This window comes from Pezoporus flaviventris, unplaced genomic scaffold, assembly GCF_033815535.1.
Source record: "Pezoporus flaviventris isolate CSIRO_AGI_PZ_B2104156 unplaced genomic scaffold, CSIRO_AGI_Pfla_v1 ptg000013l, whole genome shotgun sequence".
Classification (NCBI taxonomy): domain Eukaryota; kingdom Metazoa; phylum Chordata; class Aves; order Psittaciformes; family Psittacidae; genus Pezoporus; species Pezoporus flaviventris.
The window spans coordinates 3,198,532-3,322,585 of NW_026892561.1; the positions used below are offsets into that span (position 1 = coordinate 3,198,532).

Below are 124,054 nucleotides of genomic sequence, written 5' to 3' on the forward strand. Positions count from 1 at the left end.
ATATGCTTAAACTTAATGATATAATGAAAAGGAACTTTAGTTTGAAGGGAGGAGGCTGTTTCCTACTAGGAAAATAAAAACACCAGAAGAAAAACTGTCATTCAAGTAACCACCGTGGGCTTTTGGGGTTCATTTCGGTTTAAAAGAGGCACTGCTCGCACCATTTACCTCTAGTAACGCCGCCATGCTACAAACCCGCTCCCCCCGTGAGGCCCCCGAGGGTCCCGCCTCCGCTGGCCCCGCCCCTTCGCGCAGGCGCGCTGCCGCCTTGGAGCCGCGGCCGAGGCGTCCCCGTGCCGGGCGGGAGGCGCTTCACCGGGCGCCGTTGGGCGGGCTGCAGGAGGCCGAGGTGAGCCGGGGCTTGCCCGCTGCGGGCTGACCCATCGCGGCGGCCCTGGGCGGCAGGCGGCGGTTATTTACCCCGCTCTCAGCCTATCGCCTCCGCCGGCTCCTCCCTGCTCCGGGGCGGGGAGGGCTCCGCAGGGGTACGGGGCGGGCCGGGCCTGCCCCGCCCTCACGGGGCGCTGGGGACGGAGGGGTCCCGCTGACCTGCGAGCGGTGCCCGCCACCGGGGCCGGGCCGCGCCGGGTGTGAGCCGCCTCAGGCCGAGGGAGGGGTGCGGCTGTGGGGAGGGCGGCACTGGCGGGCCTGGGCCTTGGGGAGTGTGCTCCTTGGTGTGTGGCCCCCTTTCGCCCCTCTCCTGGTGTTGCCCGGTGTCTGGGGGTGCTGGAGGGGTGTGCTCAGCCTGCTCTGTGCCGCCTGCCTTCGTCCGGTTGGCGGTGCGTTGAGACAGGTGGGGATACTGACGTTCAGTTTCGTGTGCTTTCAGTCCCTTAGAGACACAGCCCTCTGAAATTAATGAACCAACATGCTTGGCAGAAGACCTAAGAAAAGCCCTCAGGCAAAGGGCCAGGGAGCTGCAGTTGCAAAGCAGGTAAGGAAGGTAAAGGGCTAGGGAGATGTGGTTGCAAAGCAGGTAGGGAAACCTCCTACTCCCACAGCTCAGGCCTCTTCCTGCTGTTTTCCTGCTAGAATCTTCCTGTGTGTTAATAAGATACTGCAGGACCATGGCAAAATTAAATTGCATGGTGCCTGTTTTCCTGCTTTCTCCTTCAGCACATTCTTCTCAAAAGTAAATACCTGATATGCAACAGTGGAGGTCTTGCAGGGAAACCACAATGTTGTAATGCTGTAATCTTTGTAGGAGACCTCATGACTCATGCTTACAGTAGTTTACTACCTCGGGTATACTCTGGTTTATCAATAACTATACCAAGGCTTGTCTTGCATCTCCAAGAAGACAGAAATAAAAAGACTGTAGTATCAGATAACAAATTCAGGGGCACATATGGGAGAACATTAAGGTGCTACACCAGAAACAGTTAATTTCCTAGTATATAATCATTTTTTCTTGGAGCAGGTAGACCGATAAGTCTGTATCACACTAAAAGTGAGCTTAGATGTGTGTGTGTGGCTGTTGGGGTTTTTTCACAGTCTTTACCTTTCGCTGTAGTTTCAGAAGCCTTCAGGAGAGAAACACGATGTAGTCATGCCTGGCCAGTGTGGGGAGTCAGGCAACAGTGTCAAAATCAGAAATACAGCCAAGGCAAATTGTGGGTGGAACAGGTAAAGAATGCGTTAGAACCAGAGTGGAACTTTAGAAACTTTTGGAGATAGAATAAAGGCAGGTAACAAGAGGGAGGAGTCACTGATAAAAAATAGAAGGAAATGCAAAAAGACATTGGAATAGGATGCTAGAATAGAAAAATAGCTAAGATATTCTCTTTTGGTGATTTCTTAGGAACCAGCGTTCTCATACTGGAAACAGAATGGTTTAGTTAGAGATCTGTAACATTGCTCCTGCTCTAGTATGAAAGTTTGTGTTTCTGAATTGGAGAGGTAATAGATAGTCTGTTTGAGCAAGGGAGAAGATAAAGGTGAAAATATATTTTCCCCTTTCCAAAAAAAAAGAACAGCACTTTAAACAGATAAAGAATAAACAAAGGATCTGATTAAGATATCTTACTAATTACTAATTCAATACAGTTGGTTATTCAGCCTGACAGCATAGAGGGTTGTTTCTTGACGCAGATTCACTAATAGCTTTCTCACTTGCAAATTAACTCGATTTAAACTGGTTTTGTGCTATGTGGTGTATCAAATGCAAGTTTTTTAGAACCTCTTTTTCTGCTTCATTAAGTATTTATTTAATACCATTAATTTCATTGGAAATGCTGCTTACTGAACAGATTGAGAGACTCAGTGCTTGAACTGCTGGATTCTGTTCTTGACTGAATTCATTACTACACTTGTTTAACTTTCTGCACTTGTAGTGAAGAATGGCTCAGATGTGCTCCTGATCCATTTTGCACATTGATATGTGTGTGCATGTTCCAGAGCACTTTAATATTTAGATCTCCATTATAAATATTTCCTAACTAAATCGTATCCTGATCTTCTTTCCATTCTATCCAAGACTGCAAATGTATTAGTTTTGTTTTACAGAAGGGAGGTGGATAAGGCAGAAGGTGGCTAAATGATCTGCCCAGTGTCTTGCAGGATCAGGGCTAGCAAATAGCTGCTACTTTTGAATACTGTTCCTGGTCCTTGGAATCCATGTTTCTCAGCCATATTTCACATTCTTCTTTGGAAGAGTTCAAAGAGAGTCATAAAACATTTCAAGGCGGTAGCCGCCAACATCTCAATTCCTATAGGGTTAAAAAAGGTTGTTACACAAGGCAGCTTCAGCTTCTGGCAGCACTGCACGTCCTCAGAGGCAGGAAGAGATTGTTAACTGTTGTAATAATGACAACTGAGTTTTATTCCTTGGCTTGAGAGAGGCTGCACTGCTGCCTGCTTGGCCATGTGAAGATGGATAAGTCACACTGAGGCCTGTGCTTAGAAAAAGTCTGAGGGAAGTTATTCTGACTACCTCAGAGGATGAACCTAATTCAGTTAATTCATGTTTATCAAAAAAGCTTAGCATACTGTGAATAAAAATGTTATTTCTGGGGCAGTTAGTGTCTTAACCAGCAATGTAACAATTGTGATAAAAAGGTATCTTAGAAGAATACCTTTTAGTCTGAGACCTCAGGTTTCTCTGATACCTATGTCCTTTGGCATATTTTACAACAATTGAGTGATAACCCTACTACTTTGACAAATTCTGATTACTGTTATTAATAAGATTGCTGAAGATGCTGTTGCTTAGCTGATGATATGACGATAAGCAGCATATGGTGATATGTTGCTTAGCTGATAATATGTCCAGACAGTTGGTTGTTTTCTCCAGTGTACCATAGGCAATCCTGTATTTGTAATCCATGATACATTGTAAGGCTGTGTGTGCGCATGCATCTTCCATGTGTTTGTGATTTACAAACTGAGGTAAGGAGAAGCACAGAGCAGTTCTGTATATGTGAATATAGCTTCTTCCAAGACATAAGGGGTAAATCTCTGCAGTGTACACATGTCAGACTGGTATTGTGTGAATGATGATTACATACCTTTTAGCTTAGCTGTTAGCAGGAACTGCCCTGAACTTCCCTGATGATATCTGCTTCATGAGGTTCAGTATAACAGACATCATTTTGTTTTGCTTTATTATGTCAGACTGTTAAAAAGGCTTGATTTTAAGGAATCATTGATTGTGTGGAGTTTTAGAGGGAGTATTTGTGGCTTATTAAGATTTATGTGCCTCATGTCAGTTAGTGATTAATGCCCGGTGTGCATTATTTTGGTAATAGAAGTGGTATGAGAGTGGGCCTTAAAAAAACCAAAGAGCAGAATCCAGAATGCATGACAGTGTTTCAGTAATTGACGCAATGTGATGGGTTTGAGTGTCATCTCTATTCTAACTGCGGTATTTTATTTTCCCTTGGCTCCAGCTGGGGCTCTTTGTAGATTTCAATCCAGAAGAGATGCTGCTGGCTGCAGAGGATGGTGGGGATGATGGGGACCTTGAAGCAGAGCTTGCAGCTATCACAGGAGTGAAAGTGAAAGAAGAGAAATCAAAACCAAAAGTGAAAAGTAAGTTTTATAGTGTTTGGATTTTATTTATTGACAACCAGAATAAAATTATTAAGCCACTTACTTACAAATCACTGGCTTATCTAAACTATTATTTCACCACTGATAGAAGCTGAAATTGCAACGACTCTTCTTAAACCTGAAAGGTTTAAGTTGTAACTCCACAAGATGGGCATGAGCTTTATTTGTCTGTGCTCCTATAGCCACAGGATAAGGATGCGTGATGGCTAGCCAGTTTAAAGACTAAAGACATGCTTGTTTAGCCTATGAAGCCATAAAAAGGTATAGTAGGTGCTAGATGAATTAAATCATCAAAAGGGAATTGTTTCTTGTGGAGGGTTGGTTGTTGTTTGGTTGTTATGTTTGGGTTGTTTGAAAACTGAATTTACTGAATGTACTCAAATATTGTTACTTGTTACAACAATGAATATCCTTCTAAGAGGGAGATCGTGAAACTGATGAAATGACAGGAGGTTAGAGTGTCTCTTGGACTGGATCCTTACTATTCTTAACATTTTAAGCGTGTGTTAATGTCTGATGGTGTTTGCAAGCAGCTATTCAGTGGTTTACAGGGTTGCTATAAACTGCTGCTAATGAAGGCTGCCATTGAGAGGGGCAGTCCCTTGTGCACATGCTCTGCCTGTAAGCTGCTGCTGTACATATTTACAGAGCTGCAGGCTGAGCTGCTTGAGGAAACTGATCTGTAAAAATACATTTCCCTTGTGCTGGGTTTTCACCTGAATCAGTTCCTTGATCTGGTTTGCTACCTGCTTATTTGAAAGCTGCTGTGGCTGCAAGGGAGGGGCAGCAGGAAGTGGTTGAGATGGGACAAGGAGAGTGGGACCTACCCTTGCTACAGTTCTGCAGTATTTTGCCTGTAATATTTGAAGGGACTTCACACAGAGCTGCAGGGAAATGAAGAATTTTCAAGTATTTAGAAAAAGAGACTGTCTACACACTGTAACTGGTGAGAGGCAGAGGAGGTGTTTATATTTAAAACTAGATTTTAAATCATTTCCACTCTCCAGATGTCAAAATTGTAGTAAACCCATAAATCTAATAAGCATAACTGTACTAAGAAGTGCAATAGCAGAACTTCTGCCATTGGGCAAAGGTTGCTCATTGTTAAAACATGCAGGAAAGTGTTTTGAGGGTGAATCTGTGTCCGTTGAACTGTCAGCTTTTCAAATGCTGACTTCCTTCCTGCCTTGCTTATGTCACCTAATGTGTTTTTTCAGTCTCTCTATTCATATGAGGAAAATGAAACTTCAGACAGTACAAAACTAAGATTTACTCTGCCTTTTAAAATTATGTGTTCTATGATTCTGTTCTATGGCTCCTAAATCTGTTTATATCAAAATCATTTCCAGCTCTTCTGTTTTCCTGGTAGAATTGAGAGTATGTAGATTAGAAGCTCATGGAAGATGAACAACTGGATAGCTGCCACTGGGGACTCATGAGACCTGGTACTGTGTAGTGATGAGGGCATGGTGCATGGTAGGGGCACCTGGAAAGGAGAGGTTACAGTAAGGACGGGAGGAAACTTCCTGTCTGGAGAAAGACCAAAAAAAAGGGACCCAGTACAGTACATTCAAGTGCTCAGTTCTTGGCTATGACAAGGTGCAATAATTCACTCCTGGATTTACATTCCAGAGCTCTGAAGGGGAAGGGGGAAGGTGGTCTCTCCCTCTACCTTGAAGATACAGGCAGCAAAAGCTGTACTGTTGCAACATCTTAAGTACGGAGATATCTGCTATCTGTGACTGATAAATGCCAGCTGATCAGCCACTTGGATGTCTGAAATCATAGCCTCAGCTTGCTGTACTGGATTAGAGCTTCTGAGAAGGCTTGACTGGCTTTTTTGCCTTTAGTGGGGCTTCATGTAAGGAGCACTCTGAGCCTTGCACTACAGCCAGTTGCCTTTGGATATGGCCTACTGTCCTAGTTGCAGAGTTTTGCTAAAGGTTAAATCCATGAGCAGCATGTTTGATATAGATACTGAAGCACTGATATGGTAGATTAAGTTATGTGAACAAAACCAGCTTTGTACCTGAGTTCATTTTCAGCTGATTCAGCAAATGCAGTAGACAGATGGGATCCATTTTAAGATGCATTTAAATTGACTGTAAAGCTCTGTCCTGAAGATGTATATTTTATGCAACATTTAATGACACTTGTGAGTCACAGTCATGTGTCTGCATCAGGAAGTATCGGAGGCGTTTGTGTGGATGGTTGGGGTTTGTATGCAAATAAATTCACCTTGGAGAGTTGGTGAAAGAACCTGATAGATAAGGAACTTCGGTTGCCACAGCATGAAGCAGAGAAATCTCCAAGGAGGAGTTAAGTAGAGTTTTCAGTGTTAAGACCAGAGTTAGACAGCAATGCAGAAAACGAAGAAGTGTAGCTAGAGAGGTAGAAGAAACAACACTTTCTCTGATTTCCTTAGCAGTTCTCTCTGCAGTGTTCTGCTGCTACTTTTAGGCTCAGGACAAGTATGATGCCTTGATGTGGAGTGTTCTATTTTTGTATGCCAAGTGTGACTTTGCAGTGGTGTTTGATGTATAAAACAAATAGTTTTTCAAGGTAGAAAGATATCCTTGTCTGTCTTTCTGGCTGTCTTCAAGCATATGGATAATTTGCTGTGCCTCCTTGCTTGTCATGTTAACAGCTGTAACAACCAGGAGTTTGGCTTAAGGCTTGTGTTGTTCAGTATGTCTCCAAAATTGATGTTAATGTGCCTCATCATATTCAAAGGATACATACCTAGTTTAACATGAGATGGAGAGAGAGAGACATTCTTGTAGACTGTATACTGGGAAAATGGATCAGCAGCTGGAGTCTCAAGCATAATGCAGACCCTATACAAACTCCAGTGATTTAATTAGTTGGTGTTTCATTGGAAGTCTTTGAGCTCAGCACCATTTATGGTAAATGCCTTGAACTTTGTTCTGATTTATAGATGTATGTGCTGTTGTAATACATAGAATAACATATTTGGGGCTTTAAAAGAAAATGTGAACAGAAGTTTCACTGGCAGGTGTGCTGGGATGGTTAATGCAAGTGTTTGCATCTCATGCATTTAACTGTTGGGCTAACTCAGTTATATCCATAACAGCAGATCTTTGGGAACTAGAATACTTTTAACTCCAATCAGTTCAACATGAGGGAGAGAAGAAAAGGGACAGAACTGGGGAAAAAAAATAGTTTGTTGGCACTTAGGGATGGATGGCTGTGGACCACTTCTCTTCCATATTGAGTCAGAAGTTACTTCTGTCAGTCAGGGGCTACACCAAGAGTGAATTACATTTGTTTGGGTAAACTGACAGGAGGCAAAGGACACATAACAGACCTAGTGGGGATGCTGAATCCAGGCCTTGTTAATACGGACAGTCATGTCATAAATCCCTTTCATAAGTACCTAGCATCAGCTTAAAACTAGATCAGATGTTTATTCCTGCTGAGGACAGAGGCTGCCCCAGTAATTCCCTTTCAGGCATTGAAAGTTCTAATCAGGTCTATTTATCAACAGTTTATATTAATTTTCTCTTGTGCCACCACTGATTTTTATCTTAACATTGATTTTTATCTTGAAGAATACAGTTTTGATATAACAGCCAAGCATAGTAGTATTCCCCAGTTTTTCTGTGAAAAACTGAAGACTTTGTAAAGACAGAGCTTCTGTAAATAATATCATAGAAGTATTTATCTGTATTTTAAATCAGCCAAGGAGCTTGAGGTGAATTCTGTTAAGTTTTTCCTGAAGCAGTTGTTTCATCCTGTCCCGCTTGTCTGTCTTGCCCAGTCTTAACTGTCAGTACTGTGCAAGTCTGCCACAATACCTTTCTCTTTTATGTCTGTCCTTTCTGAGCACTGTTGTGTCCCACCATACCAGCTAGTCTATTACAGTGCTTATGGTTATGCCATTCAGGCTCCTAGTATTAGTAAGCAGACATTATTTCTCTCTGACATCTAATTTCTGAGCTAGGTTATTGGATGCAGTCATTTTCTTTGTTTTACTGCCTGCCTTGACTGTCACTCTCAGAAATACTGGTATTGTTTTTTCCTGGTTGTTCACTTCCCAGTCTTTGCCCTTTATCCATGACTATACTCTCATTTAATTATGGCAGTATCTGATAAGGGGAAACAAAAGAAGCCACTGCTCTTCTTCAGCTGGTAGCAACTCCTTTAAAATTTACATCCAGTGACTGCATAATTGTTACTTGGGCTTTATGGCTCCTTGTGGTTTCTTTTTACAGCTCCTCTGCCCATGGATCATATTGAAAAGATGGCTGCAGAGTGTATGAAGGACCTGAATGAAGACGAGGAAGATGAAGCAGATGATGAAGACTTAGAGAAAGATACAGACCTGTTGGTATGCATAACTTTGTTAGCAAGAAGTTTCAGTGCGTCTTTATTGTGTTTGGGGTTTTGCTTTTGATTTTTGATGGAACTACATTTAGCAAAAAAAGTCTTAACTATGTAGTGAGAAGCTAAAATACTGCAAAAGTGTTTCCCTAGATCTAGAGCTTCGCAGGATCCAGCCCCCTGTGCACAAGCATAAGAGTTTCCTAACTAACATTCATATGCAAGAGGGTCCTCAAGAATTGGGGGAACAGCAGGAATCCCATTCCAAGTCAGCTGGGGGAATACCACCAGGGACATTCTCCTTAAAGTGACGTCTGTCACTGTTTAGCTACTGCTTCGCATAGTGCTTGGCCTGAGAGAGCATCTCCCAAAAAATTCTTTATCATTTCAGTGAGTGATCTAAGGGAAGGAGTGGTAAGTAGTGGTTTTTACTGCCAGTGTTAATAGATGCTTTTTGGAAATCTCAAATTTGGGTGTGAATGAACTTTGTAGAAGTAATTCTCTGAACATCTCCAGTTTCAGATCTCTAACTGCAAATTTGTGTGGTGATCCTGGAGCTTTTAAGTGGTGTCTGGCTTCCTATTGTGAATACAAGTGTGACCAGTTTCATTTAAAAATAAAAATAGAATAAAATAAAATAAAAGATTGGAATAGAAGACTTTCAGACTCTCTGGTTGGGTTCAAAGTCCATCCAAAGATTTTGGGGCTTGAGACTTGATGTTATTTTGTCTTTTTAGAAAATAGAAAAGTATGAGGAAAAGCCTTTTGTTGGCTTTTACTTTTACTTTAGGCAGAATTGCAGGAAGTTCTGGAAGGTGAGACGGAAAACTGTGAGGATGAAACAATAGCAATGGAGCCATCCACTGCTGAACCAGAAAATGAGGAACCGGAATTGCAGCCACAGGTAGGAAAGAGCTTCATGTTCCTGACAGTTTTGCTGAATCACTGCTGTCATACTGCTTATACAAGAGTCATAAACAAGGATCTAGAGAGGTCTTCTTGCCCTCCAAGGAAGGAGAAGCTATGCTATTGGTGTCTTCTCTGTGGAAACCAGTGCTGTGTTGGTACAGGTGATTTTTTTTGCTTTGTTCAGCAGATATATTTTAATATTAGCATAGAATTGAGGAGGTAAACAGTTGGAATCAAGCATGTCTTGTCCCTCATGTATATAAGCATACAGACTGCAGCTTAGGCTTCCAGAGTTCCTGTATTCCCCGTTATTGAGCAGCATGCCAAAATTGTGAGACTTGTTAGCACTCAGCATCCTTGGCATCTTTGTGGAATTTTTCTCAGTAGGATTTGCTTTCTCAGCTTCATTGTCAATCCTCATGCAATCAAATAGTTTATTCAGTTACTGCCATGTTTCTGTTTACGCTACAGATTCCGGTGCCCTTGTGCATTAGGCCTGTTAATAAATGGGTCTGAGAGAGTTTCTGTAGAGATAATGGCAGTAATTGCATTAGTAGCCATCTGAAAAAGCCCTGTAGCTGGGGAGTCTTTGTAAGTAGCTACTCATAACTTTGCTTAGGCTGCTTGTGTCACTGAACTAATTCCAGGCTGTAGGAGGAGGAGAAAGAGCTCTTTTTGTAGTAAAACCAGGTTGAAGAAACCCAGAAGGGAGTAAACTAGCGTGTTTTAAAAATAAGAAAAGAAAAAGTCAAGATTTGTGCCAGAATACTTCTTCACACCCTCTGTTGTGTGGTGTTTGAGAGACTTCACTGTTCTGCTCACCTACTCCCTAACCACATGGCTCCAATTACCCTGTAACTGTGAGTTTTCTAGATGTCTCCACCCATTCTTCTCTATTAGGCCTTTGAGAGAAAGCCCAGAGGTGGATCCAGGGACTGTTAGGGTAGTACAAGTGCTCCTCTGTTTGAGAGACTGTTCCGTCCTTGTGCTCTTGGTTAACAGGAGTGTGTGTGGAAGAGGAGTATTTGTTTTTGCAGTGCTGTGGGAAAACGCATATAGTTGGATGAAATAAGTTTTCTTGATTTGTTTTATTATCTTTTCTGAGACCACCTCACTTCCTGCTGTTACCAGTGAGCTGCAACAGACAATAGAGAAGAGGCTTGCTAACTATAGGACAGCAATTGCTAACGCAAAGGCGTTGGGTGAGTCGGCTAAAATACGCCGATACGAAAGAGGCCTTAAGGTGAGTTGGGTTCATCGGGTATGTGAATGAGGCGGGGACAAAGTCTGTTCTCTAAACTGTGGTTAGAGTCTTTCCAGATGTGTGGATTTGTTGAAGTGGGAGAGAAATTCTAATATGCTGCCTTGAGTTACTTTAAAGGCATTTCTTGTTACTACCAATTTGATGTAACAGATATACAGATAAAGTGTAACTTCAAATGCCTTTTATACGTTAGCTTTGTTTCTGTTGAATGGGTAATAAGGGTAGCTGGAGGCAAGGTTTGTGGCAAATGCTGATGTTAAACTCGCCAATCTAGATCTGAATTTGACTTGTGATAGCTGTTCCATGTTACTTTAAAGCAAAGTTTAGGAGCATTCCTAACACAAACACCTTAATACTAACCCTCCACTCACTTCTGTGAGACAAAGGAAGGTGAAACCTTTTCTGTGAGTGCATTGGCTGTGCTTGAAAATGAATAGAACAGGATTTTTCATTAAGGCAATTAAAAATTGCAGCAAGGAGTGTTCTCTTCAGTATTGCATCTTCTCAGCCAGGTGGCGTGCTTGTAGTTCGTTGATAGTGCTTGGTGATTGCTGCTGTGCAGAGTGCCTGTATTTCCCTGTTCGCTTTTATCTGGTCCCTTGCATCACCTCACACAGCAGCCGGCTTGGTCTTGTTGAGCAAAGCTTTATAGCTCAGCAGTGTCCACTGGGGGAAGAATGTCTCACTAGCTACAAGGGTACAAAGGGAACAGCTGAAGTCAAACCCAGGGGAGGAAATGCACAAGAAAGAAGATGTCTGTATGCGTCCTCTGCCTGCTACCTCTGAAAGGAACATACATTAAACTACCTGACCTTTCAGAGAGCGAGATGGGCAAAGCAGCTTATTTCATCCAACACCGAAGCTTAGTGCACTGTTTGCCACTTCCTTTATTTTTCAAGGCAGGGAGTTGCTCTGTCTCTAAGCAGTGTAACTAAGGATAATAGAGCAGATCGCATTTCACAGCTCACAGTTCCTTAATTAGCAAAATGACATGCCAACAAAAGGTGTCCTTAGTTCTTGGAACTGTGAAGTTTAATCTCAATGTTTAATTCCATTTCCCGTCAGTCTGTCATCCCACATGTGGAGGAGAGGGGCCTGTGTGTGGGTTGCTGTACTGGTCTGAACCCCCATCTTGCGTGCTGTCGGTCCCTGTATCTCTGTTGCTTAATAGGTCAAACAATGTCATGGCTAGCCAAAAATAGCAGCAATTCTGGCACTGATGAGATTATTTTGTTGTCTTTCTGTGCTTCTATTTTGGTTTCTGTGGAAGATGAAAGAAGTAGAATTTTTGTTTTGGCTTAAAGTGCATGGTGGTCTTTGAACCTTAAATTTCAAACAAAACTACAACAACTTACTGAGGAAGGTAGTGTTTGTGCTGGAGGAAGGGGTTTAAAAATACGAGCAGCAGTTAACCCATGTTACGTATGGTGAGAGCTGCTTGCCGTAGGTCACTAGCTGAAGCTCCATTTCCTTTGTTAATAATTAATGGCTTTTCTCATTGCATTGGGCAGGTATGCATGCTCCTTTCTTCCCTAAATCCACATAGGCAGTGGCATTTCACAGTAGTGTATTTTATTTTGAAGACACAAAATCCATCTGCAGTTAGTATAAATGGCTTCCTTGGTGACTTTCTGTGGCAGAGCTGAGTGGGCCACATCAGTTATCCAACAGTTCTGGGTATTGAGGTACTTGCAGTTATGTAGTTTGGGTAGCAAGTCCTTTGCATTGTGTTGCTCTGATAATTGGACACCTTTCACTAGCACTGAAGTTGGCCTTGCAGGGAAATAGAGAGCTAAAGGGCAGCAGCCTGTAGTGATGTGTGTAATAGATCTCATCAGGTGTAAGGGAATGAATTTGTGTTTTAATGATTTTATGCTAGTAGCATGTTTGATGAAAATTCCTATTGACTTTGCTGTTCCATCTCTGCCAGACACTAGAAACCATGCTGGCTGCAGTGAAGAAAGGCAAAAAAATCAATGAGGAAGAAATGCCACCTCCTGTTGCAACAGGAAAGAGTTCTTCTCACTTATCCCAAGCTACAGGAGTGGAGCTAGAGAATACAGGAGATTCAGTTGGTGACCTACTGGAGAATAAAGATGAGTCTGCTGCAGATGATGAGCAGAAGACCCCTCATGAAGCAGTGCAACATGTGGAATCAGAGTCTCTACAGGGTCACGATGCTTCTAGTCCCACTGCAGAAACAGGTACCCTGATCTGAGGGGATAAGCAATCGCAACACTATTTAAAGCTATATCTTTCTTGATATTTATAGCAAAGCACTATGTTGGAACTTCCCTGCTGAATGTTTCAGATAGAGTAGTCAGTGAGATGCTGAATTTCTGGCAGTGGCATCAATTATTATTGGAGAGCTCTTACCTGCACTGTATCAGTATCTTTCACTTAACTTTTCCTTTGCCTCAGTTTCTCCTTCAGTATTGTCAAGTGGAATTCCAAGCTTTAAGGGGTTTTGAGATACTGACCAAAAGACCACTTTTCAATTGGGAAAAGTGGGATTATGATGTCTGGTAGAACTTCTGGAGACTGGTGAAAAAAGGACTTACTTAAGATGGCTGTGTGGTTCAGAGCAAAAGAGGGCAAATGCAGGTATTGAATAGATGGACATAGCAATGGAAGCACATCTTGCAAGCTCTGTATAAGTCTTGAATGTTCTGTTTCATTCTCACAGATCTCCAGAAGAGCAGCACACGAGCAATACTACTTATGAGGCAGAAGGAGTATAAATTAGCAGCTCTGAAAGCCAAGCAGCAAGGGGACCTGGAGAAAGCAAAGGAATACATGAAGGCAGGCAAGGTGTGCACACAAGAAGTCATGAATTATAAACATACTCTGTGCTTTACCAACATGCATTGAGTGTCAAATATTTATTGTGGCAGCTAGAAAGACTTGGACATACTAGAATAAATCCTCTGGTTTTTTTGCATTAGAAATTTAATGTGGTCTTGGAAGCTTTGGACAGTGGGCAGCCAATAGACCTGGAGAATATGCCTCCATCTCCTCAGGGTAAGATTTGCCTTACAGAAGCCCTTTTAGAAGTCTCTCTGTGCTGTAATGAAATGATTCTGCATTTGATTGCAAAACTGTAAGAATTGAAGATCACATAGGTCTGAGGCTTATTGCATGTTCAAATTCTAATCAAAACCTAAGAAGAAAACCGAGTTCTTATATTGAAGTTACTCTCTGTGAATTACAAGTTCAAGTAGGCAGTGATGTCTAATATTCCTGGGTTTATAGCTTTATACAATAGATCATATTTAAAAATGGAAGGGAAAGAATCCTTAAAGTTTACTGTGATATTTGATGGTGTTATGGGTTGTCAACTGAAGTTCGTAATGTTCAGGTTAAGAGATTACCAAATAGGTTGCAGTGCAGTGAAGTTTAATTTTAAAGGAAGTTACTGGTTTTAAAGATACTTCTATCTTTTTAAGAGAGGGCTTTTTAAACTAGGTCTGGTATTGCCACCAACATTTAATTGAACTTAATGTTTTAAACCATTTACTTTAGTAAATTAATTTATTCTAAGAAATTAAATGATAGATTATTTCAGTAAGTTACTTGATTTATGATTCCTTAGGTTAGAAACTGATCACCAAGTGGCATTAGAGAGAAAGTTCACTCATGACACAATCTTACATTGAAAAGTGCAAGATTTTTGCAGTTCTATAGTTTTCTGAAGTAACCACTGCTACACAATGCCAGAAACTTGGGTGTCTGAATGGATGGTGTTACTTGCTTTCCTTTTTCAGCACATCTTTTGTTACTAGAATATTTTAGTCAGTTAGCAATCTTGTTCACTCCTTCCATCTGCCACCACACCAAATTGTATTTTGAGGAGAGAATTCTTAGAATACTTGAACTGGTTGTGCTTTTTTTTTTTTCCCTTTTCTCGCAAGCAGCACTAACCTACATTAAATCGGTATTTGAGATTTCCTGTTATGAAGCATTTTCTCTGAATGATGGGAACATTACACTTATCTAGCCATGCAGATACTGTTCTGAAGCCAGAAAGCTTTCAGGAAGGTGATGTGACTGAATTGATGGTTTTCAGAGTAACATGGGTTGACTTGGTGTTTATGGAACAAGTGAAATTTCCTGCTTTCCTTGCATTGCAGATCTTGAGAGCCTAGTAAATGTACAAGGTGCATCCAAGCAAAAGGTACCTGCTCCAGTGGGAAGTTCCCAGGATCTTAAACCACCTGAACCTCACACCCGAGAAGCTTCAGGTAGGACTTGTGGGTTTCTCTTGCAAGCCATAGAAATAGCACAGGTGAAAGGCACTTTAAAGCCTGCCCTATCCCACTGAACTGCATCAGGATTGAGTAAACCTAGGTCCTGAGTATTGTTTGCTCCTGATCCCATCTATACTTTTGTATTCATAGTAAGACTTTGCAATGGTGTTTTTGTCTCTGCAGAAGGTAAGGAAGGGGAGGAAGAAAGCAGCTCTTATGTTTTGAAATCCAAATCACATACCATTTCTTTGTCTGTCTTATTTCAAGCTTCCCTGCAGCAGCCAAAAACAGTGCTGGAAGCATTGCAGCAAAGGCTTGAGAAGTACAAGTCAGCAGCAGCACAGGCTAAAGCGAGTGGGGATGATCGGAAAGGCAGGATGCACGAGAGAATAGCCAAGGTAAATGAAAGTGTGGCAGGCTGCTTGCATCCAGCAAAGCCATTTGAGTTAGTTCTCTTGCTGAAAACTTTTTCAGGGCTGAAATAATTTGTGTATTGTTCTTCTGTTTGTAAAGAGCTCCAGTAGGAAAGCTGTAAAGCATACAGAGGGAAGAATATAGAGAGACAATGCACATATTATAGTAAAATACTGTGTCTTCTGCAGTATTTGTGGTGGCTAAGTGCAGATGATTGCTGGTTTATAGTCAACTCTGTTTTATGTCTTACTGAGTGCCTTTGTTTGCAGCAATACCAGGACGCCATAAGAGCCCATAAAGCAGGGAGAAAAGTGAATTTTTCTGAGCTACCTGTTCCTCCTGGTAAGTGTGAATATGAAATGTCCTAATGCCATCTTCTGTATACTTACTGGGCTCTGAAGGAGCTGTGCAGATACTGCCTCCTCATCCTGTGGAACAGCTCCTCGTATTTCTCAGTGGCCTTGCTGTTTGATGGTATTGTGAAAGTGATTATAAATATGCACCCAAATGTTAACACTGGTGAATAGTCCTGATTGTCGACTGTAAGTTCCAAACTGCCTGTTTGACAGTATTGGAACTTAAAACTGGTGCTGTTTGAAAAGTTTTACAGTTTAACCATGGGCAGGTGCTGAAAATGTTGCCTGTTTGTCCTGTGTATTTGCCCTGGTTTGTCTTTCCTCCTAGAGGAAAGATTGAATTTGGGATGTATTGGCTTTTTAATTTACAGGAAGGAGATTTTTGACCCCATTCTATTGATTTCCACCAGGAGCCTCAGAACTTTCTATCTAATTAATCATCATCTTGCACCTGACAAGTCAGACCTGTAATTCAGCTCTGATGACCAGTAAAATCAGTGTACAGAGATGAAGCAAGTCATGCCTGTGGTCACACTGAGACACTGGCATGGGCAGAAACTGAAGCTGCTTCTTGAGACTGTGTGTTCTTTTCAACTTCTTCAGAACACACGTAGTGCTGTATCTGTAAAAGGTCGTCTATGAATGTTCCACCTCTTTTTTGCATGATACTGTTTCTCCCCTAGGAAGCATCATTCCTTTTATCTTGTGCCTGGTGTGTTCTCCTGAAAAGATACTTAGCACTGCAAAGAGGTGCCTAGGCTTTTTACTTTAGGAAAAGGACATGGACCTTGTGGCTTTTTTGTCTTTGTCAAATGTGGCAGTAGCAAGCACTGTAGTAGTAGTATAGTAGGCAGTGCCAGCTCTGTCAGGTCATGTACTGCTGTGAAGGTTCCCTGCTTTGAAGGTGTTCCTGGAAGGCTGAAAAGTTGGACCAGATGATCCTTGAGCTCCCTTCCAACCTGGTAGTCTGTGATTCTATGAAAAGCAGTTTGGCACCCCTCGTTCTAGAGAGTGATCAGTTTCTTGGTAAATCCCAGTTTCTGTAAGGGTGAGGTACTCCATATTTACACTTCTGAAAATACGTGTAACTCCTCCATTTCCTTACATATTAGCTACATATTTTTCAGCCATCATTTAGAGGCCATATGATTTTGGTTGAAGACAACCATCAAGCAGTCACTGGGACCAGCAATGAGATTATAATAGACTGGCAGTGCATTTCATTGCATCTGAATGATGATAAGAGCCAGCCTTGATCTCCTTGGAGACAGAAACGCTGCTGAATAATGGATCAAACTGGGGGCAGCAGCACAGGGTTCTGCCTGTCTCTGTACCTCTAAACATGTTCTGTCCCTGTAGGAGCTATCTCTAGGTTTAGAAGCAGTTTAGTTGCTATTTCTTGGCACCTCTGATGAGACCAGCAACAAGAATACTTGGTACATATTAATAATATAAATCTTATTAACAGACATTTCATAGTAGTTGCTCTGTGTCTCGTTCAAAGCTGACACTGAAGTGGGAGTGTGGAAGTGAGTTTATTTTCCATCATCCAGCCTTCCTCCCGTCCTTAAAAGGATAATAAAAGCAAAAAGGATTGTTCTTCATATACTTCACATTTAATTACTGTGATTCTGCCTTACTTTGCAACCTCTGTATTGCTGTGGATTTTCAGCAGAGGCTGTTAGTGTGTTATCTAGATGTTAGCGATGTGTTGTTTTATTACTGTATGGAATAGCACTGGTTTTCTGCTGGACTATGTACCTTTAAGGTGAGGCAGCAGTGAGAGGGGAAAAAGAGCCAGCAACAACTTGTACTTTGTGCAAAGGAGACTGAATTCTTTGCTGGTCCTGGAAGCATCTCTGTTACCAAAGTCTTGAGTTTGCATGGTTCCGTGGCTGGCTACCGGTTGCTCAGCTTAGAATACTGTGCTCTGTTACTGCATTATCTTAAAGTCTGTATATCTGTGAGAGATCTGATCTTAAGTCCACCACTCAGACTTTATCTAGCAAGGCTTTGTGGCCTTGGTCTCAGTGTGGTTATGCTCAGTTATGAAATAAATGAGGTAATAGATGCTTGGATAGAAATAGCTTTATGAAAAGAAGAAATATGGAAGACAGATCTTAGGTCTTATGCACCTCTTCTGTGTTCCTTTCCTCCACAGGATTTCCCCCTCTTCCTGGTGTTGCAGCAACGGATGGTGACAGCTCAATAGCTGCTGTTCTGGAAAGTGCTGGCAAGCTGGCAAACATGGAGGAGAATGAAGATGATGAGGAGGTTTGTATTTCTTAGTAGGATGTGTAAAAGTTAAAACTCTGTCTCTTTGATATGCAGAGATGAGGCCACTGGATTTCCAGTCAAGGAAGATGAAATACATTTCCCATAACTCTGAAGAGTATATGATCTCAGTAGTAATTTCAGTTTGTATTATAGTGCAGGAGAGAGATGAGATGTTATTAGAGTCATTACCTACAGAGTCTTTGAGTCCAGAGTTTGGCTTTTTCATAACTGTCTTACGTGTGGCTTTTATTTTCAAAGCAAACACTTCAGATCCTAGTCACCCCCTCACATTGTTCTAAAGTACTTCAATCTGTATTTTCATCCTGCATCCCAGTAGCTCCTCTGTGCTTTCCCAGAATTTTCAACACTTCTTGTCAGGCAGCACCAGCCTTTAGACTTCGGTTTGATTTCTTTCTGTCTCTGGATTTGGTTTCTGATTGTTTATGCTTTCAACTGGAGTAGCTTTTAACGGAGAGAATTGCTAGATGATGTTTTTTCTGCATGCATCTGCTTGTTTTTGAAGTCAGTGCCTTGTTGAACATTCCTTTTGTCCCTTCTATAGTGGAGGTTTGACCACTTGCACAGGTTAACTACCTAATGGCATGACTCATAAACCTCCAGAAGTTAAAATTTGCTGTCTGGAATGTTATGTTCCCCTCAAAAGTGATACCAGAAGGCTGATAAATGATAACCATGGTTGTTGATGCTGTCCTCAGCCCTGGAATAGATTTTTATTTATATAATATGAAATTCCTTTTGTTATGTTAGACTGAACCTCTGGCACAGGCCCCTGTTGCCAAGAAGCCTGCTCAGCTGCCTGCAAAGCCGACTCAAGTTGTTAAGCCAATTACAGTGCCATCTGCTGTAGCTGGGGAGGAGAGCTCTCCTGAGCATGTGAAACGAGCTTCATCACCTTCCACCGTGCATAAGGCAGAGTCAATGGATCATCTCCCTCCAGCTGGTAAGATGAAAGGATTGTCATTCCTAGTGATCCATTAGCAAGTTGCTTGTACTAGTTTAGTTTAATACCTTGGTAAAGACTTCATTATCTTTTAGATATGAGCTTGTGAATATGTGCCATAAGTGTCCTCTGGCAGGGGCCTCAGTATATGTGTCTGCTGGAGGGCAGATCCAGACCAGCCATGCAGCTTTATTTCATAGAGGCAGCAATGTGTAATTCTAAGGGTGATTGGGTTTTTAATTAATTTTGATGTAACAAATGTATCCGTTCATAATGTTTAACTCAGTTTACAGTTGAACTCTGTGTGTACTCTCATTGAAGTGGACAGCTTGCCAGTGTGAATTATTCATTGATCTAATGCAGCTTTTACATCAAACAATGGTTTTTGCCTAGTGCTTTATCTGAGGATCTCAAACTGATACATAGGCAGTAGTTCATCAGTTTCTTGGTCTCCTGTTGCTAAGGTCACTGAACAGTCTGTACAAGATTAATTGTACAGATAGTCAAGGGCAGCCGCCTCCTCATGGTGTGATTTGGGCACACACCAGCAGTGTTCAGGCTCTCACTGATTCTGTTGTTTGCCTTGACTGTAATTGAATCATAGAATCACAGAATACTTTGGGTTGGAAAGGACCTTAAGATCATCCAATTCCAACCCTCTGCCATGGGCAGGGACACCTCACACTAAACCATGTCACCCAAGGCTCTGTCCAACCTCGCCTTGAACACCGCCAGGGATGGAGCATTCATAATCCCATCCTCCTTCCATTCTGCCCTGGGTGGTTCCCTCAGGACTGCTGATGCAGGGTCTTTTACAGGCTGACAAACATTTCACAGTGCCAAGCTTAAGCCTTCTGTCTAGAAAAATTCCATGACTTGTTTTATAAATACTGCTAAAACTTAGTAGTTGTCCATTTTGACTTTGAAAATCTGTGAATCCTCAGGATTTTGGGGTGTTGCAGTTTTAGCTGACATATTAATCTTTTGAGTGAATTGCTCTCGACTTACAGTGTGAAGGAACTGATATCTGGTCTCTGATATTACAGTAATTTCTCCTGGGTGTTTCACGTATTGTAAAAGAAGACCAGTAGGTGCAACAGGAGCCTAGACAGATCATACTGACATGATTTTCACTGCAGTGAAACAGTCAGTACTTCACTAATGTAAAGCTGTATTTCATTAGCCAAAGTGCATTCTGTGATCCAGATGTTACCTCCTGTCCCCCAGAATTCCCAAATGCAACTTACAGCTGATAAATCGACTGTAACAGAACTGTGTTGTTGGAGGGCACAAGGCATAGGGAGGTGTGAGAGTGGAGCAGTTGCACTTAATGCCTCCACCAGGAAAGGCAAGGAGCCAAGATCAGTTGGATTAATGGCTTTGTTCAGTGCATTCTCCACAGATATTCTTTGGAATACCTGTGCTCTGTGTCTCAGGCTCACAGAGCACACTGTGGGTTTTGTCTCAATGGAATCTGGGCTAGTTACCTTGGCTAATTAATTTGGGTTTGGCTGATTGGGCAAATTGCTCACAGCAGCAGGACAGTGGCTCTTTTGTGAAGATGGGAATAAGGTGATTGTCATCTGCCAGCAGTGAACATAGTGTGAGAGTTATTGGTGTATTTGTTTGCCAAGACAGGCACCTCTTGCAAGTGCTGCTTAGCTTGTGTAATCACGAGTAGAGTGCGGTGGTGAATACGAGTGTCTTTGAAAATGGCTCATGCTGTGCATTTTCTAAGTGAGGTATAGAAAGAGGCAGGATGCACTCACCTGGTGCAATTTAAAGCATTCTTTCCTGACTTGCACAGTTGTCCTTATATTATGGGAAGGAAAGAGGAGACCCAATAAGAAATGAAGATGGCAAGGAATCACAAATAAGCAGAGGTGATAAATCTGAGTGTGCCTGCATATTGGTTCATCTGTGTCTCTTTTCTGACAGTTCAGGGTTGAGGGAATAAATGAGTGCAGAAGATGCTCATATTTGCTGTCTTCTAGAAGTTAACATGTCAAGCTGAAAGCTTGTATTCACCTTCTGCTTTGGATCTGCAAATAAAGGGCTGTAATCACTGTTGTGACACTTGTGATGTGCTAGGAGGTTTTGATGAAGATGCCGTGATAGAAGGAAGTTTGTTTCTTTTTCTGATACTTGACATTGAATCTGGCCAAGAAACAATTAAGTTCAGTAAGGAAATGTCCTTATTGGATAGCTGTACTTCTGCTGACCTTTTTCTGGCTATAAATGGAACATGATAAACCTGTTTCAGGAGCATGGCAGTGTCAGATGAATGAAGGTTTTTATTCAACTGTTTTTCAGTGAGGGAACAGCTGGAATTTCTGGAGAACAGAAAGAAGCAATACATAAGGGCAGCTGTCAAAGCAAAGAAGGAGAATAACCTTGAACAGGCCAAGATGTATCTCAGGACAGCCAAGAGCTTTGACATAAAGATTCAGCAAGCAAAATGTGGCAAACCTGTTGATATTTCCAAGGTTAGTAGGACTGTCAGTATCTTGCTTTGTTTCATGTTCTTGGACATCTAAGTGCTTACTTCAAACACTGAATGATTTAATAAACGTTTCTTGACACAATTAAGTTAGTTTAAGTCTGGGTGCTGAGCTCTGAAATCCTCCTATATTTTTGATTTAGTTTTCATTTCATTTTGTTTCCTCTGCTGCTCAAGTGTTCCAGATTTTGAGAACATTTAGTCTCCATGAACCGTTTGCTCCTTGATTTACACCTAAACCATGCAGCTTAGAAGTATCCCCTGTGGTTAGGGTGTGAGTACATCTCTTAGCTACGTCCTGGCTCCATTTTGGGATGAGGATCAGGTGCATGTGATGGAGTGATGCCCTGGTTTCTCTTGGTATTTGGCTAGATGGGAAACTAAACTGCACTGTTCATTATTGCTGACCTGAATAATCAGGGAACTAGGCCTGTAAGACATGTTGCAGGGTTTATGATTTAAGCAGTTGTCAGTGGTGTGAGTATGGTTTGGGTTGGAATTGCCTTGAGAAGGAGCACAACCCCCCTCCTTTCACTGACCTTTCCATACATTCTGGCTGCTTTTTGTTTCCTTAATTTTTTCCCCTATAAGGGCTCTGAAATGTGGTGTCCTTACATTGCAGCTGCCATCACCCCCTACAGATGATGAGGGCGATTTTATCTTCATACACCATGAAGATGTCAGACTGTCTCAGAAAGCAGATGAAGTGTATGCACAGCTCATAAAGCTGCTGAAGGACCAGTATGAGGTGACCAGTTTATCTTTTTTAGTGAGGCTTTGGGTGTTGTTATTTTAATATTTCTCTGGGTTTTATTAATATTATCATCCATCCCATCATTGTTTCTGTGGGGTCTTTTGCTTTTCTTTTAAATTACTTCTGATTTTGTGTGTCCTAAAGGGGAGCATTTTCAAAGTTAGATTTTCTACTTGTTGAAGTCAGAGGCTGTGCTTGGAGCCTCGGGACTATCAAACTGCCACTGTTAATATGAGCACTCCGGTTTGTAAATAGTACCTGAATGATTAAGACCAGCCCTTGACTGAACCTCATATTTGGAAATGAAGTGATTAAAAAGCAATTAAAAAGGGCAGAACAGCTTAAATGCTGTGCTGTTTTACTGGGAATGGTGGGTGGATGGTTTTGGGTGTCTTGGGAAAACTCTTGCCATTTCTTAGGTTGTCATCAGCCTCAAAACTCTGCCAGTCACAAGTCTGTGTATAAGGATCACTGAGTGCAACTGTATTTGTTTGGGTTTGTTTCTGTTGACAGAGATGTCTGCAGTATTCCAAGCAATTCATGCATCTGGGAAATGTAGCAGAAACGACTCGGTAAGACCCGCTGTTAAATCATCCCACAATGTGGTCAGTTCAGGCTTGAGTCTGCCTGACCCCCTTGAAGATGATGGGGTTTCAGGTTGTTTCTCATTAAGTGAAAGGGTCAGGACCTGTGAAGCCTCCTGCATGTCCAGGTTACAGACTTCTGGTGTGAGGCTTACTGTCTGGGCTGTATCTGGCAGAATGCTCTGTTTGATGTCCCAGCGTGTGTTGTAGCTTTTCTGTTGTTTCTTTGCCTTTTCTATAGGTTTGAGAAAATGGCACAAGGCTGTAGAAAGGACATGGACATCCTGCAGCTTGCACGAGCACAAGGAATGGAGCCTCCAAGCCATCACTTTGAGGAAAGAACTTTCAAGATGATAAGGTATGGAAAACCAAGGGGATTTCTCAGGCATGCTGGAATGAGTTTCCTGGTTTCTAGATCTTTTTTAGGGAATTGTGGGCTTCAGCAGACTTGGGTAGCACCTAGGGTTATGCTCAGCATTCCTTAAAAGACACACAACAACTTAAATACACAGAAATTCTTCTCTAACTTCTCTTCTGGGTTCTTTTGTTTTCAAAATATCTTCAGCTTCATCTCGTCATATTCTGTTACTCGAGATACTCTTCCTTCCTCTGTGTTCCTCCCTCAATCCTGTTGCCTTTAGGCTTTGTTGATGGCATTTTCCATTCTACCTCAGAGATGTTTTTGTCTTGGTTTGTGCTTTTTCCTTGCTCTTTTGTAACCTATGAAGATGCTCTGTGTAGGAGTTGAAAACAGTCTAGCACATTCCTGGTGTCCTGGTCTGGCAGTGGATCTGGCGGTGGGCTACTGGGAAGAATACACTTTTTTGTCATTCTTTTTTAACAGGATATTTTCTGAGCTCAACAGCACAGAAATGCACCTTCTTATTGTCAGGGGGATAAACCTACCAGCTCCACCAGGTAGGTACTCAAAGGGGCACGTGGGCTTTTTCCCCTGGGTAGGTAAGGAAAGTAGTGGGGCATGAGATTTTTCTACCTTAAAAGACCACTTTAGGAGTCAAGACTTTTAGCCAGCACTCATTAAAACGAAGTAACCAAGGTTCAGGCTCAAGCCCCCCCAAACTTTTAAACAGTATTAAAAAAAAACCAAAACCCAACAAACAAAACCCCCAGAAGAATAAAGAGAATCTGGGATCCATCTGGACAGAGGGAAGAACTTTAAATTGTCCTGGGTTCACCCATAACTGGGTCATAGTTTTAGTTTCGTGTTTATCTCCTATTTTGTTATGCCCGCCTTAACTCTGCACCACGTTAATGTGTATTGACCCCTCAGTAGACAGGAGTTGTTCCTGCCAGTATTCCTGCTCTTAATCCCTTTTTTCTGGGAGCTTGTAAACCATCTGTGCCAGTCTGTCTCAGGACTAACAGCAGCATTAAGAGAAGTAGGTGTTTTTCTTTGGACACCAGCTCTCTCTGGATTTTGGTGCATTGGATTTCAGTTATCAACAGACAGGTCATGAGTCCTACTGAAACTCACTCGGGTGCTCTTGAGAACCCTGCTCAGCATTACAGATGCAATGAACATACCTATATGGGCTGTTTGAATTGATGGTGTTGTCTCATTCAGGTGTATCCCCGAGAGATTTGGATCCCTTTGTGAAGTTTGAATTTCAGTACCCGAGTGCGGTGAGTGTGTGTCCTGGCTCTGCCCTTACTCAGTCTGACCCTTGCCACTGCTGTGTTAGTGTGGGAGGGCTTCAAGGAGGAAGTGTGGGTTTTCTTCTAGAAAGGGAGAACACTTCCAGCCATACTGCCTGAATTTAGTTCTAAAACAGAGGCTTTTCTGAGAAACAGAACTGCTTAATGAGTTTCCTGCGGATCTGAGCTTTGCTGCCCCTTGATGTTCTCCACATCTTACACTTAGCAGCGTGGAACCTGCTTTAGGCTTGCATGTTCTCTGGCTGCCTGACCACCAGCTTTCTGCTGAACAGCATTCACAGGGCTAAGCCATGCCCACATTTTCCTCTGTCAAGATAACTAATCAGACTGTGTCTGCAAAGTATGTAGAAGTTCATTTCTTACAGGGGTGCAAAATCGCTGGTGACTTCAAACACAAGGACAGGCAAAGCTGTCAGTAGGGGAGAGGGGCCACCTTAGATGGGATCTCCCTCTAAGTCCCATTCCTTTCAGAAAACAAGCTTTTAAAGGCATTGCTTTTGGACATCTCTTTAATTATAGAAATGGATTGCAAAGCTTTATCTTTGCCATCAAATAAATGCGTGTGACTCCTGGTGATTCAATTAGCAAATATGTATGTGCATATCTGACTTAGGCCGTACAAGTTTCTTGACCTTCTAGTTAATACTTACGTGCATGTATATATGTGCATATATATATATGCGCATATGTATGTGTATAAAAATACCAGTACACATACATATGGCTTCTTTCCTTGAAACTCCTCAGTGTCATCCTGTTCCCCACACTTTTAGAAGCAGTCTCTGGTCTCAAAAATGCAGAAACCATTGAGCTGACATACAGAAACCATTGAGAGCTGTCTAGTCTTACTCTTAGTAGAAGTGCTAGGGCTTCTGCTGCTTTTGCTGTAGGCCAATAGCAGTCGTTGCTCTTACAGGACTAATACTTACCCCTGTGAGAATGCAGAGCCTAGGATTTATTGCTCCTAATAAAATTTGCAGCAGTTCCACTAAATCAAATTCAGTTACCTGTGAGAAATTGGTGATGGTCAGATCAGGTTTGGGGTTAGGTTTGAGTTACATGGGGCCTTAATGGAGGGTTTCCCCCACTCCATGAGGGGTGGCTAAAACCAGAATTGGTCTGTATGAAGAATTTTCCAGGGAATAAGTAAGACTCAGCAGAGTTGCTTTTAATCTGTCTTTGTTTTAAAGAAGCCAGGTCTCTGCTGCTTAACCAGCAGTCAATCCACCACCTTTCCCCTTCATAGCTGGGATCAGGTTTGCAAAGTAGCTGCAGTAATTAGGTCACATTGTCCTTGTTCAGTCCCCCGAGATTCGGTTTGTTCTCCACTTTAGGTTAAAAGTTAATTCATTTTGGTGGCAGATTGATTGTCAGGAAAAATAATAGTAGGGCAATTCCCTGACTGATTTGTGATGAATTCCTTGTGTAGCTTTATTATTCCAATGAATGCAGAAGGAACAGAATTACTGTGTCGTGGAACGTGTGCAGTTTATCATGTAGTTGAACAGCCATAGTCGGTAACTCTGTGATGATTGGATTGAATTGAGTGTGACCATGTAGCTTATCTATGGCTTGTATTTAATGTAATGTTTTGACTTACGCTTTATCTACTATTGTGACCACAATGAAACCCAAATATTTCAGTCTTGAATGTACCATGGCTGCTCTTATCATTCTCATAACCTCCTAAAACCTCATGTTCACTGTGTAGGTATAAAAAAGAGCTGCTAATAGAAACTACTACTCTGTATTTTGCAACAGTATCTGATGGTTTATGTAATGTGTCTCTCTCTTTAATAGGAGCAACCTCAGAAGAGTAAAACACCTGTAATAAACAATAACAATTCTCCAGGTTAGTACTTTATCTGGGACAGAGGGAAAAACATTGCACCTTAGGGATCATGGGAGAGTATAGGCTAGTCCCATATGGCGAACCAGGCCAGAGGCCTTCTTTCTTTGTGAAAGGGTTTGTTGTAGGGTGAAGTCCAGCTGTGATGAGAGTTTCTTCCCCTTCATCCCAGTATTGGTGGCAGTTGTTACGTTATGAATTAGTGAAATCATCGAGTTACCAGTTGTGCTCCAGCTGTTGCCATCAGCCCTGCTGGAGATGGGCCAGATAAATAAATATTAAATAAGTTAAATCATCAATTTCAGTATCTCCGTGGATCAGATCTTTTTCAGTTGGGTTTTGTGTCCTTGGAGGTTAGCAAAGATCATGACAGAACTGGCAGTCAGCTGCCTCTTCTAAACCTGACAAAGCAGTGCTGCAGAAATAGATCTTATAGCTATTTTTTTAAGACAGTGTGTCTTAAACCCAACTAAAATACTTCCCTTGTACCTTCTGAAAAATACCCCTTTGTACCTGGCCACTGACTACCACCATTAGACTCATCATGTGGTTTAGAATTAAACCTCTTGTACTCTGAGTTTGGTTTATTGCTCTATACTTTTTCCTTTAATTGTTGCAGTTAGCAGCCATCTACTATCAAACCCCTTTGAATTCAGTGTTCAAATTACTAGTTGTGAATTTATCTCAAGATAGATACATATGGATATAGAAATATGTATCTTTTGAGTTCATATGTGTTTCCTATTAAAAGTGGAATTCCTGAAGCTCTGATGCTAAGAGCGGTGTTCCAAGTCTTCCAATAACATGATTGGCACTTACTGAGCAGCCGCATAGCTGTAATGTTTTGGGATCCCAGGCTCACAAGCGGAGATGAATGTTCCTGGGAAGCACAGCAGATAAAAGTCTTTGAACATTAGTTGCACAATGTTGTGGGCCTTTCTGATAAACGGGTATCCTGTGGCATAGTTCTTGTTATCCTCATTAATCAAACTGGTGTTAAACCAGTGTTAATTGCATTATCACACACACCCCCTTGCCAGTCATTCCAAGCTTCCTGTGCTGTTTCCTTATTATTTTGTACCTTTTTCTTAGCCACAGACAATCTGTTTATTGCTGAAAGACCTTGATTCTCCAGTTTTGGCTCTCCAGTAATTTGCTGTCACCTCGTGATTTGGTTTTCTGCTGCTTGGTTTCTGTCCCTGTAAAGTGATGCCTTGTTAATGACTGAAATAACCTCCTGAGGAGCAGGTCCATAAAGATGCGAAGTGTTTCTAAGTGGACAAAACTAAGATAAACAGGAGTCTGAGTATGTGCATGTAATAGAGCACAGCACATGTTTTACCTTCATTTCTCTGTATCCTCACTGTAGAATATAACCAGTTGTTTAAGTTGAACATCAACCGAAATCACCGAGGTTTCCGGCGAGCAATTCGGTCCAAAGGGATTAAATTTGAAGTATTTCATAAAGGGTAAGTCTCCAGTTTGCTCCCTCTCATTGTCTCTCTGAAACAGTTGAGGAGACTGAAGTAGCTGAAATTGATGAAGCCCCATCTTTAAGCCAGCAGTAAAGTGTTGGCTGGTTCTCGTGTCTGAGCTCTGTTATGTTCCCCTATGGGGGTGAAGAAAAGGCAGAAGTTCAGAGGAGTTGATTCCTAACTGTCACATCAGTGGAGGGCTCATGTGCAAGAGGAATTGATGAGACAACATCATGGTTCAGTTCAGATTGTTTGGATTCTCACCCAGTTTGGTTTTTCATCAGAAGATTTATGTGTTCAAGTGGGTAACTTTGTAGAATAGGAAGTACAAGTAACAGCAAAACATGAACAGCAGCAAAGCAGCTGTCAGATGATGGCAGAGCTAGTGCTATGGTTTTGTACTTCATTCTGAGGATATTACAGTATTTACTGAGCGCTGCTAGCAAACTGTCTTGAGAGAGACAGAAGACTCCACTCATCTCAGGGATCAAGATGGTGAGGTGGATGTTAACAGTTGGTAATGTTCATCCTATGTCTGTGCTTATTACTGATTTATTCAGAATCAGTGGCCTGTATTCCCTGATCCCTGAGCTGGTTGTGATCCATGACGTGGATGAGATGTTAGCTAACCTAGCTTTGTCTTGGTGATTCTTTGTGCTGTTCTTTGTTCCTCTTACTGGGACTTGCAGAAATGATCTATAGGTTCTCTGGGGTGGTTTTCAAGTTGTAGATGTTTTAATTTGTGTGCTAAAGTCCAGGTCTTCCATTTGCATCTCCATTGAAGCAAAAGCTGATTTTCTTACTCTTTCTCTGCCCGTCCTGCTTGCTCTACTGCTCTGTTGTTCACGGTGTCATTGTTACAGATCCAGCCTCTTATGCACAGAACTGTTCAGTACTTACATTGGTTTAAAATGTTTTCCCCTATCTTTTGCACATCATTGTACATGTGGGGCACATCCTGTTCTCTCACCAGCTGGAACTGTGCTTGGTTTTAATGTCTTAGCTCAGGCTCAACTTCACCCGTCGGAAACACTCTCCGGTGATTCATGAGTTATGTGCCAGCTCCAGATTGTCCTTTGAAGCCTTTTTGAAGATTAGCAAAAAACTCTCTGCAGGTCGTCCCTTTTCTAGGTCTGAGGTTTTGGTTTTGTTCTTAGGACAGGAATTTAACAAGATAAAGATGTGCTTGTTGCTGGTGTGGGGTGGAGGGGTGGCAGTTTCCCTGGGCCCATAGCAATAGGGAATGAGGAAGAGAAGAAAAGCCCACTGAGCACCTTCCCCTGGCTGTCTTCTCGGGAGAAAAGAGGATTAATGATGCAGGCTCTCTTCTAAAGGCTGCCCGCTCCCTGCCTGTCTGTAAGACTATACATGAATAATACTTTCAGAAGTGCTTGTAGATGTTGTAGGTTTGGGGTCTCTGGTAGCTCTTTGACCGTCTCCCAGGAATTGTTTTCTGTCAGTGAGCAGAGGAGACTTGTTTCAGGTCATAGATATTAAACTTGGCTTTAAAGAACACTTTAAACTAAAAATCCCAGCAGCGATTTCTCCAAAGGAAAAGTCTCTCCTTAAGCTTCTCTTAAAAGCTTCTGAAGATAAAAGGAGATTCCCCATAGCTGTTTCTGAAGCCATGGCCTGGAGCAAGTTCACATCCTTCACAGCCACCCCCCTAGAACTGATGGGGGCTGAACCAGTCTTTATTGTGTCTTGAATTATAAAGTGGAAAAATGCTTTAAGAAGCATTGAGCCAGAAGAATCGCTGATTCCCTGAGTTTATGAACAAGGTGCCAGCATACTGCAGCACGGTTATGTAATCCCTCTTCATTTTAAGGTGCTTGTGAAGTCAAGGAAGTATTCTAGCATGTAAGAGAGTCAAGTCTGAACTTCTCTAAATGGCTTTGTCTCTAAATGATGTAGTCGTATCGATGGAGAATGAGGTCTTATCTTTGGAGGGCTTTCTGCCAAGAGAATTCTTAGGCATCGTGTTTGGGGCAGCATTATCAGCCCTTGAGGTGACTCCTTGTGACATTGCTTTTTCTTTACTGCAGCACTTTGTGTTGAGATGGACAAACTGACAGCTAGGGAGTAATCTGACAACTGAGCTGGAGTCTTTCATGTCCTTCAGCAGCAGGTTCTTGGAGGAGATGTACTTCCTAAGAGTGACTCGCTGCATGTGCCAGTGCATTCAGTTGCAGAGGTCTTGGGGTCTTTATGCCATCCAGAAGTGTCTGAGCTCCCTGCTGGGAGCTCGCTGCAGCCTGGGCTGATGGTACCTGATTTCTAAGGTGCTGTAGGGCCCTTCCTGATGCTGTTTCTGAACAAACAGGCCAGAAAGTGAAGGTAAAATCTGGATGCCAGGTGCCTTATACGGTGATTGATCTGAGCTATTTGGAGAATACATGGGTGGAGCAGTTGTTGAGGTGGTGGATGTGAGGAAACAACCTTCCCCCTTTCCCAGTCAAAGTTTAGACCATCCAGTTCACAGAGGTTCCCTTGGAAACTGACATCAGATCTGTGTATTAATATACTGGCTGCTGTTGCCACAGATGACATGATCATGAGGCTCTATATAATAATCCTCAAAGTTTTCATTGCATACATCAAGTCTTGCTTGATAATATATAGAATAGGGATAAGAGTGGATTAATGGGGTTATTTTTTGTATATTTGTTGGGTTTCTTGCCTGTTTTTTCCCAGATAGTGGCAGAAAAAAGGAAGCGCCTGAATTCTTGGCAGGCTTCCTGTCTAAAACATGACAGGCACAGGCATGGCTGGTTGGCTTTACTGCCTCCAGACTCTGGACATTTTAGTTGTTTATCAAGCCTTTTGGAGACTTATTCCCAAAGCAAGGAAAATGCTTGGATGCAGGCAGAGAAACCCAGTAGAATTAGTGTGTGTTAGTCTTAGCTGTTGCCTTTTGGGGGAGTTTGTGTGGGTAAGGATTGCACCACCTGCCTCTTAAGGTAAAGATGGATGTCTTGCTGATCAAACTGTTGAGCAGAAGTGACTGTAGCAGAGAACAGGTGATTGTTTCCCTTGCAGGATGAAATGCTTTGTGCTTAATTCCAGCAGACTGGAAAGTCTGAAGCAATGGTTCCTGATGGTTCAAACTACCGGTGTGGAGGTGAATCAAACCAACAGCTGCAATGAGCTGTTCTTAGCTGTTGAAACAGGTTTATCAAAAGGAAACAGTGATCCAAGTGACTTTTTCCTGATAAGTAGTTTGCCAAAACCAGCACGTGCCTGTGAAGGCTTGTTTAGATGAAAGATGCAGCTTCTGTTGAACAGCCCCTTGCAGAAGGTTGCTGTCTGTCCTGGCTGTGAGGCCACTCTTCCCTGTTGCGCTGTGCAGGGACACAAGCTGCTGCCATTCCTAGTGCTCATTTTTCTTCACCACTGTCCTCATCTTTAACTTGGTTGCAAGGGAGTAATTGGGCACTTTGTATCTTGTCCTTGTAGTCTGGTTCACTCAGGGTTTGCCTCTTGCACCCTGGCCTGTAGGGTTCTGTCACACTTCTTGGCTGGCCCTCCTGGATGCAGGGATGGTGCAAACAGTGCTGACCTGAGCCTGCTTTCTCTTTCATGTTCTGCAAAACCTTACCCACTGAATTAAAGATGATTTCTTTGAAACAGGTCCTTTTTTAGAAGTGACAAGCAAGTGGGAACGGCACACTTGAAACTGGAGAAGCTGGAGTCAGAATGTGAAGTCAGAGAGATCATCGAGGTACGTTTTCTGGGTGGGGCGAGTTCTCCTGGTTTAGTACTTGAATACAAAAGGAAAATGAATACACATTGCATGAATGTGTTTGTGCACAGTTGAGTTTTGTTTAGTTAGGTTGATAAACAGTGGGCTGCTCTTTGTTTTGTCATCTCTTGAAGCTTGTGTTAGCTGTTACCATTCATAGAACCACAGACTGGTTTGGGTTGGAAGGGACCTTAAAGCTCATCCAGTTCCAGCCCCCTGCCATGGGCAGGGACACCTTCCACTAGAGCAGCTTGCTCCAAGCCCCGTCTTGGGGATTCTCTTCCTCAAATTTCCTGTATCAGGAGAGTTTTCTTTGTCAGGACCAGAAATTGAGGTGATTCCCCCAAACATTTGTGTTGGTAGCTAAGAGATGAAGGGGTCAAGTGAAGACTGCCCGAGTGGATAGAGAGCTGCTGCAAGATCCAGCAGGAGCTCCCTAACTGGAACCTTAATAACCCCCTGCCTTGGGCTGCAACACAGACATGCCCAGGACACACTGCCCTCAGCATTGTGGTCACCTGCAGGTGATCTCTGTCATCCTCTAGTCATGGGGAAATGCCTGAGGCACCCTGGTTTGACGGTGTCACTTGTATGTGTGCTGACTGCTCTGCTCTTTGTGGTTCTTCCAGATTTTGGATGGCAGAAAGCCCACTGGAGGGAAACTGGAGGTGAAAGTGAGACTCAGGGAGCCCCTCAGCGGTCAAGATCTTCAAACAGTTACAGAAAACTGGCTGGTCCTTGAGCGTTAGTTCTGCCTGAGGTAGGAATGCTGCATCCAACGATGGGCTGACAGAACCTGACAGGGTACAGAGGAACTCTGCTTGACTAATGTCTGTGTTGACATTGACCTAATTACATTGCTCTGGCTTTGGGATCATTTCTCGTAGCTGTAGTGGTGAGTTGGCACAGTTTCAGAAATGAGGTTACCCAATCTCCGATCAGTTTGTGTATCAAAGATGTTATTTCACAATCACTTCTAACATCCCCCTTATTTAGAATGGCATTTAGAAAACAAGACTGGTGAGTCCCTTCTAGGAGGGACAATGCTTTCTGACCATCCCTATTGTTAGCAAAGAACCTGTCAGAGTTGGCAGGGACCCTTCCGCCCCTACCAGAAGTTAGAGGAAGGAATTTTTGTCCCATGGAAGTCTGCTTGACTTTATCTGACAGGGAAGCTGTTGAAGACCGGCTTTCTTCTGGATACTGGAGGCTTCTAGGGCTGGAGAAGCCGTGCAGTTGAATACAGGTTTCCCAGAGAGCTGTGGCTGATGCCCCACTGTGCTCAGATCAAGTACAGAAGAGCTGCCAAAGTAGCTGTGTACTAGCAGGATGGGAAAGAGGGAGGCTTCCTCCTCTTGCCAGTCTCTGCAGAAACTGCTTGGCTTGGCAGCTTATCTTCCTTTCTCAGACTCTGCTTTTTAGGTATCACAAATTCCCTCTTCTTTAAAACAAATCCAAAGCAAATTAGCACCAAACTCTGGTGTCTTTGTTTTTTAAGCCATTTCCTACATAAAGTTACTGAAGGATGAACACCAGCAGTGCCCCTGCCCGTGGAATCTCTAACTCAGCCCACTTCTGTGTCTGATGTCTGAAAGAAATTCAGAGTAGTTGGACACAATCACTTGACACCCTGAAACTTTCAGTCCTCACTTCTCCCACAGCCTGTGTTGATAAACCACAGAGGGATGCTGACTTGCTGGTGACAGTCAGTTCTCCCTTAGTACACTGCAATCACCTGCAGTCTGGTGTGCACCCCTCTTCTTCAGCATAGCTTTGCATTTATAAATGGCAATTAAATTAATGGTGATCAGCTTCACGGCCACAGCACCTCTCTGCCACACCTTTGCTTCCCCGTTGTGTTAGGATTTACAGACCAGGAGGTCTTGTTTCAGTGCATGAATCCGAATTTGTAGCACCAAAGGGACTGTTTGCCTGGGGATTTCTGCCCTGCAGCCATGGGGGTCAGTGAGCTGCCTGTGAGCTTTGGGCTTCTCTGCAGGGACACATTTGATGGCCGTATCTGCAAGACCAAGCGACCGGACACTTAAGCATCTCCAATCACTAGAGTTTAACAATACTGCTTCATTGATTTTTGTAGCTGACCATCCAGAAAATGAATGTCAGCACTTCACATCTAATGTGACCCTGAACTGTGAACATCTGGTAAGAGCTGCATCAAGTAATTCTGGTGTTTTCCCTTTGTTTTTCCCCAGCTCCACTGGCAAGTTAAAGATGTGGGATGAACGACTGCAGAGAGATGCTGCTAGCTGCAAGCACCAAAGATGTTAAATGAATGCACTACTGAACCTAATGTCTATTTTGGTAACAGCCATAGTGCTTACTAATAACGTCGGGGCAGATGTAAGGCTCTGGGAGTTTGCTGCTGCAGGGGACTGTCACTAGTCTACACAAAATAGACAGAATTGCCTTAACGTGGGACTACTAATGTAGCACCAGGATGAATGTTACACTAACTATGCACAGTGGTGTGGGAAAAGTTTAGCCCCTTCAGAATTCCCTGAGGCAGTGCAAGAACTTTCTGGTCAAGTCACAGGTAAGACCTTTACCAGAACTCATGTTTTCCAGTGTTGTGGTACAGCCAGCAGTCTGCTACTGCTTCTTCTGTTTCCTTATCAAGACCTCTCTGATGTATCTCTTTTCATTTCTTAACTAGAGAGGGAACTCGGGCAGTGGATCCCTCTGTGTGTGCCACTACAGCATGAGCTCAGTGGGATGCTGCTGTTGAGGAGGAAGGAATGGCAGGCTCCAGAGCAGCAGGTGTTTATAGATGTACATTCTTGTTCTGGCTCCCAGCTGTCTGCCCTGCGTGGTCAGTGCAGCCCTGGTACTGTGCCTTCATCCTTTTTCTCTTTAAATGTAAAAAGGAGGGGAAGAGAAAATGAAGTAAGCTCTGACTGCTGCTTCCCAAATGTTCCTTGTATTTGTACAGAAATAGGCTTTTACAGTTCTTCCAGGTGCTGGGGAAAATAGCCACTGTTACGTAGGAAACGGGATTAAGACTATTTTCAGGAATGCTTCTGATCAGCAGCATACAACAAAATGGTACCAAATACGTTTGTGGTGTTAAACCTCTGTGAGCTCAGAGACAGGACTGATCTCAGAGGAGAGGACGTGCCTGCGCTGGGGGGTCGGAGCCTTTCCTGCACCAGCTCTTTAGGCAGGGCAGGGCACAGACAAGCAGGGTCCAGGCGGGTAAGAGTCAGGCAGCGCTGCCTCTGTCTTCCTGAGCAGATGAAGACAATACAGTGTTTAGTTTTTAATTTCAATAAATTTAATATACAAAACTACATGTTGAAAATAAAAATATAATATGCCGTTTTTTGCAGTGTTAACTAACTGAATTTTAAAAGTACAGTTCTTTTTTCTCTAAAACAAGTACTCATTTCTTAACAACATGGTAATTAAGGTCATTTCAAAGGCTATGGTTGAAGCAAACATGTCAGTCACCAGTTGATAGTGTTTTGCACAAACATAATCCAAACCTAAAAGACTTTTGGGGCAAAGGAAGAGAAGAGAAAAGATTTTTCACCTCTTTTACTGCATGATTCAGTGTAACAATGCAACTCGAGGAACTGGAAAGCTGCTGCTGTGGCAAAGCTGGAGAGCAGGCTCTGGAAGGAAGATGGGCAATTTTAGTTTATGGAGTGCTCTTCCAGGAACCAAATCTTGCCTACACTGTGAAGTGTGTCCCAAACCAGTGTGCAGAGGGGAATCAGGAAGCAACCTCAGTTCTGCTCCGCTACACAAATCCATGGGGAGAACAGGGATTGTGTGAGAGTCTTGGTTTCGTCCAGCGTGACCCATGGAGTGAGCTGCACCAAGCCAGCCACCTCCTCCCCGGCACAGAGGTAAGGTCTTGCTCTGATGCCACACTTAACCCAATAGCGTATTAGCAGTAGTAGTGTGCTACCTCTTACTGCCCAGCTTTTGTTTCTGGTGCTGGACCCCAGTTCTCAAGCCACCTTCTCTCCCAGTGCTGGCTGGGGACAGCCATCATTTGCCAACTTGGGTTTGTCAGACTTTGTTTCGAAAGCAGTAGCTATTTATTCACAAGTACTTTCTGTACATACACTGTGCTCTATGCATAACACATTGCTATGTGTGGTTACCTTTTCCTTTTCCCAGCTAATACTGTGTATTTGTTAAAGATCAGCCTCACACTTCCCTTTGGGTGTGAACGGGCACCTGTGTTACCCAAAGTAACCCTGCTGCATCCACCAGAACTGACTGTGAGTAAGGACAGTGCAAGGGTCACCAGAAGTGAGCACCTCTCTTCCCAGGTTAACATTCTGTACAGACAGGAGAAGAAACCTTCGTCCCCTTCCACGGGGAACCCAAACCAGCAGCTCCACATGGCTATGGCTAAACAAACCAACCCCCTAATCCTGCATTCAGCTCTTGCCACAGGTGAGCAGCTTCCCACCGAGAAGGTGGAAACACAGTTCCTGTCTCCGACTGAGTCTCAGTTGCAGCTTCTTTCCCTACTAAAGCCCTCTCGAATGAGCTGGGCCAGGTGCAAGTGTTGGGAGCTGCCCACAAAGCCTTTTTTTCAGCAGAACATGCAGGAAAGAGCAACTCTAGACTTTTAGCATGGGGAAGCTTTTACGTGGGGCTGCTAAGATGAAGTGCAAGCTGCCTCGTATTACATGACACAAGCGTTACACTACAGCGTACAGCGAGGAGGAGACTCAAAGCTGCCCTGGGTGTTACTTCTCTTTAAAAGCAGGACCTACTGGGGAAGAGCAATGAGACGGAACCACGATTTAGGGCTAATATTCCCTCTGCTTTGTAACAGATTTGTAAACAAAGTACAGAATTGCAGAGTTGTTCTAGGAGCCATCATAGGAATTGGCAGAGGTGACAGGGGTTTACAGTAAATAGAGGGGAAAAAAGGAACTAGCCTATCACGCACACAAAACTGCAGTTTACGTAATCCCACCTGCCCTTCTGCTCCTTTGGAGGCACAGACCAATGCAGTTATGGCTGGGTAACCTGCCCCCGTCTCCAGGGCCACTCCAAATGTCTTTCAACCAATAATCTGGTCAAAATAATGTAAACATGACTTCTGAACGTCTACAGCACAGCCACCAGCGCCATGAGGACGAGGTCAGAACGGTGGTCGTGGGGGGGTGGTTCTCACATGTCCATCTACAACCAGGACAAGAGTGGAGTTTCACTTTTTATTTATGCCCCAGTGATCTTCGCACCCGTTTGAGCATTTAGAGTTACATGACTGTAAGTCTTTAAACATGAGCATTTCTCTAAACAGTAACAGAAGTGTATTAGCTGCAAGGATAGCATAGCCATGTTGTAGTATAGAAGCTGCCCTGATCCTCTGGTTGTTGACAATGCATAGACGATTTAGAGTTATGGAACAACTGTCCCTCCCTCCTCCCCCCACCCATTCCCCAATAGTGTTAACAAAAAGCTTAATTTTTCCAGTTTTAAAGTGCAAATGATTCAGATACAACTGCTGCTGGAACAGGTCTGAACAGAAAATGAAGTCCTCTTTATGAGATGTTTTCCAGAATATAAAAGATGAGCTCCATTATGACTGGCCCCTCACTCAACTGACATGCCCCTCCATGAATCACTGGAACTAAGGCACTGTCCAGGTCCTTCATGTATTGAGAGGGCAGTGGCTGTCCATTGCTCCCAGCTTGATAACCAACCTAAAAAATACAAAGTGAGAGGTGGGGGGGTTTACAGAGGACAGGACACAGGCTGCAGTTTGGTGGGCAGGAGGATGAGCTGGGGGAGGTGCTGTGGCCTCTGCCCTGGAAGTTGGATTTAGCAGGCACTAAGGCAGCTTTTCCCCTTGTTTTTGTTCTCCTTTAGGTTCCCAATGGCCACCTACACAGAAGTACCCCACTGCTCTGTCAAAGCAGATCATTCAGACCTGCAGGAACCGCCCCTGTGTTATCAGATTAGCTCAGGCAGTGTTTAAAAGCTGGCTGACACCAGGAACACCTCCACTCCAGGGCAAGGCCAGTTCCCTTCCCAGGGAGCTGTGCTCCCTTATCTCTGCCTTTGGCTTCTGCTGCAGAACACTCCCTAAGGGACCTTTCAGCTGCTCCTCTGTCTCACATGCAGTGTGATCTTCTAAGACCACCCATGCTCAGGAATGCTTTGTGCTCCCCCAATAATACATTTCCTACACTCCCATCTCTTCATTTCTGGTGCAAAGGCCAATTCAGAGTCTTCTCCAAGCATGTGGCAGGCCTGCAGCTCACAGGGCTGGTCCTGGATCTCTGGCTGCAGAGCAGGTGCTGCCAGCTGGCACACAGGGATCAAGCCTGGTGTTAATTCAGGATAGGCACTAGCTTCTCTTTTTAACAGATGGCCCAGAACACCAAACACCAGTCAGCACCACAACACTGGCATCTGATAGTGGTACTTTTTCAACCCAGGGACTGGTTGAAGTGTGTATTCCCTTTCTGAGGAATGAACAAGGGAACAGTTAAAACTATTCAGGACTTACTTGATCCGAGTCGAGTGTAACGCGCAGACCCAGCTTAGTCATTCCATCTTCCTTCAGCAGCTTAAGGTGGGGACAGAGAGCTAAACAGAAAGCCTTTGCCACGTTTTCAGTCAGCCTGCTGTGATCAGCTGGGTCGCTCAGACCATTATGTTGCTCATCATTTTCCAGGAAGAACACCTGCAGGAAAGAGGTGAGACAAGACACAACCCTTGGCTCTTCTAGCAAATAAGGTTACTGAGACACCAGTTAATCTTTCTACAAGTGAGGGCTTAAAGAAGAGCTGTTCAGGGATGACCAGCAAATGACCCTGAAGACAAGACACTTACTTAGGGGAGAAAAAGCAAACTTCAAAAGGAAAGATTTGAACAGCTGTGTTCTCAAAACCCTGTTCTGAGCAAAAGCCTCACACTAGAAATGCACTATTTATTGCACATAGTTTTTAATCAATACCAGCTTTTAAACAGATGTTCATTTCACAGTTTTCCTAGATCTGTACTGCTGTTGTCAGTGAACTTGGCTCTGTTGAGCCCCGTGGACCTGGGAAAGCAGCATACAAAGGGGCAAGCTGCCAAGGGGGTAATGTGGTTCCTCCTGGGCAGGTTAAGAGAAACACTTGAAGAAATCTTCTAACATCAGCATTTGTGTGCTGGCAGAGTCACAGGTCCATCAGCAAGGCAAGCAGTTTCTGCAAGTGACTGATGCCACAGCACCTCCAGTTTAACCTGCACCAGGCTAGAGAGGGTGGCTCAAAAGAACCACTTTATAAAAACAGTTATTTCATCTCCATTTAAAAGGTTGGATTTAATACAAATGCAGGTGAAACCCAACTGGCACCTGGGGTAAGACAGTATTTTTCTGGTCCCACTCCCCCTGTTCTCAAACCGTATGCAAGGAGGTGGCCAGGCCCGCGCATGTACCAGCCATAGGGTATTTTATCCTGCACGATACCACACTGAATGTTTCCTTGCAGGCAGGAAAGTTACTACAGGTTTGGTTTGTTCTGAAGAATTTACTGCTTTCATTCTGGTGAGTGGGGAGAGCAGGTCGAAAGCAGCAGAAGGCTGGAGTTGCAATCCCAAAAGGCCCAAGTGTTGCTTTACATGCAGCTTGTTTTGACTCACCTCCGTCCACCGAATGACCTTTCCATTTGCCTTGTACTCTGAGCCGTGAAATATCTTCACACTTGTTATAGACTCCATTGATTTGCCATCGATAGGGCTCACAACACTGGAAGGGAGGGAAAAGGGTAAGTTCGGACTCAGCAGAAGACATGAGCTGAACAGATACCACTGCAAAAGAACTGCATCAGAATCAAAGGGCAGCTCTGCTGCTGCACCTGAATCCTCAACTGCCTCACTGCAGGGTTTCTCGTAACTGTTCTGCAATTGGAACTGCTACAACACAGCAGCCTAGCCCATCAGCTTAATGGGGCACAGACCAAAATTACCCTCAGAAGGGAACCCAAAGGCTTAAGAGTGCCAAAACCAGTGATCTTAATTGCAACTGCTAATTGTGAGGATGGTGCTGGGCCTGGAGCTTCAGCAGGAGCAGCCTTGTAGGAATGGGCTCAGAGCTGAGGCAGCATCGCCCCTGCAGCCCACCCTGGTCAATGTGCACACACCAGGTGCGGGAGGGATCTTCCTGCAGGTTTTCAGCAAAGCTTTGTACCAGAGCTGAGATCTCAGAGGTGCTAACACAGCAATAAGGCATGGGGTTCATGCATTTGTAACAGTGTAGGCCAGCAATACCTGAAACACTACTTACACAGCCCAGAACTCGATCACAGAGCCTAAGACTGACCTGAAGAGCCCAAAACTACTCTTCCTTCTAGATGCTGAGTCCTTAAATGTACCCATCACAATAACATTTTGCTGACATAAACCTCTTTGTTTTGTCTTAACTATGAAGAATCCAGGTACACTGTTGATGTTCAGCAATTTCATTTCCAGCATTACTTACTGCAAACTAAGCACCAGGAGAGCAAAGTGACCACAATATGCAAGGTTCAGCACTGACTGCTGGAGACAGATTAGTGGTTTCCAATAACTGGGTATTAGCAATGGCAAAAAATCCATAGCATAGACAACTTTCTAGATTGATGCCCCAAAGCTCTGGTACCTCAATTCCATTTTCATTACATTTAATTGCACCTTATCACTCCAAATAGAGGCACAGACTTGTAATTCCTATTGATGTGAAGACTCATGCACCTTGTAAGAGCAATTAAAAGTTTTCACAAACACAGGCAGTCACCATTCAATGTCAAGTGGTTGCTCCTCTGCTTACCCCTTACTGAAGTTTTTATCATCTTCTACCCACTGAATATGAACGTGTTCCTGAGGATCTTCAGCATCTACTTTGCCACATGTAATGGTGAAGTCTTTCATCTCTCTCAAGGCCTGCCTCAAAGAGTCCATGTTCTCAGCGGTTATCTGGACCATTACTCCATCTAGGGAACCAAGAAACCCTCATAAGCCAAGATAAGCCACACTGAACAGAGCCTATGCAGAAAAAGAAACAAACATCCTTCCTCTTTTTCCAACAGAAAGGTTAAAACATCTAGTACAGGAGTCATCAGCAGCAGTGCTACAGAAGACCATTTCTGAACTCTCAGATACCCAAAACACGGCACTGATGAGTGCTGACTAGGGTCACACAAGGGTGAGGGAAGTCCTTCTAACAGGAGAAGTCAGCTATATCAACAGCCACATTAGTTTGCCTCAGAACACGACACCCACTCTAGGCAACCCTCAGGAACCCCATGTCCCTCCATCCCTCCTGCTACCACCTCTGCTGGCACTGAAAGCAGCACTCCAGCGTGACAGGAGCTTGTGAGAAGTCAGTGCTTGCTACACAGTGGCAAATGATACAGCTTTGGCTTGGGTCAGTCTAAATTACCATAGAAATGCCTTGAGAATGAAACACTTCCCCTGTGTACAGCCTCCTTGCCTGAATCCACCTGTACCTCTGTTTAACAGAGGTTAAACTGAACATTAAACCACCACCACCATTAAACCACTTACAGTGCTTACACTAAACCACCAATTTAGACACACAAAATGGTGCAATGACCTACAGATAGTGACTTACAGCAAGAGGGTGACCACGCACCCATGGACTGCACGCTCATTCAGCTGCCAGCTCACAAGCTGGTGCAGCTGAAGGAGCTCCTGCTCATCAGTGGAGCTCGCTGACTGACTGCATGCGTGGGCTTCTCGCATACCTCACTCGCACTGTAAGGAGCACACTTAAACCACTCCTGCCTGCACTGTCACATCTGCAGTGAGGTTAGACTACAAAGTTCTGTCTCAGCTAATGAGCAGGAACAGTTTTCAATGCAGTGTGTGCAGTCAGGGTTTGTCTCTGTGACATGACAACCGGTGGAAGAGGAACAAACAGCATCAGAGAGGTACCAGCTCAACAATCTCAACTTGTTGTGTTCTCATCTGCCCACATACAAACGTATAAACAATGCACATCCCTAACTGTGTGTAAAGCAGAGCTATGTGTGAACAGAATAAGTTCAGCAGGGCTTTCTCTCCTGGTCTGTGGAATACGCATTCCATAGTTCTTAGCTTCACAATGTCCTCATTCAACCCAAACCAGTAAACTGGCCAGAGGCACACAAGTGAGGTATTTCATATTCTTGTGTCCCTGTTCTACAGCATCTGGACAAGTTCCTCCTCATTAAAGGAAACAGGGGATTTGGGTTTTTTTTTGCTAAGAAATAGGTTAAAGCTGAAGCAGCAACATGATTCAAATGCCCAAGGCGTAACAGCAGAGCCCTGCTAACCACAGAGCCAAGCTGTATTAAGAAAGCAGTGTGCTTTAAGCAAGCAGTTCAGTTCTTACCTTCTACTATACTGGATTTGGCAAGGTAGCCTGAAGAGGATTTTAAAGCTCCACTGAACACAAAGAAGCTGGCACCGGTCACTGCAACAACAACAACAGGAGTGACTTAGTGATGCTTTTGTCTGAACGATGCCTTACATGAGCACCAGGTAATGCAGCCCTAGCATCTGAGGGTGATTAATCAAACACTACTTAGAATTATGGCGACTTTAATGCACCTCTCAGCTGATGTATGGAAGGCCAAATTCACCGAGTTATTTTCTAAACTGGAAAAGAGTTTCTGTCAACCTTAATGAATGCTCGTATTTCATCACTCTCCCCACACACACCTTTAAGATTCAGGACTATTAATTTAGGGTAACCAAGTACATAATTACCTTCTAAATGTTCCCACACAGCTGGCAAGGCCACAGCTCAAAGCCGCCTGATTTAAAAGTAAAATGCTCTTAAATGACCACTGAGCATCGTGAAATTCCTGATGGAAATCCCTCTTCTTGTCCCTCATGTAAAAGTCAGGTAAGCCCATCAGTCCCAATATACTCCCTGGAGTGACTGGGGATACTTGCAGAACATAAAAGCTGGCCTCTGTCTCGCTTGTTCTCATTTAGAGATAGTTGAAATGTCTTTGCCAGAAGTTTTCCCCAAACCCACAGTATTTTCATTCCCAGCACAGTGCTGCTGCAGCCTTTCAGCCTCCAACAAAAATAAAGCCTGGAAATTAGATGGTCTAATTGAAGGGAACAAACGTTTCTTGAAGCTGCATTATTAAAATGCTGCTGTGGTTGGTTATTCCTATTTACCTTTCTCTCAGACTAAACCTAAGCTTCCTCCTTTCTCATAGTATAGGATGAGCACAGGCAGCCACAGCCTCACCTGTAGTCTCCAACTGTGCTAACGACACCTCTCATTAATAATCTAGAGATGTTGCCTAAGCCAGTTAGAGCACTGTGACCTCTGGAGCAGCACAAGTCCTGGGCTGTACTGTGCAAGCAGCGTTACTATATTTGCAAGGGGGGAAGCTGTTGTGTGCTTTATTCTATGTCTGCTTGATCTATGCAGTTGGCTAGAGCACCTCTTGGACAAATCCAGAGCAGCACTGTTGGCCTAGAGAGGAGGGATGTGCAAACTGCACAGTGTGCCCCCTGACATCCGAGATCATGGATTGTGTGAGAGGAACAGAACACCAAAGGGGTAAAGGGCAGACAGAGCAACACGTTACTATTCCTTGCGCTGCACTTGTCTAACTCCCAAAGCTGCCCAGCAGTCAGAATTGTTTTCTCAGGGTCTAACAAACTCAGTTACACGCAGACAAACCCAGTTCTGACAGATAACACAGAGGGCAAAGAGGGTCCAGCCTCCTCGTGGACCCCCATTCTCACCCTTCCTCGGCTGGTTATGGATGCTGATGGCCTGTGTCTGGTAATTCCCGTCGTCGTTCTGAACACACACCAGATGTGAGTCTGCTTTCTCGTTGAAGCACGCTCCCCCTGCTAGGACATGCTCGTTGGATTTGTTCATGGCTTTCATCATCTGCAAACAACAAGGTTTATCATTCCTACCCTGCTTGTCAAGAGCTACCATAAATAGGGGATTCTTGGAACAGTTCAATTGGACAGAGCACTGAGAGCAAGCTTGTCACCAGCGCTCATATTCTCATGTCAGATTTTAGCACTCAGAACCATAAGCTGCTTTTGAAAAGAGGGTTCAGGTCTTGTCCTGTTTAGATGCTTTAAAGTACCTTTTATGTAATTAAGATAAATGGTACAAGGGCTAGCTGAGCTATCCAGGCTGCAAAAGCTATTATCACTAGCTGGTTTAGAACAATAAATTCACAGGAAAACACATTAGAAAAACACTGAGAGACAAAACCTGGCTTTTTTACACAGCTACAGTTGCTTATAACATAAATCATGTTGCCTCCCCACTTCAGTGAGGGACTGACACTCAGAGCTGCAGCATTTAATCCTGGTTGTGCCTCGACCAGCTACCAAAGCTTTAGCATCCCTGTGCTTTACCTGTGTGAACTGCAGAAATTGAGATCAAAGTCGCCAATCTGAAGACTTCTTAAAGAGATCTGAACCACAAATCCCCAGAATAAGGTTAATTCTCTGCAAAGGAGGCCTCCAAAACATTTGTGATGCATCTGCACTTCAGTCTTGCTGATTATCATCTAACACACCCAGTTACCTGCCTTGACAAATGTGAGTTACAGTTTCTTTCCTTTTCTCCTCTCTTCCTTTTCATGGAAGCTCAGACTATGAGGTTTTTATCCAAACTAAACCTGAGGGAGTCACCTATCTACGCAATTTGCTTCAAACCCGAAAAATCATGTTTACTTAAACCCTTATGAGAAGGAAAATGCTGAGTTATTTGACATCTCTTAACAGCACTCCCATCCTCTGCAGCTGATAAGCATGCACCCTACACACAATGCATTTATCTCTCTCAGTCTAACATAAAGCCTTAATTATAGTGTCAGGAACATTAGCTGATGCTCGCTATTGACAAATGTGCACAGGTGTAATGTTTGGGGAGCAAACTTAATTAAGATTTCACATCAGACAACAGTGTATTTCATTATCTAGTTCATCATGTCGTGCTCCAGAAACAAGACCAGAGCTCAGCAGCAGCTTTATGGGGCCTCATAGTTGTCTTTTGTGTAACAGAAAACAAGTGGACACGGTAGGGGAGTGGAACTAGATGAGTTTTAAGGTCCCTTGCAACCCAAACCATGCTATGGTGCTATGGCAACTGTGCTTTGGGACAAGGCAACTGATTAAAAAATGACAGTCACCTTTGCTGAGGGACTAAACAGGCAGCTAACTATCACTGTAAGCTGCAGAAAATTTAAATGATTTGAAGACAAAAATATGTATTTCATAGGAAAACTATATATTAGTGTTTGTTAATTGCAGACTAAATCTCATGCACTGATTAGATGTGGAGAATTCAAAGTGAGCTTTTCACTTTCTAGATAGCTTGAGTGACACGCTTCTAATTAAATACTGCTTTACATGGGGAAAAGGTCTTGTGGTTTAATTCATCTTAATTCAAACTACATTCAGATGAAAAAACTCTAGTAATTCAATTTTCCATCCTGATTGCAAGTACCTGCAGTACTGCGTTCAGCTCTGGGAGCCCCACCACAAGAGGGACATGGACCTTTTGAAGCAAGTCCAGAGGAGGCCATGACTGTGCTCCAAGAAGCACCTCTGCTATGGAGACAGACTGAGAGAGCTGGGCTTGGGCAACCTGGAGAAGGTTCTGGGGAGACCTGAGAGCAGCTTCCAGTGCCTAAAGAGGCTACAAGTAACCTGGAGAGAGGCTTTTGACAAGGGCCTGTAGGGACAGGACAAGGGGAATGGCTTTAACCTGACAGAGGGGAGATTGAGATTAGATACTAGGCAGAAGTTCTTCCCCTGTGAGGGTGCTGAGGCACTGGCACAGGGTGCCCACAGAAGCTGTGGCTGCCCCATCCTTGGCAGTGTTCAAGGCCAGGTTGGACACAGGGGCTTGGAGCAAGCTGCTTGAGTGGAAGGTGTCCCTGCCCGTGGCAGGGGTTGGAACTGGATGAGCCTTAAGGTCCCTTCCAATGGAAACCATTCTGTGATTCTATAGATAAATAACTAACACCGATTTCATTTAAAAAGTGGAATCCTTGCTTCACTCTGGAAGGAGAATCCAAGCATGGTGCAGAGATTTTGCTCAGCTGCCTAACGCAGCAGCATCGTCACAGCCCAGCTTAGTGTAGTGTCTAACAGGACCAAAGCTGATGCGCTCACCAGCATAACGCACAGCTAACGCTCCCTGAGCTGCACCCTGTGCCCATCCCTATGTAATTCATGCAAACTTCACTGACCTCTTCTGTTACCTTACAGCTGCATCAAGAATTAATATGCCCTTTAACAGACCCTTTATCTTCCTGCTTCAGCAGTTTCATCTTTTACAAACCTCGCATCAGAACACTCCTTCCTTTATTTCAATTTATTTCTTTGTCCTCACTGCTATTTCACTCAAATGCTTCTTGCAGAGAAACTCTCTTGAGATAAAACTGCATTCTGCTCTGATTCTGCAAAACCTTACAAATACCAGTTTGCCCAGGTGATTTGCTCTCACCCCAACTGCTGACTGGTTTCAAAATACCAAGTTACCCTCTCCTCTTTAGACAGAACACAAAATCAGTCACTTTCTCCAGTGTTCTCTTCCACTGTTGTTCAAATCCCTTCTCACTTGGTTCTCAACAGCACCACACATCCTAAAGACTCCAACTGGTTTTGGCCCACCAGAAATCAAGGATAAAATTTAGATGACGAGAGAAGTTTTAAATAAAATAAACCAAGCACCAATAAATGCACACACAACATATGTGAGGAAAGCTAATGCACTTTTTCCTCCCAGTTTACCTCAAGTTCATCAGCTTATTTGCTCAAATCAAACCAGTATTACACTTCGTATGTCAACAGGTAAAAACCTGAAGAGAAAGGAGTCTAAGAGTTTAATAAATACTAAATTGAATGGCATTTGAGGGAGAAGCCAGCCTCCCCCCCTTTCCAAAGATGTGTGCATCCTGCATTTCTCATCTGAGGCAGTTTTCCCTAGTGGTAGCGCATAAAACAAAAAGCCTTTAGATCCCAAGTCCTCCAACCACAAAGAAGCTGCACACAAATGTATTTCTTATAAGCATTACCTCATTATATCTGTTGCTGGGAATTTTGATGCTGGTTTTTCTGACTTCCATATCAACCACTAAACCTTGGACAACAGGCAGCGTGTATTGGTAATTTCTGAAGTCCTGGTAATTAAAACATGTTTTTAAAAGTTAGGCATGATCAGCATCATTAACACTGTAGTTTCATAACTATCCTGGTGACTACCAGTTAGCCCATTAAAACAATTGTAATGAGGGACTGACAGGCAGGGAGGGATGCAGACATCACAGCTTGTAACCTATATAATGGAAGAACACAAATGAAAAAGCATCACCGTGACTGTTAAGTCATTTCAGTGATTTTCTTACATCAAAATTAATATTCTCCAGCCTTGAATGTCATCACTATAGGTAAGAAAATTTGCCCTCTGTATGCCATTACATTACTGGATATTAGCCTTTCTAGCAGTTGAGATTAAGTCACACATCAAAGAGAATTTTCTATATTGGAAACATTAGCAAATTAGGAAGAGCTAATAATTCTACTTCATTTGAAGTGCTGTATAATCAGAGAGCTGTGACTGCACACTTTGATGACCTAGCACTTCTGAGGAGAGAATTCAAGCAACTAATGCACTTGCTTCCAGATCCAAACACCTCAGGTGGTGGGGGTTTGGATGTTGATTTGGGTACCTTGTTACAATTCACCGTGTTGTTGAAAGCTAACATCCAACATCAGGCAAATTCACCCACATGCCCACTATTTTCCTCCTGTCATCTTCTAAACCTGCCTACTACTGCACACAACAGGAGTACAGTTCTCCCCACACTGACCCATTCACACTGATGGAACACGCGAATTGAGTCTCAGCACTTACTGCGAGAAGGTTCATGATGGTGTGTCCAGTCTCTCCAAACAAAGGCTTGCGAAATCTGACACTAAAAAGTGGGCATGGATAAACTAGGATAAAAGAAAACAGAAACAGGTCAGACTGAAATTAACACACTGAGATTCTGCAAAACCAGACTCGCATACAATCTCTCTAGTTCAATATGGTAAGCAGCAGCAAAAGAAGAGCCTGGAAGGCCAGTTTAAGAAGCAAAAGGGAAGAAGGCTTTAACTTTCTAATGCTCCCTATATGTGTGTCGTGGCTCCTTGCCCACCACACTAGAAACAGTAAGAATTATGTGGGATGCTTACAAGTGCCACGCTGCAAGACTGAACCTAGTGACCTGGACGCTGACTGCAGAGATGACCTTTCTAAATGCTTTTCTCAGCCCACTTCTTGGAAATAGCTTCTTCCTCTCTTATGACCATCCTGCCGCTCTCCACTATGGCACTGTAAGCTTTTAGCTTCTGTGGCTGATGTGTGCGACATTCAAGTGGTAATACAGATTCTTTCCTTTTCTGTGTTCATGTTTTCGGAAGAATATTGCAAATTCTCCACAGGATTATGTCAAAAGCAATTAAAAGGACATTTATGGTATGTCGGCAATGCAAACCATCCACATTCCTTGGCTGACTTAGCCATCCTTGTAAAACATCTATGATGCAATTCGAAGTGTAGTGTATGGATCTGGCTGCATGACATTATGTTGCAGCAGAAGCCATAACAATGCTTGAACCGTGACTCACACAGTAATACGTAATGCCAAGGTTTTCTAAACAGATGTTTGAAGGAAGGTTCCTGAACTACCCTCAGGCAAACACAGCCTGATTTCCCAAAATGCCACACATCTTCACAGCGCCCAGTGCAGCCAGAAGGGGCTCAGCAGGTTGGAAGAACATCATCAGGATTTCCTGAGGGAAATAAGCTCCAGCTTCTGCTCACTGATGCGATATCTGGACAGCATCGCAGCTCCCACATGCACACCATACAGCTGACCAACTCATGCCCAGTGTCCTGAGGCACCAAGAAGTGCTGAACGTCCCATGCCTGCCACCCTGGCTGCTTACAGCAGCTCAGCTACGTCCCAGATGCATAAAATACCCCAAGATTGAGCTGTGTGATTGATCTGCTGATGCTCAGCAGACATTGGCTGGACATGCAGCAGCCCACAGTGACTCCTGCATCTGATCTGCTGCACAGCCAGCAGTGCTGAGCAAATGGCTGATATCTGCCATTCCACCAGAAAAGAGATGTATCCAAGAACATTTGGGATACAAATGCAGCCCTTTTCCAGAGGGGACTGAGCAAGTGACCTGCAGTCACAACTGTCACAGCACAAATGAATACCCCTAAATCCAAATCACAGCTATAGAACTGGTTTGGTTGCTGCCCAACATACTCCAAGCAGGTATTTCTGTTCGTGAGTATCATTTGTTTCTGTGCTAAAAAACAGATGTCACATCCAAAATATGAGCATCTTTGTTTGCTTTTCTAAATGTTGATGGGAATAAATACACTGCTTAAAAACCTCATCGATATACACACAAAAACATACACACCTTTAACACTGGTTCTTCTGACAAGTCTACCTTACAGCTCTCATCCTCAGGCGGCAAAGTTTGAAGACTTCCCTTTTCCTCTCCAATGACATTGGTATTTTATAAATAAATCCCAGTGTTCCCTAAACATCTCAAGTTAAATTTGCAAATCCCTAGAAAGCATATTCTAAAACTTATTTTGTTAATAAGTAATGAAAAGGTTTTGCAGAGAAATGCAGAGACCATTTTTACAGTAATTCAGATTTATAGGATGCTCCAATTAAAACTGCAGATGAGCCCACCAGGGTGGACAGATACCCGGTAACCTATTTGCTCCAGCAACAGCAAATGTCTTTTGAAAAAGATCTGATCCTAACTTTATGCTATTTTCAGGCTAACTGCTATGATTTTGTCCAGCTGAAACACGTTCTCCTCTGCAGCAAACTGCCAGGTCAGCTGCCCCTGCACACATATTGTTACCCTCTGGAAAATGAGTGTGGTTCTAAACACCTAAAAGCAAAAGCTTCCATTTCAGCATTGAAAGAACATCTCTCCCTTGTCCTAACTGCACATAACTGTCTTTCAGGTCACTCACTGAACTACAAACATGCTCAGACCTAGATTTGTCTCCACAGAAATCTGCCTGATGAGCCAGTACAGTTGTAAATAGACTGCAAGCCCTACCACCACCTCAGTACTTCTGTGCTATTAGCTGGATCCAACGTGGGCATCCAACACAATTGATACTTGCCTCTTTAAGCTTGTGTGTCTTTGACAGGTAACAATCTAGGGCTGGGTGTGTGCCCTACACCAGAATACATTCCCCTGCAGAACTAATTGCAGCTGGAGGAATGCATGTTACTTACGTCTGTATTCAGCTCCAAGTCTCAACATCAGCCGAATGGGAAACACTTTAGCCCAGGGAGTCTCCCATTTCTGAATGAGGATGCCAAACAAGTACGGTGGGGTTGGGAGCACCAGGTCTTGCAGGGACTGATATGTAGCTGCCACGTACAAGAACCCTCCATGTTCTTTGCTTCCAAGGAAGCTCTGGCTGAAAAACGAGTGTCCCAGGTTGCCAACAATGTTACCTATGAAAAACAAATGCTCATTACTTCATTGGACTGAGAGCTATATTAAGAATGTAGAGTTTTCCAGAGGGGGAAAAAGTCCATATTAAACTCACTTTGTTTCCTGAACCATTGATGTCTATTTATTACACAAGAAACAATGTTTTGCTGCACAAAGGGGCTCAGGTTACATCTTATGCAAAACTGTTATGGAATAACTGCTGCAGACTAAAGCCACCAAAAGCCATGGCATTTCTGGTTGATCCCCCATTGGTGACACATGTACTCAGTGACTATCACCAGTAGGAAGGTAGGTTTCGTGGGAATACATGCACGTACCTTCATTTCTGCACCTGGCTGAGAGAGCCATGCCTGCAAGTGTTACCAGGACAGTACATACAACCACAGACTTACCACCTCTCCCGGGACAGCAGGGGGGAGGCCAGTGATCTGTCTGTTTCAAGTGGTAAAGGCAGTATAACAGAAGGGATGATGCATCCCAGGGATAGCCAGGGAAAGGAAGGATGGCTCAGGCCAGGACTGCTGCCAAGGAAGTGGTACCTGCAACCTCACCCTAGCACCACACAAGCACCAAAGAAAGCCTGTTTTCAGTGTCTGGCAGATACTCAAGGGGTTTCCACTTGCAGAAGCTGCTGTTGACTGAACTTTTAGATGCAGCTATGATTAAAGGAGAGCTGTGAACCTGATCAAATAATTTGTGCCCACTGGTTGTCCCTCTACTTAAGCAAACTGCTGGGGTGCCTGCTCAGACACACACTGAAAATCTGGGTCATTTTAAGAATTACACAAAAGGGTGTTTATTTCATTAGTATACTTAATGTAAAACACAACTGAGAGAGACACAGGGGAGAAACATCACTGACTTTTACTCCCATTTTTACTCTTTGATGCTCTCAATTTCCAAAAATGTTTACTCCAGAAGGGCTGAATGACTCTGAATGTTGATTAGACTATTATAGCATCTAACACAGCATTTAACACTGAAGCAAAGAACCATGGTGTGATTCCTTTTATCAAATGACAACAGCATGCAAATAATGTACAGAACAGCTGATCACAATTTCTCCATAGGAAGATGTGAATATTAACAGTGCTGATTTGCTCTCAAAGAAGAACACAAGCAATTTCAGAGCTCATGGTGTGATTGATCACACCACGCATGAGGAACCACATGGGTCTGAGACACTCATGCAGACCTCCTGGGCTTCTGCAGCAATCCCAGGCTTTCCCACCTGCAGACACAGACCGGTAAATAGAACTTTCTCCTCCTTCTCCACCTCCACCACCACATAATTCACCACCTTATGAAGTTTAACCATGCCAAGTGCAAGGTCCTGCACCTGGGTCAGAGCAATCCCAGGCACAGCTACAGGTTGGGCAGAGAAGAGATTCAGAGCAGCCCTGCGAAGAAGGACTTGGGGGTGTTGGTTGATGAGGAAATGAACATGAGCCGGCTTCAGTGTGTGCTTGCAGGCCAGAAAGCCAACCGTATCCTGGGCTCCATCAAAAGGAGCCTGACCAGCAGGTACAAGGAGGTGATCCTGCCCCTCTACTCTGCTCTTGTGAGACCTCACCTGGAGTATTGTGTGCAGTTCTGCTGTCCTCAACATGAAAAGGACATGGAACTGTTGGAACAAGTCCAGAGAAGGGCCACGAGGATGATCAGGGGACTGGAGCACCTCCCGTATGAAGACAGGCTGAGGAAGTTGGGGCTGTTCAGCCTGGAGAAGAGAAGGCTGCGTGGAGACCTCATAGCAGCCTTCCAGTATCTGAAGGGGGCCTATAGGGATGCTGGGGAGGGACTCTTCATTAGGGACTGTAGTGATAGGACAAGGGGTAACAGGTTAAAACTTAAACAGGGGAAGTTTAGATTGGATATAAGGAAGAAGTTCTTTCCTGTTAGGCTGGTGAGGCACTGGAATGGGTTGCTCAGGGAGGTTGTGAATGCTCCATCCCTGGCAGTGTTCAAGGCCAGGTTGGACAGAGCCTCGGGTGACATGGTTTAGTGTGAGGTGGCCCTGCTCAGGGGGGTTGGAACTGGATGATCTTAAGGTCCTTTCCAACCCTAACTATTCTACGATTCTGTAATGGAGTGTTTGTATTTGAACTTCAGGCAGGCTCCAACATGCACATCAACTGGACAGTAACTGAAGGGTTTCTCCCTTTTACACAAGACACATACAGGCACACTCACACTAGGTTTTAAGTACATAAAAACATGAGTCACAAAAGTGCAACTCTGACATCCTCAGTAATACAAGTATGGTATTCAAGCTAAGCCTTCTCTATTTTTATGCTGTAAAACAGCCTAAAGATCATACACAAGCATTTAAAAATGCAAGACAAATAAACACAGGAGGTACTGTTCTGGCCAGCAAAGGAAAGGATAACTGATGAGTCCTTTCAGATCTGCCCTTACATCAGACCCCTGTGAAAGTCTCAAATGACAGCACCTCTCCACAAAGCCAGCACCAGCATGACAATAATACAGCTGCTCCTGCCCTGCTCTGGAGATGTGGCCATGCTACTTTGCACCCCTCCAAACAGACCACGTGGGCATAGCCACCACTGAGCATTACCTCCTTCACATGACCTTGAGACCTCCAGCTTTAAATACAGCTACTGGTCTTTAAGCAAAAGGCTCCTTCTATACTCCAGCTGACAAAGCTCAGGGCTTTCCCTGCTATCCAAATGTATGAGCATCTTAGTGGAATTTTTTTTTGGTCTGTACCCACAAGTTGTTGCATAAACCAAGTTCTCAAGTTCTCTATTACAAGGTTGCTTCAGCAGCCCAGGCACTCCATGGCAGGGTACAGCTCATTTGTACATTGCCACTGTCCTGTGAAGCTGATCTGTCATTTTACAGATACACACAGAGCTGCCACCATCGACCTAGATCGTATTTCAGAACCCTTACAGTGGCTACTTCTGCAATGCTCAGCTGAGCATACTTGATGAAAAGTAGCTACTGGTCAAACCGAAGGACTAACATGATTAATAGAGCCACATCAAATGCTGTCAGCTGCTGAAAAGCATCGATCCTGCTCATGTGCAAATGCCTTTCCCTGTCAGCCTGTGCTGTGACACTACTGCTTGCTCAGTGAATACACCGCTAATGCACCAAGTCAGGCATCATGCTGGTGAGTGCAAACCAATGTATCAATTAGTGCTCATGGAAAAGATTTTCACGTATCTAAAATAGCTGCTGGCACTTCTCTATCTCAGCACCACTCGTTTGCTTTTGCAGTTCCCACCTACCCTCACTAATCTCCTCTTCTTCATTTATAACTTCCTTTTCCTCTTCCCATCTGTTCTTACCCAAATAGAAGTTACAGGGCCTGATAGTAAAATTACTTGGTGAGGTTCTCACTTCCAACAACATGACCATAATAATCCTTCCTAACCTTAAAACGTTTAAAGCATATGAACTGCTAAGCAGAACTGAATTGTGCACCCTTTTCTGAGGCACCTTCTACGTGAAAGAGGCTAGGCAAAGTGAAGCTGTACAATGCCATACAGCTCTGAGACGTGTGATACTGCCCACTGGGATGACAAAGCAATCAGACATTTCCACTTGTGACTGATGCCAAGTGCTGCAGCAGAAGGGGACGACTACTTATGTTTTCCGTTCAGGAGATGGAGCTTCGAGGCTCCAGGCTTGGGATGCCTTAACAGGAATTTTTTCAGCCAACAGAAACATGAAAAACCCCCTCAGAGTGGAATCTGCAACTCAGCTTTTCAGCACTGCGCTACCATAAGCCACAGCATTCACTGAAAGTTACTCCTTTTGACACATGCAACTGTCGCAGTGCAAACTCCAATAGGGTACCACTAACAAAAGGAGAAACCATTGGGATTAGGTAGTTGTGCTGCAATTCATTGTTCATAAGAGCATGCAAGAGCCTGCCGTCTGGAGAGCATGGGAAGAATCAAGCGTTTTCATACACACCTCTCTAGTGCCTAACCAGCAAACCCAAGTCAAAAAACCCTCTCTGGGCTTTCAGCTTGTCCCACAAACATTTCTGCACTGACCAGGGCCTGCCAGCCTTTCCTGTCATGTCTCTGAAGGTGGTTCCAGGTCAAGCCCCCGCTGATGAGTTGCTATTACCAGCCTGACATGGTCAAACCCAACCCACTGCACTGTTACACATTTTAAGCCAAGAACTGTGTTTCAGAAGCTCAGAGGAAGCGTGGCTCTCAGAAAAGCTTTCAAACAAAGCTATCCTTCTCAAAAGCATGTAATTTACAAAATATCACAACTTCCTTTCTAAACAAGTAATCTCAGAGTGAACAGAAAGGTGCTTTTCCTTATATTAAGTTCTAGCACCTGACATCAGACAACTGACATTATTCAGAAGTGCCTGAAGTGTGGATGATGCATCTAAAGCAGCTCTGCAGGAGGTTAGTACTTACTCTCTTCTCAGTTATGCTGGGTTACCCTTGACTTTAAATCCTAAGCAGCTCTATAAAGTCCTTTAAAAAATCCCACACTTTTAACCACTGATGTGACTTTCTCTTCAGTCACGATCTATGCTGTTTTGAATTCTTCACGTAAGTATCTTCCCCTGATGAACAATATACTTTGCATATCAGTCTGGCAATCCCCTCTGGACTCAAATAAAATAGTTTATATCAGGAAAGATAAAGAAAATAGATTCCTGCATTTGTTTATTGCCCTCAATATATAGTGAAGCCAGTTAGGTGCATTTATCAAAACCAGTAAGCTTAAACTCCTTATACATGCTTCATATCTTTTGGTTAATCCCAGATCAAAAAGCATCCAGTCTCAGGGAAGGCATCAAATGTGGCTTGGGCATCTGTATGGCCTCATTTCATTGTCATCAGTAACAACCAAGAACTGCCAAGTACCAAACCCCGTGCCAGCATCCTGAAAACCCAAGTGTCTCAGTTCTGTAGCAAGAGATGCAAAGCAATAGTCACCTGGGAACAATCCTGCCAGACGGATTTTCCTCAAGAGCATATGACCACAAAAAGCAATACAAACCCTGTCACTACCATATCGAGAGTGACAGAGAGGTACAGAAGAGACAAGACCATGAATGCAACTTGATGACACATCTGTAGCAGACGCCAACATTGAGAAAACCCATGAAACTCAACACTCAACATTCTGACCATGCTCAGTATCTTTTTATTGAAACACATCAGCAAGTTATTTGTATTGGCAAGGGCCATAATGCTTCACTTACTATCACTGTGAGTAGCAGTTACCAGCATTCAAAACTTCCTCAGACTACTCTGCAGCAGTCTCCTAATCAATCACTATCACACCTTATATGATGTTTGATTTTCCACATTACACTTGCAGGAGTATATTACTCACTCAGTTAATCTGTTCTCTGTTCAGAACATCTACATGGGCTTCTTTATACATCTACTCTGTATTAGCTACCACCTTATTTAATTAAAATCAGGCTGGGTAAAATACACACAAGACCATGACTGGGATAGATCCATCCTGACCCTGAATATCCCCAAACTCAGGGCAATTACAAAGCTATTTCAAGCAGTTGCCAGATTTGCATTTTCACTACCAAAGTAACAGTAGCATTTATTGTATTCCATCAAAGAGCTAATGCACTAGGGCGTATCTGGCAGCTCTATATTGACACATGCAACTGCTTCAAAGTACCCATTCAGACAGACAGAAGTTCTCATTTTTCCATTCACTAGACCTCCTGCCAGGCTTATAGCCAACAGACAAGGATAATCATGGGATTACTACTACAACAGTACAACTACTACAACCACAACAGAAATCATTAGCTTCCCATTTCCAAACAAGAAAAACAGCACAGCGGGGAGTTTGATGACGGAGGGGCCAGAGGAAAAATAAAGTGATGGAAACTGAACAGCAATTAAGAGTTGCCTTAATTAACAGCTTTACAATCTATAACTCACATGCATACAGCCTACAGTGAAAAATGCCATTTTTCCTTCAAAACCTCTCTGTTGCTTTACTATTATAAAGTCCTAACACCAGACCATAGCTTGAGGTTGAGGATTTCTAGTAACAAAACTAAGGAAAGTTGGTGCTGCAGCAGCCTGACATCTTACCTATACTGAAACAGGAGATGAATCTGAAGGACAAACTGCAAAGCATTGAGTGTGCAGACTAAATGTCCCTGCCTGCAGGTCTGGAGGCTGAGCTCTGCTGCTGTCAACTACCTGCACATGCAAGAGCCATGCTCTGAAAGGAATACCTAGCACAGAGGAAAGGACTCAGCCTCAAGAAACAAGTTATCCCCCAAGGAAAGCAGAAACATTTGCACATACAAGTCTGTGCTTCTAGGCTTGAATGCAGAATTCAAACTTGAGCAAGAAAAGCTGATAGATATGACCCATGAAAAAATAATGTGCTATAGATATGGGCTTTAATTAAATAAACAAAAAGGGAATGTTGTATTTTTCAGCAGAAAACAAAATCAACAAGAAACCCCAAATCACTCTGCAACAAATTCAACATCGCTAAATGTAATTCTTGTTTCCATTCCAGTAAAAACATATTGCATGTGTCTTTTTGTTTTATGACTTTTTAAGAACACATTGACTAAGGGAGATAAATAAAAACATCCATCAAAGTAATTTCAGTTTCCTGACGGCAAAATAAATTTAAACTAATATGTTATCTAATGAACAATGAAACTGGGAAGCAGTGCTTCAAATAGTCTCTGACTTCTAATGGGAATTCTCATTTACTCTAAATGTCCATCATCTAATTGCCAGGAGAGGTGCAGTACCTCTGAAATGAACAGCTTCAGAAGCATGGTTCCGTCTCCAACAGCATGCAAACTGCTAACCACTTCCAAGGGATTACAACCACCAAACTGAAACCCCTCCAGCATCAATCACATCCTTGTGTCCCTGGCTGAATGATGCTTAAAACAGCCAGAGTTGAAAGTACCCTAATATATACTTCTCCCTCTCAAAGAAACATGACTTGGAAAGAAAAAAGCAAGGGTACTGGGAGTGTGCATTATAAAGTGCTATGTGAATTTATCAAGGTGCTATGTTCAACAAAAACTTCAGTGCAGTTTGGTATTACATGGGATTACATAGCAACTCAAGGCGTCTATCTGCTTCTACTACATGTCTGACACATAACACAGAGCAAATCTGATCAAAAGAACATTACACATTAAGTGGAATTCTTATACAGTGAAATTTGGTTTCTCATTAAGAATAGTACAATAGAAAGCAGCTTTTTGCACCAGTGCAATTGTAGGTTATCAAATTACTACCACTACAGCACCAAAAAAAGGATTCCAAATACATTATGTAGGAGTCATAAATTATGTATTTCTGTAGTGTGATTATACAGAAGTTCACTGCAATATACACACCAAGCTGGATTTATATCTACAATATCCATGCACACACTCATGCACTCAATTTTTCACATATATCTCCCTCAGTATAACAACATAATTAGAATATAAAGCATTGCAAGTAAAGTGAGGTTTAGAAAGGTTTCATCTCCAGTTTACACAAGATCCCATTACAACCTGTGATAATAGCACCTCCTGAACATAACAACCTCTCTGGACAAGCTAACCTTTGCTGTACCAAGACACTTTAGGAAACAAAGATCTTTTTCATTATTTTATTAAAATATTGGGAAGGTATTGCAAATGATTTGCAGAACCCTTTGTAATGTATTTTCAGTACATAACCTTATTGTGATGCCGTTTCACCTCTGGAAAGCTATCTTTATTTTATAATCAGTGGAACCAAATACTTGCATTTGTCCTTATGCAGTAATTTTTGAATTCTAAGGTTCAACAATAGCGAAAAGTAGAAGCCCATTTACACAGCAAATGTAAAAAAGTATAAAGGCTTACATAATGCAATCTTGCAGTTGAGATAGTAAATTCAAAATTTAGGGATAATTTCTGCAGTGCCTTACGGTTCATTCCAGGCACACCTATATATGTACTCCTATTAGTTTGCAATATAAATACTATCTCCATAATGTGGCAATAGACACACACACTGTGGGAATCAAATTTCTGAACCACCTGATTTGGGGATATTTAATATATTATCCTTCCAGTATCTGAAGGGGGCCTATAGGGATGCTGGAGAGGGACTCTTCATTAGGGACTGTAGTGATAGGACAAGGAGTAACGGGTTAAAACTTAAGCAGGGGAAGTTTAGATTGGATATAAGGAAGAAGTTCTTTACTGTAAGGGTGAAGAATGGAATGGGTTGCCCAAGGAAGCTGTGAATGCTCCATCCATGGCAGTGTCCGAGGCCAGGTTGGACAGAGCTGTGGGTGACACAGTTTAGTGTGAGGTGTCCCTGCCCATGGCAGTGGGGTTGGAACTGGATGATCTTAAGGTCCTTTCCAACCCTAACTATTCTATGATTCTATCCACAAGGATTCTCAACATTTTCTTTTTGTGTCTTTAAAAACGCTACCCTGACTTCAAGCTGAAAGAAAAATAATTATTAGAAGTAATGTCATTAGTGTACCCATGAGCCCTGCTGAGTACCCTACTATGCCTACTGCTAAATGAAGTACAGTACTAATTTCAGATATGATAGCTGTATTCAGATTCCTACCCTAACACCTAGCAGAAGCTGCCAGAGCAGACATTCAGCTATGGCGGCCAAACACAAAATTGCCACAGGCAGAGTCCCCCTGCTCCATTGCCATAATAGTCTATGCATGGCCTTTACAGCCCAAACTTCTTTGTTCTGCTGGCACCCAGAGGAAGGCTGGAAGATCTTTGGAGCAGCTCTCCAGGTTACCAGCACTTCATCTGGCAAGAGGAATGTAACACTGGATAATAATAACAACTCCTCGCTTTCCTCCTAATCTTAATCCTTATTCACTTATTTTATTCTTTTATACAAAAATAGCCATTAGCAAAATGACTAAAATGTGATTATCTGACCCAGTACAATCATCTATTCAAGCCATTTTTAACAGAGAGCATTCCTACCTGCTAAGGCATCCCGATAAAGTTGCACAAAATGGTTAAAGATATCCTTAGGCAAACATTTCTCATCAGGCAAACACTGCAAGAGAATGACTATCTCTGACTGTCCCACTGCATGCATGCCTTTTGTAGTGAAACACCAGCACTTCCTGTTCACATCTGCAGAGAGGAAAATGTGGATCAGAAGATGAAAATTTCATAAAATATGTCTCAAATTCACTATATGAAAATAGCTCTTTCAAAAATCACTTTTACAGCGTGTTTCATTGTGATATCTGTCACACAGACAAACTAGGTTCTAAATCTGTAGACTTGCAAGAAAGCACAACTAAAACAAAAGCAGCTTGATAATTCCCTGTTTACAGCTGAGGAGCCAAAGCATTACAGTTTCCAATCAGATCTTGGTATTAACTTTTAGCAGTTTCTGTATCCAAATTAAAGGTCAGCATTTAAACAGGAATGAAGGAACCTGGGAAAAGGCCAGGCTGTTGGCTGTGCGTACCACAATCTTGACAGCTAAACCCCTTTCAGACAGTTATGTCTCTCTCAAGATGGATAGCTGGATGTCAGGTATTTTCATGAGACATCACTGTGTTGTTCTGCTTCACATGAATGTTAGTGATGACACATGCTCCAAGCGTCACAATTCATTTGCTGAGAGCACTAAGTTATTGAAATAAAATGTTCCATCTAATATGTATATATATGCACAGTAATGACATATTTATATGCATGCATAAAAACCGTACTGCTATCTAACCAGATGCTGAAAGGTTTATAAACATCTTAATTTCTTGTATGAAATTTTCACATAAACAAAGTATTTTACTGCAAAACTGTCCTCAATTTCTCAAACAATGTTTTCTTATCCAGGAGAGACTGACTCAGGTACTAACATGGCAAGCCATCTGTATGCCTCCCCATTCATTCCTCCCTCTCCCTGCACACGTACATGCACATGCACACACATAGTATAGGAAAGAACAGAGTAGCGAAATGGAACCTGTGTATTACTATGGGATCTCATCTGCTTTTTCCAGAATGGGATGACAAGCAAATGAGTTAAGCAACAAAGGAGGAACTGGTGATACAACACCTTGCCCTACCAATTCCATAGACAAAACCTCTCTCCAGACCTGAGACTTAAGGCTCTATCAGTCTAGTTTATATTTTCTACACAAAGTTTTCTGTATTTATGTCTAAATCACTGAAAAAGAGCCTTTTGTAATGTACCTTAATATGGCTAAGTATAGTTTTCAATCCATGCACATTTTCAAACTATCCCACCAAATAAATACACTGCTGTTCCTACAAATAACATAGGTAACGTTCCCCCCCCCCCCCCAGCCGAATCCTTACTTAATAATAAAAACTTACAATTTACTATTTTTACCATGGACAGCAAATTAGCATTTAAAACAAATACAAGAGGGTCAGGGCCACCATCCTCCAGCTGCTGCATGACAGAGATCTGAGAAGGTCTCTCTTCTACAGCATAGTCTATGAAAGAAACAAGTAAACACATAATTTATACATTTTCTGTGCATTAGCTACTAGGAAGATAATGAAGAGGGGAGAAATACATAAACTAATGTATTCCATAAATCATAGAAGGTCAAAATCCAGTGTAAAATGGATCCCAACATAAAACTTCAAAGATGTTTGTAGTGTCCCTCTGTGATTAAGACCCAGATGACTAGCAAATTAACATTTTTCATCCATGTGATTATAATCTACTCTGCATTTAAGATATAACAAAAATAGTTACACTGGTAAAAACAGGTTTTTGAAAGAAATTTTGAAATTACCTTTCCAGCTAGAATGATCTAGAAAGAAAGGTAATTTTGCTTTCTAATGTGAAAATTTTAAATTCTTCTTAAAATAGAATTAGAATATAAAAAATATCATGCTGCACAGAAAATCTGGTATGTGACAGCATATGAAACAACATCAACTTAGCATACAAAGTACAGTTTATGTGAGGTTATCTACATAAAAGCTGAAAAGCCTATTCTAGTTTTACTCCTTTTCTGAGGAGGAGACTGAATAATCAGACATCCATATGAGCAGGGTGAGTTATGAGCTGAGACAGGATAGAACAGATTTGTTTTGAAATTCAGTGCTGCTCACATTTTGGTTTTGAGACTATCCTGCAATAAAAGGTTACTTTCAGATGCCATTAAAAATGCACTCAGTCAGCAAAACTTGTAATGGGAATAAACAAATGAAAAAAAATAAGTTAATCCCAGGAATGTATTAAAGGATGCCATGAATCAGACTGCGGAAAGCAATTGTCAGATAAACAAATACATATTTTTTTTAATCTTATAAAAATAAGGTTTTATTTCTCTGAATTCTCCTCCATTTGGGTACTCTGGAAGGGAGCATCACAATTGCCAAAAGCTTCACTGTAGGCCAAGAGGTACAGTAGTGCTGTTGAATGCAGTGCTTGGGGATGCTTCAGACAGAGAGGATGATCCAAAATAATTTCAGAAGAGGGAAGCATGAATATTCATAAGGCTAATTAAAATGTATCTCTGTGTGAAACATTCCCCACAGTCCGATTAGTGAAGAAATTAGCCCACATTTCTGGACTGAAGTTAATTTTCTTTTTGCTTTATGTTTTACAGTAATTCTATGGCAAGACGGGGTTTTTCCTGGATTCCAGTAAGTACCAATGGTGTAAAGGACTGTCACAACGTTTAGCTAAAAGTACTTAATGTAAATCTCTTCAACTACTCAGCATATTGCCAGCATCTTGTTTTTTAAATCAGCACAGTAACTATTAGGTTAAGCGCAACTGGTAAGTATAAAAGCTAGCTGCCAAATTATACCCTCACCTCCTTTTACTCCAGTGGAGATGAGAATTGGAGGAAGACCATCTTCAGGAATTAGGTTCATTGCACTGCCAACGGGACTGCCAACCTGAGTTATATTTCCCGAGAATACAGAAGCATTATCAGTCTACAAGAAGCAAACAAAAAAGGATGAGATTACAAAAGTAATAATGATAGATATATATGAGCTGGCTGGCTGGCTGGATTACTAGATGTAGGTGAAGGAGTCTGTGCTTGCTTCAGAACCAGAAGCACCAAGTAATTTGGCTCTTTAACCCTCCTGTATGTGAGCCACTGCTAAAAGTCTGCTTAGACAGAGACTGCACTTCCCTTCTCTAGCACTACACATACCCATTTCTTCACAATATCTAAATGTACCTATGCCCATTTGAACTTTTGCAAAGTCTCAATTCCACTCACACAGGGTATGGTAAATTTAACATTGTTAGATTGTACCTGCACTCTCCTGCACACATCATTTTATAAAAAGTGTCACAGTTTTTCTGCTTTGTGCTATGACAATCTTGTTTCAAACTCCTTACTGACCAGGACACGGCTTCTTTAAAACATGCATTACACAAATATCTTTCAGACACAGGCTACACAACCAAAGCAAGCTTGGTATTTCTGTGGTGAATAGCAGAACACTTCCTTACTTCTGCTGCTGAAGTGTTGTTGTTGACAGGCTTTGATGGATCATGCGACACTGCTAAGGTTCCTGTGGAAGTTGTCCCAGCTACTGTCAGTTTTGCTGCATCAGCAACTTCTCCATTGGGTAATATCCCATCAGCAAACCAAACACGCCTTTGTTCTCTAGGTTGAGCCACTGGAGAGAACATAAAAACCAGGATTTAAGATCACACAGCAACATTGACTGGAAATTTGAGTACAGAAGAGCAAAATGGAAAAAATTAATAAACAGAGAAATATGAACTGGAAAGGGCTTAAGACATCATCTAGTGCATTGCCTATGGCAGCATCATGTATAAACACATCTGCTGAGAATAATTTACTTGTCCTTAAAAAACCTTATGTTCCTACTGAGGGCAGGAATATCAGAACTGGCTGTAGCTAGAGTATTTGGAATGGGTGAAGTACAGATATTCTTTCCAAATTCTTGCTATAGGCAAATTGAAAGAAAAAAGAAGCCCTCTTACCTTCTGCTCCAGGATGCTTTAAAACTCCCACAGGTACCATGACAGTGGGAGGCGGAGAGCTCAGGGCGCCCGAGGCCTGAGCCTGCTGCAAAGGAGGGATAGTAGAACAGTATTCAGCAGGATTGTTAGGGTTAGGACTCTGGCTTGAGGCACTCATCATGTTCTCCCAGGCTTGAGCTGAAGCAAACAAAGAACAAGAAACATGAACACAAAGGAAGGTATCTAACAATCCAAAACACTGTGTTAAGCTCTCACCTACAGCAGGTATGGACCCTGCCACCTTCCAAAGACCATCTCTCTTCCTTTATTTAAAAGCCCAGGATACTTCATTAGTTAAACAAGAAAATACACAGCAGGAGGAGAAACAGCACTGGTCCTGTGCCACAGAAGAAGTAGTTCATATAGAAATATTTTCTGAAAACTATACTTTATGTACGAAGATTAGCTCCTCATGCTTCGTTTTGTTTCTTCTTCAAAAGATTTACCTGAAAAAAACTAATACTTCTATATATGTATATTTATCACACTGTATGGACAGATGGATATTCCTCTTACAAATGTTTTATAACCCACAGGACACTTCAGCAGATTTACATTTTGTATATGAGAAAAACCATCTTACATTTCTTTATATCCAGGGCAGATCAGTACAGATCAACAACTTATATTCTTAACTATATATATAAAACCAACTTATGCTATTCATTCTGAAGGCACGACTTGAGCTTTAATTCAATTGGCCAAACAGTAACACATAAAACTGCTTTGTCAAGAACATCCATCACAGGGAAATCTCCCCTATAGCTGTTTGACTGTATCTCCACAGTACTACTTCTTTTTCATCTATAAAGAAGGCTTGTAGCTATGGAAGGTACCAGAAAATTCATGGGTATTTGCACCTTCAACCATATTAGTATGCTACAGTTAATGCACTTCCCTAGTCAGACATAAATATCATGTCACCTGTACACTCAGAGCAGCTATAAAGCCTGAATAAATCATGCACATCTTTTGGTTCCTTTGGCTATGAATTTGCAGAAAACCAAGGTGAAAATAACAAGACCAAAAACCCCAAACAGAACACAACAGAACACAAACCCCTCCTGCTTCCTCTCCTCAACCTGTAAAACCAATGGAGTGAAATGCCTGCCAATGGAAAAGATACTGACATGGCCATTTGAGAAGATTAATTGAATTGAAGTATTTCTGCAACAGCAATTCTGCTTTCGTTTGGAGTAGAGGGCCTGGAAGAAGGAACCGTTAAAGACGCACAAAGAAAAGTTACATCTCTAGGATCCCTTTGTTAGAAAGGTCAAAGCATGGTAAAAGAACTTTTAAAGCCTTGCCTAAATCAAGCAAAGTGCCAATTCAGGACATCTACCAATTGAAAAGATAGTAAAAATAGCACTGGAAACTTATTAAACATAGCCTGGCAATGGAAAAGTGCCAGAAAACATACAGCCCTCCCCCCACACCTCAGTGAAACACAAACCAGATACCAAGCAACCAAATGAAATAACTACTTTGAAAGCAGAATTCCTACCCCTGGTTCCAAGATTGTGCAAAGATTAATGCTTAACCTGCTGCACTGAGTGGAAAAAAACCCCAACACTGTACCCACAAAGAAACTGCAGCTATCAGGAGGGATCAGATATGATCAGGCTACAAGTTAACTAACCAGTAACCACAAGCATCATCACACAGCACTGCAGCAGGGATAGAAAGAGAGAGGTAGCCCAGGGCAAGTACACCTAAGCAGGCAGCAGCACTCTCCCTGTAATAAACCAAACAGTGGTGTCACTGTTTGTTGCCATTAATGTGTATCTGTCCTGGCAACAGGACAGAAAGGCTTTTAAAAGGAAATCATTATAATATGATCAATTTTATTATTCCTTTTTACAAGAACACTTCTGGTTTCAACTGAAATACTTTCAGATTCTTCCCTTCCCCCAGATGAAAACAAATCCTACTCACCACCAAAAGGAGCCAGCTGCCTTTTGCCAGGTGTATGTGTAATTCCTTGGTTTTGTACACCTTGAAATACGTTACTTTCTCCATCTCAAAATGTCATATTTTACCACCCCTTCAACATCAATGTCACAACTTGGTTTCAGTTTTTAGATATTATAACCTAAAATTTCCTATCACCTCACACATTTGGCCTACAGAAAAGAATTATTAGTAGTTAAAACCTACCACTGATTAATCTTTAAACACTTTGAAACTGGAAAAAATTGTTCCTGGTCATTAACATAACATGAACATGAATGAATGAACATGAGCCGACAGTGTGCGTCCGCAGCCAAGAAAGCCAACCGTATCCTGGGCTCCATCAAAAGGAGCCTGACCAGCAGGTACAAGGAGGTGATCCTGCCCCTCTACTCTGCTCTTGTGAGACCTCACCTGGAGTATTGTGTGCAGTTCTGCTGTCCTCAACATAAAAAGGACATGGAACTGTTGGAACAAGTCCAGAGGAGGCCACGAGGATGATCAGGGGACTGGAGCACCTCCCGTATGAAGACAGGCTGAGGAAGTTGGGGCTGTTCAGCCTGGAGAAGAGAAGGCTGCATGGAGACCTCATAGCAGCCTTCCAGTATCTGAAAGGGGCCTATAGGGATGCTGGAGAGGGACTCCTCATTAGGGACTGTAGTGATTAGGACAGGGGGTAACGGGGTCAAACTTAAACAGGGGAAGTTTAGATTGGCTATAAGGAGGAAGTTCTTTCCTGTTAGGATGGTGAGGCACTGGAATGGGTTGCCCAGGGAGGTTGCGAGTGCTCCATCCCCAGCAGTGCTCAAGGCCAGGCTGGACAGAGCCTTGGGTGACATGGTTTAGTGTGAGGTGTCCCTGCCCATGGCAGGGGGGGTGGAACTGGGACGATCTTAAGGTCCTTTCCAACCCTAGCTATTCTATGATTGTATTCTGTGATTCTATAAAGTGCCTGCTAATTTTGGATGCTCATCTCAAGCCTAAGCACTCAGCTACTTTCAATCAAACCTGCATAATACTGAACTTCTTTGGAGAAAATTAAAGCTATGAACTGTTTTAGCCAGACTCTTAGCAAATCCAAAGATCTTTCTGAAACCAGGAGCCCAAATAATCTACTATACAGTAACATGTAAAGATACCGTCAAAATTGCTCTGTCTGAAAGCTGACATAACACAGCATTTTCCCAACTTATTCTTGGTTTTAACTACAGCAGCCATCTTTGATAAAAGTCTCCAAAGTTTAACTAAACATTTGTAGCAATGGAGATTCCAGGATTCCAAGTTTGCACTGAGAACCTGGATTTGTCCACTTCTCATTCTACCTTTTACATGTCCAGTTGTGCCTGTCTGACCTTCCTCCACAACTGAAGTTACTTTGATCATCAGGTTCCAGTTATCCAAAGACCACTAATAAACTGAAGACAGCACCTGGAACTCCTCACAGTGAGGCAGGATTTCTCATGATTTAAGCACTCACATGGATACTTTCGCAACCTAATCCAATTTTTCTACCTTCTCAATTCAAGACAGAAGAGGTGAACACTGAGTCTTTCAGCAACAGCCGTCCCAGGTTCATGGACATGAAGTCGATTGGGCAGCATCACCACCCAAAGCCAGCACAGGAAGTTCTTGAAATTTTCAAAGGCCTCAAGATACAGTGGGAAGAATAGTCTGTGTTTGCCCCTCTTTAAACCACATATCTGAAGTGTTAACAATATAAAGCACGAAATTCAGATTAGATTCCATGGCCATCTGGTCAAACCCAAATAGAAGTCTTTCCTTACACCAAGCAGAAGTAATACAACTTCTTCTTTGTTCTAGTTGTTAACTTCCTAACTACTTGTGACCTCTCTCATATGTCCCATGTTCACATCAGGCTTTTATAAACAGCACCATCCTGGGTTTGACAGACTCTCCAGTAACGTGCCCAAAGCAATAATCCCAACTCAGCTGTCCACAGTTGTGGACAGGCTTTTAGATAAGATGCCCTACTCTAGCACCAAGGAGTTAACGAGGAAGAAAAACTGGATTAATCTGTGGATAAAGACTACTTCCCCAGTTTCCTATAGTGCATAATCTAGAAGAGGAACAACTGCATTAACCTTCTCTTTGACATCCAGTAAAAAAGTGTAACAGGTTAACTACTCAGGTATCAAAGGACAGAGAGTAGGCACCTGAATTAAAAAAACAAAAAGCCACCAAATCCACAGTTTCTGCAATGCTGGTATAGCACTTACAAATTAAAGCTTTCAAACCCATTGCAACCTTACCAGTTTTTACCTTTTGTTAAGCATATTTAGTTTAGTAATCCCTACTCTCCACAGAGCTTCCATGCTGGTCTCTCCAGGGCTTTCACTGTTTTAGAATACTTACCCATTCAAAATAAGGTATTTTGATTTATTTTCTTTAACAGCATCACTGCAGCTCAACACAAAGCCAGTGAAATGCTGCATCTCAGATTCTCTTGCCACTTACCATTCATTAGTACAGAATGGCAGATTACACACACTCTGGCTTCCTTTCGGTCCATGTATAGCAACTTGCATTTCAGGCTACAGCACGCCGCACAAAAAACCTGGAACCAAAGGGGAAACACTTTCAGTGCTATTCAGAAGACGTGAGGAACTGATCGCATTCAGACAAGTGAGTATTTGTAAAGCTCTAGATGTGGAAAATAAGGAAGTTAATTATTAGTATCTTCCTCTTAAAGCCACAGTGACTAATACCTGCCCAGGATGCCCTTCCTACTAATCCTGATGAAGCAGTATTACATGGAACACACAGATGCATGCTGTTCTGATAATGCACTATGGCATTTTCAACATATGTTTGGCATACATGACATTGGGTTAATAAATTCCTACCACTTTACTCACTGAATTAACCATCTGGGAATTAATTTCAGTCTTAGAAAATGTATGAGTACTTTCTAGAACCAACTGTGTCTAAACGCACAAGTTCTCTCTACAGAAGACATTGCTATGGCACAGATTAATTCAAACAGGTCATTTTTCTCTGCAGCAGGGCAATTTACATGCCTTAGCAACTCTAGCTATTTAATCTCTTCATATCGAACAAGCTGTTCTTCAGTTGAGACTTAACTGAGCAGTGATGTATCAAAAAGTGTTCAACATATAAAACAAGACATCTAATAAAGCTGAATGACATTGGTACTACAAGAAAATCTTTCTCAATATTAAAAAAAAAAAAAAAGCAGCTTGTATTTAAATGATTACAAAAAACTACAGCATCTCAACACTGGAGAGAAATCAGGAACTGCATTTTACACACACTGGCTGCTAAGGGGAGATCTGGCGCAAAACCCCTGGAAGGACAACCTCCTGTAGAGATGCTGTCGCATCGCTAGTGCTTCTCACCTGAACAAGCTCTAACAATTCCCCAGTCCTGGGCAGGAAACAATCTTGAGGCTTCCTCCACACAAGCAAAACCATAAAATATGAGCATGACTTGTGCACCAAAACAAACATTTGCATGCAGATATGATCCTATAACAGTCACCTCCATCTAAAAATCCTGCAGAACAGACAAATCAGGCTGCCCTAATGATTGATTTGATTCAAATAATAGTATTTTCTTTATTTAAAAGGTTAAAGTCCAGGTGACATGACACTGATGAACACCCATTTCATGCAGAGAGGTAATGTCACACTCAGGAAATCTAGAAACAGCAGCAGCCACCCTGAATTCAGATATCAGGAGAGATTTTCAAATTTCCATTCTAGATGGATATTATACCTACAATCCATTATGCAATCAAAACAATTATTCCATCATCACTTCAGCAGCAGTATTTCTGTAATACAGACAAGAAGCTACATAGGATTCTCATATATAAATATATGTAAGCCTACCTAAACCTCAGCTGAGTTAAGGATCACACCAAACTATGACCACTTTGCAGCCTGTTCCATCTGCAGTCTTTTAGTGGCAAGTGTTTATAATAAGCACATATAAAATAAGCTCTGATTTCACCATGAGAACTGAAAATCAAATGTGAAGAAAGAAGAGCTCACCCTGCCTCATATCAACCAGTTTAAATGTTTCCTAATTATGTCACCTTAAACATTTCAGAAGCAAAATAGAAGTGAGTGCACACTGGCATTTTAATGCAAAAAATAAACTCAACCCTTTTGCGTATGTGAAAATCTTAAAAAGTCATTTAAAAAAGGCAAATGTACTTTAAAAATCTCATTTCTGCATTTACACATTAACCCAATTTACAAGCATTCTAGGGAGTATTAATAACATCACAGCATATTTTAGAGACATCTGACATCATTTTAGCTCTCTGGGAGAAACTTCCAGTTGAAAGTTCAATACTGAACATGGAAAAAATCAATGTCTTCAACCATAAATGAAGGGCCTACACAAATTAATACCTAATTTAGGACCCTTTTGCATTTAGGACACATTGTGCATTCAGCAAAGCTCCCGAGTGCAATGATCTAATATTAGGAGAGAAAACAGAAGCAATGATAGAACACCTACACCTCCTTTCTTAGGCTGCATCAGCCTTCTAACAGTAGTAACGCTGAGGAAGAACACAGTCCAGCACAACTGACAATTCAGTCTTGTTATTAACAATCACCAAGTCACTATCTCAGTATATCATGCTATAGAAGAATAACACCGCAGTGTCAAAGCGAGTTTCTATTATTAGGGCTTTCAGGTTCACTGGGAGTTGTTAAAGCATTAGTTGCTAGGGGGTTTGGTGGGGTTTTTAATATATTTTTGTGGAAAACTATAGCTTTGGTTGGCAGTATAAAAATGAAATACAAATTTTCTAGTTTTCCTATCAAGGATGACTGTTTCATCTGACAACAGAAAATGCTAAATACTGTCGTGGTTTAAACCCAGTCAGGTAACTCGCTCACTCGCTCCCCCCCTTCTTTCCCTCCCCTACTCCCAGAGGGACGGAGAGGAGAATCGAAAAGAATGCAACTCCCCCAGGTTGAGATAAGAACAGTTTAGTAACTAAGGTATAACAGAGATCACTACTGCTACCACCAATAATAACAATGATAAAGGAAATAACAAGGGAAGAGAATACATCACCTCACCACCAGCCAACTGATAACTCGCCCCCCCAGCCCGACCAAGCACCGACTGATACCTCCTCCAGCCCTGCAGTCCTAGCCCTTCCAGGTAACTCCCAGTTACACCCCACCCCGGGCATGACGTGCTGTGGTATGGAATACCTCTTTGGCTAGCTTGGGTCAGGCGTCCCGTCTCTGCTACCTCCCAGTTTCCCCTCCTCCCTGGCAGAGCATGAGCCTCACAAAGTCCTTGGTCAGGGTAAACATCACTTAGCAACAACCAAGAACATCGGTATCACCAGCACTGTTCCCAGGCTGGAAGTAAAAACACAGCACTGCACCAGCTACCAAGAAAGAGAAAAATTGACTACTAGTGCTAAACCCAGGACAGTATCCACCCCTTATTCCATACCATTCACGTCATGCTCAGATCCCACATTTTCAATATACCATTGCTCTCCCACATATATACACCCATATACACACAGACCAAGAGAAAGAGATCATTTTCTTAGTGCATGGACCAATCCCTATAATGCTGCCGAGTCCATTCGGTCCATGATGTCAGTTTCCACCTCTTGTAACAATCTTTCAGGGCAGGAAAGGCTGTGTGCAGTATTGGATCGTTCCCTGCTGATGCTGATCGTTCCTTTACTGCGGAACTCATCCGGTTCTTTCAAAGTTCATTCTCTGTTGGGATGATGGTTGGAGGGAAGTCAGGGCTAGTCGCTGGTGACCTGGAGACATCTAGTTGATGGGCTACAAAAGTATTACACAGCAGGCAACAGCATACAGTTAAGTTCATTGGCTGTTTTCCCCTAAAATCAAATCCCCTTGAGGTATACATCGGACTTCCCCATCTTCCTGCATTACCCACCAAGTATATCCAGGTCCCTGAGCAAAAGCAATCCCACGAGTGGGTTTGCCTTTACCTGAAGCAGGTATAACCCAGACTGTCTTCCCCAGAAAATTCTTCATATGCACCACGGGAACTTTGTCCCCCTCTACAGTATGTAAAAGTTCTGACTGGGCTGGGCCAACCCTGCTGGCAGATCCTCTGGTGTTGCCCAACCAGGTGGCCTTTGGTAAGTGTGTATCCCAATGCTTGAAAGTTCCCCCACCCATCGCTCTCAGTGTAGTTTTTAACAGCCCATTGTACCGTTCGATTTTCCCAGAGGCTGGTGCGTGGTAGGGGATGTGATATACCCACTCAATGCCATGCTCTTTGGCCCAAATATCTATAAGGTTACTCCGGAAATGAGTCCCATTGTCTGACTCAATTCTCTCTGGGGTTCCGTGTCGCCACAAAATCTGTTTCTCAAGGCCCAGGATAGTGTTCCGGGCAGTGGCGTGGGGCACAGCGTATGTTTCCAGCCACCCGGTGGTTGCTTCCACCATGGTAAGCACATGGCGCTTGCCTTGGCGGGTTGGTGGCAGTGTGATATAGTCAATCTGCCAGGCCTCCCCACATTTATACTTCAACCATCATCCTCCATACCAAAGAGGCTTTAACCATTTGGCTTGTTTAATTGCAGCACGTTTCACACTCATGAATAACCTGGGCAATAGTGTCCATTGTTAAGTCCACCCATCAATCACGGGCCCATCTATAAGTTGCATCTCTGCCCTGATGGCCTGAAGTGTCACGGGCCCACCAGGCCAAAAATAATTCACCTTTACGTTGCCAATCTAAGTCCATCTGAGCCACTTCAATCTTAGCCGCTTTATCCACTTGTTGGTTGTTCTGGTGTTCCTCAGTGGCCCGACTCTTGGGTACATGGGCATCTACATGACGTACCTTCATCACCAAGTTCTGCACCCAGGCAGCACCACAGTGCAGCAGCCCAGATGGGTTTACCTCTGCGTTGCCAGCTGCTCTGCTTCCATTGCTTCAACCACCCCCACAGGGCATTTGTCACCATCCATGAGTCAGTATAGAGATAAAGTACTGGCCACCTTTCTCGTTCAGCAATGTCCAGGGCCAGCTGGATGGCTTTCACCTCGGCAAACTGACTCGATTCACCCTCTCCTTCAGCAGTTTCTGCAACTTGTCATCCAGGACTCCATACAGCTGGCTTCCATCTCCAATGCTTTCCCACAATATGGCAGGACCCATCAGTAAACAAGGCATACTGCTTTTCACTTTCTGACAGTTTATTATATGGTGGGGCCTCTTCAGCACGCACCACCTCCTCCTCTGGTGACATTCCGAAATCTTTGCCCTCTGGCCAGCCCATGGTGACTTCTAGAATGCCTGGACGACTGAGATTTCCTATTCGAGTTCGTTGTGTAATTAGTGCAGCCCATTTACTCCATGTAGCATCAGCTGCATGATGTGTAGAGGAGACCCTGCCTTTGAACATCCAGCCCAGCACGGGCAACCGGGGTGCCAGGAGGAGCTGTGCTTCAGTGCCAATTACTTTCAAAGCAGCTCGAACCCCTTCATAGGCTGCCAGTATCTCTTTCTCAGTTGGGGTATAGCTGGCCTCAGATCCTTTGTATCCCCGACTCCAAAAGCCGAGGGGTTGGCCTCGAGTCTCCCCTGGAGCTTTCTGCCAGAGGCTCCAGGTAGGACCGTTCTCCCCAGCTGCATTACATTTCTTACATAGGGCCCGGTCCGGACTGGTCCACGGGCTACTGTGTGAACTATCTCATGTTTAATTTGTTCAAAGGCTTGTGGTAGCTCAGGGCCCCATTTAAAATCATTCTTCTTCCAGGTCACGTGATAGAGAGGGCTTACAATCGAACTGTAATTTGGGATGTGCATTCTACAGAACCTCACCGCACCCAAGAAAGCTTGCATTTCTTTCTTATTAGTTGGTGGAGACATTGCTGTTATCTTGTTGATCACATCTGTGGGGATCTGTCTACATCCATCTTGCCATCTTATTCCCCAAAATTGAATCTCCTGTGCAGGTCCCTTGACCTTACTCCGTTTTATGGCAAAACCAGCTTTCAGCAGGAGTTAGATTATTTTCCTCCCTTTCTCAAAGACTTCTTCCGCTGTATCGCCCCACACAATAATGTCATCAATGTATTGCAGGTGTTCTGGAGCTTGCCCCTGTTTCAGTGCAGTCTGGATCAGTCCATGGCAAATGGTAGGGCTGTGTTTCCACCCCTGGGGCAGTCGGTTCCAAGTGAACTGGACACCCCTCCAAGTAAAAGCAAACTGTGGCCTGCACTCTGCTGCCAAAGGAATTGAGAAAAATGCATTGGCAATATCAGTCGTGGCATACCACTTGGCTGCCTTTGACTCTAGTTCATACTGAAGTTCTAGCATGTCCGGTACGGCAGCACTCAATGGTGGTGTGACTTCATTCAGGCCACGATAGTCTATTGTTAGTCTCCATTCTCCATTAGATTTTTGCACTGGCCATATGGGGCTATTAAAGGGCGAGCGGGTCCTGCTGATCACTCCCTGACTCTCCAGTCTACGGATCAGCTGATGGATGGGAATCAGGGAGTCTCGGTTGGTGCAATATTGCCACCGGTGCACTGTTGTGGTCGCAACTGGCACTTGTTGTTCTTCGACTTTCAGCAACCCAACAGAAGGATCCTCTGAGAGACCAGGCAAGGTGGACAGCTGCTCAATTTCCTCAGTCTCCAAAGCAGCAATACCAAAAGCCCATCAGTACCCTTTTGGGTCTTTGAAGTACCCTCTCTTGAGGTAGTATATGCCGAGGATGCATGGAGCCTCTGGACCAGTCACGATAGGGTGCTTTGGCCATTCCCTCCCAGTCAGGCTGATTTCAGCCTCCAGCACAGTCAACTCTTGGGATCCTCCTGTCACTCCAGAAATATAGATGGGTTCCACCCCTTGACAGCTTGATGGCATCAGGGTACACTGTGCACTGGTATCTACTAGAGCCTTATACTTCTGTGGGACTGATATGCCAGGCCATCTGACCCACACAGTCCAGTAAATCCGACTGTCCCCTACCTCCACCTGGCTGGAGGCAGGGCCCCTCTAATGGTCATCACAACGTGGTGAAAGGGATTATTCTTTGTTATCACAGGAGCTGGAGTAAAATCAGCTCTTCCACTCCATCTGGGAAACTGCTCACCAGAGACTGAAGCCATAGCTCTCATGGGATGATCAGTCTTGGCCCTTGCTCCCCTCTTCAATTCACTCACCTGTTCCTCCAAAGCTGAAGTAGGTTTTTCATCCCACTTTGTCATGTCTTCTCCGTGATCCCACAGGTAAAACCATAGGGTACCCCGTGGCGTATACCTCCTGTATCTCCTCTCTCGAACAATAGGACGCCTTTTGTTAATAGCTGAGACGTGTGTTGGTACACGCGAGGAGCTGGATAAATCAGACAGATCGTCCCTCAATTGTTTGAGATCCTGGGACAGTTTTTCCACAGCTGAGACGACGGAAGGGGTCAGACTGTCTTCGAACTCTCAGAGTTTATGAACCATTTCATCCACTGTTAGTGGTACTATGTCATTCCAGGTTACTGTTGCCAATGAAAGGGCATATGAGGACGGTGAATTCCGTGTAAGTTTTCGCCACATGGGTCGTGTACATTCAGCTTCATCTGGATCTATGGGTATATCCCCGTTATTCGGCTTGATGTGATAGATCATCTCTACGATGGCTGATTCCCTCAGAAACTGGATGCCTTTGTCTATAGTAGTCCACTTGGCCGAACGACTCATAACATCGTCCTTGTATGGAAACCTTTCTTTCACAGCTGCCAAGAGCCGCCTCCAAAGACTGAGGGACTTTTTCTCTCTTGCAATTGCTTTGTCAATTCCCCCTTCTCTAGCAAGTGATCCCAGCTGCTTGGCTTCTGTACCTTCTAGTTCGTGACCATCGGCCCCATTGTCCCAGCATCGGAGCAACCAGGTGATGATGTGCTCCTCTGGTTGACAGGTAAAATCTTTTCGCATATTCCATAGCTTGGTTGAGGTCCGAGGTCGAGAAGTTACCTCTTCTTCTTCTTCTTCGTCATGTGATGATGACTCCTGATCAGATGCTAGACTGGGTGGTGAATACACTGTTTCTTCATCTTGCTTCACCCTTCTTGCCTTCTTTTTGCTTTTTCTCTTGCATACAGGGGCAACCGATATTGGTACAAATTGGTCCTCTGGTTTGGCTGCAGTGATTATCACTGTGGTTTGAGTAGCGACTGTACTTGTTGCTAGGGGTGGTGTAGCTGCTGTGCTTGGAGCTGGGGTAGCCACGCTGTCTGCTGCAGTCGAAGTTTGAGCAGCTGCTGTACTTGCCACTGGGGTAGCTGCGCTGTTCACTGAGGCCAAAGTTTGAGTAGCGACTGTACTTGTCACTGGGGTTGGTGAAGCTGCTGTGCTTGGAGCTGGAGTACCTGCACTGACTGTTGCTTTGCCCTCAGATCCACCGACTTTTTTTTCCTTTTGAAGGTGCTGGATAGTGTTGAACAAGGCCCTGTAAGCATAGGCCAAGCCCCAGCACGTTGCCATGATTTGTCCGTCTCTGGTATGGCCAGAATGACCACACACCTCATTTGAGTGTTTTACTAATTCTTCTGGATTTTACAGTTGTTTGGTGGTGAAATTCCAAAGTACTGAAGGAGCCCACTGACCTAGATACTTGCCCATACTATCCCACACACCCTGCCACTCACGACTGTCCAGCCTCAGGGAAAATCTCTTGGTCCTCCTACATCGTCGTTTTACCCCAGACAAGACCCAGACCTTACTCTGCTTAACTCCTGAAATCAGTCATGGACAAAACACACTCTGTATGCTTGTCAACATGGCGATACCCATCACGATCAGCAAACAAGTCTCAACAGCATTAAAAGGCCATTCAAAAACTTCAAAACTCTCAAATGATGTGGTAAATGGTCTGGGGGGAGGACTGGGAGGGTAAAAGGATGTCTCCTTCACAGGTTGACCACCCGAGAAGGAGAAAAAAGATGTGTAATTGCTAAGCACTTCTATCATATACCTCCCAAAGCATAAAGGTGGTGACCACACTGGGAACATAAGCCAGATCAGTTTCATGATCAATGATTCTATTGTATTACAAGTCATTACCATAAAATACAATGAGACAAAAAGCTTAGCCCAAGCCCGACAATTGAGAAACACTAATACAGCAAATATGGGATGGAAGTAAGGTACGATATACTGAAACTGTGAGATCAAGAGGAACAACCTTGAGAGCCAATAAATCAGCATTGTGACAAGTGACTATTAATCTGGTCAGATCTGTCGTTATCTCAACCCCTCGTGCCCCACGCTGTGTGCCAAAAAAGGAACTGTCATGGTTTAAACCCAGTCAGGTAACTCGTTCCCTCGCTCCCCCACTTCTTTCTCTCCCCCTACTCCCAGAGGGACGGAGAGGAGAACCGAAAAGAATGCAACTCCCCCAGGTTGAGATAAGAACAGTTTAGTAACTAAGGTAGAACACAAGTCACTACTGCTACCACCAATAATAACAATGATAAAGGAAATAACAAGAGAATACATCACCTCACCACCAGCCAACCAATAACTCGCCACCCCCCAGCCTGACCAAGCACCGACCGATACCTCCTCCAACCCTGCAGTCCTAGCCCTTCCAGGTAACTCCCAGTTACCCCCCACCCCGGGCATGACATGCTGTGGTATGGAATACCTCTTTGGCTAGCTTGGGTCAGGCGTCCCGTCTCTGCTTCCTCCCAGCTTCCCCTCCTCCCTGGCAGAGCATGAGCCTCACAAAGTCCTTGGTCAGGGTAAACATCACTTAGCAACAACCGAAAACATAGGTTATCACCAGCACTGTTCCCAGGCTGGAAGTCAAAACCAGCGCTGCACCAGCTACCAAGAAGGAGAAAAACTGACTACTAGTGCTAAACCCAAGACAATACATTAAGGTAAAATCAGGTAAAATTTATGCATGTGTTCACACACATTCTTCAGGGTGTGAATTTTAATTCAGAATTTACTGCAAGTGTATTACTTTCTACCACTCCCTTGAGGTTCAGATCGTCCATTAATTTTGCAATTATTAGCCTGAAATTAAAAGCCGAGGCAGACTTCCCAGGTGCCACTCACCTATTTTTAAATGCAATTTCCATTCCCAAATGAAACAGATACATTCACTCCTACCAGAATGATTTGCCACAATGGTCAGAAAGCTTTAAAAGAAACTGGTGTGCTAAAGCTTTTGTTCAGAAATATTTAGTCCCATGCCTTCCCTTGAAACAATTAATTGCAAGAGCTGAAAACGTGATCTCAATTCTTTAAATGAGATTCATACGTTTAATAGAAACAGTAGAAGTGTCACTGTGATTCAGTAGTTACCTATACCAGAGGCACGTGGTCAGAATGACTTGCTTTGGGAATGGGGATTTTAATCAGAAAGCAAGAGTAGACAGCTGAGAATAGCTGTGTCTCAAGCCACCAGCTAGATTCATCAGAACTTGCCTGTCAAAACCTTTGGTCTCTTTCCACCTGGAATTGTTACAGGAATTAAGCGTTGTAAAGCAATTTGCTGTATTATTTGACTTATACTGATCACTAGCATTTGTTAATGAGTGGCTTTTTTTCTTCAGAATTTTCTTCTGCCATATCTTTTTGGCTGCATGTGTACAGATTTTGTCCAGACAACATTAGCTAACAAAAGCTTCTAGAAACAAGCTATTCTGAGGATTATTCTAACACTCTTAGAACGTTAAATACTAATATGTGATGTATTTTTCACATCTGAGAAACAAATCTGTCTACAGAGGGACGTTTTATTTTATCCATTCCCCACACAGTATGTGAAACAATGCTGGATGTTCTTCTCAAGGCTTGTCTTTAGCAATTTGAAAAGCAAAAAGAAACCACACTACATGTTCTGGCATCGCTCTACCTGTGCGCATTTTATCCATTTTGTTTACAGATAATTTCATTTTCAGCTTCTCATTTGTGCAATTCAGGGCTGCAGTCCTACAGGGAAGTAATTAAATCCAAGCACTAAACTTGTTTAAAACACAAAAATATGTAGAAAGCATTAACGTAAATGAACATTGTAGTCATATTTTTTAAACTCATAAAACCCAAAAGAATGACCTAAATAACTGACAGTATAAGTTAATATAGCAAAGCTAAAAGGGACAACCCTTTAATTTACATGCCTTACAGATTCTCCTTAACTGCAATGAGAAAAAGATTGAGCCCTCTGATATTAATCAAGAGGTTCGCAAAAGGTAGGCAGGAACCTCATGTAATGCTTATTGCGTTGCTAGCTCCACATCATGACTGCCACCAACCTGCAAGAGGATGGCAGAAGCAACTGGAAGTCCTGGACCAGTGTACAATGAATGTCTCCTTAGCTTTGAAAAGCGTCCTGGGAAAGATTTTTCAGCATATCTCAAAATCAAATTTGAATAAAATCTACTTCTCTGGCAGTGAAGAGATTAGTAACCAAAATGCACAGCACTCAAAGGGACAAATGGGACACATATATAGTCCATTACAGAGGAGCAAGCCTGGATTTTCTGCTAGGCTGCTTCCAAAAACAGGTGGCATAAGGGTTTGAGCTTTCCAGATATATTTGCTACTTTTAAGTCCTTTGTTGGTCCATTCTGCTTCCCTGCACTATTCTGGTAGCAAAAGATAACAGCCATAGCAGTCAGGAGGTCTTCTAATCAACTTCAGAAACTTTGGATAGGGCTTAAGTGAACCAAAGTTACTTTTACTCCAGCTTTTAGTGGAGCATAGCATTTCTTTTAGTCTTAAAAATATTCATGAATATCTACTTGACAAGACTGTTGGTTTACTGCTTTTGAATCATCATATTTTTTCCTAAATTCATATTTCCCACGTGCCACTGATGTTTACTTCAGTAACAAGATACCTGGAAATACTTTACAAGCTAATCCTTTACCAAAAACTTATCACCCAAGAATTTGTGTTGATCTAGAAGGCATATATGTAAAACATAAAAAAAGTTAACAATAAAATATTTCTTGCACAACACAAAATGATACAAAAACAATGTTTTAGTTGTCTTCATCACAAAATTTCTCACCATGTGCATGTACATCAGGTTACAGTTAATTTACTGTATTTTCTTTTCCAGGAGCAAATGTATGGCTGATCAGCCATCTCACACAGCAGGAACACCAGCAATTCAACAGCACACTTCCAATTCACATCAATAGGTTTCTGTATCTTTAATGGGATTATTGATGCAGTAATTTCTGCAAAAAGTTTCCTGCACTTGGCCATTCTGTAGCAGTTCAACATGAACCCAATGATGTTGATTGCTGCAATCAACAAATATACTGCTCATACAGGCTAATAATTCTTTCAGTTATAAATAACAGTTACCATCTATTAGGACCCTAAATAAAGATTACAAACTCCTTTTTTTTCCTTCACAAACCAAACACAGCTTTTTAGGAAGAGATGTCACAGTTAACTACAGCCAGTAGTTAAGTCCTCCGATTTGATTTTGTGCAGTATCAGAAGAAAAAAGGGTGATTTGAGCTTACAAAATACAAACTTACCTTCCCACAAGCTCTGCAATGATGCCTTCTTTTGGTGAATGTAAATCTGGCCTCACATTTCATACAGTTTGGTGCTTGAGAATCTGGAACCCAAACTGGAGCCACCTCACCCAAAGTCGTAAAAGGCTTTCTGGCTGGAGCTCCAAACTGACCAGCTCTGAGATCATTATCAGGACTATCTGGGGCTACAGCAAGGCACGGACTACTAGAGACTCCAGATTCATACTCTTCCAAATGTTCCCCATTAGCATCAGTAACAGAGGCATTTGAAGATGTTTCACCAGGAAACACGTTTGTTGTATCACCTAATTGTGTCTTACCAAAGACATTTTTGTTTTTACTATTACCTCCACAATTTGGGGGAACAAGATCATTTTGTAAGTGGTCTGACAATGGCTTTGGAATCTGCAGTTTAAGATTTGTAGGTTGTTTAGGTCTTGCACCACCAAAAGGAACACTGATAGATTGCAAATTAGTCACTGGTTTAGGTGAAGTTTGCCCTTGCATGGATGAAACCTGACTACAAAGATTATGCAAATAATTTTTCTTAATGTGGTCACCAGTGCTGTTTAAAATAAGACCGCTCCCTTCTGTGGTCTCATTTCCTCTCTGTTCATAAACATTAGTGTAACATTCTGACTTGCTCTCCTCTATCTCCTTTTCCTCTGTTACCGAGTCCTCCTTGGAAGGTAAAGTCTTTGGAACATGAACAACAATTGGGTTCTGCATTCCATAGGAATCACAACCATTAGACAGAGAGCTTTCTGCTGATGTAGCCATCACATCAGAGAGACTGGACCCTTCAAGCTCATGTATACCAGTCCCTTTAAAGTCTATGCCTGCCTCCATCATCCCATCTCCACCTTCTTTACTACATGCCTCATCAGGCTGTTCTGTCTGCAAGAGTTCTTCATTCTCTCCCAAAGTTTGCTTATTATTCATCTCATTCAACTTTGTCAGTTCCCAATTAGTCATCTCCTGAGATTCAGGGTAACATTCTGCCATGCTGAGCAATTCTGTTGTGCCAAGGTTTTTACCACATTCAATGACTTCGCTTTCAGTGGCACTAACATCCTCAGGGGCAAAATGTTGTGCAACACATTCCTTGTAATTGCCACTTCCAGCCACGTTAGGTTGACAAGTTTCCATAAGCCCAGACAGCCTAGACTGTAACTGTTGGGTTGTTTCCTGTTCCACAATTAAGCTTCCATTACTTGAACCAGAAGTAGAGTTTTTAGCTTCTAGACCCATTCTCTGAGGAATGGCTTTACTAGCAAAGTTCTCAACTGATGCACAATTTTCTTGCATTCTAGCAGTATCATCAACTGGTCTCTGCAAGAGAGTCACTGCATTAATCCCTGCAGTTGTAGCTTCTGAAAACAGAGAATCTTTATTCATATTAAAATCATCTTTTAAATGAGAGGAGGGGGATGCAACAGTCAGGCTTTCAGATGAAGCATTAAGCAAATGACTTATAGAGTCATCTTCAGTGCACAGCCTATTTACTTGCTTTTCTGTATCTGTATCTTTTTCCGTGGATCCGTTTACAGTAACACTAAACTGATCAGTCTGTCCGTTTTCATTATCCAGTGTAAAGCTAATAGTGTCCATTAGGGACGGACTGTTGTAAGTTTTACAATCCACCACATCACCACTTTGTAGTGTTCTTCTGTCACAGTTATGCATTACTGCCACCACTAGTACGTTTTTCTCCTCTGGCAAGCAAGTATTCCCACATTTCTTTTCTCCTGTTTCCACAGTGTTACACTGATCATCCCGATTACTATTTCTTTTAAGCAGCTGATCATCTCCTGCTGCCTGATCATCAATCCACATGACTGGGGTCTCTGGGCTTATGCTAAAATCCTTCCCATTATCACAGTGATCCCCTCCTCCTGTTGGAGTAGTCACGGAATGAGACGAGGAGAAAGACTTTAATCTCTGCTGACATTCATTAGGAGTTGTAGCTTCGTTTACATTGGCCACGGTTGGGTTAAATGACAGACAACGAGAAGGCGGATCTAGAATCTGATTCCACTTGGCACCCAAAAGTGTAGGTGAAACAGCGGCATCTGGAAAAGTGTTTAAATAAGAGAACTTACTGCCCTATTAAAACCACAAGATCTATTAACTCTTGTTGCATTAGAATACCCCAAATATAAATGTAGAGATGTTGAAAAATGGGCCCAAGATAACTAACACCCTTGATCAACCATTAGTAGTGTAACTGCATAATGCTTCCTGAACTCAAGAAGTTTAGAGCTACGATTAATATCAGACTGAATTTGCACAAGCAACTTCAATCTATTGATTAATATACTTTAGACAGCTAGAAATGCCTAGAAAGATTCCCACTCCCATAAAATGTTAAACTTCCTTGACAGAACAGAAGGAGCAATTATACTAAGCAAAAAATCTAATACTTCAGATATGATAACTTGCATTATATGATTTATGTGACCTAATAAAACATTTCTATGCATGAGCCTCCCAAAACTGCAAAAGAAGCTTAAAATAAGTTTTGCCTGATCTGTTTAAAATAAATGATTAAAATTATTGCCACTGAGATCAAGCTTCATAAAACCTTTATTTTTAAAATGTATGGAAGGTTTGTTATTAAAAGATGTAAACAAGATGAATGGAACCAGAAGAGAACACTACTAATAAATGCTGAAGATACACCATGCAAAATTAACTGATGTTTTTTTCCAGTTCTGAGATTAATCTGCAAGTCAAAACAAAAAAGGGTACCATAGATCTCTCCCTCTTCGGTGGTGTTGTCTGTAGAAAACATCTGAAGTGCATCAACAATCTTGTTTAAATGACTCACCTTCATTTTGTTCAAATTCATCTAAAACCTTATCGAGGTTATATGCCTCTGCTTGGAAATAGTTCTCCATTTGTCAGGGAAAGACCACCAGATTCTTGTCTGAACCTGTCAGAGAACAAATTACAATCAGATATGTAGCCTTCAGTCAGCAGCGTTCCACTACATATTGCCTTTAAGGGGAAAAGAAGTCCTTTGTAATTCAAATTTTACATACATTACATGCACAAATCAGAAGTATTTTCCAGGAATAAAAATGATTTGTGTGCTTAAACTCATTTAATTCAGATTAACAACCTTATCAAACTTGCTTTGGATTTTATTACCTCCACTTTCCCACAGTGACGTATCTAACCATAAGGATCACCATAATGGCAAGAGCAAAACTGTTCTGACTATGGTCAGAAAATAAGAGAGAACCAGAAGGCCAACTAACAGTTTGAAGATCCAGCTTTCAATTCCATAGTACCACCAATTAGCTCATGTGGCTTTGAACAAGTAGTTTAAACTCTCCATGCTTCTGACTTTTCATGTATATTAGGCTAGCAGTATTGTGTGTCACTCCTCATCTCCCAGAGCTTCTTCACAGATTCATGTATGTAGAAGTTGTTAAAGAACTCAATGGGTGTTACTTGAATTGTGCTAGCTCTTAAAATGCCTCCTTTAATAACCTTTGTTTACCTGAAAGGCAGGCACTGGAAATCAAGCAAAACGCACAGAAGTAAATAGTCTCATCAAAAGATAATACTCTCAGACTAGAAAGGAAGACAACAAGGGAGGAATGAAAACAAAACAAAACACAACCCTAAGTCGCTACATAACTTTCTACAACTTTACATAATAAATACCATTTTTGCCCTAACAGTAGGAATATGCTCTTCTTGCTACCAGAGGCTTGTAGCAACGTGACACCCTGATACATTTTCTTAAAAACATTCAGTACCAGCAGAGACATTTTCACTGAGAAATGTGTGCCATAACCTATATACCATAAAGAGAGACCTTGATTTGATCTTTCTCTGAACATCATCCAAAACAACCTTATTCTCTTCAGAGCTGGCTTTCAATGTTGTGCAGTCAGAAGATGGAGGAGGAGAGGGTGAGAACGTTTTGCAGTAAGAAACGGTGTTAGACCTGACAGCGAGACTCCAGTTCAATTAAAAACGTGTTCTTTAGCACCAGAGGTACAACAGACACGATAAACACATCAGAGGAATTTTCAATTTAAACTATACCATTACCCCCATAGTATCTGCATTTGAAGAAAACATCAACCAGTTATTTCAATTACTACAACATTAAATACAGTCTCACATTATTGTGAGCAACAGCTATAGGCTATTGGTACAAAAAGGTTATCCATTATAACATCACAATATGCAGAGTTCAAGCTTTTAAGGCTGCCCTAAAAATTTGACAGTGTTTTTAAAACATAATCATATTACAACATAAATACATGGGTGTTTAATATAATCAGATTAAATGATGTTTTAAAGATCTATACAAAAGGCAATCCTAAAGAGATTAGTATAACGACAACACAGAAATTGCAATAAGCATCACCCAAATAAAGACCATTTTGTAAAGAAATTCAGATATAAACTAGACTCTCATCTTACAAACTCCCAGATTTGTGCCTGATCTAGGATTTTAGATTAGTTCAAAGTCCTGCACCTGGGTCAGGGCAATCCCAAGCACAACTGCAGCCTGGGCGGAGGATGGACTGAGAGCAGTCCCAAGGAGAAGGACTTAGGGGTGTTGATCGATGAGAAGCTCAACATGACCCAGCAGTGTGTGCTCATGGCCCAGAAAACAAGTGTCCTGGGTTGCATCAAAAGGAGCGTGACCAGCACATTGAGAGATCCTGCCCCTCTGCTCTCACGAGACCCCACCTGGAGTACTGCACCCAGCTCTCAGGCCTGCAACAAAAGAGGGACATGGACCTGCTTGAGTGACTCCAGAGGCGGCTACGATGATGATCAAAGGGGGAGCACCTCTCCTGTGAAGACAGGCTGTGAGAGCTGGTCTTGCTCAGCCTGGAGAAGAGAAGACTGTGTTGAGGCACTGGCACAGGTTGCCCAGAGAAGCTGTGGCTGCCCCATCCCTGGCAGTGTTCAAGGCCAGGTTGGACAGAGCTTGGAGCAACCTGGTCTAGCAGAAGATGTCCCTGCCTGTGGCAGGGGGTTGGAAATAGCTGAGCTTTAAGGTCCCTTCAACCCAAACCATTCTATGGTTCTATGATTAACTCTTTCTGCAAGGAAAATACAGCTGGCCATATAATTTACTGTACATGGCTGCACAGATTATAAAAAGCAATGGAAACAATAGCCACCTTGATCAACAGTTGCATTGCAGAAATCTAAAGAAGCTCAACACTTTCTGTTCCCTATCAAAAGCCAGGTTCTGACCTCTAACTGTGCCAGAGCATACTCTCAGATTCTTTAGATACAGACTGTAAGGTCTTCTTGTGTTGCTCAATCTGCCCACCAAGTCATTGTATTAAAAATCTTTCATATCATTTTAACTGAAACAATTAATATACACATTTCAATTAAACCAAAATATTTTATAAAGCAGATGCTTCTCTCCAGACCTGCAAATACTACATTCATACCAAATACTTTCAATGTCAGAGTTTGGAGATTCTCTTGCACCTTTCTTTCCACCTCATTTCAATTCATTTCAATGAGCTCAGTAAATGTTAAATCTTGCAAAGTTAATCAGAATCATAGAATGTTTAGGGTTAGAAAGGACCTTAAGATCATCTAGTTCCAACCCCCCTGCCATGGGCAGGGATGTCTCCCACTAGACTATGTTGCCTGTCCCAGTGACTTTTTTTTTCTATTCAGAGTTCTAAACATCAACCAAAATTAACCCACTGTACTAAGACTGTTCTGTACAAAACACCATATAATTTCACATCCATTTACAATGTATTTAATTCAAATGATGATGATAAAATTCCAGTCTAGCCATAACTGATGAAGATCTGAATAATCATTCTTAGGCAAAGTCCTGCTACTAAGATCAATGATGCAAAGAGTATTTGTCAGTGAAGCACAGCAAGACTGAGAAGTGTCATAGAGAATTTTTGTGTTCCAGAGTTAAATAAACTGTGATGCTGGCTGAAGCCACCGCTGTCAGATTTCCGTGCACTTTCACAGTGAAAAAGAACATCCAGTCAAGGAATTCTCTAGGACACAAACCCTGCAGCACGAGTGCCCCCAAAAAATAGGCTACAAGCATTGATTTGGGTTTTGTTTGCTTATTTCAGAGAAGATAATGATTACTGACAAGCACACTGATGGGGAAGGAACCCTCTGCTGATTATATAGTTGCTGAAAACAGAGGTTTAAGTAACTCTTGGAACAGCTGCATATTGATTCTGTGTAACTTTCAAATGTTTATCAAAATTAGGACCTGACCATTCAGACAATTTCAAAACCTGACTGAAAGCCTGATAAAATGACTTCAGAACAAACTGAACATTTCCTAAATTTAGCCCTATATTAGCTGTTTTTTCATGGCCATACAAATCAGGAATAAGATATGCCTAACCAAAGAAAGCAGTTTTAGAAGGTCAGAATAATCATTTTTATTTACCTTAGTCAGGTTTAGCTTTAAAGTTTTATATTAAGTGTGATTTTAAAACATTAGGAAAACACAAATATTCAGACTTAGGAGACCATTCAATTAACAATAAGAAGGGCATATAAAGAAGATTTAGGCTTTTGTTCCCTCTCCCTTACAATCTCAATGTGCTTAATACTACATTACATTGTTATTTTATTAACATCTGTATTATCTAATATCTGTATTTGCAAGTTTAAATGTGGTCCAATATAACAGAAGGATTTTTTCTATGTTTTTAAAAATTCAAAGCAGATAGAACTATGTGTAAACAAAATATATACGACCATATGAATTCAGAAACTCAAATACTGGTGCACAAACAGGCAATGAGCCAAAACCCAGACTGATGTATGCTCATAGTTCAAACTGAAGAAAGAAAAGACCTTTCATATCATGATTGTTATTTCACTTACTGATGTACCAGGATACATGAAGAATCTTTTCATTTTGAACTCAGAGCCACTAAGATGACAGCCTCTCTAAATGAGATCTCATTGCCTGTGCAAGCAGGCATTTCTCAGAAAAGGTCAGCTGCAAATCTTCAGGTCTAATATCTAAAATTACTATTATTATTATACACTAGAACACAACAACCCCCACACAGCTTTTCCAGAAGTTTCTGTCCAAGGGCAAAACACATCATCAATGCCATAGAAGTCCTTATGACCTCTTCCTGAAAGAAAAGGAGGACAAGCAGTTGTGTTCCTAACGGATACCTGGAATGCTTCGTGACCAATACATTGTCAGCAACTCATATTTTTGCCAGTTGAAGATCTAATACTTAACTCTGCATAGCCAGCAACTTCAGCTCAAACCAGAAAACACAAAGTGCTCTAACCCAACATGCTGTAGTAATCCAGGAACTGCTTTCCCTATGGTTCAGTACTGCTTTTTCATATTTTTATAAAATATCCAACATAAATTAAAACAAACAAGCAAACAAAACTCCCAAACATATTCCTTTACACATCTTGGGAAACTTTGACTGTAACTCACAGGTACCACTAAAAAGCTTGGAACAGTTTTGGAATTATCCTAGTTCCAAACTTCCTCCAAGTATAAAGGTTGAAATTATGTTTTTAAAGGACCCTTGATAGTTGTGAAACTCTTCAGCATTGCCTAACTATTCCAAGCTGTGGCATGGAGAGAAGCTGACAAGCAAATACGCAACTTACACTCTGGAAAAGGGAGAATGAAATCATGAGCAAATCAGGAAGACAGAGCCAAGATTTAGATTAGACATTAGGCAGAAGTTCTTCCCTGTGAGGGTGCTGAGGTGCTGGCACAGGGTGCCCAGAGAAGCTGTGGCTGCCCCATCCCTGGCAGCGCTCAAGGCCAGGTTGGACGGCTTGGAGTAACCTGCCCTAGTGGAAGGTGTCCAAGCCTGTGGCAGGGGTTGGAACTGGATGAGCTTTAAGATCCCTTCCAACCCAAACCAGTCTGGGATTCTATGAAATTTCAATGGCAATTTTATCTGTATACTGCCAAAAAGGAGACACTTTCTAAATTAGAATAGATTGGGATGAACAATATGAATTAGAAGATATGGTGCCAGTGCAAGAAAAACAAGACACAAACCACTAATGAGTTAAAAGCACAAGATGGCTTTTCAAAAATACAGTCCTCTGAGCAAATTTGGCAGAAAAGACTAATTATAAGCAAAAAACAAATAACACCCCCCCAAAACAAAACAAAAACATTAAATAGCAATTTATTTTTTTTTTAATTGTGTCAAAAAAGAAGAATTCAATGGCTGCTATCCAGTGGTACAGTAAGGCCACAGCCCAAGATCACTTGTTCCCCATGGCAAAAAGCTAACAAAAACACACAGCCTATCAATCCGAAACTCTGTGTTTTATTTGTCAATTTCTTCATTCCAACAGCATGTACTCATCATCATTGTAGATGATGATAACAACTCTGAACAACTTATGTCTCATCAAGCTTACATGCTCTACGCTCTTCTAATGCCTAATATAAAGGTGCACATATCAGAACATCTGTGTCATATGTATCCAGAGTTACTATCCATGCCATTGTAGCATTTAAGAGGGACAGCCAGGGGCATCTTTATAGTGCATCACTTGTGTTTATCGTTTTTTCTTTCCTTTCCCTTTTTAGTTTTGTATTCTCTCCCCTTGTTATTTCCTTTATCATTATTATTATTGGTGGTAGCAGCAGTGGTTTGTGTTATACCTTAGCTACTGAACTGTTCTTATCTAAACCCATGGGATTTACATTATTTCAGTTCTCCTCCCCATCCCTCCAGGAGTGGGGGGGAAGAAGAGGAGGGGAGTGAGTGAGTGGCTGTGGGGTTCTGAGTTACCGGCTGGGCTTAAACCACAACAGATATAAGACAAACTTTAACTGATTAGTGAGGAGGGAAGAAGACAGAAGGACAGAAAAACCTCCCTCAAAATTAGATAGTATTCTGAACAGGCTTAACCTTGGAGACTGCCTCTTCTTGGGAAGCAAACTGTACAGAGAACTAGGCCTTGTGCTCCACCTGCAAAGCAGCAAGACACGTAATTTGCTGTCGTCTCTACAATATGGGATTATGTAATTTATGATCTTTTACACTGCAAAGCCTAACTTACCCTCAAGATTTTTTCACCACTGGAACTGACAGCCTTAAGTCTTCCAAATTTCCTTGACACTAATAGTAGATGACCAGCACACAATCACATTAAAATGCTACAATAAAAAAACTGCACCAAAAGGAAGTGATACCAACATACATGCTCTCTGATTTTTAGGCCTTTGCTGCAAGGCTAATAATTGTAAAGAACCTCAATAAGGACTTTCTGTTAGCTATCATGTCAGCATGAAACTGTGAATATACACATTTCAGTAAACTCTTATTAAAGAAAATATTCAAGTAGTTTATTATAGTCTTCACCAAAAATATATCTGAAGGACTCCTAAGATGAAAGTCACAAGGGGCATGAATAAACCAAACACTGCTCATTCATGCTGAAAAACCTCAGACGTCCAGAAAATGACATTTTCCCATAGCATGACAACAGGGAATTATGTATCCACTGGACAATTTAATTTATTAGATCTAGTGCTCCTGAGAACTTCCTTTAACCCCGAGAAACAACGGTGGAGTCACATATTGTTGCAGCTCCCTTTAGTAATCTTTGTATCATCTGCTCCTGGGAGGAAGAACTCAAGCACCTTTGCTGTAATGAACAGCTTGTTCAGAGAGTTTAGCAATAGCTGAATAGTATTTTTAACTGATGAGATCTGCCTACAGCACAGACTGAGAAAGAAAGACTTTGCCCACTTCTCCCCCTCCCCCAAACAAAATAAGCCACAGCTTTGCTGTAAAACAAGGCAATCACTCTCAATAAAAGCCAAAACAACAAAATGCTAAAAATACTCCGTCATCTTCTATATAAGATATATCCATATAGAGAGGTGTATGCATATAAATATATATCCATAAGCATACACAAACACATGCACTGCAAGTACATACCCCTGAATCATTACATTCTAAAGCAGAACTTGCTTCTTACCTTTTCCTCTTATACATGTGTTAAGAAACGAATGACCCTGTGCCTACTCATGATGACTGCAGCACAACCAGCCAGTTCTGCTGAATCAGTGTGTTCTACTTGATCCTGGAAACAAAACACAAACATGTATTTTATGACTGGTAATTCTGCCACAACCCATGTTTTTTCAGCACATGACTGCAGCTAGCACAGGCACATTTGGCAAATGCTGCAAGCCTTCAAATGACTTGGATTACATTTGCAGCTTTAAATTCAGGGATCTGTGCACTATGCCACTACTGCACTCCAATATGCTGGAGAAAAAAGCTGCTTATAAAAACCACATTGCTACCTACTTACTATTATTCTTCATTTAACTGTAAACCTACAGAGTGACGCAGCAACTCCAACACTCCTTGTACTCCTGATGACCTTGACTGTAAGGCTTCATTTATAAAACTCCCCTCTGAAGTTAATTATATTACACTACAATAGGCCTTCCAAAAATAAAGAGCTAGTAGCTTTGATACTCATCAAAAATTCACAGCCCTGTGCATTCTGTAAACTGTATTCATCAGCTTCCCACTGCTTTTCTAACAGCTAAACAACTGGTTTTGTCTTCAAATTATTCCCCCTACAATTTTAGGCTCCCTTCATTTCCTAAAGGCTTCTTCTCTCCAAACCCACAATGGCATCAACCTTCAATAGAAGGGACAGCCAAAGCCAAAAATAGGACAGAGGAAACTGTCTTGTTATTCTAACAACAGCATTTCTATAGGTCAGGTGCTCATTTTCACAGGCTGCATCCTAACAGCCAACATCGCTCAAAAATCCAACGCAGGAAAGAAATGAGACTAGTATATGAGAAACAGTACGAGAAGAATAAAGAGTAAGGTAAATTCAATTCATGTTTTAAGGTGTTCTGGAGCTGGTATCTGACCTGGTGTAGGTAGTTGAAATATTTACTGGTGCTCTGATGAAACAGCAGCATATGTTAGAAAATAAAATAAAACTCCAGCAAAATGAACAGAGCTAAAAAAAAACAACAGTTCCCCAGGCATGAAGGCAATATTCAGTGTTATACCTCAATTTTCCCAGGGCTGTTTATTATTCTTTTCAGAAATAAGCTACAGTAATAATTCCAGGAAACTAATGAACTGCACAGTAGCACTCCTAGTAGTACTGTTTCCAAGCTCAGAATAAAATCCCACAGCTTTGTATGCCAACAGAACTGCTCCTGTGTGCAAGTAAAATTTTTGATGCCAGGTATAGCTCTACTCTGATAAACCAAGATGGGGTTTGGATACTTGGTAAATAGAAATTATTATATCAAGAAGTTCCTCAGATAGGCTTCATATGCATGCAAAAATGGAGGTGAGGGAAATTTAGTTCCTCTGAAAGGCCTCAGAATGATAAACTGTTCCAAAAGGCTGTGAAGTACATGTGGCAGCAGGGCAAGGACCACCACTAGGTCCCCTTCTGGCCTGGAGGAGGAGGAAAACGGTTCCGTTTTCATAACCCCCTTGAAAAGATGAATCAATTAACGACAATTCTATCTGTGATTTATACAACTGCCGCATGAACATCAAACACATTACACAGCAACCAGTCGGTCATACATTAACTACGAAGTCCAATCTTTACCAGTAAGAAATGGATCAGTCCTAGCAACCCACATCTGAAATGTGATGTGCTGTAACCAGTGCCCTAAGACAGCGAGCCTTCCAGGGCAACAGTACACCTTTATTATTCATTGGGTTTATTCTGATCCACTTTCCTTGTTCTATTATTCCAAGGTAATAACTTTTTCATCCATAACCATGCAAGACAGAAGAACACAGATCCAATCAATCCCTACCAGCTGCCAAAGAATGCTTTGAAGAGATATTACCTGGAGGTCCTTGAGCGTTTTGTTTACAATTCAACATTTGCACTCAGCAGCCATTTCCCCTTACTAAGATCTATGCAGACATCAAAGCATGCTTACAGATATGAAAGTAATATATTTAAACAAAAAGCAATTTCAAAGAAGTAAATTATAAGGTTTGGATTTCCTGAAAAAAAAAAAAAAAAATCAATGAGTTGGTAACAGCCAAATTATTTTTCCAAAAAGAAGGTATTGTAAGAGAACTATATTAAAATCAAAAAGACAAAATGAATAACTACAAAGAAGAGTCAGGAATATCCACAACAATGTATAACCTAATGAGGATTAGGTTTTTCACAAATCATACATGTTGCTAAAAATATATTTCCACCTAAACATTATGATCCTACTGAGACCTAAGATCATTGCAAATGAAGGAGGCCCAGTGCCTGCTGTTCCAGTTTGCTTACTTTGAGCAATTCACAGTTTGTTATCTCTTCTGCTGATGGTTGGCTGAATTCTTCCGTCTCCTGCCCTACAGTGGTATCACTCAGGTGCTGCTTTGGTTATACCCTACATGGATGATTTCCCTCAGGAGCTCCAAGAGGGCAACTGCCAAATACAGCAAAAGCAAAACAGGAATTGAAGAGAAATATGACAAGCAGAGACATGCCCAGAATAAAGACAGGATAAAGAACAGCAGAAAAGATCTCTAAAAATATAAAATTAGAAATATCTTCCACAAAAAAAATGTAAAAAACGTTTACAATATCAAATGGAAGTAATTTGAACCAGCACAAATTGGAATAGCTTATAATAAATGGAAAGAGACTGAAAAAGAAGCAATTTTGATACTATGTTAAAAAAATGCAGAAAATGCTCAAAGCATGAAGAGATGCTAAAAAATGCTCCCATGTACTGGCAAGAATCCAACTCTTAACTAAACTACAGATCCTCTATAATGTGCTACCAGTGAGATGTCTTTGAGTAGGCAGGAATACATTTGCAGCCATTTTAAGGCACTTCATTATTGCTGTATTAGTTGAACTAGGCATTATCTTAAACGCAAACCCAGATTTCAATGCTGGTAACTTCCTCACTTGTCTGCACTCTGGAACTCTCAGATGGGAGATCTGGAGAGACTACAGAGAGGGGACATATTCAGGTCCTAGCTTTGCAAGAATAAAGACTACAATAAGAAATACTATAGCATTAGGAAATCAGTGTACTTAGACAAGAGGGGGAAAAGAAAGTTTCAGGACATGTAGTTTCTACAATGTGAATTATTTTATCTGATCAGTTAACCTGGAAGCTAGATCTTCACAAGTGGAAAAGGTGGTTTTCTTTCACTCAAGTGATGAAATGCTTGGAATAATGGTACTTTACCACGTGCCCAACATGTTTTGTCACTTCATAATGGTTCCTTCTCAGCCTCTCTCAAATAAAGCAGAAACTTTCAGTCAAATTTCACATGAAAGCATTGAAAAACCGCAGATGAGGCCCTCAGTGACATAGTTTAGTGCTGGACTTGGCAGTCCTGGGATAAAGGTTGCACCTGATGATCTTAAAAGTCTTTTCCAACCTTGTTAATTCAATGATTCTACGTGTTTCTATTATTTTTTAAGAATTAATGTAAGCAGAAAGACTAAATACTACCCAGGAACACTCCTCCAGCAAAGGCAGTCTTCCAGACCTGTCTCAGGATACACTGTCACAGCAGCACCTACAATTCGTATGGATTAAGCTGGAAATTTAACATTTCAACATGAATTGTTCTATGAATAAATTAAAGTGGCAGCCATGCAATGCAAGCAGGAAAAGAAAAATAATTAGGTTTAAAATTCTAATTTATTAAAGGCGACTCAGCAAGTAACAACAGGATTTTTCAAAATACCTTGTCTAAGAAACAGTTCAGGATTAGAAAATCCCATTAAAACTCACCATAAATCCATTTAATAAGAAATGCTAAAAACAGCAGCAAGAGGTTAAATGTAACAAACATGATACAGTCACTGCTAATCCTTTCCCTGAACCAAAAGCTCAGAATGGTTGTGTATCTTTTGGTTTTATATGCCATAATTTGCTGATGTTCCTACTGCTCAATGTAAATTAACCAAAGAGTAGACTGGGGCATGGCAGGCTACTTCTGTGTAATACAACACTTTGTACCAGCTCAGGACCCAAGAATGCTGAGAAAAGATAAACTATTTTAGTGTTGCATTGGTTTGTCCTTTTTTCTAACCAGCTGAACAAACAGATGGACAACACCTAAATCAAAATACAGGCTAATTATTTCACTAATATTTGCATCTTTTCCCTTGACTTTTCTCCATGCCATTTTAAAGCTATTATTTTCACTTTTGTCTCCAGCCAAGTTTCCATAAGGAGACATTCACACATGCCAGAGCAGTAGTAAGGCAGTCAAAAGAGCAGCAACTTCAAAGGAGCGTTATAGAAAGTATCACAGTCAAAAGCAACAGGGAGACAAGAAAAATTATAGCAACATTATCAACCTGTGTCCCCCAGTAAATAAGAGAAAGCAGCCCAAATGAAAAGGACACCTGCTTTATAACAGTTTGCAGGAGAAAATAAATTCCATTTCCTACCCTTTTTACTATTTCAAGGAGAAAGACTTTATTTTCTTGATACAAAAACCAGCCTTTCCAAAACAGTGCAAAGGCATGGCTCTCTGCACTTGCAGACAAAGAACCACGCATCCCTCGTGCGTTAACTACTTTTGCCTGCCTGGAAAAGTGTCCATGACCAGCTCTTTGGAAATACAAGTAGATAGGTTTACACTGCAGTGCTGCCTTCTCGACAAGGTTTTCCAAAGGAATTCAGTTGGACAAAAAAAAAAAAAAGAGAAAATGCCTTCCTGAGCTGATTCATATGCTCATGGAGCTCACTTCAAAATTTAGCGGTTTATAAATCTAATGCTTTCTAACACTTTCTTTCATACAACCCCCAACTATAAATATTGTAGACTACCAAAGAAGTTAATGCACAGTGTATTAAACATAAATTTAATATGAAATAATGTTTGTTAATTTGTGCATGGATTCCATGTAATGTCATTACTGTAACACTGTGCTTTTAAAAAACAAATCAATACATTTAACATACTGAACTGAAGCTGATATTTAACTTTATTCAAACGCAAACTAAGCCATATAAAATAAATTTATGACTTTTATGCTTTTGTATTTGAGAAATAAGGTTTTGACTATTAGAAATTAATGTTTAATAGATTTGAAGAATAAAACTAATGTTCCAGAGTATGTATCTGAGTGTATTAATCCTGTATTCTAATTGTGAGTTTTTCTTCTTTCTGATGTAGGGCAGTAACACGAATGAATCCCAAATACACTGATCATTGTTTCAGATGTTTCCCAGATTTGGGCAATGAAGGAAACATTGACTGAGGTCCCCAAGAATCTCTAATTAAAAGTCTACAACTGTCATGGAACTGTCCTTTTTAAAAAACCCACGAGGGGCCAATAATTGCAGGCACCGTGAGCAAAACCTGTACCTGCTAATCAAAGCCATTAGTGCCATGCAACCGGAATGGGACACAGGAAAAGGACAACACACACAGACAAGTGCCTTGCTACCACTGACTAACCCATCAATTCTGAGTTGAACCCACTGGGGAGAGAAGCTGCTAGAAGCAACACAATTTATGCACTCAGCTGCTCTATAGAGAAAGGACAATCTGCCCAGGAGGAAAGTCTGAAAGTCTACAGTCACCTTCTACTGAGGAGCAATCCATCAGCTGCTAACGCCACCTTTATCAACACACTAGAAATCTGGAAAGGGCATTTTACAAGAGCAGATTGTGATAGAACAAGAGAGGATGGTTTAAACTGAAAGATGGTAGAGTTAGATTAGATACCAGGAAGAAATTCTTCCCTGGGAGAGTGGTGAGGTGCTGGCATAGGGTGCCCACAGAAGCTGTGGCTGCCCTATACTTGGCAGTGTTCAAGGCCCGGCTGGACAAGGCTTGGAGCAACTCAGTCCAGTGGAAGGTGTCCCTGCCCGTGGCAGGGAGTTGGAACCGGATGAGCTTTAAGGCTGCTTCCAATCCAAACCAGTCTGTGATTCTATTAACTTTTAATTCCCATTTTGTGTTGATCTTTCTGTTCATATCACGCCAACGTTAAACATATATATACACACAATACAAACACACTATGAGACACTCTTGTCAAATGTAGCAAAGTTCACTCCCATGTTTGTGATCACGATTCAACTACATTGCTGATGCTTACAGTGCATTATGTCTCAAGTCATCTGTAACTAGTAACTCAATACAACTCAGTACATCCATGGTAACAGAGTGTACTGAAACTGCTATTTCTGCATACGGTTCTCATTTAACCTGAGGTCCATTAACGTGCTTTTAACAGTGCTGATGGGACTGAGCACTAAAAAGCAGAAGTGGTAACTTGCAGTCAGATTCACTATAAGGTTGGGTTTTTTTCACTGCTGCAGTGGTGCAATATACACATCAGGGCATTTACTGTTTCAGTAACAAAGTTTCACTGACAAAACCATAATTCAGTATTATTTTGGGAGTCATGGGAAATAAAGGCTTAACGGATAAAAATATAATAATAATAAAAAATAAAATTTGAAAGCATTCATTATTGAGTCAAAGTACAGTTTTCAGAAATCTTATGGAGCTCCAAGAACATAAAATCCTCCTAAACTCAGATGAAACATCTCTTAGATAGTCCAAAACTGAGAAACCTCTGCTGATTCCACTGAACAGGTGGTTGCCTCTGCTCAGCCATGAATCCCTACTTCTTCACCTCTCTTTCTTATATTGTACTATATTTTTGTATTCTGTTTTCTTTGTCTGTTAGTCTTCTTATTCCCTCTCAAACACATCCCTTGCCCATTCACTTCTTTCTGTGCTTATCTTTCTCTCTACCTATGTTTCTTTCCTGCTCTGACAAAAATACATTTCAACATTACTGTTCAGAACCACTGGCATAAACCAGTTGTAAACAACCTTATTAACCGCACAATATTATTCCTTACTTCTAGAAATGGAGGGAGCAAACCCAACAACAATGGTGATGCATCCACTTTGCAAACATAAATGAAAGCCTTTAGACAAAACAGCTATTGGAAAAAACAAAACACATGACCAAACCAGCAGTAAAATCATACGAAATCATAGTAACTGTGTTCAGTGTCAACCTGCCATCTACCTGTCCTTGTCCTTATACACCGTCATTATGGCTCCTTCACAAATTCATTTCAACTCTCAGACTTTTAGTCTATGAAATACAATTTTTGACACATACGCACACTGGGCAGTCAACATCCAGGATGAGCACAGCTATCTGCTTTCCTCAAGCATTTATGTATCAGAAACCTCAAGTTAAGAGGTATTATTAACTACGTAAGAGCCATTATTACATATTTCCTCAAAGCAGAAGAAGGTAAAACTGCATCTAAAAGCACTCTGTACACAAATGAAGCTTAATGGGAAGAAAAAAAGAGATACCAAAGAGAGACAAAGGACATTACAGGAAAAGAATGAGGACACAACCTCTAAATCCACTACAAATAGATGTATTTACTGTCCATAATTCTCAAGAAACCATTACTAATTCTTGCAATAATAAAAGCCATGTTCATTCTGCAGGACTATACAAAAAAAAAGAAATAAAAATCTATGCGCAAATTCCAGCAATAGGTTAAAATATGTTTTACAGATGACTTAAGTAAAACTAAGGTAAACACAATGGAGAGGCTATTACGCCAGTACATTAATATAATTACCTGAATGCACACAAGTACGTAGGTAGGCTGATGCTTAAAGTAATGACCTTTTACATTTACAAAAGAATCAAGAGAGATGTGAAATACATGAAGCATACTGGGGTTTTATTCAACCTTCATCATTTATACAAAAACACAGTATGAAATTCCTACATCAATGCAAGTTGATGTTTCAGTTAAGAGGTTGTTTCAATACATATATTTAAAGCAATCTGTTAAGAACATAGCTTAAGAAGAGGGCTTTGAACATATTTTCAAGTTCACCAAATAAGAGATCATTAAAATATTAATTTTGAATGAACCAAAATAGCACCCACAATGTAACTTTGTAACATGAGGACAACCAATATGCTCTGCTAAGCTATCAAACTGGACAGCAAACAGGCACAGTACCTATATACTGAGGTATAGACCCCAAGAGATTGTAAATCACATACCTGCGCCTTTCTGCACAAAACACAAGCCTCAGAAGCAAGCTATAGCATGTATTTCTACAGCATTGCAGAAGAACATGAAAGTTCAAAGAGACTCCTAAAAAAATGAAAAAATAAAAATAATAGGCAAAGAAGGAACTTTCCCCTCATGTGATCTCAATTCATATTTAATGTTCATTTATCTGCATTACAGCGCAGATGACAGGGAATAAAAAATTACACTGACATGACTGGTTTGCTGAGTATATTTTAACCATATATCTTCTGTATGTTCTCCACCCTACAAATAAAACTTGCTATTCACAGTCTCAGCAATACAAGTAAGAAAAGGACTTACATACTGGTAAGTGTTCAGATACTATCACTTTTCAAGTGCTGTATCTTTAATCTGATCTACTACACAAATGAAGAATATGGGATCATATTGGTCATTTACTATTCCTTATGGTCATCTTTTAAAAAATACATATATTCATGAAAATTAGTATCTGCACAGTAAAAACAAATTCAACTGAGTGTCCTCCAAGGGAAAAGAAAACTGCTATATGTATTTTTGGCATCAACCTGCTGGGCAATCAATACCCACACAGCTCTGGAGAAAACAGAATCATGGTGTTATGTGAGAAAGCTGGGGTCACTGCAGAGGAGGAAGGGAAGGAACAGATACTAAGGGGCAAAAACGATTTAAATCTACAGAAAAACAAGCTTCTCTCATTCCACTGATGGTAGACGCTTACCAATAAAGTATCTCGAACGACACGGCTATGTAAAACATCAGATTCAGTTTACACTATAAAGCTCATTCAACACATCTTCTAATTCAAAACAAAACATAGTTCTCTCCATCTCCAGATCCTGTAAGAATTTCCCTGCTACTTACAAAAATCTTTCATAAATTCTAAAGAATTGTGGGTGGAAAATAAGTCCTAGCTATCAGAAACTAATCTGGATTTAGATTTCCACTGTTTCAGCGAGAGCGATGGGAGCTCCTTTATCACTGCACCAACACACTGCACTGACTCAGTCCAGGAACCACTAAGGTCTTTCGAGCACTGGCTTAATCAAGCCCAGTTCTCAGCCCTCAGTCTTGCATGACATCAGGCAACATGTTCCTTGGATCTGTGATGTCTTAAAAAGCTAGGGAAGTATTATCCCTATTCAATACTTAGTGGAAGATCCAAGATAAACACTCTTCCATATCATGCTTACTTAAGAAATCACCAGTACCAGACATCCACTGCCCCCCTATGATAGATCACTGAGGCCCACTTGCCTTTCCTTCTCTACACCACCTACTGAAAAATCCAGTGAGCTACCTCCTCAGTCACTGCACCTCCCAATCTAAACAGAAACAAAATTCATTTGATTATGCTTAAATTGACATGCAAAGCTCAGAGCTGCAGAACTTGAAGAGGGAATATAAATTCAGTTCTGACAGGCATCTTCAGCATATGACTGGGGCAGAGATAACCTCAGAGATACTGGATGTGTGGCACACCCAAGATCAGAATGAGGTCTGAGTGCAACACTGATCAGAGACATCTAGATGACCAGAAACCGGGCCCCATATTTTACTGCTAATGACACCATTCTTAAACCTTCCTCTTAAAAATTCAACTATTAAAAAAATGGGAGGGAAGAAAATAAAGTTGACAAAGAAAAGGAAACAGATGAGAGAACAGTTTCACTGTCCAGGTTAAAAGAAATGTAAGAAAAGTACAGTAAATAATAACTAACAAAAAGTCACAGATTTGAAAATATCTGCAATTCTTCTATCCTGTAGTATCTCCCAAACTTCCAGTAATGTGACTGGCAACCCAATAAAGCAATAGATATTATGCATATTCACATGATTTACTAATTCTTCTTGAATTTATAGAAGTATCACAACTTCAAATGGCTCAACCTTGATTTCAGTCATCCTAAATCAATCTTCTAGATCACACTCAGAGTGCAAGCAGGTAAGTCAACATGTACCCTGCATTCAAAGCAGAGTTTTGACACTACAAAACTGAATCTGGAAACAGAAAAGCTCCTCTAATAGTCAGTGGCATTCACAGATAAAGAAGCTATTATGCGATTCAGAAAGCTTTTTGATCTGCTTCTCACACGGAACACTACCAACTCCTTTTAAGTTCATCATACCGCTTAGAAAAATGTACCAGTGTATGTTCCTTCACAGACATTCTTCTATGATTTTTTTAATGTATTTCACCCATACTGCTCCCCCAAATAAAATGTTAAACTTAGAGTGAAATACAAATGCTGTACACAGAGCACATGCATAAAGACTGAGCTGTACTGTTTATAAAAATAGGCTTCAGTGTATCATAGAAGTAAATAAAACCTTTCCTATTACAGTCATTTTAGACATTGCAAGAATCCAGAAGGAAGGCTGGTAAGTATTACTAGGGCAGCTACAGCACTTCTCTAATTGATAGAGACACACAAATCTCTGACATAAGTATGGCCTAATTTCAAATTATCACCTGATAGGAAATGACCTCCAGATTCTTTGTACGCTGGGAAGAGGGAATAGCAGGTTCCTCCCAGCTACCACTTCACCACATACACTAAACATTTTGTCTTTTTATGCAGGCCCATGACTGCTCTTTGGCAAAACTGAAGTACAAGAAGCCCATAAGTAAGACTCACAATGAAACATTACAAGTAAGTGTAGTCATAATGCAAAGGATTAAAACATTCCCAGCATCTCTGGTCATGCCTAATTCCTCTGTCACTAATGAAGAATAGCCCTAAAATAGTGATCAAAATTAGATCTACAATGCAGAAGTATTTTTATATATAGAAAATAGCAGAAAGAATAAACAGTTCCAGCTTCATCTACATTAGGCTTTAGTGCTCTTTTAATAACTACTGCAAACATCAGTTCAGCTTGAGCCAATCCAAAAAGCAAGAAGACACTAGCAAAGACACATTACTGCCTTATTTTATATACAAATCCATACCCTAAACCAGGGTTCAGCATCACTATCTCAACTATCAGTTGATGGCTTAAGCCTCCTGCAGAAAGCTTTCTACCTTTGTTACTCTGATGGAACCAAGCCAGTAACAGGAATCCAACAAAACAATCTGAAGAAAAATTATTAATTGGCAATACCAGTTTCAATTGCAAAGTCCTACACAATTTCATTATGCTATCAATGTCTTGAAAACATTAATCAAGCTTCCTCCTGATAATAAAAGGAGGGGAAAAAAGCACAGAAAACAGAAGCAGAATATATACTAGTAGCATGCAACACAATTCTTGATAGAAAACCTTAGGTGGTCCTAGCAGAACATACCAGAATGCTTCTGGACCTTCAGCGTATTACCTTAACTGAAACTAGTGACCCCACTGACTCATAATCTGTAGCTTCAGTTGCCACCAAATTATCAGAGATATAAATAATTTTAACATATATAGCAATAAAACAAATGTATCTATATATTCTATATACAACATAGAGACAGAATACAGAGGATACAGCAATTAGCAGTATGGCCAAATAATTCAATATGAAGGTTAGTAATTGCTACTCAAGAACACAGACAAAAAACCTATGCAAATGGAAATCCAACACCGATGTCCATGGTTTTTTTTGCCCAATGTATTCTGTCCCCAGTGTCCATTGTACATGTCTACATATATTAATAATCTATGGGCACCAAAGCCTCATAACATGTGGTCAGACTGTCACATATTAAGACTTCCAAATTACCTGATTTTACATGGAAGCAAAATGATGTTCAGTTTCTTTAAGCTCTCCTTACTGGCCTTCACAACTATTGCCTTAGTATTTACTTGGACTGAAGGTACCACAGATGCTATTCAGAGAGCATGCTAGCTCCACACTTTCTAAACCACAGAAAATCTACAGATGGTGACTCCACACCTGGTTTTCACACAGCTTAGCACTTTCCTTCTTCTCTTTTTGGCCATTTTTTTATTTTACTGTAACAGAACTGTGACTGTAAAATTCAACTGACTGGACTTGCTTCTTTAAGTCGACTCTCACTTGAGCAGATCCGGATGAAAGAATACAGAAGGAACAATTTATGCAGTGTTGTCACCCGTAAGTTCCTGCCTGTGCGTTGTTTGTCTTTAACCTTTGGTTTTAAATTAATTACGTTTCTCTAGTAATGACCTTTAAAATGGTTTAATTGACCCTTTATGGATTTCCTTTACCATTCACCTTCATTTGATGCTGATGTACTAGTTGGAACGCTGTTATTTCTGAAAAGTAAGTATCAATATTACACATTTGTACTTATTTCTTCTAGCAATGCAACAGTAATGTAACTGTTGTTGTAATGTTCCAATAATAAACAATACTGAAAAGACTCAGTGAAAGAACAAATAAAAGCTGCCCTTAGAAGTATTCTTCCTATTCCACCTGTCTGCTATTACAATCTGAACAGCAGCATTCCTAACTATCCCAAACTTTGCATGTGTATGATGCAAAAAGGAGAAAACATCATAAACCACATCCAGAAAACAAACGCATTTCAAAAACAAAAGCACTGAGTGCAGTATTCCACTAATCCCAATGAAAAAGTCCTGGGATCTGCAATGTCTTGTAATTTTCTCTAGAAACTAATGTTTTAAAGAATGACACAATTTAGTATTATAGGTATAACACACACACTCATTCCTTCCCACAAACTCTAGCTGAGAATTACATTTAACAGGGCACCTTAAAAATCTACATATGTTCAATGAATAACAGCTAAATTAAAAGTAAACAAATTGTGTTATGCTTCAGTTTCAAGCAAGTGAAACCCAGCCAGCCAAACAGTAAGTAGAAAGTACTTTATTTGCCTATAAAAATAGAATTATCTATAACTATAAAATAAATAATTCTTAATTATAAAATATATATTTGTATTATAATGGTAATTTATTTTTATCACACAGATTTTTCAAAGTGTGTTATTCTTTTGATAGCTATACAGCAGGCTTTGCTCTAGCCACTAGTCAAAGAAATTTGTATGTATTCTGAATTCTAATGTAAGAGAAACTATGTCAATGAAAGATCCTTAATAGAGCTTTTAAACCTTTCCATTCATTTACATTAATTCACGTTGCAAGACGTAGCCAACATTTTAAACGAACACAGAAGGAAAAGCTGTTTCTATCACCTAAAACTCAATACTGTAACTTACTTTCAGCCATTACTCTTGACTATGTATTTCTTACCAAGCCAAAAAGCTTTGTAAACTTTTAGTTTCATTGTAAAGACACATTTCTCAATCCTTCACAAAAACAACAGGAAGGAAAACTGAGCATGTTAGTTCACATTTCATTTCAAAGTTCAAGTCTCAAAGAATCACAAATAGAGCTCTAAAGCAGGTCACCTTTCAGTTTCTTTACAGACTTCAATTACATTTAAAAAATAAACAGTAGCCTTTATATAAAGCTTTCAAAGTACAATGTTCTGGAAGAGATCACCGAGTCATCCGCACACAGACTAACCATGCACTATTATCCCTCATCTGATTTTCTGTCAAGAAACTCGCCTTTATTTGGAAGAATCTCAGTGCATCAAAAAGATTTTTCTGAGATACAAAACACAAATACACAACTTCTTCCCAAAATCCATTTCTTTCTGGCCAGCTCCTAGTCAAAAGAAAAACTTCACGCTAATCTTTTTGCAAAATAATTGTCAGGTAATGTTTTATAGACAGCCTATAAACCTGGAAACTAGGAAGCTATTTTCTGCTAAAGCTGGCACAGCAAGTGGACAGGCAACAACAGACGTTAAAAGCTTATCATTCTTTGGCCACAGGTTTTAATAGTGCATCTTTGTTCAGCCTCTACCTTTGTTCCCCGAGACAATCACAGCCAGACTTTATGCCAAACTAAAAAAAAACACATCAACTGTATTTCATCTCAGTGTTAGCCCCAGGCTTCAGATCCTGAAACGTGTGTTTGAAAGTATTTAATCCCCAGCCTAATAACTGACTCAAAGCTACCACACAAAAATAACACCCAATCCAGGACTCAGCACTGCAGTTTTGGGGTTGTTTTCTTCCTTTCTCACACACTAAAGAAAGCGCCATAAAGCAGTGAGAATCAATCACAGGGTGTCAGAACACAGTGACTTGTGAGGTGCAGAGCAGGGCCTGAATTGGAGGGAAGCTTGTTTGAGGTTTGAGGCCCTTCTTCAGCTTCTATTTCAGCTTCCCCAAGCCTCTGAAGAGATTTTTAATTTCAACCCTCTTGGGTCAAGGAGACCGCTCTTCTCATCTTGTATCACATGCCATAACTTTATACAAAGAAGCACACTACTGGGCTCAGCCAGTAACAAAGGATTTTGATGTTGTGTCAGCCACTGAAGGTGTATCTAAAAATCTGGATTCTCTCCATGCAATCAAAAATGATTTGCTAATAAAAGTTAATTAGAATGTCTTAAAACATTGCCTAGGCAGTCAAATGGTGCTCAAAGAAAAGCTTTTATTCAAGTACAGCATCTTTTTTTGTTATTATCTTACTTGTTTATACAGAGCTCCTTCCACTTTTGGATACAGCCTGGACTAAAATAATGAGGGCAGTGTTAGTCAGAATTTCTGATACAACCATACTTAGCAAAAAACACTGCAGGAATTCAGTCAACTTCTAATATTTGAACTGAATGAAAATGTGTGTAAAAATTAATCCCCTGAAAAACCTCTGTCACTAAATAATCAGGAATTTCTTGTCTATATATAAACAAGATAGTTAAAACCAAAACATAAAGTCAATCAATTCCCATCCGCTACTTGTTTCTCAATCTGGTTAACGAGGTAAAAACAGTTCTTCAGCCATGCTCCATCACACACACCTATTTAACCATAACATTTATGAGCAAGCAACTAGCCCACCTCTGCAAGAAGTCCGACATGCCAAGAGTGCCAGTTATTCTTAGAGTGAGCCATGACCACAGTTTCACGTAATTAGAGATGTTATAAAACGCATCCCGCCCGCTCGCCCCATCCCCCTCCACCACTACCACCATTGCAGGAGTGACTTGTTACACATCGCGATGAGCAAGTCGCATTCCCTGCCCGCGGACAGAGCGGGGATCAGGCCATAAGAAGGGCACGAGATGTGAACAGGGATTCTCTCCGCTCCAGGCAGGCGCCGAGCCTGCCCGCTGCCTCCGTGCGCACGGCGCGGCCGCGGGCCTCGGCCAGCCCGAGAACAGCCTCTTCTCACCCGGCACCCGAGCACACACGGGCTGTCCTCCCGAGGGGCAGACCCGATGAAGACCAGCAAAAGCTGTTTACCCCTTCTATAGGATCGCCGGCGTGGGGTGAAAGGTGCCCCGGCCGCGCCGAACGAGGGGGTCACCCAGTCAAAGCACCCGGGGACGGGGGAGAATGGCGATGAGGGGGCTCGCAGGACCAGCGCCGGTGCGGGCTGAAGGCGATCGCTGCCTTTCCCTTTCGGCGACGAGGCGCCTCTCCCTTCGGCGGGGTGCGGGGAGGACAAGGGCGGCGGGGTGAGGGGGCACCTGGAGCCCCCCAAGCCCTGTGCTGGGGCGGTGTCGCCTATACGGCGGCTCCGCTGAGGCGTCGGAGCCCTCCACTCCCGCCCGCCCGCGGGGCCTCGCTGCGGGCGGCAGGGCCCTGGGGAGCGGGTTACCCCGGCCTCCCGCGCCTGAAGGCGGAGGGCTGCGCGGCGCTCACTCACCTCGGGAGGCAGCAGGCGCCACCGGGTCTGCATGGCGAGAAGGATCCCCCGGGGCCGCGCTCCGCCGCCGCTCGCTGCCGGGCGGGCCCCGCAGACCCCGCGAGCGCTGGAGAGGCTGGCGCCCCCCCTCACTGCCTGCCGGCCCGGCTCGCTCGCTGGCTCCGCGGCCAAGGCCGCCGCAGCTACCGGCAGCCAGCGCCCCCTGGCCGGCCCCAGCGGCAGCGCATGGCACTGCGGCACCGCCGGAGAGGCTGTGCGGAGCCTGCCGCACCCCCGCCCCGCGGCACGGGGGGCCGGGCAGGCCGCGGCGCCGCCGCCGCCTCCGGCCTGGCCGCTCAACGCCGGGCGTATGCGGGTGGAGAACGGGAGGAGTCACCTAGGGCGGGGGGACGGAACTGTGGCGGCGCGGAGGGGAGCCCAGCCGCTCACCCCGCCGCGGGGTCCCGCCAAGCCCGCACGGCCCCGCAGCCAGGGCCTCCCGCCTGCACACACCGCTCCACACACATGGAGACGCGGAGGGAGGGCGGCACCGGGCGGGGGCCGCAAACCAGCCGCAGGCAGCCCGGCAGAGGAGCTGCGTGAGGCGCGGCTGTACCGCTGCCCTCGCCGCGGGGAGGCACCCACCGCTACCCGGCACTGCGCGGCCGGGAGACGAACCGAGGGCTCGCGGCTGTGAGCCGTAGGTGGTTTATTTCACCGTTTCATGTTGAAGTACCTTTGAAATCACGAGAGGGGCACCCCGTCCTGTGGGACGCCCGCAGCCGCCCGTGCATAGCCATACAGCTACCCTGAGGGGTGCATGTGCGCGGAGGCATCCGCTCAAAGACACGTTAACTCTAAAGCAAAGCTAGACAGCAGGGAGAACAAAACAAAACACACACGGTCGTTCCTCGCAGCAGCAGTGTCAAAACTACGATGGCAAGCTGACAGGTTGTGCCGTTCATAACCGAATCTGAAAGTCCCGCGCGAACGCCCGCCGCCTTGCCTCATGGAGCCGCCACCTCAGGGAGCCCCTCGGCTCGGGTAGGACCCTGCTTCATGGAGCCTCCCCCCGCCTCATCGGGCCCCTCGCTTCAGGGAGTCCCTGGCCTGAAGGAGCCCCCCGCCTCAGACCGCTCCTCACCTCAGCAGTGCCTCACCTCGGCTCCCCCGCAGGAACGGCTCGCCCATCCCCGAGGGAAGGCGAGCAGAACCGCCACCGTCCCCTCACCTTCGGCCTCTGGCTTCCCCCCAGCCGCGGCGGAGCGCCATGTCACCCCTAGGAAGGAGGGAAAGGCGAGTGTGGTGGCAGCTGGTGCGGTTGCACCGCCATTCCCGCTCCTCAGGTCTTTGCGCTCGCAGGCTATCACTTCACAGCAGGTTAGGCTTCTCCATTAACTTCCTGCATCTGGCAGTGAATACGGTGTAATGAGCCCCGGTGATAAAATCTAGGCCTTCTTGCTCCAAGAGCATCAGCCCATCCCACTTGAAATGAAAGGGAAGCACTTAATGTTTATTCATTGATTCTGGTAGAACTATGTGCTTTTCAAGCAGAAAATACGAGATACTCCCAATCAACTGAATCATCAATCCATGGGAAAAGAGCTGAGGAGATCAAAAATGCTGATCAATCATAGCTGGTAGTAGCACATTAATGGAGATGGAGTTCATTTTCTCCCATAAAGCGTTCCTGGTTAACCTCGACTTGCTATCTCTGTAGCAATTAGTGATGTTATGCTTGTAAAGCACAGATCAGTCCAATACACAATTACTACCTCAAAACCATTCTCATGAAACACCTCAGACTGCTAAACACACAATGTGCCTGACAAACAAAAGGGAAATGAATTAAAGGGTGAGCAGTTTAACACTCTGTACCCTCTGGCCAAATGCATGCAAGCGTGTAGGTTTGCCACATAACTATAGCTCACAGAGGCATATCGCTACCATTATTTTGTTCTACTTTAATCCCTCTGCATACAGCCATTCATTGGAATGTGTTCTCACCAAGCATTGAGAGCTTTTACCTGAAGGATGTCTTAATTGGCTGTTTTCCAAGGTGTCATCTCATACATGCAAAAAAGGAGTTAGGAGCAATGGGAAATGTCTCTATGAGTTAAGGTCATAGGACATGGTCTCACACCCCGTCCTGTCTTGGTATCTATATGTAACTTGGTTGCCACATGAGTTGCTCCCAATGAAAATGTATGTAGAGGAGTAAGAACTCAGCAAAACTCAGGTTGCTGCTCCAGGCAGTTGTGGCGCCAGACACCTGAGCTTAAAGCAGGGAGTTTGCCTGTGTTCTCAGTGTGCTCCCTGTGCTAGTGTCCAAACAGGAAACATTTGGGTATGGATACTTTGATCCCAAATCAATACTTTGATCCCAAGCCCCACCCAGGCTGTAAGACATGGATCATGACTTTCGACTTGGCACATTCAATACAAATGTCAGAGTTACAAGTTCCCTGAAAAGTATCTTCAGCTCTTCCATGTAAATCAGCCTCACATCAGTGAGCCTCTACTGCACTGTCACAAGAAGTCATGCCTAACAGTACCCCACAAGGACATTTGGTATTGAGTTTACCACCTCTCTTAAGTCTTTTAACATCTTTGCCCAGCTTGCTATGAGAAGCTACCAAGGAAGAGGCATGAAGGAGAGCATGTAGAAGAGGAGACTCCAGTTTGCAGGAGGCAAGGAACTGGGAAGCAAGTGAGAAGACCACAGTCAGAAAGGTGAGGGGAAGCTGTGAGATGCCCTAGTTGAAGGGAGCAGCAGAGAGAATTAAAAGGTTAATATTAAAATGTGTGTCTGTAACAATCTCTCTACACTCAGAGCTAGGAGTTATGGGCAATTGATGCAGGATTCAAAATGGTGCAAGAGTAATCTGAACAACAGAGTTAAAGATGAGGGTTTTTTTTAACTACTTGGTAAAACTTGCAGAAACCTGGGATAAAAGGAAGCTTAGTGATGGCATCAGTCTGTTACTAGATGGAAATAGTAGACCAGCTAACAATAATGTAAGAAAGAGCAGAAGAGCTCAGTAGCTGTTTCTGTTCTGTATTTGGGAAAGAGCCAGATGATATATGAATATCACATGATGATGATGAAATGCATTGCATTACAACAGGCACTGAGGAGGATGTTAAACAGAAGCTAATAAAGTTGGGCATCAGCAGGTCTAGGTAACTTTCATCCAAAAGTTTTAAAAGCACTGGCACAGAGTATCTTTAGACCATTAATGTTGATTTTCAATAAATCTTGGAAGACTGTTGAAGTTCCACAGGATTGGATGAAATATTGTACCAGTATTTTAAAAGGGTAAACAGGGTGCCCAGCGTAATCATGACCTACCAGCTTGACAAGAATTCTGGGTAAAATAATGGGACATTATCTACATTACTTGATTAAAATGGACTAAAGGATGAAAACACATTAAGTGCAAATTAATGTGGAAAATAAATCTTGCCAGAATAATTTGATTTTTAATGGCATCAAAGTTTACTTGACCGAGGTAAGTAGGTCTGCAAAATATTTGTTTTGGTAACTTGTGGCTTTTTAATCAAGAAGCCAAAATGATACAGACTCATCACAAAATGTATTAAACTATTCAAACCCTAGCTAACTGACAGATACAAAGAGGGGAAGGGAGAAGTCATCATCAAAGAATGTGGTTTTGGGGACTGTAGCAATTAGTTCTACACTACATTCTGTTGAAGTCTCTAAGCAGAGCATAAAGTCATCACTAACAAAGTTTGCAAGTGATGTAAGCATAAATAACAGGTCATGATGTAAAGTATCTGAGACAGCTTGATAACGAGTAATACACATTTCTGTACAGCCAAATGTAAAATCAGGCACCAAAGGATAAAGACAGTTATTATAGGATGAGAGAATTTGTCTCTAATGCTCAAAAACCTCAAGAGTCACGTATAATGAGAAGAAAATGAGCAGGTGATGTGGTGCTGTGACCAATAGGCTAATGCAGTCCTTGGCTTTATAAACAGGAGAGTATAGGAAGATGTCTTTATTTTTCTGGTACTGGTCCAAATGCTCCTGAAGCCTGATATCCTAATTCCTTAATTCCTTAATAGAAGCTGGAAAGAGCTGGTTCAGAGAAGAATGGTAAGAATTATTTAGATAGAAAGTGAAAATGTTCAATCTATTTCAGTGTCAGAAAAGAAGGTGAATGGGTGATTCAATCACAGGTTTTAAGTACTTCCAAATTCAGTGACTGTATGCTAAAGGCAGATTTATTCAGCTTCCTGGTGAGCCTTCTACCAGTGAAGAGTTTAAGGAGACTTTAAGGAGAAACAAGTTAGATTTTTCAGCACTGGAAATGTCAAAATCAGGTGCTTTAAAAATTATTTAACTATTTGTAATGTTTTATATATATTTTAACACAAGCAGGAGTTCAGTCCTGTAAATCTGTTACTTATGAGGTACAACCAGGTGACAGTAGCTGTGGATTCTGGCTACTAGTCTATGCAGAAGCCAGTTTCCTTGGGCACTAAATAACAACCTGTGATCCTTTCAGCATCATCTGACACAGATCATGAGCTGTTGAGCACATGATGGGAGCAGCCCTGTGGTCGGTAATATTTACACTGGTTGAAGGGATGGGTGGATTTGTTCACAGAAGGCTAATCCTTTGACACGTTTTGCATACAAAGGTAACTTTTATCACTCATGAACTCTGAGACGTACATTGCTGGAAGCTGGGAGATTACTCCTGGCAAGTGTGACTGTATGATTATCCTACTACTAAACTCTTCCTCTGGCATCTGCTTCTGGCTACTATCACAGGCAGCATCTTTCTCATGGCAAGCAGTCTCTCAGGTCCATACCACTGACCCACTCCTGATCTCTGAACAGTGGAGTGGGAGTTCTACTGGGAGCAGAGAATAGGCACTTGATAATAAATAGGCATAGGTGCTGGAGACGGCAAGAACTAGGGGAGAGAAGAACAGGAACACACGGTGTAAGAAGGTCAAAGACTGACTTGGGTAGGGGATTGTACATGAGGTTCTGGACCTCTCCAGCATCTGGCATCAGTTGAAACATTCAGGAGTCTCCGGATCTGATAAGGTACATTCAATTAGGAAACCTTGCAGCAAAATGTTCATTACTCCCCAAATATAGTTCCTGATACAAATACTCAGTCTTCTACTGATATGTAAGACCTCGAGTAGAAAAGGCCTGTGTGTGAACCTAAGCTTCCAAACCTCATTGGTGACTGAAGCTTTTATTCACAGCTCCATGGAATAAAATGCTGGCTTTTTTCCACACGCTTGCTAGTAACTGATTGCATTCCACGCTCTGACAGAAACAATACTCTAAATAGTCATTACTCCCACCACTGCTAGTGGAGTGCTTAGTGATCATTTAACCAGTTTCTGTTGTGAAAAAAAAACAACTCATTGATTACACCCTTAGAAAGACACTGTGAGCTGTAATATGCAGACCTGATTTTGCCCTCTAGTGGATGAGTGACTAGTCCAGCTCCTCTGGTGTGTGTCTTTATACGCCTTGATGATCTCATCAGCCTTGAATCTTGGATTTTTTTTTAATTCTGTGTAGGCTTCATCCATTATACTGAAGTAATACCTGCACCAAAACAATCTGAATCAATACCAGTGCTTGGCTAAATGTCCTCAGGCTCCTATATTAAGGTTAACTCAGTGAGTCATACAATAAAGCCACTAATACATGGGCACTAAATTAATCTATGATGCATTTTCCACCAGATAAGACTTAATCTCTTGAAAAGAGAAAGACCTGCTAGGTCACCTTCTCCTTGCATGGGTCAATTTAGAGTCATTTCATGCTGAAAACCTATTCTTATTTTGCTCAGTTTAAATTATAAACATGCCATTTTTTCTTAGGAGTAAAAATAGATGGCATTTCAATCCTTTCCAACAGTGCACTCACATTCGTTATGCATTTAAAGGGGGCAATAGCTTCTTTACTGTCTGTGCTGACTAAATCTTGAAACATGCATCACTTTTCTCTCCATACTCCAGATACTGGCCTAGAGGCTCTAAAAGATCTGTGTGTGTATTTGTGCTAAATTTCTGTGAGCTTGAGCAAGCACTTTGGACTTTAATTACATCTTGATTTTTTCTTTTCCTCTCCCTCTGGCACTCATTTTAGCTTATTAGCCCAAGCTTCATAAGGAAACAACATTTATTCAGTTAAATTGTTTGTCTTTATGTTCCCCTCCCTCCTTCCCATATCTTTAGGATCTCTTGGCCAATTTCTGCTACAGCTGAAATAGTGGTAGGCCTCAAAGGAAATTTAGTTCTTACAAGTTTTGTGGCAATCCATGGCCAAACATAAAAGGGATGAGCCATAGCAAGATCAGCTCAGCTGGTACTTACTCTGTGTGGCCCCAGCTGGTTTGTTACTCTGCGCGTGCACACTCAGGCAGCATACACACACTGCCACGTTACTCCCAGCATACGCTGTTTCAGCCTAGGAGCATTGCAGGGAATGTGGAGGAAGCTGAGGTCATTGTGGTAGGAGGGTCACCAAGGACATGGCAGGGCTAGAGCTATTCCAAGGAAGAGATCAGAGGGTGAAGACACAAATCTATGTGCAAACAAGGGCTGTTTTTCCAATACTCCCAGGACAACTTTTCAAGGGCTGTTACTTGGACTCAGTTTTTGAGACTGAAATGTGATCTTGGGTAATTTTAAAGCCTCTACTAAGCAAGAAGTCAACTTACAGGATTTGGTAGTCCCTGTTAACAGGAAAACAATAAACATTTGAATAATTTAATTCTTACTGCTTATTTTCCTATTCATCTGTATTTGGAAGCCCTGGTAATGCTTAAGCACCTTTCTGATTACATTCCCGGTCTGGCCGGAAGCTGGAACTGCCTTTAGTGAATACCCATGGGATTTGAGTATTTGTGAGGATGTTCCAGATGAACATGTCTGTGCTCAGTAACAAAAAACCTGCCAGATTTGGAATCGGGAGGAACAGGTTCTCGTTCCACTTTTCAGCTGACTTGCTGAGTGACATTTAGCCTGTCTGATCCTCTCTCCTGGTGTGTACAGTAAAAGTAGTTCTATTTACAGCATGAGTAAGTATTGCACGAGACCTTAAGAAGGGCAAAGAAACCACTTTGAAAGTCTCCCATGAAAACTGCTATTATGACGATTACTTGAAAAACTATCATTTGGAAGATATGAAATCATCACCTAAATATGTGCTTTCTGGTTCACTGAAACAAAAGACCTTTGAGATTCAAAAATGAATAGGAGCTTGAAAGATTGGCTTCATCTACAGCACTGCGTCTTCCTAAAGTGCTGAGAAATATGCATTTTCCTTTTGAAGATCTAAAAGTACTTCACAAATAGCTGAAACCTGTTAAACCTCTATGAGGATTAAGCAGGCTAAAAAATGCATTTAAGAGTTTGGTCTAGAATCATAGAACTCCTGATCTTGCATACTATCCCATGTATGTTGGTATATCACTTGAGTGTCATGCGATTTAATTTCTTCAATCATATAAAACCTTTCACATATAAAAAACTATAGTACTCCAGGAATAATGTTGGAGATGTGCCAGTGGATAGTGGAAGTTAGGATAATTGAGATTCTCATTTTTTGGGGAAGAGTTCTAATTCATTTAGTTTGGTGTAAAAAATCTGCCTTACATTTGATACATTGGTGGGGAGTGATCAGCATATCTCACAGCTTCTAGAATGAAGTTTCTGAGTTGTTGACAGCCCTTTCGTAACAGCCATATGCACTTTTCCAACATACTTACATTTCATGGCCAAGGGGAAGCATAATGGTGATTTTCAAATTGAGATTCTCCAAAACTGGACCAAATACATGCCCACAAGAGAGCTTACAAGCTCATGAAGTCAGTCTACATAGCAACAGTCTCAGGCATCTGTGTGGGTTTTGGTGAACATACTCAGTGCTTGATGCACTCAATCATAGAGGCTGGACTTACCGAGTATGCTGGCTGAGAACAAACCCCATCAGACACTTCAGAAAGGAATTCCACCAGCAAACAGTAGCACAGAGTATATTTTGCACAGAATTTTTGAATGACTGGTTTTGTGAACTGAAACCCACTCCCTCGAGTGTCAACACTTCAGATGCAAGGCAAATTCTAATAGCAAAACAATTTTAGAGAAATCAAACCACTACAATTTAAACTTTAATTATATCAAGTACAAAATAAAACTATTTCAAGCTGAAAAAATCATATTGGCACAGGTATTATTAAATAACCCATTACTAAGAGTGTTGAAGTGATGCTTTTTTTGATGTGAGAGGCTTTTCTTTTGTTTCTCCCAACGTAACTGTATTTTATGACCAAGAAAGCTGTCTGTTTTTTTTACAGATTTGGTATATGAATTAAATGAATCTGTTCATTGTTGTACTTATTTAATACAAATGAACACGCATTTCATACAGAAAAATATTTAATCATATTTAAATCCTGGTTTAATCTGTGATGTCTTGTAACTGAGTTCCATGCACTAATTGTGGTACTTTAAAAGTATTATATTTCATCCAATATAAATGCTCTGCTGCACAATTTAACTTAATACCCTTTTTTTCCCATATAGGAACAATCAATTTTACTTTACATAATCCTCTATTCTGTTTATTTCCACTATGTTCCTTCTCATTCATCTTTGTGTTCTGCAAACTCTCTTTTCTCTTTAAACCACAAGTTTTTGTGCATCTTATATGGTGTCAGTTTTAGCTTTTAGGTTCCTGGTTATACCCTTACTGACATGCTGAGGGCTATGGCCAGAGTTGAGAGGACTTTGTAACTTAGACAAGCACTGTCACAGCCTTGGTGTTGCTGCCCTCTCTTTTGGGGGATAACAGTCACACAACAACAAGCAGAGCTATCCATTTGTGCACCAGACCAGCTGAAAAGTCAGGTTTTCTTCTTGGATGGTCAAACCTAAATATTAACACATCCTTCTGGAACAGCCCTAGACAGCTTTAAGTTGCTTTTGTAAAAAATATTTAACATTCTCAAAATTCACCTTAAGCATCAAAAATTCTGTGCTGTGATGGTGGCCAAACGCTGTCACAGGTTGCCCATAGAGGTTGTGGGGTCTCCACTCTTAGAGATATTCAACCTTACTCAGTATGGTCCAGGGCAATCTGCTTTAGCTAACCCTGCTTGAACAGAAGCTTGTAGACCTCCAGAGATCCCTTCCCACTTCTACCATTCTGTGATTATGTGAAAGGCACCTAAATATAAAACAAAGGCCAAGGTGGGAACAGAAAAGATTAAGGTCAGAAACTACTACTTCTGATTTCTTGTATATACTGTAAGAGCAGCACTAAAAAGTGATGCATCCCATCTTTGTGTGCCTTACAGACATTAGTGGGGAGCACTGTGAGGGAGTGCTGCAATATAATTTTTTTCTCTATACCCTCCTTCCTCATCAGTTCCACAGATCTGCAGGTCTATGAACCTGAGGGAGGAGAGAGAAAGCTGCCAGTCTTGGCAGGAGAAGAAAGGACACAGAGGAAAAGAGACCAGAGACTCCTGGGGCATCAGAAGGCAGAGGATGAGGAACAGCAGAAGCAGTGAGAACACACATCTTGCATGAAGCTCATTACTTCTGAACAAGGTAGGAAATATGTTTCAGAAAAAGTCTTTAGTCCAAATGTAAAGTTGCCAATGTGCCTATGAACATGCACTTACGTATTTCCAGTATGGTCAGTTTTGTTGTTTGAGGGTTGCTTTTTTTTTTTGAGGATGTAAATAAACAGAAGTATAAACCTTAATCTAGTATATCTTCTTTTCTTTCTGTGTTTATGTGAAAGGTTAGATCTAATATATATATAAATTTATCCCTTAAGTCTTTCTGAATTGAAAGGAAGACCTGGGTTTTCTTTAGAAAGGAAAAGAACTGAAACTTACTTGAAAGGAAGTGGTAGATGCAGTTGGCTCATTGTTATCTTAAGCATTTCCCTTCTTTGTTGTGCTGGAGATAAATGAATAGCTCTATACATGGCCATACATGACTCTCAAGCTCTGTCTCATTCTTTTTTGTAATTAAATCACTCAATGCATGATGGAGTCAAACTCCAGCAAAAGGGATTTTATTCTTGAAGGAGTTCAGCAGGCTCCACTCTTGCAACATTATCTTGGGTTATCTGCTGTTCTTTTCCTTAATGACAATGGGTGTGGTGGGCATCAAAACCACAATCCTTTGTACATACAGTCTTTTTAAGCTAAGTCTTTTAAAGAAGAAAGGCTCACACATCTGTGCTGCAGATGCAGATAAGTTTTCCTTTCCCCTTAAACAATTCAAGAATACATTGCTCAAGTTCAACCACACTTGAAAGAGGCAACTGGTAACTGCTCTAGGAGAAAGTCACAAATGACTGCCCCCCCAAGGGCAGCAAAGGCAAGGCATCCACTGTAGCAGCTTTTAGCAGCAGAGGGCTTGTGAGCCACATAGAACCATAGAATAGTTAGGGTTGGAAAGGACCTTAAGATCATCCAGTTCCAACCCCCTTGCCATGGGCAGGGACACCTCACACTAAACCATGTCACCCAAGGCTCTGTCCAACCTGGCCTTGAACACCACCAGGGATGGAGCATTCACAACTTCCCTGGGCAACCCATTCCAGTGCCTCACCACCCTTACAGTAAAAAACTTCTTCCTTATATCCAATCTAAACTTCCCCTGTTTAAGTTTTAAGCCGTTACCTTTGTACTATCATTACCTGTAGGTCTAGACTTCTTTGTATGGTTATTTCTCCCCTATCAGAACAGCCACAGGGAATACAGTGCCCATATTTGAGGGGAAAGGTGTAATGGAGGGCAGGTAGAGAAAGAGATGGTTAGAAAAATGGGCTCCTTCTGCTTTCTTGAGTTCCTTGAGCAGTTCTTGTTCACACACACACAAATTTGTCCAAGTACACTCTGAAATATTCAAGGCATTAGCGAAAATCCAAAGCATCTTGTTCATTTCAATTGCTTCTCCACCCACATTCTTCATTGAATTAAAGGATATCCTACACACGCTTTTGTTTCACTGATTCCCCAAAGATCATTTCATCACACAAAGCAAGAATCTTCAGCATATTCATAGTAATGTCTCAGCCATGGCATTCAGCATTACGATGTTCCTGGCACAAGGGATGTTATTACAGGGTTGAAGAGATGAATAGATGGCAGATTTCTGCAGGGCAGCACATCAGAAAATGGACATCAAAAGAACCTGGCTCAGAAAGCAGAGGGTATTACCGGATTCTGGCAAATTCCCACTCATTTCTGAACAGTAACACTGTCAGGCTGTGTCAGCGACATGTCCATCCTGGAATACCTCCATAAAACTGTGTTTGCTTATCCAGTAAAAGCACTTCCATTTCAACATCCGCCCCTCTAGATGAAGACCGCATAATCTTCATTAATAAAAAAATATTTGGGGCTAAATCCAAGCACAATCTTAAATCATTAGCAATATCCCAGAGAAAACATGGCACAAGGCTCTGCAGCCATCAAAATACCTTTGTTTTCTCCAGTCATTTTTCAAGAACTAGAAACCCCGCAGATCTCTGAATGTGTGAACAGCTCTTACAGGACATGTAGGTTGTCACATATTACATGGCATCTCCACAGACCCCAACAGGATGACAGGCCACAGTATGTGACAGGAAATCTTTTAACTTTCTGTTTCCTCTTTCACAAGAACTGGTTGGAATTTATTTTCTTAAAGCTCTTTTGAACCACAAGCAACAATTCTTGAGTAGGCATTGAGGAAGGAGAAGCACAGACACTGACGTGCTATCGCCACCTGAATTATTATGCTAGGATATAAAAATAGTTTGAAAAGCAGCATGGCCAAAATTACTGTGTCATTTAATTACAATCTACTTTCATGACAGGCCGTCAGTTAATTAAGAGTGTCAAAATGCTGAATTGCCTCCAGCTTCTACATGCTTTGCAAATGACATGGAAGTCATCTTTTTAAATAGCAACAGCTTAACCGAAAATGTAAAACCCATAGCGAAAGGCTTTGAAAAATGAGGCAGGCAGCTGAACTGACATCAAATTCGCCGTACCACAAATTCACTAGGGAAGACAGTTATACCCCATTTAATTTGCTCTCTGAAGATCACATTCACATGACAGTTTCTTTCGTGTGTTTGAAACCATTTTTCTGAAATTGATGTTTTGGAAGTGTTATAAAACGGGAGCCTTAAGTGACTGTGGTCAGTGCAGCTATGCACATGGCCTGGCTCCAGCAGCGGCACCTTCCCTCCAGACTGCTACAACACAGGCTACTGTAAAGCAGGAAAAAGCTTTGGGAAAGGTTTGTTACTGGTCTTTTAGTTCAAAGTTCACGTTCACTGAATCCCTAGTAACACATATGACACTAGAGAAAACTCCCTGCAGAGGGAATGATGCTTGAATAAATTTGGAAAACATTGGAATTATTTTATCTATTTATAGCCATTATACAGCTAGCACTAAACCCCTTATCCTCTTTATAGGACAGCCTTTTAAAATAGATTATTTTGTATAAAATAACAGTTTTATGTAAATGTTAGCAAACCAAAAGAATAATATAGTGGAAAGCAGACTGGATAGAAAACTCATGCCTGAACCAGCCATCAAAGGGTAACAACAGCGCCCAAACACAGAATTAAACCAAACATCTCAAACCAAAATGAAACAGTGCAGTTCTCCTCCCTCATTTCTCTTTGGTGATGAGGTGGTCCTTTCATTGCACAGCCAGGAAGAAAAGGTTTATTTCCCCCCACTCCAAGGGAAATGAGTACTTCACACTGAAAACCCCCAAATTCGTAAGCAAACATCACCCCCTGTAGTTTGCAAAAGGCTGAGCACCTTAGTGATAAGAAAATCTTGTCTGTTGACTGAATAAGGGAACCAAGCTAAAACCCAGCCAGAACTTTGGTATGGCAACACGGAAATGTGTACGTCACGGAGAGTGTGTGAATAAAAATGGTAAGGCTACAAGGAAGCAAGCTCAGAATTCAGCAGAACTGTGACAGTGTCCAGGTGATTAACAGATTAGAGGGTGAAGAAAAGACTGAATTTCAGGATAATTTATGGGTGGGACAACAGGCCACAGAACCAAAAGCTGACCAGAAAAGAAGAATGGTTCCCTTTGCCAGGGTGATAAATCCCCCAGTGCAATTTTCACAAAATGGTGATTCTTCCAACAGTTTTAGGTCTGTTGCAAAGGGAATATGTGCTGGGGGATCCTGCTACTTATTTCCTCTTGTCCTAGGACACTATTGCTATTTCTGTATGGAGTCCTGAGCCCTGTAAATGGACTTTACTGCCATTTACAATGACTGAAAACCAGATGTCAATTATTTGATTATCCCTGTGTAGGGTAAAGGGCCATCTTTTATTCTGTATCTTTACAGAAAACAGTGTAACAAGGAGTTAGTATCCAGAAAGACCCATTACACAATATGATCATGATGCAACATTAACTGCACACTGTCTTCTCGCCCAGGGGCTTACCTTCAGCATCTGACAAACCTTGAGATCCAGCATTAGCCCAACAGTGGCTGGAATGGCCTTGGCTACACCCATTGCCACGAATGGTGGAAATAACCCCATCAGTTGCAGCTGTACTGGCTCAGCAAATGCTTTGGACACCAGCTTGTGCTAGCCTCCTTAAACACGAAAATATACCCTGAATTCCCATTTGCCAGGAGGGGTGCTGAACATGGACTGGATGAGTCTGAAATCCTGAAGGCATTGGCATATAGACACCAAGTCACACAATAAAAGTGCATGTGTGAATGAAAGCAACAATGTCACTGGTGTCATGTAAAGATCTCCTTGCTGAATACAAATGTCACTATTCCAGGCCCTCTTCCCCATCAGTTCATTTCCCTTTCACTAGTACGCAAGGGGAAAAGGAGAAGAAAAAAAAAAGACACATGTTCATCTTGATCATGTCATTTATTAAGTCAGCAGTGATGGCAAACAGGGAATCATTCAGTCTTACCATCACAGACAAACCCCACCACTAAGTCCCATGGAAGCGTACATTTGTAGAGAGGACAGGGCCGTAAGTACACACACTCCTTCCGCTCGTCCTATGATCTTGATGGTTCTGCTTGAACCTTCCTGTTCTCCTAGCAAAGTTTTGCCTTCCCAGCAACTCCCTGCTTAAGCAAAATGACATTGCTTCACTGGGTGTTATTAAGCCTATAAAAAACCCCAGGCTTATTTATGCCTTGCTAAATCACATGATTGAGATTTTGTGGAGTGCTGTGAGTCAGAGCACCTGAGAAGCCCTGACCAGCCATTTCCTCAACGTCTCAATGACAGATGTCTGCAAGTTGTTCAGGTTTGTAACTCCCAAGTCAGTCAGCTGAATGTTTTGAGCTTGCTGAGAAAGGTTCTGGCAATTTCAAACTGCCAGATACCCTTGCAAAACAATTTTGACTACCATATAGGTTTAAAGACAATATTAGCCAATAGAACAGGGCACAGTAAATCATAATACACACAGCAGGAACCTGCTTGCTTGATGGAAAAGGGAAAGAAAAAAAGTCTTTGGTATCTTTGACATCTCTCCTGTATGTTTGCTTTTACCAAACTAGAGACATTCTGGGTATAAAACCTACAAATATTTTTGCTTTAAGAGGATTACTTAAAGATGGTAGCAACAACTGTTAAAGCTTGCTTTACTGTGCAAGGAGACAATGCACATAATACTTCCCACAGCCTTTTTCATGGGACTGCTTCCGAGAGTAAGACCAATTGAGGACAAGTATTCAATCACCTCTCTCATCTTGGCTCATCTGAGATTTAACACAGAAGGGGAAAAATTAAACCAAGGCACATCTCATGCAAATTTTAACACAGATTAATGTCTCAGCAGAGAAGCTAACAAAAGGAATTTCTCACCATGCTTATTCAATGCAAGTGAAGTCTTGTTCTGAATAGCTACTGGTTCATTTGTTCTTTCCTGACAAATCCTGGCCATCCCAAACCATAACAAACATGAAGGCCGAAGCAGTTGGAAAATATTAGCATACTGCAATGTCAGGAAGCTCAAACTGAACAGCTCTGTATCTCAGACAATACTCACCTCAGCTATAAAGAAAGGAAGGCAAAACTGGCAGTCACATAGGAAAATGCACCTGGTACACATTCCTGATGATGCCTGTGAGCCACTGAGGAAATGTCAGTATAAGACATCTAAGCCCTTTATTACAGCTTACTGCAAACTCATGGAGTGCTGTGCAGATTAAAAACAGAGGAAGTAGATGCTTTTTCATGGACAGTTTCCATCAGTGAAGATGCTAATGATGTGTGTCAGCTTGCTCCGAAAGAACACGCAATCTTGCTCAAAGAAATCACCGAGTTCTCAGTGACCCAGACCTGCACCATAAAAATCCTCTATAATTTAACAAAATCATGAGGACAGAACACACACACCACTAGAAACAATAGCTGGATTATCCCTTCAAATTTGACTATCGCCTTTAAAAGAAAAAGAGCGGACAGACTAGTTTTATGGAAAAGCCATTTCAAGGTTCTCAGGAGAAATGAGCTGGAAAAAATCACCATGTAATGGGATAAACTACTACAATTTCAGGGCTGGAAGTGGCCAACGTGATTCCTCAGTGCCCACTGCCAATGAAAGCAACTCTGCAACTCAAAGGGCAGCAGAAGAGAGAGAGGTAGTAATAGCCCTATGTTCAAAAGTTAATAATTTACAACACAGAAATCATGTGGCTGAGAGAAAGGTGATATAGAAAAGCCTAGAAGATGTAACACATTCCATGTATTTCAGAAGACTGGCACCACTTTTGTGTCAGAATAGAAATCTCAGCAAAATACCCAAATATCCAGCAGCAGATTATAGGAAAACCTGGCGTCTTTTGGTCTAGCTGAGGAAAAGAGGCTGTGGGAAACTTAAAACAGGTGAAGAAACCCTTATTCAAAGTAAGAATTCTTTTAGGCCCTATTTCCTTTCTTTCAGAAACATGCAAAAATGCAAACCGTCACTGACAACTGCCAATCACACAGAGCAGACCAGTCTCCAGCAATAGAACAAGCCTTTCAAAATGAACAGAACTTTAGTTGCATCATTACTCCCTGGAGACTAAAAATGCTGTAAGCAAGTTAGCTATTTTCAATTAAACAGCATGTGTCAGAAACCCTTTGAAACCAGGTCTTGTCACAGAAATGGAAATTCCTTATTAAAGATCTCACTAAATAACTTAAATAGCGATTTTCAGTGAACAAGGACCCAGAGCATGAATCAAAACCTTGAGATTGCCTCAAAAATCACTGTTCATCTGAAGAGACACACACAAAATGGGCTGATGCAGAAAGGCTGCATTTGGGTGCTGTGTAGCAGCAAAGCAGCGTGGCTGGGTCAGAGGCTGGCTGTGGTATTGGCACACTGGGGTCACATGCTGCAGCAGTGTACATGCCTTACAAGGCATAGTGAACTGTACTGAACCCTTATTTCACAATTGAAAAGGTCAAAATCAAACTGCAAATTGCACGATCTTCTATGGAGACAGGTTGAGAAAGTTGGGGCTGTTCATCCTGAAGAAGGCTCCGGGGAGACCCTACAGCAGCTTCCAGTACCTAAAGGGGCTAGCAAGAAACCTTGGAGAGGGGCTTTTGACAATGGCAAGCAGTGACAGCGTAAGGAAGAATGGCTTTAAGCTACAAGAGGGGAAATTTAGATTAGACATTAGGAAGAAGTTCTAGGTGGCCTAGAATGGCAAGACACTGGCACAGGTTGCCCAGAGAAGCTGTGGCTGCCCCATCCCTGGCAGTGTTCAAGGCCAGGTTGGACAGGGCTTGAAACAACCTGCCCTAATGGAAGGTGTCCCTGCCTGTGTGGGAGGTTGGAACTGGACGACCTTTAAGGTTCCTTTCAGGGAGCTTCACTGTTCGTGTGCAAAGGTCTGGTACCCTGCTGACAGTCTGTTAAGATTTTAAGTCTTCATTTACCTACCTCTGGCAAGAATTTGCATCACTTGGAAATTTCCAGCTTCACACATGGCCTCAAAATCAAATCTGATGTTCCCAGAACGTAGTTTGCATCACATCTCCCAATGTCTGTAGAGAGCTGGTCACATGGCACTGGCTCTTCTTTGTCAGCCAGGTTGCATTAGACAATCTAAAAATACATTAAATACTTTCTAATATTACTTTTTGACATAAGCAGTTATTAGAGCCGCCCAAGGATGTTGCAAGAAAAGGCAAGAGGTCATGTAACTCCTTTTATTCAGCTGGGGTACCTTCACTGAAAGGTCAAAAGGCCTTGATATATATTTGTGTCAATGTTTGCCTTAGCACTGATACTTTATTAAAAATGCTAATAACAACTTCAAGATCTCAAATGAGCAAATAATCCCCTTTAACTCCAAGGAGGCAACTAATTTAGCATAGTTACAAAACCCATCTGCAATACAAAGTTCAAGGAAATGCTGCCTAATTCTCTTCATATTTGAGAATGACAGATACCAGGTTGCCAAGAAAAGAAATAGTGCCTGAGCAAGCTGTAGGTGTGTTGTTTAGTGAGAGGGTGTTTCCTAATACTCACAGCCCACCAGCTTTTATCATGTGGAAGTAGAGCAGCTTTTTTTCTTTGCACAGATCTAGTTCTTTCCTGTCAAAAAGCACCCAGGGTCTGTGTTCATTAATTTACAGAATGCCTGGTTACAGCACTCCTGAAATAAAGGCAAAACAAAGCACTGGAAGAGGTACAAGTGTGGGTTTTTGTGCCAACTACACAGTGCCAGTTATAAATAACAGCCCAGTTCCCTATAACCCTTCTCTAGATGCCAACCCAAGCTTCCACCCAACCATACCAAGGCCTCTTCACTTGTCTCTGCTTGGCTACCTGAAGCCTCGATTGTCACTATGGCCAACCAGGTTCTGAATAAATCCATTCAGTTCTCCAGCATCTGCAACCTGGTCTTTGGCAGGGGGTGATTAAAAATAAGTAATAAAATTACTTGGTGCGACAGCGAAGAGCTGAATATGAATAACCATTCCCTGTACTTCAGCTGTTACCTCTGTAAAGCTGCTGTGGCTGTTGTGATGTGCTTCTGTTCTGCATCACTTCATTTGCTTGAGTAGAAAACATGGATCAATTACTTAGTGTAATCTTGATCTCCAGAACAGTCTGTTCACTTCATTGAACAAATCAACATTGACTTTGAATAATAAAAGGCCAGTCTTAACTGCCAGTGGAAGAATTCACTCACCTCCATCTACAGGGCAGTTTGCTCAGCCCCTCTGTATAGCCCTGCTGCCTGGAGCAGCACAGTCCAATTCCAGGGAAACTCAAGAGGATCCTTCCTGGGATATTCCTCAGTAGAGGCAGGAATTCATCTCTTACACTTAGCACAGATTTACTGAGCTAACTTCCTCAGTTCCTTCCTCTGAACAGCAATACATTGGTCAACCAATATACTACTTGGTCATCTGCAAGACCTCCAGTGCTCACTGCATACACACCAAATCCAAAACGCTGATTGTGAAGATCCTGGCAGAGGGAGTCCATAGCAACTCCTAGTTCCCATGGGAAGTTGAAAAATACTAGTGAATTACCAGCATATTTCAGTAAAACTTCAGCAGCAGCTCTAAATTCATCCTTATCATTCTTATGTCGGAATATTTGAAGAATGCACAACAAAAACTAAGAAAAACCTCAGAACGAGCCCACACCTTTCTTTCCCCCCTCAAGGTCTGTATTGTATGTTAAGCATGGGGTCTGTACCAACTCCTTCCACCCTACCAACACTACTAGCTGCAGACTTACTCTTTTTAAAGTGCTGCAAGAGAAATCCCCTTCCAGCACTCAGTACCAGGTCTCCAGCATCACTAACATCATACATGATCATTTTTTTTTTCCACACAGCAAATGCACAACTGCAAGGGTTTTCTTTTTTATGCACTCAGGAGAAGCCAGC

The 124,054-nt window shown here is 42.1% G+C and overlaps 2 protein-coding genes across 2 annotated transcripts; one reads left to right on the forward strand and one right to left on the reverse strand.

Annotated features, from left to right (window-relative positions):
- Positions 1 to 200: 200 nt before the first annotated feature.
- Positions 201 to 34,738, forward strand: CC2D1B (coiled-coil and C2 domain containing 1B). Its single transcript, XM_061451260.1, has 25 exons — positions 201 to 349; positions 830 to 934; positions 3,888 to 4,029; positions 8,286 to 8,401; positions 9,185 to 9,298; positions 10,409 to 10,546; positions 12,498 to 12,771; positions 13,254 to 13,378; positions 13,513 to 13,588; positions 14,698 to 14,808; positions 15,082 to 15,212; positions 15,498 to 15,570; positions 17,746 to 17,858; positions 18,630 to 18,822; positions 21,136 to 21,308; positions 21,945 to 22,070; positions 22,590 to 22,648; positions 22,902 to 23,018; positions 23,505 to 23,578; positions 24,246 to 24,304; positions 26,138 to 26,189; positions 27,556 to 27,655; positions 31,292 to 31,382; positions 32,033 to 32,163; positions 33,617 to 34,738. Exons 2-24 carry the CDS (start codon positions 869 to 871, stop codon positions 32,150 to 32,152), a joined length of 2,643 nt encoding a protein of 880 aa, XP_061307244.1. The 5' UTR covers positions 201 to 349; positions 830 to 868; the 3' UTR covers positions 32,153 to 32,163; positions 33,617 to 34,738.
- A 1,852-nt stretch (positions 34,739 to 36,590) lies between these two features.
- ZFYVE9 (zinc finger FYVE-type containing 9) lies at positions 36,591 to 105,324 on the reverse strand. The gene is made up of 19 exons (XM_061451259.1): positions 105,133 to 105,324; positions 89,385 to 89,489; positions 82,231 to 82,335; positions 79,401 to 81,472; positions 67,349 to 67,448; positions 62,885 to 63,061; positions 62,384 to 62,553; positions 61,731 to 61,854; positions 60,268 to 60,390; positions 58,894 to 59,049; positions 49,700 to 49,924; positions 47,284 to 47,366; positions 46,445 to 46,549; positions 43,137 to 43,287; positions 41,758 to 41,838; positions 40,192 to 40,354; positions 39,027 to 39,132; positions 37,906 to 38,082; positions 36,591 to 37,096 (listed from the first exon to the last, which is right to left on the reverse strand). Exons 3-19 carry the CDS (start codon positions 82,298 to 82,300, stop codon positions 36,935 to 36,937), a joined length of 4,245 nt encoding a protein of 1,414 aa, XP_061307243.1. The 5' UTR covers positions 82,301 to 82,335; positions 89,385 to 89,489; positions 105,133 to 105,324; the 3' UTR covers positions 36,591 to 36,934.
- Positions 105,325 to 124,054: the final 18,730 nt, after the last annotated feature.

Bases quoted from the DNA above. Each gene is read 5' to 3' on its own strand.
- CC2D1B (XM_061451260.1), top strand. From the start codon at position 869: ATGCTTGGCAGAAGACCTAAGAAAAGCCCTCAGGCAAAGGGCCAGGGA. The intron at 4,030-8,285 runs GTAAGTTTTATA...TTCTTTTTACAG, and splicing joins ATCAAAACCAAAAGTGAAAA to CTCCTCTGCCCATGGATCAT. The intron at 22,071-22,589 runs GTGACCAGTTTA...TTCTGTTGACAG, and splicing joins TGCTGAAGGACCAGTATGAG to AGATGTCTGCAGTATTCCAA.
- ZFYVE9 (XM_061451259.1), bottom strand. From the start codon at position 82,300: ATGGAGAACTATTTCCAAGCAGAGGCATATAACCTCGATAAGGTTTTA. The intron at 61,855-62,383 runs GTAAGGAAGTGT...TGCTTCTTGTAG, and splicing joins ACAACACTTCAGCAGCAGAA to ACTGATAATGCTTCTGTATT. The intron at 41,839-43,136 runs GTGAGAATGGGG...TTGTTGTTGCAG, and splicing joins CCATAACCAGCCGAGGAAGG to TGACCGGTGCCAGCTTCTTT.